Source organism: Neoarius graeffei, chromosome 4 (genome assembly GCF_027579695.1).
Source record: "Neoarius graeffei isolate fNeoGra1 chromosome 4, fNeoGra1.pri, whole genome shotgun sequence".
Classification (NCBI taxonomy): domain Eukaryota; kingdom Metazoa; phylum Chordata; class Actinopteri; order Siluriformes; family Ariidae; genus Neoarius; species Neoarius graeffei.
Genome location: NC_083572.1, coordinates 91,134,127 through 91,278,305, shown reverse-complemented (window position 1 = coordinate 91,278,305; position 144,179 = coordinate 91,134,127). Strand labels below are relative to the sequence as shown.

Here is a 144,179-nt window from a genome sequence, read left to right as displayed (position 1 = left end):
GCTGCTGGTGTATAAATCTCTAAATGGTACAGGGCCCAATTACCTCTCTGATATGCTGCAGCGGCCTAACCCAATCAGATCTACCAGATCGCAACAGAAAAATTTACTATTAAAACCAGTTGTTAAAACAAAGTGTGGTGAAGCAGCTTTTAGCTACTATGCAGTACATCTATGGAACCAACTGCCAGAGGACATTAAAAATGCTCCTGCTGTTGGCAGCTTCAAATCTAGGTTAAAGACCAAGCTGTTTTCAGATGCTTTCTGTTAAATAATTAATATTTTTACATTTTTTATAATCTTTACTTTCTCTGCATGTTTTAAATTTACTTTAATTTTATTCTATTTTATTCCGCTGGTTTCTTTTTCTTTTTCTCCTTTTTTCTTTTTGGCGTTTTATTATTTTATTTCTACTATTGTTTAATTCTTATTATATTTCTTTTAATTCTTTTAATTAATTGTTTTAGATTAAAAATAAAATTATTTTAGGTAATTTTATTTCTCTATTGTTTACTGTTTTTGTTTTTGCTTCTGTAAAGCACATTGAACTGCCATTGTGTATGAAATGTGCTATATAAATAAACTTGCCTTGCCTTGTCTTACTACAGTTGTGGAATAGGGCTATTTACTGTGTTTTTATTATTTACTATTGACTGATCTCAAACACATTAAGAAGGCAAGAAATTACACTAATTAAAGCGTCATCAGGGTAAATGGTGGCTACTTTAAAGAATCTAAAATGTGAAAGATATTTTGTTGTTTTTTTTTACACTTTTTGTTTCCACATAATTCCATATACGTTCCAGATGTTATTTCATAGTTCTGATGTCTTCAGTTTTGTTCTACAATGTAGAAAATAGTCAAAATACAGAAAAACCTATGAATGAGTAGGTGTGTTCAAACTTATTAATTTATTTAATCATTCATTCATGTGTTGTGTGTCCCAGGGAATTATTACTACATGACCAACTGGGGAGACGTTGAAAATCGGACAGCAGTTCTCACCATAAATAATGTGATGCCAAGCAATGCAGGGATATACAGTGCAAGCTACGTAGGAGACAGCCCCATCTATGGAGCCTGGATGCATCTAATTGTTCGCGGTATTGTAGTCATATCTCAGTATTTGGTATTCAAGCCTAAAACTTTTAATTAATCCTTTACAATTGGTATATTTATTATTTCTTACCTAATTTTCTCATTTTTGTTTATCTAGATTGTCCAAAGGACAAATGGGGTGCATTCTGTGACAAGGAATGCCCTGAGTGTCTTAATGGTGGTGTATGTCATGACAAAGATGGAGACTGCGTTTGTCCTCCAGGCTTCATGGGGACACGCTGTGAGACAGGTATTGTGGTACTAGAGATGCAGAAATCAGCTCATTGGCTCAGGTTATAAGTCGATGATCAGTTATTTACTCTAGAGCTATTCAGCTAATTAACTGGGAAGACCACCTTTGACAAGTTTGACGTTCAGTATTCAAGTTCAAGTTCAAGAATGTTCAAGTTCAAGTGTATTAAATGCATTTTGTGTTGATGTGGCTTGTAGCATGTCGAGAGGGTATGTTTGGACGAAACTGCCAGGAATCCTGTAAGGCAGAAAATGGATGTCAGGGTCAGACCTTCTGCCTTGTTGAACCTTATGGCTGTTCCTGTGCAAGTGGCTGGCATGGACATCACTGCAACAAACGTAGGTTTGATGGGTTAATACATTAACAATCACCACTGGTGGAATTTTAGCAGTAGTCGCTCAGTGGGTGAGGTTCTGGGCTTGATGGAAATCGTGAGAATTCAAATCCCAGGACTACCAGAAAGCAACTGTTAGGCTTAGTCATGGCTGTTAATGAGGTGTCATACAATGGGTGACTCTGAGGTCAAAGACCAGCTCCTTTCCAAAGTTGGGATAATAAAAAAACAATTTCTCTACTGGGAAATTAAAAACAATACCAATAAAGATGAAGATGATAAATATTATGTTCAGGATATGGCTGAAATAAGATCTCTAGTAAGAAATAAGATGTATGTTGTTGTTGTCGTCCAGACATGAAGTGTTGTTGTGGACAAAGTACCCAACTTCATTACTTAAGTCAAAGTACAGATACCACTGGATAAATGTTCCTCCAATAGAAGTGAAAGTTGTACAGTCACATTTTTACTTAAGTTAAAATACTGAAGTACTTGCTATTAAAACTACTTAAGTATTAAAAGTACATTTTCTATCAACGCATCGTTGTATTATTGCCACAACGCTTATAATACCTAATGCCTCTGAAGCAACCGACTGGATTTACTGACTACCTCGTAGGATCTGTCAAATAAACACCTTTAAACACAGATAAACACAGATATCTACATTCTGTTTATTTGGCAAGATTATGCTAAAACATATTTCTGAAAGGACTTCAGATAAGTTAACGTTATTCATGTTAGCGTAACTCCGTTTTTACATGCTAACTAACAGTGACCAAGTTAACTATTAACATTAGCCGTGGACAAGGCGATGGCAACTTGGCGGGCAAATCCATAGAAAGTCATTTGACTAACCAGACTGTATAGCTATTGCAACATTATCACTAGCTCTAAAAGCACAGACAACTTCATTTCAAGCTTTCTCTTGGAATAAAACGTTTACATACCTCAATATGCTTCCGCAGGTTGGACGGCAAGTTTTTGTAGGCTGTGATGTGGTTTGTTTTAGGCAAACAAAGCAAACATTTAAAACAAAATGAATCTTTAATCCTTTCAGAAAACTGAAACATGGGTTCTAGGTATGGCCATGAGTGCGTTCATTCCCCAGAAAAACCACCTCCTTCCATTCTGCCATCAACTGGTCGTGTTCCATAATGCTGTTGAGAAATAATTGAACTTGATTTTATCCATTCTATGGATGTGACGTGACCCTAGTGATTACTGATCGGCTGTGTCAGTGTCATCTGCGAAAAAACCATCACATTTTAGAAAAGAAAAGAAAAAAACATCCACTTTCAAAGCTGCTTCATAGTAACGAGTAACGAGGACCTTGATAGAAATGTAGTGAAGTGAAAAGTACAATATTTGTCTTTCAAATGTATTGAAGTTAAAGTCATAAGTTTCCAACAAAAACAATACTCAAGTAAAGTACAGATACTCAAAAAGTGTATTTAAGCAGTCAAGTCAAGTTTGTTTGTATAGCGCTTTTAACAATAGACATTGTCCCAAAGCAGCTTTACAGAATCTGAATGACCCAAGACATGAGCCAATTTTATCCCTAATCTATCCCCAATGAGCAAGCCCATGGCGACGGTGGCAAGGAAAAACTCCCCAGACGACATGAGGAAGAAACCTCGAGAGGAACCGGACTCAAAAGGGAACCCATCCTCACCTGGACAACAACAGACAACATGACTATAACATTAACAGTTTTAACATGAAGTCAGTTTCGTTGATGTTATAACTCTTCATTCGTGGAAACTTGACTGCAAAACTGTTCATGACAACTGCAGTCCTAAAGTTAGCAGGTCAGCTGTAGTCCTCAGCCATAAAAGCATTACTGTAAGTGTCCAGAGCGTCTTCCAAGTGTGACTTCCAACTGTCTATATGAGGCCATCCTCTACAGGAGCGATGTGATGAGACTCCAACCAGACATAGGGCATCAGGATGGATCAGGCAGGTCCGAGGAGCAGAAGAGGTCAGCACCTCGATCGCAGGATTGACATGTAACTCAGAGGGACAGGTTTTTTTTGTTTTGTTTTGTTTTTTTTGGGGGGGGAGAAAACACAGGCTGTTCAGTACAGTACTCAAGGAAATGTACTTTGTTACTGTCCACCTCTGGTTGTTGTTGTTGTTATTTCAGGAATCTCCCAAGAAAAACTCTATAACTCTATAGCTTGACTGACAAGCTTACACTTTGAGATAGTGACTGGTCTGGAAAGCTCTAGAAGAGTAGTAGTGCAGTAAGCAAAAACATTAGTAACAGTTGCATAGTAACACAGTATCACTGGTACAACTTTGTCCTGTGGAATAAAAAGTTAATGTCAGATAAGAAGTTGTAGACATAAAACTTCATGAACAGTATGTTGACATCAATAGATGGTGAATGGTTCTTGCTCATCTTGATCTTGTTCTTTAGCTTGTCCTGAGGGAATGTATGGAGCTGACTGCCGTCTGAGCTGCAACTGTAAAAACAAGGGCAAATGTAGTCGCTTCAGTGGCTGCCAGTGTCCTACTGGTTGGAGAGGACAACACTGTGAGAAGCTAGGTTAGCCTTCACTGTGTTTTCATCTTATTGACCTGCATCTGTACAATTGAATTTATTCTTTCTTAATGAAATAATTTACTTGTTTTGATATATTCCCTCAGATCATGCTCCACAAATTCTCGATATGGCTAGGAATCTGGAGTGGAACCTGAACTCCAGCCCAAAAATCTTATGCTCTGCTACAGGCAATCCTCTTCCCAGCCACACCAGCTTCGAGCTACGCAAGCTGGACAGCACAGTTCTTAAGGTTTAAAACATGTTACCCTGATCGTAATGTTGGCTTGTGGCAAAGCATCATTCCTGCTGTACTATTAATCATGAGATATATTATGTAACTTGAGTTAGCCATCGGGGACGGCATGGTGGTGTAGTGGTTAGCGCTGTCGCCTCACAGCAAGAAGGTCCTGGGTTCGAGCCCCGGGGCCGGTGAGGGCCTTTCTGTGTGGAGTTTGCATGTTCTCCCCGTGTCCGCGTGGGTTTCCTCCGGGTGCTCCGGTTTCCCCCACAGTCCAAAGACATGCAGGTTAGGTTAACTGGTGACTCTAAATTGACCGTGAGTGTGAATGGTTGTCTGTGTCTATGTGTCAGCCCTGTGATGACCTGGTGACTTGTCCAGGGTGTACCCCGCCTTTCGCCCGTAGTCACCTGGGATAGGCTCCAGCTTGCCTGCGACCCTGTAGAAGGATAAAGCAGCTAGAGATAATGAGATGAGATGAGATTTAGCCATCTCATTTAGGAAGATATGAGTATTCTATTCTACAGCTTGTATACTATGTAAAATATTTACTGAAGCAGAATCCAAAACTCTCTTTTTTGATTCAACAGGCCTCCCAAACCACGATGGACTCAAATAAGAGCACAGCTCATTTCGAGATTCCACACTTGACTCCTGAGCATGGAGGGCTCTGGGAATGTCGAGTTTCAACAAAGGGTGGACAGGACTTCTGTAAGTTCAACCTGACTGTTAAAGGTGAGCTGTATTTAATAAAGGTTCTGGTTATCAAACAAATCACGTCCTTGGTTCTGCAGAGTGAAGAACCATGTTAAAGACAGACTGCCTTTCAGATTTTTCAGGTTTAGGTCATAAAAAGAATTTTCCCTGACACCCAATTATTTTCTTTCGTGGACCGAAAGCTACTGAATTCAAATCACAGACTTCCAATTTTATTATTATTATTATTATTAGGGTCATGTGGCCCTAAATTCTCCACTATTTTTCCTGCTTCACCATGACCCAATTCAAGATACTACATTATGCATCACGTGGTGGGCTTTCCCCATTCACACAAGGCATTATGGAATACAAATTTGAAACAGGAGAGAAAAATGGAGGACGCGAATGAAATGTGAAATACCGACTACAGCAATGGAACGTGAGAAGAAAACGTTATGTTGCGAAGGAAACGCAGGACTAAACTAATAAATATCGGCGATCAGCGAGCACCTCGGTGTGATCAGCTGTTCATTTAGCGACAGAATGATGGAACTGTCAGTGCACGGTCAAGGTAAACCTGTAGATGGCAGTAATGCAACACTGGATGCCAGCTGCTGTAAAACCCAAAAGAAGAAGAAAAAGAAGGTAAACCTGTGCATTCGCACACAGACTTCTTCTGTCTGCCTGACTGTGCGAAGCAAGCGATTTCATGCACATTATTTGCTCGGGAATTTCAAATTAAATAACTTCCCAGCCACAGAATGGCCTGGGTTTTTTGGGGGTTTTTTTTTTTTGAGATGTTACAGAAATAAACATAAATCACAATGACCAAATTTCAAAGGGAACTAAATTTCACCTTTTTTTTAAATCGAAAGGCCGTCTAACTTTAAGATGTCGGACATCAGAGTTTTGAGACTCCTCATCGCAATATTGTAAATGACTGTGATTTATATTTACAGCTCAACAAGATTTACACTTGAACGTGATTTCAGATGAACATTATAAAAAGTGAGAAGCATTTTAGAAAGTAGATTTTTATTACTACATCTTTCCAAACACAAATAGAACTTTATTATTATTATTCTCTAAACTGTTTCTCTAATACTGTTTGTTTGGGTTTATATTTTAAGATTCTGTCTGTCTATTTAACAGTTATTCCACGAAATCGAGTCGTACATGAGCTGATAACCGACAAGGCACGTAGCACCGAGTTGGCTATAAGCTATGTATGATGTATGATGAGATTGAGTAGAATAACTGTTTTATTCTAGCCACATTCACTGGATTTTGAGAAACAGAGCATTTTTATTTTTTGCAAATTCGATAAATAAAAAAATTGTACAAAACATCCAACAAAATCATTTCCGTGTAGAATGTAAACAAACTGGCAAAATAACACTAGCAGTTTGTGAAAAATGCTATCATAATAATTCTTGAAAAATAAAAAAAAGACATGTTCTTCCCAAGAAATACTTTCATTCTATATTTTGTTGCTTTTTTTTGGTATTTTTTGGGGTTTTGTTTTCAAGTAGAGTTTTTATTTTGTTCTCGGTTGATTCAGCAACACACTCCGCCATTTTCTTCTTCTTCTTGAGGGTTTTTTGGTTAAAGGTGCATTACTGCCACCGACTGGGCTGGAGTGTGGAACAGGAGATGGGGGGGGGGGGGGGGGGGGTTTGAACTATATTCTTTTAGCTATTTCTGTTTCTTTTAAATACTTGATAACAAAGTGATATAGCTGACTTGATGTGCTCCGCCATTTTGTTTTTCTCTACTCACAGTATATGAGCTGATATCCTAGTAGTAGAGTAACCAATCAGAGCGCGTGATTGCTCATATCCAGTGAATGTGGGTAGAATAATTCTTATTAAGCAGTCTCTCAATCTTAATAATAAATGATATAAACACAGAGAGAAAGCAAAATTAGCTGTGATCTCTGGGTGGGAGGAATGGCATACTCTCCCCCCCCCCCCCCCCCCCCCCCATTGAAGTTTCTATGGTTAATTCACTTTTGAACAAAATGTCATATAAAATTTTATAATACAGAGATTGCTGACCAATTGAATGACTCCTATTTTCATAAATCTTTCACAAGAACCCCCCTATCCTACCACTCCTCCAAAACTGATTGAGAAGAGCAGCAAACAACTAGTTGTAAAGCCTGTGGAGCGCTACAGAGGTGATGGCCCCATTTTGTCCATAAAGATGCTTTATAAGCCTGTGGAATCAGGACACCCTTGGTCTTCCATTATAGGTGGGAAATGGTCATTTTATTACTCAATTTTATAGAAATTAATCAGTGACTCTGCATACTAAAAGATACTAAAAATCTTTTCTTGTTTTGTTTTGTTTTTTTATTTTCAGTGTATGGCAATGAGCCTATTACACTAATGAACTTGAAGCCCATGACCAGATATCAGGTTCGGGTGCAGCTTACACGGCCAGGAGATGGAGGAGAGGGGCCTTTGGGTCCAGAGGCTATCATGGAGACTGATTGTCTAGGTGAGTTCATTATGACACCATGACAAAGACATGTGGAAGTAAGGAAAGATGAGCTGAGAAGGGTATACAGAAAAGTCTCAGAATAATAACGCAATATATGAATAGACAGTTCCCTTACTTCTATTGGTGCTCCGCTAGTTTCTGAAAAGGCACAACAATAAATGTTATTCCGGTAATTGTGGCTAACAGGAACCAGGGTTTGAAGTCAAGCTCTTGGCTTTTTGTGTCTGAATCCGAAGTACGTATCCTTATTAGTCTTTGCACACCAAGAACGAAATTCAGTATGATGAAAAAAAAATTATTTTGATCCATCTTGTTTGTTGCAAAATTTGACCAATCAAATGAGGGTTCCATTGGGTTTCATTTATATAACATAGTGGTGTAGAGGTTAGCACTGTCACCCCACAGCAAGAAGGTTCTGGGTTCGAGCCCAGTGGCCAACAGGGGCCTTTCTGTGTGGAGTTTGCATGTTCTCCCCGTATCTGCATGGGTTTCCTCCAGGTGCTCCAGTTTGCCCCACAGTCCAAAGACACGCAGTTAAGTTAATATGGGGCGGCCTTGAGGTGCCCTTGAGCAAGGCACCTAACCCCCAGCTGCTCCCTGGGCGCTGTAGCCACTTGTGTGTGCATGTGTGTGTTCACTGCTTCAGATGGGTTAAATGCAGAGGTTTTAATTTCACCGTGTGCTTAAGTCTGTGCTTGAGTATATATGTGGCAAATAAAGGCTTCTTGGCATAATAGAATAACAAGCAGAAGAAAGACAGCAACACTGGTGTCACTCACGCCCAGGAGTTTCACCCGTGAACACACCACCATGAACAATGCTTTCTTTCTTATTGCCCCAAAATCCGTCCCTCAGCTTCAGCTCTTAAATGAGATTATGAAACTCTCCCTGTTGTTGTCTCAATTCCAAAAGCATGTGTACCCAAAGCTTTCTTTCTTGAGAGCATGTCTATAATTATTATGTCTTCATCATTAATAGACAACTCTATCATTCACTCAGGACACTGCTGAGAGTCGCAGCTTGAAACCAGCATGAAACCAGCATGAAATATAACACAGCATATAAAAAATTAATATCAGACTCAGTGTGCATAGAGAAAATTTCACACACAATTTTTTCGTGTTTTTGCATCACAGTTTCATGCATAAATGCCTTTTAGTCTAGGACCTGGATTAGACATGTATGCACATAATTTAGGAGAGGATAACTCAACTGTTATAGGCTAATTTGACCCTAAGGAATAACATGGAATGTGTGCCAAAATTGCTATCCGGGGCAAACAGCCTGAAAATTACCAATCCAAGATGGCCGCTGGTATTACAGTATTATTATTATTATTATTATTATTATTATTATTATTATTATTATTATTATTATTATTATTGTGTTACTCTTCGTAAACAGTAATAATGTGATGTTAAAAGTTGTATTGTTGGCTGTTAAACATTTAGGCTCTCAAGATATTGCTGCCTACTAAAGTAATAAGTTTTGTTTTGTATTTTTCACTTTAATTTAACATTCCACTGATCATAATAGTATGATTAAAAATACAATTTCTTTATATTAATCAAATGCTTGCTTTCTTATACTCTCCTAAATTATGTGCAGAGATCTCCCAATTACATGATTTCATGGTTGAGGTAGGGTTATTCTGTTTTTCTCATGTTTTCTGTGAAGCTGTAATTTTGGCCAATTTTTGGTGTTTTTTTCCTTGCCCTTGACCATAGCTTGTTCCCTTTTCGTTCAATCATGAAAATGATGCCACTAATGGATTCCGCATACCCAAAAACCCATAAAATGAGTTATTGCACATACTTCTGTAGTGAGTAGTTCAAAAATTGACATTTTCAATATAGTTACCCATGGTGATGTAGTGGTTAGCACTGTTGCCTCACAGCAAAAAGGTCCTGGGTTCGAGCCCAGCGGCTGACGAGGGCCTTTCTGTGTGGAGTTTGCATGTTCTCCCTGTGTCTGCGTGGGTTTCCTCCGGGTGCTCCAGTTTCCCCCACAGTCCAAAGACGTGCAGGTTAGGCTAATTGGTGGCTCTGAATTGACCATAGGTGTGAATGTGAGTGGGAATGGTTGTTTGTCTCTATGTGTCAGCCCTGAGATGACCTGCCAACTTGTCCAGGGTGTACCCTGCCTCTCACCCATAGTCAGCTGGGATAGGCTCCAGCTTGCCTGCGACCCTGTACAGGGTAAGCAGCTACAGATAATGGATGGCTGGATGGCTGGATGGATGGAATATGGCTACCAGCTGCCATCTTGGATTGGTAATTTTTGGCCTGTTCACCCCGGATAGCGATTTTGGCACACATCCCAAGTTGTTCCTTGGGTTCAAATTAGCCTATAACAGTTGAGTCATCCTCTCCTAAATTATGTGCATACATATCTAACCCAGGTCCTCTACTATTTAGTCTCTGTGGATTTTGAATGGGATCCAAAGTCTAGGCTGTTCTAGACAGGTTCTGACTGTGTATTCTGTGTCATTAGAGGCCACAACCAGGCTTGAGATTGATTTCAGCTCTCAGGAGTGGTGTCAAATGTCAAGTGCTCCAACTGAGGCCAGTGACTTTTTAACACAGCTCTAACAGATCAAACAATTAGAAGCTGATCAGCTGTGGTAGCCTTAGGCCTGCCTCAGAGCACAGATCCCATGTGCCTCAACAGCCAGCATAAAGCAACTCTTTCTCGTAACTAAGTGGAACTCAAAAATAATGGATAGTGATAGATGTTCTCTAATGGGTTAGATGTTTCATACAATGATTGTACTAACAAGAATATGGGTTATTTCAAGGAGTACAGTAGTGTTACTAAGAATTGTTTAGTATTGTATGCAAGCATCTTCTCTGTGATCCAGCATCTGTCCTTGAATGCAAAATAGGGGAGCATATAGGATGTTTTTATTTTGCAGTCCACAAAAAGGTAGAAAGTCTGCCCTATTCTCATGGAATATTCAAATTATGAGCCATGTTGACATGCTAGCCTAATTTTCACTCTTTCTGTCACCCACTCAAGGTCCCTCTTCCCCAAGGAATGTACAGGCTAACCCCTTGTCCATCAGCACAGTTCAAGTTCACTGGGAGCCCCCTGAGGATCACAGTGGATGCATTGTGAAATACGTCATTGAATACCAGCCAGTGGGCCAGGACAGCCTACACCCATGGGTGGATACTGATGATGGGAACAAGACCACCAAGGATGTGACAGCACTAAACGGCAGCACCTTATACCAGTTTCGTGTCCGGGCTTTCTCAAAGGTGCCCGGAAAGTGGAGCAATTTTGTGCAAGCCAGAACCCAAGAAGATGGTATGATATTATTGTGTACTTTTGTCGAATATGTAGAATAACTCATGCATTCAATATATTAGGAAGAGCATATGTTATACTGTGATTATTTTTTTTTAGCACAGAATATTGTCACTGCATTATGTTCAAAATTTAATGTTCAATGATAATGTGTCCATCAGACACCTCGACCTTCATTCCAACTCAGGAGGTTGTAAGGCCTAAGAAGGAGGAGCATCAGCTGCTCTGGGCTGTAATTGGCTCAGTGGCCATCACCTGTGTCACCATCCTGCTCGCATTACTGGTCCTCTTCTACATACGAAAATCCATTGTCAAACGCAGACGCACGTTCACCTACCAGTCCGGATCTGTGAGTATACATATTTCTTTAAACTAACTTCAGATCAACCTTTAGACATTTTAGCAGTTTTTCTATACATTCCATCAGATTTGTCTCTATTTTGAATTTAGAACAGTTTCTCTAATAATATTTCTCAACCCTATTACACTCCAACCCTTACCCAAACACACTTAAACATGCAAAGGGAGAAGAGACCATCCTGCAGTTCAACTCGGGGACTCTCACACTGACCCGGAGACCGAAACCCACCCCAGAACCCCTAACCTACCCTATTCTGGAATGGGAGGACATCAAGTTTGAGGATGTCATTGGTGAAGGGAATTTTGGGCAAGTCATTAAAGCCATGATCAAAAAGGATGGAACCAAAATTAGCGCTGCGATCAAAATGCTTAAAGGTGAGGCTCACATTTCAAACTACCATGCACAGCAAAATACAGTACATGATAAACACATAATAGCAGCACTGTTCTCAGATGCCTGTTTTTTAATGATGTGTTTGTTTGTGCAGAGTTTGCCTCGGAAAATGATCACCGGGATTTTGCTGGGGAACTGGAGGTGCTGTGCAAGCTGGGCCAGCATCCAAATATTATTAACCTTCTAGGAGCTTGTGAAAACAAAGGTGAGTGTGCCACCTATTGGTCATGAAGCCTGCTCATATCCTGTATACTAAACAGCAACTGGAGAGCTAGTTAACCTGGAGAATTCAGGCTAAATTAATGGCAGCACTTTTAAAAGCAAAGATAGTTTAATTTATGTATAATTTATAATAATGACAATTTATGTATGCTCACTTTAAGTCTCACAATGGCAGGCCTATGTGAAACATGAAGTTCTTTTTGTTGACTTGACAAGAACAGTAACATTTTGCATTTGATTAAACTGCAAATTTTAACAGAAAACCAGTGCAAGGCTGATAAAATAGCCAAATATGGTCAAATATGATCAATTTTCTTAGTTTTAGTCAGAACTCATAATGCTGAATTTTGTACAAGTTTACTCAATACAAGGAGCAATAACGTAATAAGGCCACAAAAAGGTAATAAGGTAATAAGGATAACTAGTAATAAGGTAACTATATATAGTACCCTCAAAAAATAATCCTTTGGACTAACCTTTTTCTTCAGTCAGTTCCATGTTAATGACTTGAGTAACAAATATGCGGTTGCATTAAATAACCACAACTACACTGGCTCAAGTCAAATCAGCAAAAGTTAACCAAGTGACTAGTAAAACCATTTGTTGGGTTACTTTTCAGCAAAGAGCTTACAGTGTCTTGCAAAAGTATTTATCCCCCTTGGTATTTGTCCTGTTTTGTTGCATTACAAGCTGGAATTAAAATGGATTTTTAGGGGTTTAGCACCATTTGATTTACACAACATGCCTACGATTTAAAGGTGCAAAGTGTTTTTTTTTTTTTTTATTGTGACACAAACAATAATTAAGATGAAAAAAAAACCAGAAATCTGGAGTATGCATGGGTATTCATCCACTTTTGTACGAAACCCTTAAACAAGAGCTGGTCCAACCAATTCACTTCATAAGTCACATAATTAGTTGATTAAGATCCACCTGTGTGCAGTCAAAGTGTCACATGATGTCTGTATAAATCAACCTGTTCTGGAAGGACCCTGACTCTGCAACACTACGAAGCAAACAACATGAAAACCAAGGGGCACTCCAAACAGGTCAGAGACAAAGCTGTGAAGAAGTATAGATCAGGGTTGGGTGATAAAAAATATCCCAAACTTTCAAAATCCCACAGAGCACCATTAAATCCATTATAGCAAAATGGAAAGAACATGGCAACGCGACAAACCTAACAAAAGAAGGCCATCCACCAAAACTCAAAGTATCTTTCTATAGGACCACTTTAAGCCGTACACTCCACAGAGTGGGGCTTTATGGAAGAGTGGCCAGAAAAAGCCATTGCTGAAGGGAAAAAAAAAATAAGAAAACACATTTGGAGTTTGCCCAACAGCATGTGGCAGAGCCCCAAACACATGGAAGTCTCTGGTCAGATGAGACTAAAATTAAAAGTATTGGCCATCATGGGAAATACCATATGTGGCACAAACCCAACACCCTGAGAACACCATTCCTACAGTGAAGCATGGTGGTGGCAGCATCATGCTGTGGGGATATTTTTCATTGGCAGGGACAGGAAAGCTGGTCAGGACTGAAGGAAAGATGGATGGCACTAAATACAGGGCAATTCTGGAGGAAAACTTGTTTGAATCAGCCAGAGGTTTGAGACTGGGACGAAGGTTTACGTTCCAGTAGGACAATGACCCTAAACATACTGCTAAAGCTACACTGTTGTGGTTTAAAGGGAAATGTCTTGGAATGGCCTAATCAAAGTCTAGACCTCAATCCAACTGAGAATCTGTGACATAACTTGAAGATTGCTGTACACCAACACAACCCATCTAACTTGAAGGAGCTGGAGCAGTTTTGCCTTGAGGAATGGGCAAAAATCCCAGTGGCTAGATGTGCTACAGCTGCAACAGACTTGCAGCTGTAATTGCAGCAAAAGGTGGCTCTACAAAGTATTGACTTGGGGGGGATACCTATGTGCACGCCATATTTCTGTTTTTTCATCTTAATTATTGTTTGTGTCACAATAAAACAACAACTTATACCTTTAAAGTGGATTGCATGTTGTGTAAATCAAATGGTCCTAACCTCCCAAAAATCCATTTTAATTCCAGCTTGTAATTTGACAAAACAGGACAAATACCAAAGGGGGTGAATACTTTTGCAAGACACTGTATGTACCCAGTTATACTGGTTATTCCAATAGTTTGTTCGTCAGGACCTGGGTCTTTTTTGACAGCTTCACTGAATCAAGCTCCATTAGGAGCTTTTGAATAACTTCCAGTGTATACTTAAGTCCATCTGAGTATGCCAGGTTTAAAGCATAGACGAGTCCTAGCATCAGAGCACAAGCATTGGCAACATTTCTCAAGTTCTGAAGCACTGCCCGGCTCTCAACACCACCACCTACAACTTCATAGCGCACTCAAAAAAATAAAACATTAGATTTACTTAACCGAGTTATGGCAACCGGTCCCACGAAACTGTGTTAATTTAGATGTATTGAATACAGTTATGTTTTGAATAACTCAACATAACTGTATTCAATACATCTAAATTAACACAGTTTCGTGGGACTGGTTGCCATAAGTCGGTTAAGTAAATCCAATGTTTTTTTTTTTTAATGTGGTCCAAGGGATTTGTCCCTTCTTGTTTGATCACACAGATTCCAAGGAAGGTTTCACCCATGAATCTCTGATTTTCAATGTTATTGACATCTTAAAAGGAGAAATTCAGATAGCATTAAATGATTTTAATTGAACAAGCACCATACCAGTTGTGTCTGCATAATCTGAAAGAAAAAACACCTACTTCATTTCGAATAAATATAGCATTTCCTGTGTTGAATTAACAGTGTACTAACTTACTGAGTCCTCTTTCACAAGGGTTGTACATTCTTCACTGAGGTTAACAGCTAAGGCTTTCAGAATGCATTCACACTTTATTTCTGTGGTTCCATTCTGCACAACATAGGGAAGGTATGTTAAATATGTCTCAGTTTTATTTAATACATACATTGATATTTGATCATTAAAACACACACCTGTTCTATAACCAACATGATGCTAGAGATTGTTTGTGCTGCTGTGCCCCCTTTCATTTTGAAAACTTAGCAGCTAGATGGAGTAGTGATCAAGCTGATACATAAACTTTGAAATCAAAAGCCAGTTGGTCATCCTGGTGAATTCAGCATTCACCTAGAACACATTTACAAAGTTCATATAAAGTTACCTATAGAGATCTTGCAGTCACGTGACCGGAAAGTACACAACCGCCATCTTGTCGGTCAAAAACACCGCTGAATACTGCTGCACTCGTGTACAGAATGGATCAATTTCAACCGACGGACTACACGGCTCATTTTTCTAATGAACAGATAACTAGATATATGTCTAAAATAAACGATCTACAGATTAGTGACCCTTATGGCTTACCGGAGTTTTCACGACCGGATTTTGAACTGTCAGCGGAATACCCGGACGTGTATAATTACCTCATTAACTTTCCCTCGCTGTTCAGTGGTGAAGCACTGCGTGCTTATAAATCTCTGGACAGTTATCTTTACAGAAATTCAGGATTTGTCAGCGACTCAGATGTGGCATCTTGTAAACAAGAATCCTCATTGGATGGGTAAGTCACTTAAGTATTGAGTATAGCACTGACCAGCCGATTATAGAATAGAATAAGGTAATTCCAAATCGTCCGTGTTGTTTACATGGATCTGGCGTTGGAGAGGTAGAGGCTTAGCAGTGGAGATTTGAGTGGCTGTTTTCTGAGCTTAGTCAACAGGCCAGCTCTGCAGCCTCACTTTTGCTTCCACTCCCGGCACCGCCTCCTTCGCTTTGCTTCCGATAACAATCCACGGAGACCCCGCTGGTCTCGCTATCTCGTCCGGAATGTTTTTTTTTTTTTCTCGTCAGGAATGTTGTGCATGCGATGGAAATCGCTACAAACCATCATTTTCTGCTGGAAAACAATGTCCAGTAAGTCCATACGGTTGTAGTGGATATTGAAGTCCGGTACAGACGAACAACACGCAAAAATACACACAAAAAACATAAAAAACGTGCACAGGTAGGGAGAGCTTGTAGCCGCAGCCGTTGTAGTAGAATTGTATATAGTAGGTTTTTCCAGAAGAAAAGGTAGAAGTAAAAGCAGAAGTAGACCCAGAAGTAGAAGTAGAAGGCGGAATATGGCGTTTGACCGACAAGATGGCGTCTGTCACAATCTGGATCGGCTGTGACGTCACATGCAAGTGCTCCATACACTGCCCATAACACAACACTGTGTAATTTAATGCAATTTAACTCAATTCAAGGAATTGTAATTCTGTCGATTTGGGAAGATGTTTTTGGTTGTTGAATGAAGTCTGAAAGCCAAAAATAAAAGGAGGAGAGGGTCAGGAGTGATTTGTGACAGAAGGTTGCCAGCAAAAGTGAAAGGGAAAGTGTATAAGACAGTAGTAAGAGCAGCAATTTTATATGGTTTGAAGACAGTGGCACTGAACTGGAGATAACAGAGTTGACAATGCTGAGATTAGGAGTGACAAAGTTGGACAGGATTAGAAACAAGAATATTAGAGGGACAAGACATGTAGGACAGCTTGGAGACAAAGTGAGAGAGGTGAGATTGAGATGGTTTGGACACGTACAGAGGAGAAATCCAGGGTATATTGGGAAAAGAATGCTGGAGATGGGGTTGCCAGGTAGAAGGACAAGAGGAAGAACAAACAGGACAACGTAGTATACGCAATTCAGTGCAGTGAGGAAAGCACTGACCTGTACATTAAGGAAACGAAACAACTGCTTCACAAGCACATGGCTCAACACAGGAGAGCGAGTTCCTCAGGCCAGGACTCTACAATCTATCTTCATCTCAATAACAAAGGACAATTGTTTCAGGACTGCAATGTACACATTCTAGCCAGAGAAGACCAGTAGTTTGAAAGAGGAGTAAAAGAAGTCATCTTCGTCAACCTGAAACGACCATCACTGAACAGGTCTGAGACACCACTTATCAGCCACCTACAATGCAGTCCTTGGCTCACTTCCCAGAAAACTGAATACACATCCACACCAAAACTCAGTTGACTTCAATGACTCACATGATGGCAGAGAGAGCCAACAACCCACAGATCACCCTAATGACTCTCTAGGCTGTTAACACCATTCACACCCAGCCCCAGGTGACCTACACCTACAGGATGACTCAACGACCCAAGTGACTTCAACGACTCTCCGTAGAGTTGCTTTTGATCCACCAGAGGATAATTACCTGGAGCTCCCCACTAGTCAGACAGAACTGAAGAAGCCTTTTGGATGAGAGGTGAAATGTCTTCAAGGATTTCAAGCAAGTCCAGTTGCCTTTTTTTTAGCACCTACAGTTTACTATGACCTGGATGACTGAGAACCTACGCAGACAGAGGAAGACCAGAGATGAGATTTATGGATGTGGTGAAGGAGGACATGAGGACAGTTGGTGCTACAGAAAAAGATACAGACAACAGGAAGAAGAAGAAGAAGTAGAAGAAGAAGAAGAAGAATTAAGTCTGAGAGCAATCAAGATCACCACAATAACATACCTCCAATGGTGGCTTCTGCCATAATGACCATGGTCTAACCTGTAATATCTGAGCAGGAAGGATCGTGAAGGTACTGATGTGTGGCGGTCTTTGCAAACCCACACTGAAGCTCTAAAAGAAGAAAATGTTTTGTAATACATAGAGGAAAAATAACCTGGGAAATTAAAATTAATTTAAAATGCACCAATGTATGTATGAATATAAATTTCCATACAAGTACAGCCACTGCTACTACAAAAAGATGTCAATACTAACAAATTAGTGTTTACCTGAAACTGTTATTAAATGTTAAATTATAATCTGCCGAAACCCCTGATAGAAAACAATGGTTTCATTCATTTTCAGCAAAATAACATTTTCACTGCTGCCATGTTTTCACTAACACAACAAACACATGTTGCTTCTGCATACAGGAAACATTTAATGTGAATTTCTTTTTTTTTAATGCAGTAATTAACCATGGTTTTAATGTCAATTAAAATTTGATACAGTAAAACTGTCAGGGATTTTATGGTGAAACTGGTAACAGTTTTATTTCAAGGCACATACTTGTTGCAAGCAAAAAACAGTGTTTATTAAGGTCAAACAAAATCCAAAAATCAAACTAGTCAAGTCAAGTTTATTTGTATTGCACTTTTAACAACAGACGTTGTCACAAAGCAGCTTTACAGAAAATTAAAAACTTTAAACATGAGCTAATTTTATCCCTAATTTATCCCGGATGAGTAAGCCTATGGCAACAGTGGCAAGGAAAAATTCCCTCAGACGACATGAGGAAGAAACCTCGAGAGGAACCAGAATCCAAAGGGAACCCATCCTCATTTGACTGTTAACAGACAGCGTGATTATAAATAACTCACTTCTATAACTGTGTCCTATTGAGGTATTTCACCTGACGTCACAGGGTCACGTGACGCCCCGGTGTCCACCATTTTGGACGGCAAGCTAGCTAATGTCAACAACAGTAGCTAGTATGTTACTGTAGCAATATTTATGTTCAGTCATTTGGATGACTGTTAAAACCTTTCAGTCTCAAGTTTTTCCTTTACTGGATTTACTAGTTTACTGAGCTAGCGCACGATGGCTCCCGGCTCGGCCGGCGAGCGCGCGATGGCTCCCGGCTCGGCCGGCGAGCGCGCGATGGCTCCCGGCTCGGCCGGCGAGCGCGCGATGGCTCCCGGCTCGGCCGGCGAGCGCGCGATGGCTCCCGGCTCGGCCGGCGAGCGCGCGATGGCTCCCGGCTCGGCCGGCGAGCGCGCGATGGCTCCCGGCTCGGCCGGAGAGCGTGCGATGGCTCCCGGCTTGGCCGAGCGCGCTAGCTCAGTAAACTAGTAAATCCAGTAAAGGAAAAACTTGAGACTGAAAGGTTTTAACAGTCATCCAAATGACTGAACGTAAATATTGCTACAGTAACATACCAGCTACGATGTTGTTGACATTAGCTAGTGCTAACAGCTAGTTGCTAATACACTGCTACAACTACACCAACCCTAATAATACAGTTCTTAGTCATTGCCTGGTAACAGCAAATTTATAACGGGCCATGTCTCAACAGACTAAGAAGTTATTTCAATGACATTTAATAACATTTTGTTTATCCTGAGGACCGAAAGTAAATGAAAATGTGAACAAACCTTAGCTGTAATCAGATGGCGACCACCGGCTCCAGGGACGACCCACTGATGTAGGCATGTTACCCAGCCTGACACAAAATATTTGTAGGCATCCAAACTCGTATACGCTTTCAGATCAATACCTGTGTATGGCGATGGGTTTTTGACGACATAGGTATACAGATCATGTGGGCCGAAGTCAGGTAAAGACGAGGGCTTTGTGTACTTCCGTACGTCAGTGAGCAATCCTGATGGAAGCAGGTAAACGTCGTTCTCTAAGCCTGCTAACCTCAATTTTTGCAAATACCTCTCCCTCTGCTCGCCCTGTAAATGCCCTACGTCGCTGGAAAGTGAAGGTGTTTTCTGCATCTCGCTCCTTTTTCTTTATGTTTTTCGTTTGTCGCCTTCCTCGCATTCAAACTGATTCGAGCCGTGCCGTCCAAAATGGCAGCGTCACATGACTTGGTCACGTGAGTGAAATACCTCAATATAGTCACAAAGTACAACTGTGTAACCAGGAAAATCATTATAGTTTTAGCATGAAGTCTATTTTGTTGAAGTTATAAACTATTCATTGATGGAGACTTGAGTGCAAAACAGTTCAGGACAACTGCAGTCCTAAAGTGATCATGGCAATTGTAGTCCGAAGCCATCATAGCAAAACTGTAAGTGTCCAGAGCCATCATCCAAGCAGAAACTCCTTTATACTAACAGATAATATCCATACAAGACATGTTCGAGTTTTCACTTGTTCATATTTGGACCTGTATACTGTGTACAGATTTTATTTTAAAAGAAAAACAGTGTCACTGGGCGCTGATATCTTACTGTCTCCGAGGTACAAATATTGCACTCTGAGTACAAATCATGATGTCACCTACACACTACATGACTTAACGAAGCTAGAGGACCTTCTGGATACATCACTTCGAAATTGTTGTAAACAACCCTGAAGATGACCAAGTATCAAGTGTACGGATGTAAAAATAAGCCCCATCACTGATCATTTTATGTGACATGCTTTTGTTTGTTTTTATTCACTGAGAAAAGCGATCTTTTCAGACGGCAAAAATTGTGTTGCTATGGCAACGGGATTGCTGACTAGTATCTGTCAGTACTGCGTATGCATTATCTAGCTGAGTAAGACTTGAACTTTATAAAAATGAAATCTGTTGATTCGTGTATTTTGTTGCCAGTAAAAATCACACGGTTACAGAACATTTCTGATTAGATTTAATTTAATTATAAGACTTTAATTATAAGTCTTTATTTGTCACATATACATTACAGCATAGTGAAGGTCTTTGTATTTAACCCACCTGAAGCAGTGAAAACGCATGCACACACACACAGAAAGACAGAGAGAGAGAGAGAGAGAGAGAGAGAGAGAGAGAGAGAGAGCAGTAGCACCTGGTGATTTTTTTTTTTTTTACAATTAGTAGCCTTTATTTGAGGGCTCTGTGTAATGAAGATAAATGGCATTCTAGGGTGCCTTTAACATCACAACCAGATATCTGATTTCAGTACAAAAGTCTTCACTCTCAATGTTTCTGAAAACAAGAACCCCATTTTCAATAACCAAATGCTGTTTGTATTCAGGTCCATTAAAAATTCGAATGTACCTATTGCCCTTATAGAGCTTCTTTGAAGATTCTACAGTGGTGCTTGAAAGTTTGTGAACCCTTTAGAATTTTATATTTCTGCATAAATATGACCTAAAACATCATCAGATTTTCACACAAGTCCTAAAAGTAGATAAAGAGAACCCAGTTAAACAAATGAGACAAAAAAATTACACTTGGTCATTTATTTATTGAGGAAAATGATTCAATATTACATATCTGTGAGTGGCAAAAGTATGTGAACCTCTAGGATTAGCAGTTAATTTGAAGGTGAAATTAGAGTCAGGTGTTTCAATCAATGGGATGACAATCAGGTGTGAGTGGGCACCCTGTTTTATTTAAAGAACAGGGATCTATCAAAGTCTGATCTTCACAACACATGTTTGTGGAAGTGTATCATGGCATGAACAAAGGAGATTTCTGAGGACCTTAGAAAAAGCATTGTTGATGCTCATCAGGCTGGAAAAGGTTACAAAACCATCTCTAAAGAGTTTGGACTCCAGCAATCCACAGTCAGACAGACTGTGTACAAATGGAGGAAATTCAAGACCATTGTTACCCTCCCCAGGAGTGGTCGACCAACAAAAATCACTCCAAGAGCAAGGCGTGTAATAGTCGGCGAGGTCACAAAGGACTCCAGGGTAACTTCTAAGCAACTGAAGGCCTCTCTCACATCGGCTAATGTTAATGTTCATGAGTCCACCATCAGGAGAACACTGAACAACAATGGTGTGCATGGCAGGTTTGCAAGGAGAAAGCCACTGCTCTCCAAAAAGAACATTGCTGCTCGTCTGCAGTTTGCTAAAGATCACGTGGACAAACCAGAGGCTATTGGAAAAATGTTTTGTGGACGGATGAGACCAAAATAGAATTTTTTGGTTTAAATGAGAAGCATTATGTTTGGAGAAAGGCAAACACTGCATTCCAGCATAAGAACCTTGTCCCATCTGTGAAACATGGTGGTGGTAGTATCATGGTTTGGGCCTGTTTTGCTGCATCTGGGCCAGGACGGCTTGCCATCATTGATGGAACAATGAATTCTGAATTATACCAGCGAATTCTAAAGGAAAATGTCAGGACATCTGTCCATGAACTGAATCTCAAGAGAAGGTGGGTCATGCAGCAAGACAATGACCCTAAGCACACAAGTCGTTCTACCAAAGAATGGTTAAAGAAGAATAAAGTTAATATTTTGGAATGGCCAAGTCAAAGTCCTGAACTTAATCCAATCGAAATGTTGTGGAAGGACCTGAAGCGAGCAGTTCATGTGAGGAAACCCACCAACATCCCAGAGTTGAAGCTGTTCTGTATGGAGGAATGGGCTAAAATTCCTCCAAGCCGGTGTGCAGGACTGATCAACAGTTACCGGAAACGTTTAGTTGCAGTTATTGCTGCACAAGGGGGTCACACCAGATACTGAAAACAAAGGTTCACAGACTTTTGCCACTCACCGTTATGTAATATTGGATCATTTTCCTCAATAAATAAATGACCAAGTATAATATTTTTGTCTCATTTGTTTAACTGGGTTCTCTTTATCTATTTTTAGGACTTGTGTGAAAATCTGATGATGTTTTAGGCCATATTTATGCAGAAATATAGAACATTTTAAAGGGTTCACAAACTTTCAAGCACCACTGTAGTCAATATGAGTTGCCTGCCAGTGTTTGTTAAGTGTGGTGGTCTGTGTTTATTTTTATTTTTCCTCCACTGTCATCCGTATGCTCTTTCTGTCAATGATATGTTTTTTCTGTAAAATTATCATAAAAACCATAATCACAAAAAAAAAATCAGACTGTACATGTGGACATGGCCTTAAACACTACTGCATTAAGACACTACTTCACTCTAGTAGGCAGCCATTTTATACACTGGCCACCAGTGTCACTTTATAAAGAAAGAAATAACTGTCAGCAGTTCAATATATCAATTCAAAGGTCCAAGAATGAGGGTAATTAATGTGATGGGGTGAAAATCTGTATGTTGCATGCCATGTTCCACTGACTTTACTGCAACGCATGCCTAGATGAGTTTCAAAATTACTTAATTCCTCTCATAAATGTTATCCAACATTTACATTAATTACTTTAAAGCATGAAATGTACTTGCAAGATATGGAATGAACACTGAAACATATCACTTCCCAGAAAGTCAAAGGATGTCAGCAGTTGCTTTACTCACAATATACTTTGCCAAAGTTCAAGTAAATGTACAGCTGACTGTCAGCTTGCAACAGAAATTAAAATGTGTTCACGCATGTGCAGGACGCAAAATAAAAAATGCCCCATTTGAACTGCACAGCAACATCTTACAATAATGTAAATTACTGCTGTTGATGTAGCATGAAGCTTTCTTGAGTCAAATACAACCTAAGTGTCTTACATATTTTTAAAAAACAAGAATGTATCGGTTTGCTTGAACTTAATCTGCCTTTTTAAAAAAATTAATTTATTATACGGACATGGGTGTTTTACTGGGAAATATGCCACTTATACTTTTCATATGACTACGTCTGGGACAGTGAGTAACATATTTTTCAATATCCTCACTCATGAGGAAATTGATGAATGGTTGATAAATTTGGGCACTTTTTGTTTGCAAATGTGTCTATATAATAAAAAGAAAATCACACATTGGCTTGAAGATATGAAGTTTATCTTCTCGTGTTGAAAAACTTGTATTTTTCATATGAACTTCATCACAGACCTGAGTGCTATATTTAACAGTTATTCCACGAAATCGAGTCGTACATGAGCTGATAGCCGACGAGGCGCATAGAGGTGAGTTGGCTATCAGCCATGTACGACGAGATTGAGTGGAATAACTGTTTTATTCTATCCACATTCATTGGATTTTGAGAAACAGAGCATTTTTATTTTTATTTTTTGCAAATTCGATAAATAAAAACTTCATACAAAATGTCCGACAAAATCATTTCCGCTTAAAATGTAAACATACCGATGAAATGACGGTAGCAATTTGTGAAAAATGTGATAATAATAATAGTAATTCTTGAAAAATTAAAAAAAGATACATTCTTCCCATCCAATACTTTCATTCCATATTTTGTTGCTTTTTTTGTATTTTTGGGGGTTTTGTTTTCGAGGAGAGTTTTTATTTCACCATTTTATTCCGCCATTTTGTTTTTCTCTACTCATGGTATATGAGCTGATATCCTAGTAGTAGAGTAGCCAATCAGCGCATGCGATTGCTCATATCCAGTAAATGTGGATAGAATGATTCTTGATATTTCACTCTCAGTGTTTTCTTGCTGACAAAATGTTGTCAAAATGGCAAACCGGTTCAGAATTAAAATTATTTTGATTAACTTGCATGTTTTTTGTTGTTGTTGTTGTTGTTTTTGTGGGTATGTCCATATAATATAAAGAACATTATATTTTGGCATGTAATATCTTCTATATATGGTGGTGACCAATAAAAGTGGTCTCTTAATTGTTTCCATAGCTGCATACTATATTACACACAGATATAGTATATTGTTAATCCTTAATTGTTAATTCAATCAGGTTTTGTATTTTTTACAGTCCTTTTTCTTACTTATAAATAATATTTTTAGAAATAACTATAGAAAGGAAATGTTTTCTCAGATATTTTTTTTCCTGTGGTTTTTCACCATAAGAAGCGTTTAGCCTTTTTCCCCAAAAAAATTGTATGAAAGATTACAGTAAATCAGCTAGCTAGATGTTGAGTGAATTTCAGCATAGAAATCGATTCATATTAATATTAATGGACAATTTTGCCTTTTACAGACGTCATTTTTTTTGAATGACAGAAGAATATGATCTAATTTACCTCACTGATTGTAAAAAAAAAAACAATAATAAAAAACAAGCAAGTAGCTTTTCACTTCAAAATTTGTGCATTTTAACCCTTTTTTAACTCATGTTACTTTTTCTTGTTTTTATTTGTCACTCTTGATCTGCAGGTTACCTGTACATCGCTATTGAGTATGCTCCCTATGGAAATCTCCTGGACTTTCTGAGGAAGAGCCGTGTTCTGGAGACAGATCCAGCTTTTGCTAAAGAACATGGCACTGCCTCCACGCTCACTTCACAGCAGCTCCTGCAGTTTGCCGCAGATGTGGCAACAGGCATGCATTACCTTAGTGACAAACAGGTAAGCAGATATACACATACTACTGAAAATGTACATTTTGAATTTCAATCTTAGCAATTAACACTTGTGCAGTACTCTTTTACATAGTCGGAATGTTCTGTAGCACTGACGCCGCACTTTTTCTAATCTATCATGATCTCATAATAGCATCCTGTAAACGCTGTCAAATAATACAGTATTGCCATCAATCAGTAAATGTATTTATTATGTGCTGCCAGTTTATTCACAGAGATCTGGCAGCCAGAAATGTCCTGGTTGGAGAAAATCTGGTGGCAAAAATAGCTGATTTTGGACTCTCACGTGGAGAGGAAGTGTATGTCAAGAAGACCATGGTGAGTAAAGTATTGTGAATTGTACAAATCAATAAGAAATGCTGAAAGGTGAGAATATGAGAGATGGAATCCTCTGTCAACAGACTAAAATATGAAAACAGGATCACTACAAAGTATATGCTGTGAATACCAGTTGTGCATGCAAATCACACTTGAAATGGTGTTAACAGAACTTGTCAGATGTGCCAAAAGCTACAGTTTAGTTGTAGCATTTATAGATTTTCGACTGCTTGCTACAGCAGGACAGGAGACACCTGCAGACATGTCTTTACTGCTTTTTTAACAAAAGTATGCAGTCAGACCAAAAACAAATAAAATTTGATAATGAGAGGAAAAAAGTAATTCAGTGAAGGGGAAATGACAGGAGGTGTGAAAAAATACCATTCTGGAAGTGGTTAGGATCATTTTCTGGTGAATTTATCTAGGTGAGTTTTCACCTGTATATTTGCAAACGTGGGTGGCACGGTGGTATAGTGGTTAGCACTGTCGCCTCACAGCAAGAAGGTCCGGGTTCGAGCCCCGGGGCCGGCGAGGGCCTTTCTGTGCGGAGTTTGCATGTTCTCCCCATGTCCGCGTGGGTTTCCTCCGGGTGCTCCGGTTTCCCCCACAGTCCAAAGACATGCAGGTTAGGTTAACTGGTGACTCTAAATTGACCGTAGGTGTGAATGTGAGTGTGAATGGTTGTCTGTGTCTATGTGTCAGCCCTGTGATGACCTAGCGACTTGTCCAGGGTGTACCCCGCCTTTCGCCCGTAGTCAGCTGGGATAGGCTCCAGCTTGCCTGCGACCCTGTAGAGCAGGATAAAGCGGCTAGAGATAATGAGAGATGAGATGAGATTTGCAAACGTTGGACTTATGAGCCAATAGAAAGCAAGAAATCAAGATTGTGGTCACTTTGGAATGTGGAATATCGTGGTTACACAACTAGACATTTTGACCGGGAAGTCATGACTTAAGGTAGACTGCCTTTCAGATTGTTCAAGTGTAGGTCATAAAAAGAATTTTCCCTGACACCCAATGATCCTAACGCATAACTATGTAATCACTTGTTTACCGCAATGCATTATGGGCGATACCCAGGGTCAGCTCCACCGTATTGTTTACTTTCGCCTTTGTTAAACACTGCATTTTTCTGTCTAACCGGTTTGAACCATGTCTAAAGTGAATTGCTGTGTACCTTACTGTGTCTCCACAACAAAGAGAACACCTAATTTGAGATTTTATCAGCTGCCAGTCGAGAAGAAGAGAAGAAAGAAATGGATAAGTTTAATCCGCAACAAAAACCTTCAAACTGAATCGAAATGGACAAGTGTTTGTCCATTTCTCTGGTGGGAAAAAGACGTATTAAACTGTGACCTAGCAATATTTCCATGGTCTGCGGAATGGCCTTTGGTTATAGATGATTATATATAGAGAGGAGGACAGGATAGTTCCATGTTAAATACAGGAAGAGATAAAATGCACCTGTTACAAAATTATCATAAACATGTCTGTTCTTCTGTCTGCATCTTTATTTTAAGATGTGTGACAAGCAACTGGAAGAAAACAGCTTTTTTTTTGGTTAACACCATTTTTCTTTATGTCTGGTGTGAAATCTACTAATAATAAACAGCTTCTTTTTTTTTTTTTTTACTGACCAAAGTCAAGACAAGTCAAGTCCATTTTATTTGTATAACGCTTTTAAAAATAGATGTTGTCGCAAAGCAACTTGACAGAAAAGAATATATACATTTTAAATATATGAATTTATCCCTAAAGGAGAGATCCAGGGTATATTGGGGAAAGGATGCTGGAGATGGAGTTGCCAGGTAGAAGGAAAAAAGGAAAACTAAAGATGAGGTTTATGGATGTGATGAAGGAGAACATGAGGACAGTTGGTGTGACAGAAGAAGATGCGGCGGACAGGAGGAGATGGAGGGGAAACATCTGTTGTGGTGACCCCTAACGGGAACAGCCGAAAGAAGAAGAAGAAGAAGAAGAGCAAGCCTGAGGTGACATGGCAAGAAAAAACTCCCTGAGATGACATAAGGAAGAAAACCTGAGAGGAACCAGACTCAAAAGGGAATCCATCCTCATTTGGGTGATAACAGATAGCATGATTATAACTAACTAACTAACTAACTAACTAACTAACTAACTAACTAACTAACTAACTAACTAAGTGTGCCATATATGGTCATTACATTTAGCAGATGCTCTTATCTTATCCACAGCAATGTACAACATACCCAGAGCAGCCTGGGGAGCAGTTGAGGGTTAGGTGCCTTGCTCAAGGGCACTTCAGCCATTCCGGCTAGTCCAGGGAATCAACCCAGCAACCTTTTTGTCCCAAAGCTACTTCTCTAACCATTAAAGGAAGACTAAATTTAGTTCTTTCTGAAACTTGGTCATAAAGATGTATGTTTATTTCTCTAATATCTCACAAAATATCAGGCCATTCTGTGACTGGGAACATACAGTATCTAATTTGAGGGGACTCCATAGCAAATAATGTGCGTGAGATCACCTGGTTCATGCAGTCAAGCAAATGAAGGAAGTGCTTGTGCAGATGTGTAAGTTTACGTTTGATCATCTCACCATCTCCGCTGACCACCGATATTTATTATTTTGGTCCTGCGTTTCCTTTCCTTCACAACATAGCGTCTTTTCTTCTCGCTTTCTGTTACTGTCGTCAGTCTTCCATATTTCATTCGCACACTCATGTCCTCCATTTTTCTCTCCTGTTTCAAATTTGTATCCCACAATGCCTTGCATTAACGGGAAAAGCCCACCACATGATGAATGATGTAGGATCATATCCAGCAATTCACTTTAGACATGGTTAAAACCGGTTAGACAGAACAATGAAGCTCGGCACCAAATATCAAGCAGTTGTGGTTTGTAGTTGTTGAGAAAAGTGTTACGGAAATTTTGTAAATCCACGCTATATGTTTCGTAAATACATTGAGTTGGTAAACAGGAAGTTGATGTGGGACAGAACTGAAAATGGTATACACAGTATAAAACCCCAAGCTGAAGCTCGGTACCAAATATCAAGCAGATTTGTAGTTGCTGAGAAAAGTGTTATGAAAATCTTGTAAATCCATTCTATATGTTTCGTAAATACATTCAGTTGGTAAACAGGAAGTCAATGTGGGACAGACCTGCAAACAGTATACATGGTATGGAGCACTTGCATGTGACGTCACAGCCGATCCAGATTGTGACAGACGCCATCTTGTCGGTCAAACGCCATATTCCGCCTTCTACTTCTACTTCTGGTTCTACTTCTACCTTTTCTTCTGGAAAACCCTACTATATACAGTTCTACTACAACGGCTGCGGCTACAAGCTCTCCCTACCTGTGCACATTTTTATGTTTTTTGTGTGTATTTTTGCGCGTTGTTCGTCTGTACCGGACTTCAATATCCACTACAACCGTATGGACTTACTGGACATTGGTTTCCAGCAGAAAATGACGGTTTGTAGCGATTTCCATCGCATGCACAACATTCCGGACGAGAAAAAAAAAAAAACATTCCGGACGAGATAGCGAGACCAGCAGGGTCTCCGTGGATTGTTATTGGAAGCAAAGCTAAGGAGGCGGCGCCAGGAGCGGAAGCAAAAGCGAGGCTGCAGGCAGAGCTGGCCTGTTGACTAAGCTCAGAAAACAGCCACTCAAATCTCCACTGCCAAGCCTCTACCTCTCCAACGCCAGGTAAACAAGACGGACGATTTGGAATTACAGCTGGAATTGCCTTATTCTGTTCTATAATCGGCTGGTCAGTGCTATACTCAATACTTAAGTGACTTACCCATCCAGTGAGGATCATTTTCTTGTTTACAAGATGCCACATCTGAGTCGCTGATAAATCCTGAATTTCTGTAAAGATAACTGTCCAGAGATTTATAAGCACGCAGTGCTTCACCACTGAACAGCAAGGGAAAGTTGATGAGGTAATTATACACATCCGGGTATTCCACCTCTGGCAGTTCCATATCCACTGACATGGTCGTGAAAACTCCGTCTGGTAAGCCATAAGGGTCACAAATCTGTAGATTGTTTATTTTAGACCAGGGCTTTGAACCGGAATTTTTTTCCTATTGGTTCGTTCCGAACAGAAACGGAATTTTAACGTTTCCGGTTTTGGGTTCCACCATTAAATAGACGTTCCCGAACCGGTTAGAACAAAAAAAATTCATTCCTGGAACGGTTAATTACGTTCCCTGTCAGCTGTTTAACAAATGGCTATAAAATTATGTCTCTGTCTCATCCAGCTTAAGCCAAATGTAGGCTAATTCTATTACAACCTTCATTAAATAAGACAAGAAATAATTCAAAACAATTATTATTTCAAATGTTGGCGATTTGGATTCTCAGTATGTCTTCCCATCTACACAAACAGAAAAAGTGCCAAAAATGAAAGATAATTCGTTTAGTGTGTTACCAAAGGCTAGTCAGGCCCTATAGAGGGCTACCGCATGACGTCACCGCGCCGCGAGATTTTGTTAGGCGCCATATTGGAAGACCAAGTACACATCTATGCAAGTACATACATACATAAAACAAACTACACCTGAAATGTAGCCAGGGCCGGTTCTGCCCTAATCCGGACCCAGGTGCAACATAGCGCAACCCAAAAAAAAAAAAAAAACTAGTCTAAATCAGGACAACCATCACATAACTATAACTATAAACATTTTATATCAACTATTTTAACTAAATGGGCTATAATAAATAAGCCTGCAGGCAGCCACGGCGGGCTGCCTCAGAAAAGTAACCATTCAATGACGCAACTGAAAGCCTGCAGCCACGGCGGGCTGCCTTAAAAAGTAACCATTTGTCCTACCTTAAAACTCGTTTTGCATTTTCTGCCTCCTTTTCTGTATTTTCGACCCTCCGTTCATTTTCTTTCCTTTTCTGAAAACCCGATTTGTGTCCAGACATTTTGTTCTGCTACCAACGAACTAACTCGTCAGGTCTCGTCTCTCGAGCCCGCGATGATTCCCGTGGGAAGGGCAACAACTGATACATTTTTACAAACAGCCAATAGGGAGGTTGCAACGTTCAGGCTCTTCTTTGCTCACAGACACTCAGTAATGCACTTACTGAGTAATGCACTTGCTCACTGATTATCACATGGAGACGTGATAGCAGTCCACCTTCCCGCTCTCTCCATTCAGTCAGCGAACGTCACACAGGAAGTGAACCCCAGCGGGTCATAGAAACTTGCGCAGGAGAAGAATGACTTTTTTTATTTGTAGGCTACGGAAACTTTGAGGAACGAAATAAAAACCGGTATTAACCGGTTACCATTATTTTTAATAAGCGTTTCTGTTCCGGAACATAAAAAAATAATAAAGTTTCTGGTTTCGTTTCTGTTCCATGTGAAATAGAAAAAGTTCCCGGTTTTCGTTTTCGTTCCTTGAACCGGTTCAAAGCCCTGTTTTAGACATATATCTAGTTATCTGTTCATTAGAAAAATGAGCCATGTAGTCCGTCGGTTGAAATTGATCCATTCTGTACACGAGTGCAGCAGTATTCAGCTGTGCTGTTGACCGACAAGATGGCGGCTGTGTACTTTCCGGTCACGTGACTGCAAGATCTCACCAAGTGGCTATTATTTGTGGTTGCTGAGAAAAAGGGTGTTTCAGACGTACGGAGATACGGAAATACGGACAGATGGACGGACAGAGATTAAAAAAAACAGTATATCCCCCCCCCCCTTTGGAGCGGGGGTATAATGAGAAAATCATAGCTGGCAGAAAGAGAGAGAGAGAGTGTATTTGAACACAAAAATATATACATTTTACACATATGAATTTATCCCTAAAGGAGAGATCCAGGGTATATTGGGGAAAGGATGCTGGAGATGGAGTTGCCAGGAAAACTAAAGATGAGGTTTATGGATGTGATGGAGGACATGAGGACAGTTGGTGTGACAGAAGAAGATGCAGAGGACAGGAGGAGATGGAGGGGCAACATCTGTTGTGGTGACCCCTAACGGGAACAGCCGAAAGAAGAAGAAGAAGAAGAAGAAGAAGAAGAAGAGCAAGCCTGAGGTGACATGGCAAGAAAAAACTCCCTGAGATGACATAAGGAAGAAAACCTGAGAGGAACCAGACTCAAAAGGGAATCCATCCTCATTTGGGTGATAACAGATAGCATGATTATAACTAACTAACTAACCCTAGGCTGACACTTGCACGACTTTTGGCCACGATTTTGTCGTGGCAAGTCGTGCCATTTTGGGGCACGAACTGGGAGGCTCCCGCACTGTTCACAACTAGTTCACGCATCGTTCATGAATGCGTGCCCGTCCACATTCACGAACTGGCACGACGAGTTCACGCATAGTTTGCGCATAGTTTACGCACTTCCCGCATTGGCACGACAAGTTTGCGCAATTCGGACGGTGTCGTGCCGACTTGGGCACGCCTGTGTCATGCACAACCTCATCCTCATCAGATACCTACACGCAATTTCAGAAGTGGACCGCGAAGATCCGGACACACATGATCTGATCCCTGGTGGATGGAGGACTGACCGACACCTGCAGGGGCTGCTGCCTCTAACCGGCCATCATACCCAGAAGGATGCAAAGGATCAGCGAGACTACCTGTCACATTACTACATGTCCCCTGCTGGTGCTGTCCCTTGGCAAGAAAGAATGGTAGTAGCTTCATGAGCTGCATCCACAGTTGTTCCATTTTTGAAATAAAAGAAATGAAACTCCCCCCCAAAAAAAAAAGTCATGAAGGAATAGAAAATAAAAGACATTAAAGAAAAAAGCAAGAAAAAAAATTGCGAATGGCGAGAAGTGTCCGGGAAGCCCTATATATACCCCGCACCGACGCGAGCGCCACTGTCGCGCAGTAGTCGTGAACTGCTCGTGCCATGCGCAAACTGTTCGTGAAGTGCGTAAACTAGTCGTGAACTGCTTGTGCCATCAATGCGTGACCGTGTCAGTGGGAAGGCACGGCCACGCTGCGACGCGCACCAATTCGTGAACATGTCGTGAACTACTCGTGAACTCGACGTGAGCTGTTCGTGAACTATTCGTGGCAGTTCGTGACAGTTGTGGCATGGCGCGCACTTCCACGCACTGGCACGCATCCTCCCGCATCGTCCCGACGAGTTCACGACGAGATCACGAACAGTTTGCGCATAGTTCACGACCCGGTCGCGAAATTTTGTCGTGACCAAAATTTTGAACATTTCAAAATTCTCGTCCCAACATGGCACACAGTCACCACGGGTTTAAGCACACTTCACGCCAGTTTACGACTAGTTTGCGCACTGGCACGACTCGAGTTGTGCCAATGCGTGCCACGGAATCGTGCAAGTGTCAGCCTAGCCTAACTAACTAACTAACTAACTAACTAAGTAAGTGTGCCATATATGGTCATTACATTTAGCAGATGTTCTTATCTTATCCACAGCAATGTACAACATACCCAGAGCAGCCTGGGGAGCAGTTGGGGGTTAGGTGCCTTGCTAAAAATTTAATACGGTTACATCACATCACACACACATCACATTATCTCTAGCCACTTTATCCTTCTACAGGGTCGCAGGCAAGCTGGAGCCTATCCCAGCTGACTACGGGCGAAAGGCGGGGTACACCCTGGACAAGTCGCCAGGTCATCACAGGGCTGACACATACACACAGACAACCATTCACACTCACACCTACGGTCAATTTAGAGTCACCAGTTAACCTAACCTGCATGTCTTTGGACTGTGGGGGAAACCGGAGCACCCGGAGGAAACCCACGCGGACACGGGGAGAACATGCAAACTCCGCACAGAAAGGCCCTCGCCGGCCCCGGGGCTCGAACCCAGGACCTTCTTGCTGTGAGGCGACAGCGCTAACCACTACACCACCGTGCCGCCCTTAATACGGTTAATACTGTTTTTTATCTCTGTCCGTCCATCCGTCCATATTTCCGTATCTCCATCCGTCCGAAACACCCTTTTTCTCAGCAACCACAAATCATAGCCATTTGGTACTTGGTACCAAACTTCAGCTTGGGGTTCTATACCGTGGAAACCGTTTTCAGGTCTGTCCCACATCAACTTCCTGTTTACCGACTGAATGTATTTACGAAATATATAGCATGGATTTACAAAATTTTCATCACACTTTTCTCAGCAACTACAAATCTGCTTGATATTTGGTACCGAGCTTCAGTTTGGGGTTCTATACCGTGTATACCATTTTCACTTCCTGTTTACCAACTGAATGTATTTACGAAACATAGCGTGGATTTACAAAATTTCTGTAAAACTTTTCTCAACAACTACAAACCACAACTGCTTGATATTTGGTGCCGAGTTTCAGCCTGGGGTTCTATACCATGTATACCATTTTCAGGTCTGTCACACATTGAGTTCCTGTTTACCGACTGAATGTATTTACAAAACATATAAGGTGGATTCTGATGCTATTTCAAGAAGCAAAATGCGATTTCAAAATGACAGTTTATGAGGATGCTATTTGCAATCCCTGGGGAGAGACACTGGTCTTTACTTACTTGTTTCAGGGTTAATTATTTGTTGAAGTCAACATTCATAATAAGTGTTCTACAGTATTCCTTCAATTGCTTGCATTCTGATATAAACGAGATTGAGGGGATATGTCCAGTAAGTGAGCAGTAGCTCAAAGTTGATCTTGTTTGCAATGTTTGCATATCCAGCATGTTAACATGATCATAAATCATCAATGCCTACATGCACTAGATTTATATGTTAGCTCTGTATATTATATAAAATAAAACACAGTTGAAAGGCAGGAAAAAAACATCACCGTTTCTCCTGATTAACCTTTAATCTTGCAAATTGAAACTTCATGGACAGCATAAAACATCAAATGTTTGCATCACACATTAGGTTTTGAGTAATTTCAAATTTCAAATGGCACACTGAGCTAAACATATTGAAAATTATTAGTCGTCTTCTTCTTCTTTCGGCTGCCCCCGTTAGGAGTCGCCACACCAGATCATTATCATCTGCATATTTGATTTGGCACAGGTTTTTACACCGGATGCCCTTCCTGATGCAACCCTCCCCAATCCATCAAGGCTTAGGACCAGCACTAAGTATGCGCTGGCTTGTGCAACCCCAGTGTCGGGGTATTATGGAAAATTATTAGAGTACTAATCACAAATCAACTCATCTTCCCTCAGGGGAGACTTCCTGTACGATGGATGGCTATTGAATCCCTCAATTACAGTGTGTACACCACAAAGAGTGACGTGTAAGTATCTTTTACAAATGTGCATGCCTATAACAGTTTACCCTGCGTTACACTTTCTAGTACTTAAAAGTAGTTAAAATTAAAATACCTTTTCCTTGAGAGTGTTTGGGGCTTCTTTGTTCTTTTTTTTTTGGTTAAGCCCATAAAAAGAACGTACTGAAAATACAATTTCAAGGAATACTATACTATATGATATTATTATCCATTTGGTCTAGCTGTTTTCTCACTTTTTATTTTGAGCATACTGTTGAGAACACTGTATCAGTTAGTACAGAGAGCAGTGTGTCACGTCATGGTGTAGTTTCAGTGCAAAACAACAAATCATTCTGCGATCATCCTGTCTGTGTCCCTTTGCCATTGGTCACTGGGCAACTGATAAATATGAAGGGAGGAACTGATAACAAGGCAGGAAACTCCAATGCAGCTAGTGCTCCTAGGCCACAACGACTGTGTTAAAACCCTATTTTTAACCTCTGAGGAACTTGCTGTACTGACAAGATGCAAAACAAAGAAAGTACAGTTTTTTACACTTGATGCGTTATTTAATGATTGTTAAAAAAAATTAAAAAGGCATTTGCAGGACACATGCACAGCTGCCATCAGAAATAACCTTCAAACTCGGGGGTATTTAAATCAAATTTATGAAAGTCCAGTTTTAAAATTCCTTCCTTTGCAAAGATCCAAATAAGTGACAATATGACAGAATGGTGGCAATAGTTACCTTTAAATTCTTAACCATTAGTAATTAGTGTATGGCTATAAATAAGATGATTTGAAGTGATTTGTTTTATTTTGTTTTGTTGTGGAGCTTCACGTTGCTGCTTTTGTCTAGAACAGATGAGTCACGTGTTTTAATTTTTATGAAGGAAGAGTAAACACATATTCCTCTATCCGTTCTCATTTCAACAATGACCTTTTTAAAAGCCATGCTATCAGTTCACTAATCAGTCCAGAAAGATACATTTTAAGTGAAAAAAATATGAAAGTCTGTGAAATTTATTCTCAGTGAGCTGCATTTAGCGAAATAATTTACATAAATTATTGCATTGGATAAACTGCAACAGATAATCAGAGGTAGGTTTCCTGATAAAGTTGCACTTCAGGGCTAAAGAGCGAGTTTAAAGATGCTCTTAAGCAACGAACGTTGTGTCTGTGCGTGGTTTTCCTATACTCATTTGTAAGAAGGACTCTTAAGAGCAACTTTGCTAAGAGTGTCTTTGCAATGCACATCCTTGATATAGACATTAGTAGTTGCTAAATCCAGTCAATGAGGTCACATGGCATTTATTTTTAACCAAAAACCAATGAAATATAAAGTGTTAAAATATGTTGATATATTGTATTGTCTATAAGCTCATCCAATTTGCACTACTGTTTATAATTGCACTAGCCATACCCACAGACTTTTATCTGTAGGTCCCTATGTCACTTTATTGGTCTGATGTCAATATCAGGGACTTTATATTAATAATCTTTATGATTAGTGCGTATTAGTCCTATATTTTATGCTTAGTGTTTATTTAATGTTTAATGTTTACTGCTGCATCATGGGTTTGAAAGTAATGCAATTTCAATCTTCTGTATGTCCTGTACATATTGCAGTATTGACAATAAAGTAGACTTTGACTTTAAGCATTACATATATAATGTGGGAATTAATAATTGAAACTATTTTACATTTTTGGACAAAAACATTTTTTTATTCCAAGAGCATTTTTAATTAAATGAACAAGCATTCACACAAAAGAATGAGTAAATGATAAGCTAAATAATTAAGAATTAAGTAAATGTTTTCCCCCTGCCTGCTCATTGGAGATATATATATATATATATATATATATATATATATATATATATATATATATATATATATAAAACAAAACACATGCATAATGTTAGAGGTGCAGAAATGTGTCTCATTTATGACACTAAATGAGAGAGCCTAATGAAGTTAAATTTAATTAAAATGTGGCGATATTAATGTGACATTACAATGTCCATGCGTAATTCTATACCATATTGAAATATCTTCAGAATGTTTTGCATATATTTATTTAATAATTAACTCAGTGTACTTGCAATGTACAAGAAAATTAATTAAACACTGGCAGCAGATTAAACACCAGTTTCTGCCTGTTGATTGTGAGAGTCCCTCAGAGGTGCATGCGCATTCTGTGTATTCAGCTGTGTGGAGACGCTTTTGTTGTGAAAGAGTGATCCAGCTCTATCATAAGTTAAGAGCGAACTAAAGTACTACTTTGGCTATGATGTTGTTTGGGAAAACCATGTTAGCTTAACGATGGATCTTAAGACAGAGTTAAAGATGCTCTTAGCCTTAAGAGGCTTTTGGGAAACCCACCCTTGCTCCAGAAGCTGAGCAGAACTACAGCCATTTTACTTCATACATTTATCAGTACAGTATATGTTACAATATTTTTTTCAAGTGCTGAGTTTGGTCTGCTGAAATACACATACACATCAGCTAAATGTACTAGATAATTTCATTCTTTTTTTCACAAGGCATAACAAACACTTGATTGTAATATCCTAGTCTATGTACATAGGATGATGCAGAAGACGATGTGTTAGTGTTTAAAATGTCTTGTAATTAAAGATAAAGGAGAACGATGCTTTATAATCTCTTAAGTAATGTCTAAGTAATTAAAATTCTCAGGTGTATACCTGAAAGACATGCACCGTGTTGATTTTGATCCTGTCTCTCTCATGCACTTTCTCTGTTCAGCTGGTCGTTTGGGGTGCTCCTGTGGGAGATTGTAAGTTTAGGTAAGTTTGTATAATCACAATAGCTTCTTTACAAAGTTCAATTATGCAACCAACACAAAACTATCTGTAGACTCCAGCAGCAAAATCAAACACAGTTTAACAGGCAGAACCACACTTCATTTTCATGATTTGCAAGAAATATACAGAATTATTCTCCCACCGGGGGGCGGCACGGTGGTGTAGTGGTTAGCGCTGTCGCCTCACAGCAAGAAGGTCCGGGTCCGAGCCCCGTGGCCGGCGAGGGCCTTTCTGTGTGGAGTTTGCATGTTCTCCCCGTGTCCGCGTGGGTTTCCTCCGGGTGCTCCGGTTTCCCCCACAGTCCAAAGACATGCAGGTTAGGTTAACTGGTGACTCTAAATTGACCATAGGTGTGAATGTGAGTGTGAATGGTTGTCTGTGTCTATGTGTCAGCCCTGTGATGACCTGGCGACTTGTCCAGGGTGTACCCCGCCTTTCGCCCGTAGTCAGCTGGGATAGGCTCCAGCTTGCCTGCGACCCTGTAGAACAGGATAAAGCGGCTAGAGATAATGAGATGAGATGAGATTCTCCCACCGGACTAGCCCCCCACTGTAACCCTAGCTATGTACTAGGCGAGAGGCCAAGGGGTACGGAAATGGAGATCAACGCTGCCCTATGCGCCACATGGCGTGGGAAGGGACTTTGACTTGACTTGAAACCAACTAATGAAGTGTTAGTGCTGGATAAATAGATGGCCATTTTGTTCTGCTACGTTAAGCAATTATAAGCAAATCAGAATACTGTAGGTGCAAATATTATTTTTGTGTATAGGTAGATGTAGGAATGTTTAAATATTGTTATAAATTTCTAAAAAAAAATGGGTTTACACTTGTTTAAGGGACAAAAGATAGCTGTATGAATTACTAAACATAATAGGGACAACAATACATCATGCATAGAGTCTAAAGTCCTTCCCGCACCACATGGCGGCGCCGATCTCCATTTTTGTAGCCCTTGGCCTCTCGCCTATTACATAGCTAAGGTTAAAGTGGGGGGCTAGTCCTCTGGTAACCACGAGAGTTTGACTCCCCACTCACATCTGTATTGCGGCGTGCCTTGCCAGATAGCAGTAGGTACCATTTTTATGATGGTCTTTGGTATGACCCAACTGCAAGTAGAACTCGCAATCTCCCGATCGAGAGGCGGACACGTTAACCACTAGGCCAACTCGCAGTAATGCACAGAGGACAATACTAATACAGGATTATGTAAATAACATGAAATATAAATAGCATACCGTGTCAAGCCTTGAAAGCAATACTAACTTTGTGAAAGCAAAAGTAATTATTTCAAACGATAAAATGGAAAACAAAGCACAGAATTGTCTGATGTAATGTCTGCATCAGTAATGTACAACAGACTGATTTTTTTTTTTTGCATTATGCATTTAAAAGGGTTTTATTACAACCCTCAACACATGCACCTGATTCCTCATGAACCAAATCAGATGTTAAAGTTAGTAAATCATGAAAAACTAGATAGTGTAAGGAACTGTTAATAACTGTTGATTATTTTCCAATAACAGCATATCTTGTTGTTTTATTCCCCGTCTACCACAACAACTTCCCAAGAAATTATTATTTCCTAAAGAATGACACAGTACATTTTATCAATTTATAGTTACATTTAAGATAAGTCTTTATTGTCATTGTCACTTTTTCAAAGGTACAATGAAATTGAAGGTGCTGTTGACTCATGAGTTATAGAAAAAAAAACAAAGTATAAAAATAAATAGTGAAGTATACAGAATTGCGCTGGTAAAATAGCATAAACAGAATGTAAACAGAATTGTATTGTATTGGTTCTATATGTACACAGATTGCACTGATAAAAAAAGTATAAACAGAATATAAACAGAATTTTATTGGTTCTATATGTACACAGATTGCACTGATAACAAAAATAAATACATTAATTTATATATGGGCGGCACGGTGGTGTAGTGGTTAGCACTGTCGCCTCACAGCAAGAAGGTCCGGGTTCGAGCCCCGTGGCCGGCGAGGGCCTTTCTGTGTGGAGTTTGCATGTTCTCCCCGTGTCCGCGTGGGTTTCCTCCGGGTGCTCCGGTTTCCCCCACAGTCCAAAGACATGCAGGTTAGGTTAACTGGTGACTCTAAATTGACCGTAGGTGTGAATGTGAGTGTGAATGGTTGTCTGTGTCTATGTGTCAGCCCTGTGATGACCTGGCGACTTGTCCAGGGTGTACCCCGCCTTTCGCCCGTAGTCAGCTGGGATAGGCTCCAGCTTGCCTGCGACCCTGTAGAACAGGATAAAGCGGCTAGAGATAATGAGATGAGATGAGATATATATATTTTTTTCTTATCTTATATATATTTGCACAAATTGCACATTGGGGATAGGGCCAAGAATAGTTCTATTGCACATTTGAGTTTAAAGCCATGATTGCTTTGGGTATTGCACATTTGAGTTTAAAGCCATGATTGCTTTGGGAAACTTTTTTACTTTATATTGCTTTTTAACTTGCAATATAACAGTGATCTTTCCCTCACCTTTTTCTATTGTGATTTCTCTTGAAGTGAATAAGACAAAAAAAAAACCAGCTTTTTATATTTGTGAGAAATCAGAAAGTATAAATTCCTCAGTCCTTATCAGAAACCTTAAAGTTGTCCTCATCGTTATTTCTGACTGTTACAAAGCGCTGACACTTTAGATGCCTTCCAAAAATGCTTAATAAACATTTCGCCATATCAGCAACTACACATTTTTAAAAAATCTATCGATATAGATTGTCCAGCATGTAAACCGCTCTATTTTTGTTACAATAGGAATGATAACATATTAGAATGAGTGCAGTAATATAAACTTGTGATTTGTCTTGACTACCGTGAGAGCTGCTGTTATAGAAAATTTATCAATACCTTCTGACCAATCAGAATTCAATATTCAACAATGCTTTGGTATAGGTTAAAATAACTGGTTCATGTTAGAGCACTCTGATATTTGGGCCATAGGTTTGGTTGGCATACATGATTATATTTAAAACCTGAACAATGTACTGAACTGTTTTCCAACAGGAGGAACTCCTTACTGTGGGATGACCTGTGCTGAGCTCTATGAGAAGCTTCCTCAGGGATACAGGATGGAGAAGCCCAGAAACTGTGATGATGAAGTGTAAGGATTAAGCTGTTCTTGTGTTCTTCGTTCTTACACAAAGAATGGCGTTATAGGTCGAGGTTTTTTTGTTGTTGTTGTTGTTTTGTTTTTGTAGTACCATCCATTAGTACCATCACAACCAGTTATACGAAACAACCAGTTATTCCTTGCTGTAAAAAGATGTGACTTTTTTTTCAGGTATGAGTTGATGAGACAGTGTTGGAGGGACAGACCTTATGAAAGGCCACCATTTTCTCAGATATCTGTTCAGCTGAACAGGATGCAGGAAGCAAGGAAGGTAAGAACCAGTAATGTAGCTCTCAGTGTTGGGGAAGCTACTTTGCAATTGTACTGTAACTCGTCAAACTACAAGCTACTCATGATTTAAAATACCTAAGCTATAGCCACACTACCTATTTGATAAAGTAGCTTGCTATACTGATGCTACTTTACCAAACTGAGAATAATTTAGCAGGTACTTTACTGGAGGAAATGTTTAAGGATAAGCCACAACATAGATGTTGCTTTTCTGTTCGTAAATGATGCTTAGTAAGAAGCGCTTAAAATTACTAAACAATGAAACAAAAATCAGTTTCAAAAAAGCAACAGATATTGAGAAGACTCACGAAACTACTCTTGGTTCAGTTTGTTTCTCACAAACTATTGAGCAAGATAATTCATTTTAAAAGACATACAATGTCATGCCAAAGTATTAATCCCCACTGGTGTTTGTCCTGTTTTGTCACATTACAAGCTGGAATTAAAATGGATTTTTGGGGGGTTAGCACCATTTGATTTACACAACATGCCTACCACTTTAAAGGTGTTTTTTTATTTGTGACACAAACAATAATTAAGATGAAAAAACAGAAATCGTCTGCATAAGTATTCACCCCCCAAAGTCAATACTTTGTAGAGCCATCTTTTGCTGTATTTACAGCTGCAAGTCTTTTGGGGTATGTTTCTATTAGCTTAGCACATCTAGTCACTGGGATGTTTGCCCATTCCTCAAAGCAAAACTGCTCCAACTCCTTCAAGTTAGATGGGTTGCGTTGGTGTACAGCAATCTTCAAGTTATGCCACAGATTCTCAATTGGATTGAGGTCTGGGCTTTGATTAGGCCATTCCAAAATATTTAATTTTCCTTTTGAGCCATTCCAGTGTTGCTTTAGCAGTATGTTTAGGGTCATTGTCCTACTGGAACGTGAACCTTCATCCCAGTCTCAAACCTCTGGCCGACTCAAACAGGTTTTCCTCCAGAATTGCCCTGTATTTAGTGCCATCCATCTTTCCTTCAGTCCTGACCAGCTTTCCTGTCCCTGCAGATGAAAAACATCCCCACAGCATGATGCTACCACCACCATGCTTCACTGTAGAAATGGTGTTCTCAGGGTGATGAAGTGTTGGGTTTGCGCCACACATGGCATTTCCCATGATGGCCAAAAAGTTCAAGTTTAGTCTCATCTGACCAGAGAATCTTCTTCCATGTGTTTGAGGAGTCAGCCACATGCTGTTGGGCAAACTCCAAATGTGTTTTCTTATTTTTTTTTCTTTAAACAATGGCTTTTTTATGGCCACTCTTCCATAACGCCCCACTCTGTGGAGGATATGGATTAAAGTGATCCTACAAACACTAAGGGGGATGAATACTTTTGCAAGACACTGAATTAAACAGATGCATTTTGGCATTTGTGGTAACAATAATAAGCTTGTCATCATTGCTTGTTATTTTAAACTGGCTGATGCTAGCTACTAGGTTAAGACATACCTGAGTTCAGCCGTCATGCTCCATCGAGACAGTTAGTTATTTTGAAAAATCATTGCTTTATCACATTAATGTAACAGAAAATTCTTAACACATAATGCTATCACACGTGATCGTGCTCTCAGCGTAACCAGTTAGGTCAAACAAAAGCAAATGCTTTGCAATGTGAATTTGAACCTCTCACTCTCGTACATATCAATAAATATGGCCATGGATTTTCAATTGTCTTGTTTTTATTAGTGGAAGATTCCATTGTCTTTAGTTCAAGTAGTGCCATTTAACTCTCTTTCCATCTGTTCATCACCCAACTCCTCGATGTGTTTCATACAGGCCTACGTAAACATGGCTCTGTTTGAGAACTTTACCTACGCTGGAATAGATGCCACTGCTGAAGAGGCCTGACTACTCGCCCCCCCAGATTCCAGCAGGTTCCACAGTCCGAGGGAGGCTCAGCACAGCGGGGCGATACGTTACTGCCAACCCCCTGTTGTTCGATTCCATCGCTCAAAGAAGAGACACTCGTCCGGGACCATGGGCTGTAGAGGAAAGACTGTGAAAGGACACTTGTAGGGTCCCTACTCCCTTCTGTTAAACTGTGGATGATCTCAGATTATTGTGATACACTGGCCAGCTTGATGATATATCAGTGTTCAAAAAAGGGCATATAAAAGAGATCACATTTGTGCTGTACCTGAACCTGCTGGGATCTGTGGGGATTTTGACAACTCTGTGAATATATTGTTCTCTATTATGAGTTGCCTTCTAACATTGTTGCAATGGAAAAACATATCAATGCAGTTCATATAGATGGACACCGTTCTATGTAGCACTTAATATAATGGCAGAAAACCAAGTGTACCATAGTCATTTCAAGCACTACATCCATACTGTATATTTGACCTTGGCTGATCTTGTATGCTTGTAAAGACAGTGTTCATAAGGCTACACGAACCTTAGAAGCTCTTCCTGATAGCTCATAAACTACCTACAAACTAACTAAAGGCTTATTCTGAAAAGTGTCAAAAACACCTGAGTTAACTTACAGATTTAAATGACATAAGACTTAATCTTATAACACGTTTCAGGCTGGATTACTTTAAAGCATCTTCACAACTGTAACTGCATCTCTATAAACTTCTGGTATGTCCAAGTCACCTAATGGTCCTGATGTGACATGACAAACATCAAAATCAAACTTGTTAATTTCGGATCAGAGAAATAATACATAACTCTGAGGTGACAGAAAAGGTAGTATTAGTATTGTCAGTGTTAAAACTGTCACTACATAGCAGTGCTATACAGCCAGTGTTCACAGCAATGTTATTTCCAGCACCTTTAAAAGTTATTGATTTTTTCCAATTTAACAGTCGCTTGGCAGGCTATGTCTCTCAGTGTCAACAGAAGCTGTGCTATTGTGCCAGTTTTCAGTTTAGGCAGATTTTATGACCGCGTCTTCTGCTGTAATAAGCCTTTATAAATGTTTAAGTTGATTAGAAGAGCTAATGTAGGTGTAAACACCTTATCAAATACCTTTTCTATTCATTTATTAACAGTGACGCCAGTTACATAAATTTGTGTATCTGTCTGCATATATTACATGTACAGTGTAAAAAAAAAACCCTGGAACTGCCATGAATTTCATTAAATTTTATAAATAAAGCATTTATACAGAAATGACTTGTTACACAAATACATTGTCTGATAATCTGAATGATTTAGTTACAGCAAGGAACAAAGACCATATTTTCTTCCCCATACAGCCCACCCGCGCCTCTCTCTCTCTCTCTCTCTGTCAGTAGAGGTATTGAGGTTGGGCCCCTTGCCTTCTGCAGCTCAGTGATCTGTCAGATGGTTTCCTCTGTAAGCAAGCCACAGGCACTGGACTTGTCATGCTGAGGACACTCGGTTTCCCTCCCACTAACACACACTTTCTTGCAAACTCTTGCTTACACATACACATTTTTATATGCATACATTAGAGTTGTCAACAAGTTATCCTTCTGCAAACAGTTCATTCAGCTTATGTCTTTTTTTAATCATTGCTATTCTAGTTTAAGAGATTTTTGCTGATTGACGTGCAAGTTTAAGAGGTGCTTGAATAACTATAGTTGTCAAGCCACATGATAATAGTTTGATACTGTATTTCCGTGCTTTTTCTAAAGTATGGCCAGTTGAGGTGTAACACACTGCCACAATCTGTTTCTGCATCTATTTAGCGCTCCAAATATTCACAATATTCACATCTGTATCTGAACTGGGATAAACTGGAAAACAGTGGAAAGACCCAGTTTGCAATTTTTATTTAAAAAAAAAAATGTAGTGCATCACTTAAAAGTATCTGCATTTGTGTCTATGTATTTAGAAATAACACATTACCTGCTCAGTCTGAATAATATATTTGCATTTAGTTACATTCGTAAAGTCCATCATGTTGTGGCGTTTGTGTAACTTTAGCATGATAAATGTACATTCACTGGCCACTTTATTAGGAACACCCATCCACCTGCTGTTTTCTGCAGTTCTCTAATCAGCCGGTCCCTTGACAGCAGCACGATGCATCAAATCATGCAGATACTACAAATCAAGAGCTTCAGTTAATGTTCACTTCTTCAAACATCAGAATGAGAAAAAGTGTGATCTCAAAGTGTGACTTTCTTTCACTGTGGCATGGGTGTTGGTTTGGGCCAGACAGACTGGTTTGACTATTTCAGAAACTGCTGATCTTCTGGGGTTTTCACACACAACAGTCTCTAGAGTTTACACAGACAGAATGGTGCAAAAAATAAATAAATAAATAAATAAATAAATAAAACATCGAGTCAGTGACAGTTCTGTAGGTGGGAGCGCCTTGTTGATAAGAGAGGTCAGAGGAAAATGGCCAGATTGGTTCGAGCTGCCAGGAAGGATATAGTAACTCATAGCAACTCTTTACAACCGTGGTGAGCAGAAAAGCATCTCAGCATGCAACAGCAGAAGAGCACATTGGGTTCCACTCCTGCAGCCAAGAACAGGAATCTTAGAATCAAGAACAAGTTCCTGTTAAAGTGGCCGAAGAGTGTATACTCTATACAAGGAAAAGTTTGTCAGAACTTTGAATATTCTGTACCATGATATTATTACCCAGTATTTGTATTTTGTACTGTCTTCCTACATCATGTATTCATATACAGTGGATATACAATGTCTACATTTAACCCCTGTTAAACTTGTAGATTTTTGTGATATAAAAACAATAAACTAAGCTAAATCATATCAGATCATTTTCCACCTTTAATGTGATATAGCAACCAACATAATTCAAATGAAATAGAAATATTTTTTCTTTTCTTTTTTTTATAAAAAGCTTGCAATATCTGGTTTCATTAGTGTGCACAAGCCTTAACTAATACTTAGTCAAAGCACCTTAGTGGAGCACAGCTTGCTTGTAATTGCAGAAGTGCTCCAGATCTATCAAATTGTGAGGGGATCTCCTGTGCACAGCCCTCATTAAGTTACTCCACAGGCTTTTTGGTAGGATTTTGATCTGAGCTCTGAGTGGGTCATTCAAAAACATTCATCTTCTTATTCTTAAGCAATTGCTTTGACATGGATTTGTGCTTTGAATAGTTTACATGCTGAAAAGGGAAATTCTTCTGTATCTTCAGGTGTCTAACAGAGGACTGCAGGGATTGGTGGGGGGTTTTTTTTTGGGGGGGGGGTTGCCAAAATTTGGTATTTGGAGCTATCTGTGGATGGTGAGTGTGATTTTACCATATTATAAACATTAAGATATATATCAAAGAAACCAACATTTTGGACACAAAATATACCAAATATTTTGGGTGGGGTGGTGTAGTGGTTAGCACTGTCGCCTCACAGCAAGAAGGTCCGGGTTCAAGCCCCTTGGCCGGCGAGGGCCTTTCTGTGCGGAGTTTGCATGTTCTCCCTGTGTCCGCATGGGTTTCCTCCGGGTGCTCCGGTTTCCCCCACAGTCCAAAGACATGCAGGTTAGGTTAACTGGTGACTCTAAATTGACCGTAGGTGTGAATGTGAGTGTGAATGGTTGTCTGTGTCTATGTGTCAGCCCTGTGATGACCTGGCGACTTGTCCAGGGTGTACCCCGCCTTTCGCCCGTAGTCAGCTGGGATAGGCTCCAGCTTGCCTGTGACCCTGTAGAACAGGATAAAGCAGCTAGAGAATGAGATGAGATTTTGGGTGGGTTTTTTTTCTCTCTCTGCTAATGGAAATAGTTCCTATCAGCTGGTTAGCTTACTTGCTGCTTGTTGGGCCCACATTGATTTGTACATTAAAGGCGCACCCAGTGAAACCGGCTTCCCTCCTCCCCTTTCCTCTTCATCTGACATGCTTTCATAGTTTAAGTCAAAGTTATATTAATGGAAAATGCATCGTTTGGTATATCCACTGATGACGTCGCAAACTCTACTGTCGTAACAGTTTTAATGTTATGAGATATCAGCAATCCTGGAACACTGCTCATCCACGCTCATCATGCTCATCAGATCAATGGAAAATGCAAATTAAAAAGAAAGCAGTGATTTCTAAATTTACTTTGACTTGCATTTCATTGCAGACAGTATGAACCCAAGATATTTCTTGGCTTGTCTGGTCAACTTCAATTCATTTGATAATACACATCCGTTCCTGTGTTTCAGGCCTGCAACATATTCTAAAAATAGTTGGGACTGGGGCATTTGAGGACTAGTAATGAGGTAAAACAATTGTAATCATGATTTGGTACAAAATCAGTATCCAGGAAAGGTGTAGTCTTCAACGAGGAAAGATGGGCTGAGGATCTCCAGTTTGTCAACAAATGCATGAGAAAATTATTGAAATGTTTAAAATCAATGTTCCTCAAAGAAAGGTAGGAAGGGATTTAGATATTTTACCCTCTACAATGCATAATATCATTAAATGATTCAAGGAATCTGCAGGAAGTTTAGTGAGTAAAGGGCAAGGGCACAAGCCTAATCTGAACACCTGTGATCTCCGATCCCTCAGACGGCACTGCATCAAGAACCGTCATTCATTTATAGCTGATATAACCACATGGGCTCGGGATTACTTTGGCAAACCCTTGTCAAGCACTACAATACGGAGCTACATCTACACTGTAAAAAATAATTTGTTGTGTTAACTTAAAAAAAGTGATTAACCTGGTTGCCTTAAAATTTCAAGTTTGTTGAAACTCATATAGTAAGTTAGCAAAAATGCAACTTGATTGCCTCATTATGCTAACTTACTATATGAGTTTTAATGAACTCAAAATTTTAAGGCAACCAGGTTAATCACTTTTTTTAAGTTAACACAACAAATTATTTTTTACAGTGTACAAATGCCAGTTAAAACTTTACTGTGCAAAAAGGAAGCCTTATGTTAACTGTGTCCAGAAGTGGCATTGACTTCTCTGGGCTCGGAGGCATCTGGGATGGACCATCACACAGTGGAAACATGTATTATGGTCAGACAAATCACTATTCCAGGTCTTTTTTGTAAGAAATGGATGCTGTGTGCTCCAAACCAAAGACAAAAAGGACCATCCAGACTGTTACCAGCAAAAGTCCAAAAGCCAGGGTCTGTCATGGTATGGGGATGTGTCAGTGCCCTTGCCAAAGGTAACTTACACTTCTGTGATGGAGCATTAAAGGAACAGTCCACCGTACTTCCATAATGAAATATGCTCTTATCTGAATTGAAACGAGCTGCTCCGTACCTCTCCGAGCTTTGCGCGACCTCCCAGTCAGTCAGACGCAGTCAGACGCGCTGTCACTCCTGTTAGCAATGTAGCTAGGCTCAGTATGGCCAATGGTATTTTTTGGGGCTGTAGTTAGATGCGACCAAACTCTTCCGCGTTTTTCCTGTTTACATAGGTTTATATGACCAGTGATATGAAACAAGTTCAGTTACACAAATTGAAACGTAGCGATTTTCTATGCTATGGAAAGTCCGCACTATAATGACAGGCCTACTAACACCTTCTGCGCGCTTCGGCAGCGCATTGATACGGAGCTCAGATATCAATGCGCTGTCGAAGCGCGCAGAAGGTGTTAGTACGCCTGTCATTATAGTGCGGACTTTCCATAGCATAGAAAATCGCTACGTTTCAGTTTGTGTAACTGAACTTGTTTCATAACACTGGTCATATAAACCTATGTAAACAGGAAAAACGTGGAAGAGTTTGGTCGCATCTAACTACAGCCCCAAAAAATACCATTGGCCATACTGAGCCTAGCTACATTGCTAACAGGAGTGACAGCGCGTCTGACTGCGTCTGACTGACTGGGAGGTCGCGCAAAGCTCGGAGAGGTACGGAGCAGCTCGTCTCAATTCAGATAAGAGCATCTTTCATTATGGAAGTACGGTGGACTGTTCCTTTAATGCAGAAAGTACACTGCAATTTTGGAGTAACATATGCTGCCTTCTAGACGACATCTTCTCCAGGGAGATTTCAACAAGACAATACAAAACCACATTCTGCACACATTACAAAGGCATGGCTGTGGGAGAAGAGGGTGCCTGTCCCCTCTGTCCCCAATAGAGAATGTGTGGTGAATTTTGAAATGAAAAATAACAACCCCATACTCTTGCACACCTTAAGACCTGTTTGCAGGAAGAATGGGACAAAATAACACCTGAAACATTTAATCACTTGGTGTCTTCAGTCCCTAAACATCTTTTAAGTGTTGTGAGAAAGAATGGCAACATTACAAAGCGCTAAATGCTTTACCGTCATAACTTTTTTAAAATATGTTTCAAGGATCAAAATTGAAATAAATGTTTCTTTTGAAAAAAAAAACACACAATAAAATTCACAAGGTAACGCATCAAATAATAATAATGTGCTGTTGTATTGTTTTGAGTGCAGTGCAGGTCAAAGATTATTTACAAATCATTGTTTTCAGTTTTAATTTCGATTTCAACATACCATCCCAACTTTTTCTGATTTGGGGTTGTAAAAGGGTGTGCATCCAGGTTATTGTGGGGTGGTTTTTTTTCTTTCTTTCCTAAAATGTTTTTACAGTGTATTTGTTTTAACTTTAACTTTTGTTGGTTGCGATATCACATTACAGGTGTGTTGACATTTTATATGCACTGTATTCAGATATGCTCAATTTTATGCTTTTAGAATATGAATACTTTTAAAAGTGAGTTACTAGAAGTAAAGCTAGACACCCTGACATATTTTCCGACCAAACCTATAAAATTCAGATACAACAGAAGAGAAGCAACACTGCAAAATGACAGTTAAACAACCAATCAGTTTTCATACGGGCGGCACGGTGGTGTAGTGGTTAGCGCTGTCGCCTCACAGCAAGAAGGTCCGGGTTCGAGCCCCGTGGCCGACGAGGGCCTTTCTGTGTGGAGTTTGCATGTTCTCCCCGTATTTGTGTGGGTTTCCTCCGGGTGCTCCGGTTTCCCCCACAGTCCAAAGACATGCAGGTTAGGTTAACTGGTGACTCTAAATTGACCGTAGGTGTGAATGTGAGTGTGAATGGTTGTCTGTGTCTATGTGTCGGCCCTGTGATGACCTGGCGACTTGTCCAGGGTGTACCCTGCCTTTCGCCCGTAGTCAGCTGGGATAGGCTCCAGCTTGCCTGCGACCCTGTAGAAGGATAAAGCGGCTAGAGATAATGAGATGAGATCAGTTTTCATACTGCATGTAAATATTTGTTAGGATGTTGTAACTACTGGTCTGTGAATGTGCATAAATGTGTGTGTGTGTGTGTGTGTGAGAAGAGTATTTGTGTGGCTTCCTACTGTGCCAGGGCCCAACACATTAGAGCCGCCCACCATGTTCAAGTTCTACCCAACACCCAACACAAATTCACTCCTTTACTTATTCTGCACAAATGCACACATGTGCCAAGACAATTAACTCTCACTGATCTGAATAGTCATGGTACCATATAAAAGAGTATCGGCACAAACAATGGATCTACGGATCACCAGGTCAATATTGTTCTTTTGTCTGACTGTGCAGGTGAATTGCGACCCTCGTCTGTCAAAACAAGGTAGGGGGGAAAAAACAGTGCTTTTTTTCTTGTTGCAATCATTTAACACAGGAAGTGTTGGCATACTTTAATAAATTGTTCCTGTGTTAACGGTCTAAAGGTACTATCAAATTACAGATTTAAAATGTTCCAACTGTCAAGGTAGACTTGTGCACTAAAACAAGTTGATATGTTTTATCCATCTGCAGCATTATTTTCTCCGGACGTATATTATAGATGTGATTTTCTTTTCATCCATTTTGATGATGTAATGATGAATACTGATAACGGAAACTTGTTTTGCAGATATCCTACAACATGAAATATAGTTATAAAGTTTAAGAAAGTATTGTATGTTATTCAATCATTAATTTAAAAAAATTACTGACAAATTGTTGTGGTATAATCGGAATAGATAGATAGATACTTTAGGATGTGTTGTTATATGAAAATAATCTTCAGGATGCTAACAGCACACCCTGTTCTGCTTTGTTCCTTACGTACACCACAGTATTTATCATGTTTCTGTTTTTCAGATCTGGTGCTGCTGGCTGCTGAGCCATACCCAGCGTGCTTCACAAGACAGTTTTCAGATTTCACTTGCTTCTGGGAGGCACCTGTGGGAAAATCCTATGACTTCCTTTATAAAATAGAAGATGGGTGAGTGCTACATGCAATGAAACTAGTTATCAATTAAAAAAAAACATAATAAAGCATAATAAAGAACATCTGCAGGGATAAAAAAAATAGCATTTTTTATAAAATTCAACTTAGGAAAGGCTGTTCATTAGCTTATTAGTTAAAACTTAAAAATATATCGTAGGACAAGAGGTACTCCAAGACCAGCACTGGGAACCTTTGCCTTCATTAATTATTGTGGTTAATCTCCAAAATTCATAAGTGAGGCTGCAGTGTGGGTGATACGCATTTACACCCAGAGACCTGAGCTCTTTTGACTATCAACATTTAATCACAGATGAGATAAACATCAAAGATGCTTTGCTACAAGCCTGAAGCTACTAGAATGATGGTGCTGGAGAATAACAGGAAACTCCCTATGTTAGTACTCCTGAGTAAGAGGATGGTCTGTGCTTCCACAACGTTGAGAACCCTTCTGCATCATCAGCAAGTATCTCAGGTTCACTAGCGTTTCGCCCCTTAACCTGTACGCTTCGCCTGAGTGGGGCAGCAAAGGGTGATTAGCCTTCACCTGCAGAAGGGTTCCAACTGTGGGCTCTCTTTAACCACAGCCATCTTGAACTGGTCTCAGCTGCCAGGCCTATTTCCCTGATGGCTTTCTTCAAGTGCCTCGGCTCCAGGCAGAGCCTTTGCAAGAAGTAGCGCACCGATGTTGCTGGGAAACCTCGACAGCCTACTTTGATGGGAAAAGTGTTTGCATGCCATCCTTTGATAACAGCCTCGTCAGTCAAATCCTGGTATTTTGCTTTTTTCTGTTGGTGTGAGATGGCTAGCCTGTCTTCCCAAGGTACCGTAAGTTCAGCTTGTATGATGGTCTTGGTGCTTCTGGATATCAGTACCATGTCGGGATGGAGTGAGGTCACTGCTACCTCTTGTGGAAAAATAAGTTTCCTTCTCAAGTCCACTTGCAACTCCCAGTCGGCCGCATACTGTAAAATGGAAGGTGAGTTCATGGCTATCATCTTTGCCCTGGGAGCCTGGTCACCTTGAAGGTGAAAATTGGTGACTACAGGAGGAGGTGCCTGGTTCTTGTTGGCTCTAACTTTCTGGAACTCCACCCATTTGGCGATTCCTGTTAGTATCTTGTCGTGTCTCCACCTGTATCGTCTCTCTCCCAGTGCTTTTGGACATCCTGTCAAGATATGATTCAGTGTGCACAGTGCTGCGCCACTGCGCAATTTAATTTATACTTATGCATTTGTATTTATTTAACTTCAGATTTTTAATTATTTGTATTGTTATGTTGTTTAGAATTCTGATATTTATGGGAAATAATAATAATAATTAATTACTTAATTAATTAATTTCCAATAAACACAAACTATAGATATTTAACAGCTATTCCACAAAATTGAGCCATACATGACCTGATAGCCAACGAGTAGCGTAGCGCTAAATCGGCTATAAGCCATGTACAATGAGATTGAATGGAATAACTGTTTTATTCTATCCACATTCACTGGATTTTGAGAAACAAAGCATTTGTATTTTTATTTTTTGTAAATTCGATAAATAAAAACTTTATACAAAACATCTGACAAAATCATTTCCGCTTAGAATGTAAACAAACCGACGAAATGACAGGAGCAATTTGTGAAAAATGCTATAATAATAATAATAATAATAATAATAATAATAATAATAATAATTCTTGACAAATAAAAAAAGATACATTCTTACCATCAAATACTTTTCCTCCACATTTTGTTGCTTTTTTTTTGTATTTTTGGGGGGTTTGTTTTCGAGTTGAGTTTTTATTTTGTCCTCAGTTGGTTCAGCAACACGCTCCGCCATGTTGTTTTTCTTCTTCTTTTGGGTTTTTTGGTGGTTGGCAAACCAACTTAAAGGTGCATTACCGCCACCAAATGGGCTGGAGTGTGGAACAGGAGATTGGGGGGGGGGGGGGGGGGGGGGGGGGGTATATTCTTTTAGCTATTTTTGTTTCTTTTAAATACTTCATAACAAAGCCGCCATTTTTGTCTTTCTATACTCATGGTATATGAGCTGATATCCTAGTAGTAGAATAGCCAATCAGCGCGTGCGATTGCTTATATCCAGTGAATTCAGATAGAATAAATAGTTTCATATAGTTTGTGTGTGTGGCCTTATGAGTAATTGTTATTCAGTGGCAGTGCGGAGAGCAGATGTAATACAAATCAGCAAGAGACTGCGGAAGGAAAAATCCTCCATGTCTGCTTCTTCCCACCTGATGATGTCTTCCTGTTCGTCCCCACACACATCAGAGTTGTGGATAAAGGCACCAACACAACTGTCTACAACCGCAGCCTTGATATAGAAGACAACCGTAAGAATAATGTGCACATTAAGCTGCGTTAGCATCTGTTAATGAGTAATTAATGAGCATTTCTTCTCTCCAGGCCTGTCTGATCCTCCATCAAATGTGTCTCTTCACCCTACTGGAAAGGTAGGGCAAATTCTTGTGAAGTGGTCAGCACAAAAAGAATTGGAAAATCATGTGCAGTATGAGCTACGTTACAGCTCTAAGGCATTACAGGATACAGTTAAACTGGTGAGTTGCAAACAGATTCATATTCATAAATAAACTTCTTCGATAAAAAATGTTTTGTAGTGCATATTATTATTATTATTATTATTATTATTATTATTATTTTGTAGGAGAAAGGATCCAGATGTGAGTATACATTGATCTCCCTGGTCCCAGGACAGCTGTGCACAGTGCAAATCAGGGTTAAGGGCAGTTTTACTGATACTGGAGGCCACTGGAGTGACTGGTCACTTCCAGTTACAATCATGGTGCCTCAGATGGCAGGTGAGAGAGCTCAATGACAAAAATACATTGCAAGATTCACAACTATTCTGTAGATTTCTCACAGACACTCTTTACCTTTTTTTTTTTTTTTTCAAAAAACACAAAAGTGTGACAGGTTTTCCCTGACCAAGAGAGCAAAATTGGCCATACTCTCAGGGAGGGAGGGGGGCATACTCTTTCTCCACTACCAATCATAGCCACACAAGCCAATCATGGGCGTCTGTGAGTACATGCATTCAGAAAGGGATGGATAGCACTTTCCTCCAAGTGTGTTACGCTTCCTTACATGCTGATGTTACATGAGCAGCAGTTTGAAAAGTTTCTGTTTTCTTCACGTACCTTGGAAGAGCCTTTCCTGGTTGGTAGCTGCTGTGTGATGGGGACAGCTGCCTGATGGGTGGAAACTGGCCACAACTATATTCGGGAGATTGATTGATTGATTGATTGATTGATTGATTGATTATTTATTTATTTATTTATTTATTTATTTATTTGGGGGGGGTGAATAAATCTGATAAACTGTCACAAACATGACAATGATTCAGCTAAACTCCCCTTGTGTTTGTTGTAGCTGACATTGAATTAAAGTGCCACACTTCTGATCTGCACCAAGTTCAGTGTCAGTGGAACGAGGAGCGATATGGTGATGTGAACCTACATTACCGACAAACTGACAGGTAACACTATGCCTTTTCAATCTCTGGAGTTTACACTGTAGTCTCCGCTATTCATAATAAAAGAAATCTCTGTTATTATTGTTGTTTTTTCAGAAATATTTGGGGGAACTGGAAGACCTGTGACAAGAGTAATGCCTTTGCAAATCAGTGTGTTCTCTATGGGGAGGAACACACTAAGTTTCAGGTTTATCTCACGGCCACATCTGGGCTCTTTAACCGAACATTTTACATGGATGTGTTCAGGATGAACAACAGCAGTAAGCTATTTTTCACACACTATAACTTTCATGGGGTGGTGTAGTGGTTAGCACTGTTGCCTCACAGCAAGAAGGTTCTGGGTTTGAGCCCAGCAGTCAACGGGGGCCTTTCTGCCACTGCAAAAAATGGCCTTTCAAAAATAAGAAATAAAAGATTAAAACAAAGCATATTTGCTTGAATCAGGTGAAAAAAATCTGCCAGTGGAACTAGTCAGATTTGACTTGGTAAGATTTCTTAAAGTAAGATGAAAAATCTAACCTGTTTTTAGATGAAATAATTCCAAAATAAGATTGGGGAACTTATTATGCGAGATCTAATTAACTCAAAATAATCAAAATAGTTCTTATAACAAGATCGTACTTCTTACATTTAGCCATTCAAGTCATTTTTATTTATTTCATTTTAAGGGTATTTCACTTAAATTCATGACAAAGTCTTAGCAGTAAAAACTGAATTTAAGATAAATATACTAATATTAGGATTGTTAAATTCTACAACTAAGCATTGCTAGCTTAAAAGATTCTCCTTTTGTGACCTCATCTCATCTCATTATCTCTAGCCGCTTTATCCTGTTGTACAGGGTCGCAGGCAAGCTGGAGCCTATCCCAGCTGACTACAGGCAAAAGGCGGGGTACACCCTGGACAAGTCGCCAGGTCATCACAGGGCTGACACATAGACACAGACAACCATTCACACTCACATTCACACCTACGGTCAATTTAGAGTCACCAGTTAACCTAACCTGCATGTCTTTGGACTGTGGGGGAAACCGGAGCACCCGGAGGAAACCCACGCAGACACTGGGAGAACATGCAAACTCCACACAGAAAGGCCCTCGCTGGCCACGGGGCTCGAACCCGGACCTTCTTGCTGTGAGGCGACAGTGCTAACCGCTACACTACCGTTCCGCCCCTTTTGTGACCTGTAATTAGTAAAATACTCTAGATATGAGACCAGAGACTATCTTGAATCAAGTTGACGACACGTGTAGCATTGCAACAAGTTTTTTTTTTCCCATTTCAACATTCAAACATTAAAACATCTCTTAAGATTCCACTTCCCCAGGACCTCAGGCACCAAAAAAAAAAAAAAGTCTACGCATTTTGACTTATAGTGCTTACACAATGCCAAAGCAACAGTGCAGTGTACGAGGGGTTTACAAGATCAGGCACACAAAAAAAGTCTACGCATTTTGACTTACAGTGCTTACACAACGCCAAAGCAACAGTGCATTTTGGGGGCACTGACTATTCATGTGTACAAGGGGTTTACAAGGTCAGGCACCAAAAAAAAAACGTCTACGCATTTTGACTTATAGTGCTTACACAATGCCAAAGCAACAGTGCATTTTGGGGGCAAGATTCAAAGATTTCAGTAAAGTTCATTTATTCCCAAAACAAGCATAGGGGAGAGTGGGGTAAGATGAGCCACTTTTTACATTTTTCATCATAACTACATGTTAAAGCCATTTTTGCTTCCAGTCTACACACCATACCAAATTTCAAAGTGTACTGTTACTATCTGAGCAAAACATAATTGATAAGCTCTTATGGTTAGAGTGATATTACCTCTTGAAAAAAAAATGTCAAGTGGCTCAACTTACCCCATGCACGGGGTAAGATGAGCCACTGTGTGGGGTAAATTGAGCCAACACAAAACATGTTAGGTTAACAAAGTAAACAACTTTTATTATTAGAAATGCAATCAGTGAATCAAGTCAAGTCAATCAAGTGGGGGATAGGGCCGTTGCATAGAGAAGGGGAGATGAAGAGAGAGGTGATAGAACGAGATGGGATAGGGAGGGATAGATAGATGGATAGAGAGAGAGATATGCGTAGATAGATAGAAAGAGGGATGGTTAGAGAGGGAATGAGAGATATACTATATTATAGAAATTATTAAAACAGTAGAACAGTGCCAAAAGAATCTTATTTCTTTCAGTAGGTTAAAACATTGCTAAAACATGCAGCAATCATTCCATCAATCATTCAATCATTTCATCATTATTCAATGTTCCAAGCGTTCAAATGGCAAGGGAACACCATTTGCCTCTCCCTCCGTGCTGTCCCCTCAACAGTAAAGGGGCGGGGCAATTTTTTCACAATATCCTGTCTTGACAGGACAGCCTCATCTTTCTCTTTGAAGACAAAGGTTGGCTTTCTTGCAGAGCCATGGCATGACCGGCTTCTTTTGAGAAATCTTGCCTCTATTTCGAAGACATCCAATTTGATTATCTGGCCAATGAAGAAATGCACTTTCTTCTTCCCCGTGTATTTTGCCACAACATAATCCCCCACATCTAACAACTGGTCTTCCTCATCTGATGTCATATATATATATATATATATATATATATATATATATATATATATATATATATATATATATGTTGTTGTCATATATGACCAGTAAATGTGAAAACTTAAGTGTCATCCATATTGGGTAAGCTCAGCCACCAATGGGGTAAGTTGAGCCAGTGGCTCAACTTGCCCCACATCTAATGGCTCATCTTACCCCATGGCCACCATTTTGTAGAAAAATGCTAATAAAGGGGATTAGGCTAATCAAAATTATTTTTATTAGCATTCATATCATAGCTTAGAAAGCCACTAACTTAACCCTAATGTGTCTAAATATTATTCTACTTTTGTCTTCTCTAAATCATCTTCACTGTGGACAAACATGGAATTGACTTAGAAAGCACAAAAACACATTTTTATAAATATGTCCCTCACCTAGTTTGACATGTGGTGCTCCTCTCCACAAGTGTAAGTAAATGGTCCCGGCCCCCTTTGAATGTGGTCACATGGTCACATTTGTTTACTGTTTCTTAGAAACAGGGGGTGGCTCATCTTACCCCCTGGCTCATCTTACCCCGCTCTCCCCTACTTTGTTTTGTTTTTTTCTTGAAACAAGATGAACCGCATTTGACAAATGTCCAAAATGTACTTACTTGTTTTTTAAAAAAACTTGTTTTATTTTCAAAGGTGCTCCAAATAAGACTTTTTCAAGACATTTTGTCTATACAAGATTTTCAAGATGGACTGTCTAAAAACTAGCCTTTCTAGCTAAATGAGGTTTTGCTTGTTGGGCAATTATGTCTTATAATAAAGGTGGCTAGATGTTTTGACTTGAAAATAGACAAATAAACTTCCTAAGATTTAATTTTTTGCAGTGTGTGGTTTGCATGTTCTCCCCGTGTCTGCGTGGGTTCCTCCAAGTGTTCCAGTTTCTCCCACAGTCCAAAGACATGCAGGTTAGGCTAATTGGTGGCTCTAAATTGTCCGTAGGTGTGAAAAGTTGAGAGGAGAAAACCTCTATAATAATCCAGTAGAAGGCAACAGGAAACCACTACTGAAATGTTCTCTGGAGACTTTGATGGCTGAAGCCGGCAGAGCAGCCACGTCACTGTAGTGATATGCCAAAATGGATGGATGGATGGATGGATAACTTTCATAATATGCACATTTGTGGTTCAAAGGACAGTCCTACTACAGAATATTAATCCAATTCTAACAGTTGTTATTTATTAAAGAATGGCACGTCATACTTTTTTCAGTTTATAGTTATGTTTAATGTTGCGGAACATCCGCAAAACAATATCATTCCTGTTATCATTTACATTATACACTCTCCGAAAATAAAGTAAATTACTGTACCTTTAGGGGTATAATGGTTTGTCACTGGTGCAGTACCCTCTAAGGTACTTATGTATACCCTTTATATACTGATTGGGTACATGTATGTACCTTTTTAGCCCTAAAAAGGTACACATATGGCCCTTTTCCACTACCCTTTTTCAGCTCGCTTCAGCTCACTTCAGCCCGACACGGCTCGCATTTCGACTACCTCAGAGCAGCACGACTCAGCTCGCTTCAGCCCTGCTTAGCCCCTAAAACTTGCACCGTTTTGGAGTGGGGCTGAAGCGAGCCAAAGCGAGCCGAGTGAGGCTGGGGGCGTGAGCAGACACTCCCCTGTGCACTGATTGGTGAGGAGGAGTGTCCTCACATGCCCACACACGCCCCGCGAGCGCGCTGGGATCTGTAAACACCGCAAACCCGGAAGGAGAAGAATTACGAATTACGAGAATTTCTGAAGCCTTATGCGCCTCGCCTCATCTATACGCTCTTGCCAGTATCTGTCCGCGTTGTCGGTGACAACAAGCCACAGCACCAAGACCAGCAACACTAACGACTCCATGTCCTCCATGTTTATTGTTTACTATCCGGGTCGTGAGACTACCACTTAAAAGCTCACTGATGTCACTGTTTGCGCTGCTTAACGACATCACCTGACGTCCACCCACTTTCGCTAACGCCACCCAATGTGTCCACCCACTTCCAGCCAGCACGGTTCAGCGCGGTTGTAGTCGAAATGCAACTCCAACAGCCCCGCTCAGCCCGACTCAGCATAGCACGGCTCAGCCCGACTCAGCCGCGTTTGTAGTGGAAAAGCGGCATTAGTTACCTTGAGGTCCAATAATGAGCCCTATGGGGGTCCATTAGTGTAGATTCTACCTTGGGGGACAGAAATGGACTCCTACTGTACCCTTATTTCTAACAGTATAGCTTCTAAAAACAGTTGTTCCCTCAGCAGCCTTCCTAAGCAGCTATGCTAAATCCCTATGCTGTTAACAAAAATGGACATCATCTTTTAGTAAAGCTGTGTATAAATGTTTGCATAAGCCTTCATACTAGCATACATACAGTATGTTAATGAATGCAGAGATACAAAATGACTCTCAGAAGTGAAACTTATTTTGACTCACCCCTATTGCCAACAAAATGTATTTTATCTAACAGCATAACAATTGCCAAAATCTGGAGATATCTGTACTCTGATGATGGTGGACACCAAGCATATCACACAAAGAAACCACTTTTTTTATTCATAGCAAAGTGTCTTTGCAACCGTTGGCCAGAATGCAACGTTGGAAAAGTGGGAAGGCATGTGCTTGTCATAGCCTGATGATAGCAAACTAGGGAATATACAACACATTGTTGCTTGAGACATACCAGATCAGTCGCTTAATGGTCACTTAGTGCTGGCCAGGGTTGGGAGGGTTACTTTAAAAATCTCTTCTGATACATTTACTAATTACCTGTTAGAAACCGTCATCAGTAACCTAATCCAAGTATCACAATACACATTAAAGTAACGTAACTTGATTACTTTCTGTTATTGTTGGATTAAATTAGATGGAGGGTCCTTGGATGATAACAGCATTTTCACAGCTGGAAGGCATAATTGTGATGTTGTTCCCCTTTTCCTCTTTAAAGACAATAATGATGAAATTTCCACCCACTGAAAGCTAAAGATAATGGATTGGCAACTGTAAGATTAGCTGTGGTTTCACTTCCAGACCAGAGTGGTGTTGTGAGACTTGTGAAGTGTTTTAATGTGTGCAAATGTGCATGATAGTATATCGTTCTTTATTTTTAAATTGTGATGGAGTCTCATGTCGAAAGGCGATGCATGAGTATCCCCACGTTTGATTTAGCGGTGAGTTCATCCGTGGCTTTACAGCTCAATCTTTGAGCTGCAGACTCTGCCGCAATTACCACACATACAGATTGTGTCAATTGTGACAGGCAGCACCTTCCTCCTCGCTCTGTTCTCACTTATGTTCATGGTCCTATCTATCTCAAAGAGAGAAACCCCTTCACGGCACAATGTTTTCATGGTACATTGCATTACATTTAGCAGACGCTCTTATCAGTGGCGGCTGGTAGTCCTTCAAACAGGGGAGGCTGGTCGGTTACAATATTTCCAGATTTTAAAAGAAAAAAGAAAAAACACATCAATTTTGCCCATACTCTTGCCTCTGATCTGGCTGATTGTTGGCAGGGTCACAAACTGTGAAATAACAGGTTCTTTTGGCCCATTAGCCTACTGTCCAATATACATGATGGTGGTGTTGGGGGGGTATATTTTAACATTTTATAGTTTAAAATTGTGGCATGTTGTTTAAAAATTGATCATTATTGAAAGCAGCTCTTTGTCAGGAACCTCAGCAGTAACAGCAGAGTGTTCTGGAATAGGCACAAGCACTGACCTTGGGGAGCCAAACATAGAGCTGGGTGCCACACATTTCATTCAATGACACTTTCCCTATATTTTACTTATTTTGACTGAGAAATGTTTTATTGACAATTTTGATAACCCTTCACTTTTAATCCAGGTCTGTAGTGTGAAATGTTCTCGGCTGTGTTTTTGTTTAAAAATGTTTTCCAAATTGTAGCTGTGTTTAATTCATATCCAGAAAAATATATATTCCAATATAATATAGTCAGCATAAACATTTTAAATAGATTCTATATTTTTGGTCCATCCATGACATATTACTAAAGTAGCCTATTTACTGTTGTTGATGTGGGTCACTTGCTGTTAGCCAATTCACTTTCTCGTTCCAGGAGAGCTGAAAGGAATGAGTATTATTCCCTACCTTTTTCACCAAGTCAATTTGAGGCGTTGGTCTACCCTGCTCTTTAATTTTAATTTTTTCCTCGAAAGGAAGACTGGCAAATGGCTTCGCTAAAATTAAATCAGCAATGCTTGGCATCCGTGCGCAGCTTTCTTGCTAGCTGACTAGCCCCCTCAAGTTCAAGTTCAGTCACTCAAATAAACGAAATTTCTGGAACTAAGATAGCAAATTTGACAACACTATATTTACACTTTATTTACAATGAAAATATATACAAACTAAAAAAGCTGGTAGAAACCGTATGTAATGAATGAAATCGAAATGTAAGCTGATCTCTTACAATACACCACACCACTTGCGAATCCGCATGGGACTGAACTGAAATTCACCGCTGCCTGTCTATATTTGAAACGAGCTGTCAATCAAAGAAAATATCCTGCCACTTTCACCAATCACCAGTCTCCTCGCGGAAACTGCCATGTCCCGCCCACTGTGAGGCTGGGAGTCTGGTGGGCGGGCGTTTTCGCAGTATTTGTCCAATAATCGTCTTGCATTTTGAGATTGAAAAGCGCAGAGCTCCCAAATGCCATTGAAGTCCACTGAGGCTGGGAGTCCATGGGACTCCGTGGGGCGGGCGTTTTCGCAGTATTTGTCCAATAATCGTCTTGCATTTTGAGATTGAAAAGCGCATAGCTCCCAAATGCCATTGAAGTCCACTGAGGCTGGGCTGCATCACGCTGTCACGAGGGGGAAAAATGGGGAAAGTTATAACGGAATGATTTTGCACTGTAGTTGGGTTGAGCACATATATTTCTGTGATTCTGGATCTGAAATAGCAATGTTATAAGGTCGGCTATAACATAAGCCTAGCGCAATTCATCCTACACGATGTTCGTCATTTTTAGAGGAGGCTGAGCCTCCCTCGTTGTCTTAGAGCAATCGCCCGTGGCTCTTATCCAGAGCAACATACAACCTACCCAGAGCAGCCTGGGGATCAGTTGGGGGTTAGGTGTCTTGCTCAAGGGTACTTCAGCCTTTCCTACTGGTCCAGGGAATTAAACCAGCAACCTTTTGGCTGCAAAGCTGCTTCTCTAACCATTAGGCCATGGCTTCCCCCTGTTCTGCCATTGCACACATTCTTGAACACTTGCCTCCCAGGTATTTAGGGGGATTCCACATGCTTTCAGGTGTTATTTGAGTGTATTCTTGTACCTCAGCCATGCTCAATCCAGCTGACCTCTTGCCACTCCTTAGTTGACCATAAAACACCACCTTGGATATCCTCAAATCTTCCATTCTGACGTGCCCTGCCCAGCGTATCTGTGCTTTGATGACCTGACTCTCCACACTGGGAACACCGCACTGTTCCAGGAATTCAACATTTGATACCTTGCCTTGCCACTTGATGCTGCAGATGGATCTCAGGCAATACTGCTGGAATTGCTCTAACAGTTTAATGTGATAACTGGAAGCTGTCCACATCTCACAGGAGCGTATTCACACCGTGTTCATCCCATAACACTAGAAGTCCCAGACAGGGGCCATTTGGCCTTTTTACCTAGAAAACCCACAAGAGGGCCAATTGGCCCCAAGTCCTCCCTGTAGACATTCATTTTGTTATGGAAATGTGGCTGTTAGTTACCTTACAGCTTAGAAATGAAATCTTACAATGCCTGTTGAATGTTGAATCTCTGCATCTTCGTTCCTTGGAGAGGAGCTTCTTTCACCACAAAATTCTTGAGGGAACTGAAGCGATAGTCCATGTGCACTGAGGTATTTATCCATCAAACAATTGTCTGGTTGCAGTCACATGAGTCGTTATGGTCACATGGGACATTCACATGTTCACATTTTAGAATAGAATGTGTTTTTATTCCTCATTCTCACATTCACACAGAAGTAGCCAACATGACTTCACCACTGAAGTGTGAAGTGTGTGAAATGTGACCTCCTCACCCCACAAACTGCCACTAACAGCCTCATTACCATAACAAAATGAGTGATTAGTGTATTGGGGAAAAGCGGTCGGGCCAAATGGCCCCTATGTGGGTCTTCTAGGTAGACAGAAAAATGACGAAGACTACAAAGGCTAAGGTAAGCATGGGCATGCGCACACGGACTTCCTCTGTCTGCTTGGCTGCGCAAAGCAAGCAATTTCATGCACATTATTTGCTCGGGAATCTCCTCAAATTAAATAATTTCCCAGCCACAGAATGGCTTGTTTTTTTTTTTTTAATATTACAGAAATAAACAGATATCACAATGAGCAAATTTCACCGATTTTATGAAATTGAAAGGCCGTCTACTTTTAATCTGAAATTACAGGATTCTCATGCATACCAATTATCCTACAAAATATTTACAAAGAAATCTGTTTCGTATCCAGATTGATAAATGAGGCTCAATATCACCCCTTACTTAAAGCATATTCCTCTCTACCTGATCAGAATCCTGTATTCAACAGTGTTGTGGTTTAAACACAGTTAAACCGCTGTTCTCAAAAGCAAATGTTTTATTATGTATTTAGAAATGTTGTATTTATTGTAAGATCCTTACTTCATACCAAGTCTTTTTTTTTTCCATGATTAGTCAAAACAGAGCCTCCAGGAGGGCTGAAGGAGGAGCTCATTGGAGAACAGCTTTGTCTGAGCTGGATCTGTCCTCTTCCACAAATATGTGAACATTTAATATATCAGGTTCGCTACCAGCTCCAAGGAGAGAGCAAGTGGAAGGTAAGGAACAAGCACAAGCAGACAGACAAGCAATAAAACTATCGAATCAAGTATAACTAAACAAGAAAGGAATATGATTAGATAGAAGAAACTTTCATCTCATAGACTAACTCCTTTTTTACTGTGTCAGTTTTTTACAGTGGAAAATCCGGGTACTAGCACCTGTCTGGATGTGCAAGCAAGCTGCCAGTACACCATCCAAGTAAAAACTATCCCCGATGGATTTTTCTACAGCGGACAGTGGAGTGCTTGGTCTGAACTTCTCACAAAACAACGGTCTTTAAATGCAGGTACTCAAGCTTACTTTCATAATCATAATCCAAGAAACACAAGACTTAACGAGATGTTTACTCGTATTTTTATCCTGATACAGGGTTGCTGTTTATTGCATGTGTGCCTTTTGGCTTGCTCATCATTTCTGTTGTATTGTTCATCTCCTTATCCAGATATGTTAGGTCAGTTTAAACAACAAACATATGGATCAACACTATACAAAATTCTAAAGAGGCAAGCATGTATTTAGTATGTTATGTTGACAATCTTTGTTCTTTAGTAAGCTCAAGCAGATTCTATGGCCACCAGTCCCAAACCTGAACGACGTGCTGGAAAATTTCCTGAAAGATATCGATGGACAACACTGGGTAAATTATATCTTGGCATACTAATAATACAATTTGACAAATGAACTGAATTAGTTAGTTTAGCTGGCATTTTAGAATTTAGTTAAGAAAGCATCGTCCATTTGCATGTGTTCGAAAGGTTTTCATAAGCAAATAGGTAAAATTACATTTTCTAAAAAAAAAAATTTTTTTTTTAAATATATATTATTAAAGTGAATTTAATGCCCCTAAACCACACTTTTTTTCCCTTGTACAAAGCAACAATCATTATGTTGATTGACCATGTGTTTTCGAACCATAGCTGATCCAAAAGGCCATAAATTAATGGAAAATCAATAAGATCAGCCAATTTTCACGGAATCTGCGGAGACTGAACCGGCAGATCCCAAAGGGGTGCGTGACATCACACGTGTAACAAAGATCCAGGTATCAATTTAGTTCCCGTGCGCAGCAGTGGTTAGACCAGTCTTGATATGGAATCACGTTTTGGAGAGAATTCTGATAGTGACTGGGATTCTTATATGTTGGATGAAGGGGCAGATGATTCTCAAGGATATTCCGAAGTAAACGGTTATCTTTTTGAGCCCCCAAGACGAGAAACTGCCAGTTCACTCGGTTCACGACAGTCCCACTCACCGCCGATAGCGCACCACCAGCCAGAGAGAATTGGAAACACAGATTGATTTGAGGATTTTTATTCTAAGCTGGCCACTGCAAAATATAGGGAAAATATGTACCTCAATAAATGCAGAAATATAATCTTTAAAACACAGTGTAATGACTGAAAGAAAATATGAAGGTGATAAGAGAATCAACAAACTGTCCAAATGTCAGATCAAATGTCATTTATTAAATAAATGTGTTTCTTTTTGCTCCAATAATTCTCATGTGGTCGTTCTGGTGGTGAACACTTGATGAATCAGATTTATTATTGGTATGCAACACGAAATCTGCCCGCTTCGTTTGTACAAACCTCACCCACTGTCACTTTAGATTAGCTGCCTTTTTCCAGGATCCAGACGGCACGATTTATCAATAGTTTTGTGCTCGATAACAAAATAAATAATTAATATTCCCCCCCCCCCCACACACTTTATTAATTCATTTCGGTGGTTACTAATGATATTCATTTTAAAGCATTACATGCACTTTAACCCACAGCTAATAAGTGCACATAACATTGCCAAATAACCGCTCTATTCACGACTTATATGCACTATTAGTTGTTATAAATATCTATGGTACTGGTGTTACTAATTCCATATTTATTTTCTATTTACTAGAAATAATACTGTGCTAACATTCTAGGAGCCCAACATCATCAAACAGTGTGATGATGACATCCCTGCTTCTGTGGTGGAGATCATGTCAGAAAAGGAGACTCAAGTCATGACGAAACCTTCCTGGACATCTAACTGCCCATATTTCTCCCAATATGAATTGGCTGTGGATAGGAATGAGGAGCAGGTCCTGGAGATGAGCAGAGATTATGTGATCTTAAAGTACAGCCCTGCCCAAGACACCTCATGCCTGACTAGGAACGATTACGTGTATGGACCTAATGCCTCATCAGATCAGCCTGAGAAAACAGTCTGCAGTTATTCTCCTCTCTGTTCGGACACTTTTTCAGCCTCTACCACCAGCATCCTCAACCACTCCTATTTGCAGGCTGATGTTGGGAGCCTCCAAACCAAAACTGGTCTTTATACCAACCTGGAAAACGTAGCAACAGAGAAGAAAGAGTGAAAAGGAAGGGGCAAATTCATCTTCCAGCAGGCAAAGTGCAGTAAAAGCAGGGCAAAAACTACTGGGGTTTAACCCACATGCAATAGGTAAACCCGGTCAGGTTTGAAAGCATTAAAGTAAGATGGAAAGAGGGGTTAAAACTCATGAGCATCTCTGAGAGGAGTGTAAATATGCATTGTTGCTTCCTATCTGAAGACTAGGAATTGTACAGCATGGAAAATCTTCAAGGACATCATTCTCAACATGCAAACCATGCTAATGGAGGGCACCTCTGCCACAGTGATTCAACAAAACCAAATGAACGAAACTTCAACATTACCCAACAGTTGTTGTACTTTCTGATATGGACAATAATAGTTGCTTCACTCTCATAACTTTGCTATTTTATAAGCCAGGCAAAAAGCTCAAACTCATTCCATCATATTCTGAGGCCCATAGACTTGGATGGATTTGTTAAAAAACAACCCAGTACCTTGATGCATAAGAAGTTCAAACTTGCCATTTTTACTGACTCAACAAATATTGGAAAACGAAAGATCTCATCTTTGAGGCAAATGTTTAAACGTTTATTGCATTTTTCATAGTGGTACATGTTTATTCGGGGAGAAATGGAGTTCATAATGTGTGTTGCAAACTATTACATTTACTCAGTGCGCAGTCACTAAAATGAGCTTCAAATACATGTTATAAAATCGCATTTTTATATTAAAATACACTATAGCAAAACAACTTGCAGATGTATGTATATTTCACTATCTTGTACGTTATTTTAAATTGGATTAATAGCCAATTTTCTTAATTGATTTTCAATTTTTTTTTTTTTTTAAAAACATACACACACACCCTAAAAAAACTAAGAAACCTTTATTCGTCACATGCACACTGAAATTCATCCCCTGCATTTAACCCATCTGAAGCAGTGAACACACACACACACACACACACACTCGGAGGAGTGGGCAGCCACACCAGAGCACCCGGGGAGCAGTCAGGGGTTCGGTACCTTGCTCAAGGGCACTTCAGCCCAAGGCGGCCCCATATCAACCTAACTGCATGTCTTTGGATTGTGGGGGAAACCAGAGCACCCGGAGGAAACCCACGCAGACACGGGGAAAGCATGCAAACTCCACACAGAAAGACCCTCGCCAGCCGCTGGGTTCAAACCCGGAACCTTCTTGCTGTGAGGCAACCGTGCTAACCACTACACCACTGTGCCACCAACATTCTAGATAACCTACAACTTATTGTACTTGATTTTTTCCCCCCTTTTTTTTTGGGGGGGGGGGGGGGGGGGGGAGATGACTAACCATCAAATACTGTTGTTATACCTTTTTTGGAGGATATGTGCAAAACTGATGTCCTTTTAAAAAAAATAAATAAATAAACAAACCCATTTTGATCACTCCAGCATTAACAATATTGCATTTTTGCTGTACAAATCCGACTAAAAATTGTGCCACACAAAGCAACAGTAAATGACTTGAAACCATAGTGATACGAATAACTCCTATCCAGTAACGAGTGTTTTTCATGACAGTTGTTTTTTGGATGCGGTTATTTACTCAAGCTTCAGTTTGACCACTTCATGAACAGAATGTCAGAGTAGTTTTAGCTTCTTACCAAAGTTGCCCACAAGCTAAAAAACAGTACACTTGGGTAATCTCATTGCTGTAGTAACAGTTAAGTAGAATTATTTAAATAAATAAATCCCACACACCTCATTGACTTTCGATAGCTTTATTTAGGCGTTCAAGAATATTAAAACTAAATCCATAAAGATAAAATTATTTGGCACATGAAAGCACTACACAAACTCAAAACACACACACACACACACACACACACACCTTACTGGATGATAAAGCGAACACAGAATGGGAGGAGGCTTGTTTTCCAGTGTTAAAAACAACATTTCTTCACTTCTAAATCAGTCCATTTTGTGCTCAACATCAATAAACTACCTAACTGAGAAGCCCAAGTTGATGTAAAAATACTGTTATTTTATATACAAAGCATTAAGTGCCACTTAAATCAGCCGGTCTGATTCTTCTATTCAGGCAGTACCAGTTGGTCCAGTGATTTATATCCAACCAAATATCTCCTTGGTATATTAAATTTCAGCTTTCCTCAGGTTTTAAGGTAAAGCCTCGGAGTTAGTTAGTTAGTTCATATCACACATGCACACTGAGTATCACTCAGTCTGCCTTTAGGGCATACAGCACATCATCCTGGCTGAGATTGAGGCGAACACGGAGGAGAAGATCCAGACGGCTGGGCTCGAGCAGAAGTAGGCGACAAGCTCCTAACCTCTGACACACAGCCAGGCTTTCGGACACGCTCACCGGCTGCAGCCCTTCGACCCGACACAGGGCCTGGTGCTGCACGAACACCTGAAATATAGAAACAGAAACCGTCCTTATTTAGTGCCAACTGTATATTCACAGGTCAACCACATGGTTAGAGCAGGGTGTGAGAAAGCTGTGAGGGAAAGAAAAAAAAAAAAAAAAAAAAGTTATTCAAAACATGACCCATTTCCCTCAAAATAAAGGACATCACAGTGGATTCTAGGAACAGGTTGGTTAGAAAGTTGATTAAATAGAACAGCTCTAATGGTAATAGGACAGATGCTCCACATAAATGGCCTTTAAAATAATAATAAATAAAAAATAAAAATCCAAAATCAACTTCACACTACCCGGTCATGTTTTATTCCTTACTTAACACATTAATAAAGATGGAGAATACAATACATCACACACATAGTTGGTTTTGTATTAATTGTTTGACTCCCCCCTCGGAATTCTTGCGAGCATTTAAAATACATCTAATCCCATACTTTGGCTCCATTTTCTCGACAGGGAGATTTTTTTTTTTCCAAAATATACTCCATTAATTTTCACCAAGACGACTGTTATAATGACCGCTGCATGTGGTCAGATTAATTTCCCACAAATCTGGCGAATATGTCTAATTTTATCGAAATGAATGGTAAATTAATCTAATAAAAACATCCAACACTTTTTTCTTTTTTTTTTAAATGATCTGTTTATGATTAAAGCACCTGTAATGTGTTTCTAAAACATTACCTTCAGTGAAATTTAACCGAGCACACACTGAAATCGTTTTGAGTTTGGTCTCTATCATTTATGTCGGCTTATGTGGGACACTGGAGGTCAAAAAAACTAAACTAAAAATGACGGTGCTGGGGGAGGAAACCCTCTGATGCTCTGAGACTGTCGAGTTACAAACTTCTGGGGGGGCCCATTTTTTATATATATATATATATATATATATATATATATATATATATATATATATAGCCGCTTTATCCTTCTACAGGGTCGCAGGCAAGCTGGAGCCTATCCCAGCTGACTACGGGCGAAAGGCGGGGTACACCCTGGACAAGTCGCCTGGTCATCACAGGGCTAACACAGACACCCATTCACACTCACACCTACGGTCAATTTAGAGTCACCAGTTAACCTAACCTGCATGTCTTTGGACTGTGGGGGAAACCGGAGCACCCGGAGGAAACCCACACGGACACGGGGAGAACATGCAAATTCCACACAGAAAGGCCCTCGCCGGCCCCGGGGCTCGAACCCAGGACCTTCTTGCTGTGAGGCGACAGCGCTAACCACTACACCACCATGCCGCCCATATTTTTATATAAATAAATAAATAAAAAAAATAAGTCACAAATTTGGAGGGGGAGAAGAGATTTCACATTTATGAGAATTAAAACTCTGAAAAATAATGTGTTTCACTTTTTTGTGAAGGAACCACACAACTTCAGTTTGCATGGATGGATTAACGCAAGACACCACAGACACCACGGCTGAGCCGAGAATTAGAGGAAATGCAGTCTTTCCTCCTCAACTGCACAATATAAAAGAATAAATGGACCAAGAATTTTTAAATTCCATTTCTCAGAATGCACTGCAGCCAGGAAGTTTGAGATTGTTGTGCCTCTTGGATGTAACGAGACATGAATGTCGAAACTGCACAGCTTTGTTTATCTGCACATATAAAGCGGCTAGAGATAATGAGAGACACACACACACGCAGAGGTTCGGGCACCCCTGGTTAAAATTGCTGTTACTGTAAACAGTTAAGCAAGTTGAAGATGAAATGATCTCCAAAAGGCATAAAGTTAAAGATGACTCATTCCCTTTATATTTTAAGCAAAAAATATTTTTATTTGCATATTTTACATTTTCAAAATGACCAAAAAGGAAAAGGGCCCAAAGAGGAAAAAAAAAAAAAAATCGTTTGGGCACCCTGCATGGTTAGTACCTCGTAACACCCCCTTTGGCAAGTATCACAGCTTGTAAACACTGTAGCCAGCTAATAATCTTTCAGTTCTTACCTGGGGGATTTTCACACATTTGTCTTGCAAAAGGCTTCCAGTTCTACAAGTTTCTTGGGCTGTCTTGCATGCACTGCTCTTTTGAGATCTATCCACAGATTTTCAATGATGTTTAGGTCAGGGGACTGTGAGGGCCAGGGCAAAACCTTCAGCTTGTGCCTCTTGAGGTATTACATTGTAGATTTTGAGGTGTGTTTTGGTTCATCGTCTTATTGTAGGACCCGTCCTCTTTTTAACTTCAACTTTTTTACAGATGGGTGATGTTTGCTTCCAGAGTGTGCTGGTATTTATTCGAATCCATGCTTCCCTCGACCAATGAAATGTGCCCTGTGCCACTGGCTGCAACACAACGCCAAAGCATGATCGATCCACACCCATGCTTCAGAGTTGGAGAGGTGTTCTTTTTCTGGAATTTGGCACCCTTTTTTCTCCAAACATACCTTTGCACACTGTGGCCAAAAAGTTCTATTTTGATTTCATCAGTCCACAGGACTTGTTTCCAAAATGCATCAGGCTTATTTAGATGTTCATTTGCAAACTTCAGACGCTGAATTTTGCGGCTTGGACGCAGGAACGGTTTTCTTCTGATGACTCTCCCATGAAGGTCATATTTGTTCAGGTGTCGCTGCATAGTAGAACAGTGCACCACCACTCCAGGGTCTGCTAAATCTTTCTGAAGGTCTTTTGCAGTCAAACAGGTTTTTTTTTTTGCCTTTCTAGCAATCCAACGAGCAGTTCTTTCAGAAAGTTTTCTTCATCTTCCAGACCTCACCTTGATCTCCACTGTTTCTGTTAACTGCCATTTCTTAACATTACGATCTGAGGAAACAGCTACCTGAAAAACACTTTGCTACGTTCTTGTAGCCTTCTCCTGTTTTGTGAGCATCAATTATTTTATTATTCAGAATGCGAGGGAGTTGCTTAGAGGAGCCCATGGCTGTTGATTTTAGGGACAAGTTTGAGGAGTCAGAGAATTTATACAGCTTTGAAATCTGCATCATCTGACCTTTCCTAACGAAGAATTTGAACAAGCCACAGCTCAATAAGCTAATTAAGGTCTGGAACCTTGGTAAAAGTTACCTGAGAACTCAAATGTATCGGGGTGCCCAAACTTTCACATGCTGTTCCTTTTCTTTTTTCACTCTCCAATTGTACAAAAAAAAAAAAAAAACCCAAATCTTGCAGAAAATGCTGAAATGTGTCATCTTTACCTTTATGCCTTTTGGTGATCAGTTCATCTGATGCTCATTTAACTATTCGCAGTAACAGACATTTTCAGTAAGGGTGCCCAAACTTTTGCATGCATGCATCCAATTATTGTGCAAGAACAGTTTATTTTCAGTTCACCATTACTTTGAGTGCATGGATTCTTCTCATCTCCCCAAATCTGGAACTTTGAAACAGTAGAGCCAAGAATTATAGGCAACACAGTCTTTGTCCATTTTGCTGTGGTTCCTGGACAGCGATACAAAAAACAAACAAAACCCCCCACCCCACCCCACCCACTATTTGATTCGCCTCCTTCATATACAGTGGATATTAAAAAAAAAAAAAAAAAAAAAAAAAGTGTATACACCCTGTTAAAATGATAGTTTTTTTCTGATGTTAAAAAATGAGACCACGATAAATAATTTCAACACTTTTCCCGCCTTTAAATGCAACCTATAACCTGTATAATTCAATTGAAAAAAAAACCCACATACAGCTGGTTGCATAAGTGTGCACACCCTTAAACTAATACTTTGTTAAAAGCACCTTTTGATTTAATTACAGCATTCAGTCTTGTTGGGTTCACACCTGCCATCAATTAAAATGACTCTGATTAACCCCAAATAAAAGTTCAGACATTTACTCCGTTGCATCCTCCAGCGAAAGCCAAGGTTCACAGAGAGCTTACAAAGCATCAAAGGGATCTCATTATTGAAAGGTATCAGTCAGGAGAAGGGTACAAACATTTCCACGGCATTAGATATACCATGGAGCACAGCGAAGACAGTCATCAAGAAGGAGAAAATATGGGACAGCTGTGACATTACCGAGAACTGCACGTCCCTCCAAAATTGATGAAAAGACAAGACGAAAACTGGACAGGGAGGCTGTCAAGAGGCCTACAGTAAAGGCCTCTGCATGCTCGTGCGACAAGACTTTCGCAGATAGCTTTTCGCAGACAGTTGTAATTTATTGTTGAGCAGGGATAATAGGCGTGCGCGATGTTATTCACTGGCACAACGCAAGGGGGCGCGAAGTCGCTAGGAGTAGTTGGTGGGTGTGGTTAGTGGAGTGTTTATCCTCCGGTTACTTATAATGACTAGAACTTTTTTTTTATGATGACTAGAACTGGAGTCGTATAGATGTACGTACTTCCTCAATCAACCGCTCTTCGTGCTGCTCCATCTTCACTCGTGTTTTTAAAAACGCCGGTCGTGAAAACAAAACAAACCGGGAAAGTAGGGAAGCGGAAGTGCGTGTACAGCGGACCAATCAGAGCCCTCTGGTCTGCGGCGCTGTCTGCGAGGCTTCTGCGGTGGTCACAATTTTTGGGAGGTGCGCGCAGAGCGTCTGCGAAGGTGGGAGGGCTACGCAGACACTGTCTGCGACGCTATCTGCGAGGACTGGGTTGCCAGCATAAATTGGCCTTAACACTGAAGGAGCTGCAGGGATTTCTGGCAAGTACTGGTTGTGTACATGTGACAATCTCCCGTGTTCTCCATATGTCTGGACAATGAGGTAGGGTCAAAGAAAAACATCCAGACCCGGCTAAATTTTGCAAAAATAAAACACCATCAACTCTCCCAAAAGCATGTGGGAAAATGTGTTATGGTCTGATGAAACCAAGGTTGAACTTTTTGGCCACAATTCCAAAAGGCACAAAAACACTGCGCATCACCAAAAGAATGCCATACCCACGGTGAAGCATGGTGGTGGCAGCATCGTGTTACGGGGTCGTTTTTCTTCAGCTGGAACAGGGGCTTTAGTCAAGGTGGAGGGAATTATGAACAGTTCTAAATACCAGTCAATTTTGGCCCAAAACCTTCAGGTGTCTGCTAGAAAGCTGAAGATGAATTTCATCTTTCAGCATGACAATGACCCCCCCCCCAAAAAAAAAATTTTTGAAACGGCCCAGCCAGAGCCCAGACCGAAATCCAGTTGAAAATCTGTGGGGTGACCTGAAGAGGGCTGTGCACAAGAGATGCCCTCGCAATCTGACAGATTTGGAGCGCTTTTGCAAGGAAGAGTGGGCAAATATTGCCAAGTCGAGATGCGGCAGGCTTATAGACGCCGACCCAAAAAGACCGAATGCTGTAATTAAATCAAAAGGTGCTTCAACAAAGTTTTAGTTTAAGGGTGTGCACACTTATGCAACCAACTTATTGCATCTCCCCCCCAACAGATTTGTTTTTCAATTGAATTGTACAGGTTATACGTCACATTAAAGGTGGAAAAAGTCCTGAAATTATTTATCAGTCTTTTTTTTTAATCATTTTAACAGGGTGTGTACACTTTCTATCCACTGTATTTGTAACTTCCCCCCTCATAAGTTTGTGGCTTTTTTTTCTTGCAAATGTACGACTTTTTAATCTCCGAGAACATCCAAGTTTTTTTCCTCAATTTATGACTAATCTCAAATTCTGAGCTTTTTCTGACCTACAATGTCCTCACCCCGCTCTCAATCAATAGACAACGCAAAGATGTTTTGAAAGAATGATAAATGCACAGGCGAATATGATGTTTATAACCTTACAGCCACACAACCAGACTCTACCTGCTGAAAAGTGGCCTCTTCAAGACCCAGCCTGCGAAACTCTGCGATCACAGCCCTCAAGAAGAGCTGCTCTTTCAGAGAGGCACATCTGAAAAAGATAGGAACAAGATTAATCATCAGGAGCACGACTGCATGATATAAATACAACCATGATGGGGGGGGAAACACACTTAAATCAGAACTACTTGGTCAAATGAGGAACAAAATCCTCCATCGATTTAAAATATACTACATCAAGAATGATAACCCTTTTGCATTGCGAAGAAACTTGCACATGAGCTTCTTGGGCACCATTTAGGTCACAATTAAACCTAGTGAGATTTAAAAAGATATAAACAAAAATACAGATAACTAAAATAACAAAAAAATGGGCCAACTTAAACCAAAGCCTATTTCAATAAACAAAACACACAGCCAGGAACTGCACGTTCCCCCCGTCCCCCAACACACCTGATAGCTGTGATGTAGGACGAAGAGAACATTTCGTCCAAGGCTTCCATCACATGACTCATTCCAACCAATCCAATGGCACCCTTCCGACCGGAGTGCTCGCAGATCTCAGTGGCACGCCTGCAGATATCGAGACAGCGTCGCGCATCGCCTGACAGAGCCGCAACCTGGCAATCACAATCAGAGACGCAATCAGACAATCAGGGAAGAGGACATTTCAGAGCAGTTTTGATGGGGAGTACCTGAGGACATTTATTCAGCACGGTCTTCCTGCAACATTACATCTACTGCAGAATCCTACCCCGAGGTGAAAATGTGAATTTGACTGCATTTAATCTAAACCTTAAAGAAACCTTTAATTTAGTAGTGGATTTAAGTTACCTTTAAGAACAACCCTTAAATTTAGTTGAAAATTTCAGTACCTTTACTGCACTTTTTAAATTTCATAAAATACACTTGTATCTTTAAGCCCCTTTATTGGTATTCTTAAAAAGTAGTGGTGACCAAGTACATTCAAACGTTAAATTTAGTAACTTTGACATCTCGAAAGCTCTTTTTAATAGCATTTTGCATTTCATGTACTTGTACAGGAAAAAAGATTAAAAGTAACATTTCAGTTCCAGTTAAACGGGTCTGACTCCGCTAGAACCGGTTTACAGCAGGCTCCTGTTCTGCAGCACACAAGACAAATCTCATCACAATACACTCAAGACAAAAATCACACTGACGATACAAATAAAACAATTAAGGACGTCAACAAAAATAAAAACGATACAAGACCGCTACATACATAGACATTGAAAGGGGGAGAGAACTGAAGCAAAATTTAAAAAATAAATAAATAAAAACCCCAACCAGTAGAGGCGTGATGATTAATCGATCCCTGATCTATCGATCCATTTCAATCTGTGATTCAAACATCAATTACAATTTAATGAATCACAATTCACCAACAATACCCAATTTCACCCTGATAACCCTTGCTGCATAACATTGACTTAATTTTGATATTAAAAATTCAATTCAGCATCCGGAGCTGGACGTGGGTGCAGCCATGTGTGTGGTTACTATAGCAATCTCTCAAGATCGTGCGTTGCTTTGTGAACAACATGGCAGACAACTCAGAATTCCTGAAGCCGCCGGCTTTTAAAAGCCCAGTTTGGCGGCATGTACTCTCTGGACAATTAATGTTGTGTCTCAAGAGGTGTTATTCACTTTAACACAAGTGAGTGTATTTTTGTGTTTTAGAAGATCGAGACAAAAAAAAAAAAAAACCTGTCATGACGTTTTCATTACTTTTTTTTTCTTGGAGTGTTTTGCAGTTTGAAAATTAAAATGTGTCAAAAATAACTGAACTGTGATGCATCCATAGTTCCATTCAAAGCCAATGGAGTGACTGGAGTCTGAATAAAGACTCCAAAGGCAAAACTAATTAATTGTTTTTTATTGCTCTCCATTTCTAGGCTGACAGTTAACAGAATACTGACAACGATTTGCATCAGTTATAAAATAAAGGACAAAAAAAAAAAAAAATCCTGATTCAAATCAAATCAGAAGGTCAAAATCGTGATTCGAATCAAATTGCGAAAACTGAATCATCACACCTCTGACCAGTATGAGAACAGATCAATGACTGCAGGTGTAACTGTCAGAGTTTGTATGCTTTTTTAAAATGTGTGATGGATGGTAATGTTCAAACGTGATACATGACCTCATTACAGATTTTGGTGCCGGTATGAAAACACGATCTCTGACCATAGGTATTTTTATAAGCAGGTACTGAAAGAAGAGCGTGCGTTACTGATTGAGTTGTGTGTTGGAAGAAAAGCAATAAGTGTTGGTGAGGGACCGTTGGTTTGAATCTGAAAATAACATGTAATAGCATGACCGTTTATGGAGTTCTGAAAAGTCATGGCACTTGAATGTGCAAGTGCAGTGCAGTGACGAGTCCAACTAGGAAGTTTACGGTGGATCTCGTACACTATTGTATAGTCTTGCTATTGGTTCAATAATTTCCTTTGTGGTAAGAGACCAAACTGGAAGACAGTAAGCTATTGAAAGAATAATCGCACATAGGCAAGTTTCAGAAACTGAGTGACAAATCTGGTCTGATCTTGATCTTTGTTAGCTTGTCAATGTGCTCTTGATAAATGAGAGGTGAATCAAGGAACACCGAGGGTATTTATAGGTTTTTGTGGTGGCAAGAGTTTTTTTTTTTTAAAGAACAATATCTTTAAGCTTTTAATTCATCTAGTGTACATGCTGTTTTATTGGGCATTATATAAGGTCTTGAGGGGCTTCATGTTATACATCAAATCCATTAAGGACCAGTGGGGCTACTGATATTCACTCCAACATTATAGACAATTGTAGCCCAAGATCAAGTGATTAAACAATCAGCTTGAAGATTTTCTTTTCAACTAGAGCGGTGGCTACAATTATCAACGCCTTTTCAGATTTACCAATAAAAAACTAATTTTACAAAAAGGTGAGTTTCAGTTACAACAGTTATTATTGGTTAATCAACCAACCACAAGACACCCCCCACCCCCTTTGAGCTTGTCATCTGATGACAGCTCGTTACCGGAGATGGAATTCTTTTTTCAGCAATTTGAGGAAAACCCAGACGTCATCTCAGGTAAGCATGGTGGAAAGATCACGGACATGTTTTTACAAAATCAAATTCACCAATATTTCCATGATATCCTTGTCGAACCCTACTTTGTTTCTTACCCTCATCTGACAGTCGCCATTTTGTATCTAAACGCGCGTTTGAGAAGTCACATGAGGTGTCGATAGTGATTATTATCAAAACCCTGTGGAATTAAGTGACATTTACAACTGTTATGGATCGATCTTTGTGTAACCTTGAAGTAGATGAAGTACTTTTTTATATTAAAAAAAAAAAAAAAAAAAAAAAAAAAAAAAGCGCTGTGATTTACTTTATTTTTTTTCTGATTTATAACAGAATGGAATGTTGAGTATTTGGAATCCTATTGCAATAAATAGAATTAGACCAGAATCAAATTCCTAGCATATTTATTTAAAAAAAAAAAAAATCCATGCCTGAAATATTCAGATTTTTCTACTCCATTCAGAATTTTGCAGTTTGTTGTAAATATCTACCACATATTACAATAATCAGTAGACATTTTATGTTGTTTTTAGATGTAAATTTAAAATCTCAATTAAAAAAAAGAAATAAAAAAAAAATTATATATATATATATATATATATATATATATATATATATATATCACCCCACCCCAACCTTTGACCTGGATTTCATGCAGTTACAATGTCAATTGCCTGTTGATACTTATTGGTAAACTACAAAACTAGAAATTAATATAAGCAACACGGGCGGCACGGTGGTGTAGTGGTTAGCACTGTCGCCTCACAGCAAGAAGGTTCCGGGTTCGAACCTCACGGCCGACAGGGGCCTTTCTGTGTGGAGTTTGCATGTTCTCCCCGTGTCCGCGTGGGTTTCCTCCGGGTGCTCCGGTTTCCCCCACAGTTTAAAGACATGCAGATTCGGTACAATGGGGCCACTGTAATTGGCGCAAGCTGTTGTGGGTTCCCATGCCATGATGTATGTACATACATATATAGATCTTCCTATGGCAAAAGCTAAATAAATTTAAATAAAAAAACTAAATAAATTGAATAATTAACAAAATGTGATCTACGAAAATACTTCGAAAGTGGGTAGAAAGTGGAACAAAGATTTTCTGACGCAGGTTAAACATTATCAGTTCATTTGTTTACAAACATTAGAATTACTTCATTTACGTCAGCACCAACATCGATATATTTATATAAAATATATTTTGTACTAAATATAAAAAGTCTAAGTAAAACAATTTTTAAATGAAAACTGTTTTAACTTAACCACATCCTGATTTATTTTTAAAAAATAATAACCTGAATGTCGATAATTGTGGAACGGTGTCACTTCATCGATACGCTAAGTAATTGCGAATCAACTCATTTTTTTCCAGTGGAAGCTTGAGTAAATTATTCATGCACAATTTAAGTATTGAAAGTCTTTTTTACTTTTGCAATGGCCAAAGTAAGGTGTCGATAACTGTCGCTGCCACTAATTTATTTTTGATGAGCATGTTTACCCAAAACATCACGTCTTTCAAAATAATTGTTACCATTGCAGGTTTTTGCTTCCGTGTTCGACCTCAATAGTGGTCTTTTTCTGTCCATCAAATTTGTACATGGAATTTTGGGAAAGGCAATACAAATTTCAACTTCACTACCTTTCTGGAGACTAGCTGAAGAGCATCTTCCTCGAAAGCTTTTACTCTGTTCAGTCGGGATGTGATAATTTGCTGCAGCTGCTTAAAAGTGTACGGCTGGAAGGACATGCGCGTCAGTCCCTGCAAAGCCAAAAAACACACACAGACTGGTCATGTTTCTTCAACATATTTTACAAATAATAATTCCATGTCACAACTCATAAGTCACATTGGAGTTATTGTAAAATTGTGTCGATGGGAATCTTACCAGGCGACTGGCCACACGGTTGATCATGATCCTCTCAGGAAGGTCCATAGTGTTGGCAATAGTCAGGACCACCAGGCGTGCATGCAGTCTTGTTGGCCAGTCAAATAAATTATACATGACGTTCTGCTTCCTGGTCCATAAAAGGTCCAGCTGGAAAAAATGTCAATAACTTTAATAAGTACCCATTATCAAGATTGTGTGTCTACACTACAATAGTGCTTGAAAGTTTGTGAACCCTTTAGAATTTTCTATATTTCTGCATAAATATGACCTAAAACATCTGATTTTCACACAAGTCCTAAAAGCAGATAATGAGAAAAACGATCCAATATTACATTTCGGGGAGTGGCAAAAGTATGTGAACCTCTAGGATTAGTAGTTCATTTGAAGGTAAAAGGAGTCAGGTGTTTTCAATCAATGGGATGACAATCAGGTGTGAGTAGGCACCTGGTTTTACTTAAAGAACAGGGATCAAAGTCTGATCTTCACAACACGTTTGTGAAAGTGTATCATGGCACGTACAAAGATTTCTGAGGACCTCAGAAAAAGCATGGTTGATGCTCACCAGGCTGGAAAAGGTTACAAAACCATCTCTAAAGAGTTTGGACTCCACCAATCCACAGTCAGACAGACGGTGTACAAATGGAGGAAATTCAAGACCATAGTTACCCTCCCCAGGAGTGGTCGACCAACAAAGATCACTCCAAGAGCAAGGCGTGTAATAGTCAGCAAGGTCACAAAGGACCCCAGGGAAACTTCTAAGCAACTGAAGGCCTCCCTCACATTGGCTAATGTTAATGTTCATGAGTCCACCATCAGGAGAACACTGAACAACAATGGTGTGCATGGCAGGGTTGCAAGGAGAAAGCCACTGCTCTCCAAAAAGAACATTGCTGCTTGTTTGCAGTTTGCTAGAGATCACATGGACAAGCCAGAAGGCTATTGGAAAAATGTTCTGTGGACCGATGAGACCAAAATAGAACTTTTTGGTTTAAATGAGAAGCATTAAGTTTGGAGAAAGGAAAACACTGCATTCCAGCATAAGAACCTTATCCCATCTGTGAAACACGGTGGTGGTGGTATCATGGTTTGAGCCTGTTTTGCTGCATCTGGGCCAGGACGGCTTGCCATCATTGATGGAACAATGAATTCTGAATTATACCAGCGAATTCTAAAGGAAAATGTCAGGCTATCTGTCCATGAACTGAATCTCAAGAGAAGGTGGGTCATGCAGCAAGACAACGACCCTAAGCACACAAGTCGTTCTACCAAAGAATGGTTAAAGAAGAATAAAGTTAATGTTTTGGAATGGCCAAGTCAAAGTCCTGACCTTAATCCAATTGAAATGTTGTGGAAGGACCTGAAGCGAGCAGTTCATGTGAGGAAACCCACCAACATCCCAGAGTTGAAGCTGTTGTGTACAGAGGAATGGGCTAAAATTCCTCCAAGCCGGTGTGCAGGACTGATCAACAGTTACCAGAAACATTTAGCTGCAGTTATTGCCGCACGGGGGGGGGGGGGGTCACACCAGATACTGAAAGCAAAAGGTTCACATACTTTTGCCACTCACATGTAATATTGGATCATTTTTCCTCATTTGTTTAACTGGGTTCTCTTTTATCTACTTTTAGGATGTGTGAAAATCTGATGTTTTAGGTCCTATTTATGCAGAAATATAGAAAATTCTAAAGGGTTCACAAACTTTCAAGCACCACTGTATATATAGTGCATATTTATCCGTTTAAAAACTTTCAGTACTTTTGCCAAAAGTGTGTCATGTATGCATTTAATCAAAGACTGGATGGCAGGAAATTTCTTACAGTTAAAGGAACAGTCCACCGTACTTCCATAATGAAATATGCTCTTATCTGAATTGAGACGAGCTGCTCCGTACCTCTCCGAGCTTTGCGCAACCTCCCAGTCAGTCAGACGCAGTCAGACGCGCTGTCACTCCTGTTAGCAATGTAGCTAGGCTCAGTATGGCCAATGGTATTTTTTGGGGCTATTTTTTGGGGTATTTTTTGGGGCAGGAAAAACGCTCTTCCGCGTTTTTCCTGTTTACATAGGTTTATACGACCAGTGATATGAAACAAGTTCAGTTACACAAATTGAAACGTGGCGATTTTCTATGCTATGGAAAGTCCGCACTATAATGACAGGCGTACTAACACCTTCTGCGCGCTTCGGCAGCGCATTGATATGGAGCTCAGATATCAATGCACTGCCGAAGCGTGCAGAAGGTGTTAGTACGCCTGTCATTATAGTGCGGACTTTCCATAGCATAGAAAATCGCCACGTTTCAATTTGTGTAACTGAACTTGTTTCATATCACTGGTCATATAAACCTATGTAAACAGGAAAAACGCAGAAGAGTTTGGTCACATCTAACTACAGCCCCAAAAAATACCATTGGCCATACTGAGCCTAGCTACATTGCTAACAGGAGTGACAGCGCGTCTGACTGACTGGGAGGTTGCGCAAAGCTCGGAGAGGTACGGAGCAGCTCGTCTCAATTCAGATAAGAGCATATTTCATTATGGAAGTACGGTGGACTGTTCCTTTAAATACAGACAAGACAGAGGTCTTAATTATTGCTCCAATATTGCACATATGATCAAACAATACATTGTGCCCTTCTCACCTGCTGTCCACTCGAGCCTGAGGAACTTTTTTTTGGGGGGTGTTGGGGGGGGGGGGGGGGGGGGAGAGACATCTGATATAACGGTCATTTGACTCTCGTCAAACAGCTGGCTAAAGGTTTGCAGTCTCTGTGGACCATTTTAAAAGGTAGCTGAAGATTCATTTGTTCAAACAAGCATTTGGGTAAATGCCTGGGTAATCTCTCTTCAGTCCTTATGCACATTCTTTTTGTGTACCATGTATCTTATACCCTGTCCACACTAGGGATTTTGTACCGATACGAAACTACTTTCGTACCGCAACACCTGTCCACACTAGCAACTATACCGGTACTGTAGCGGTATAACTGTATCGGTACGAAACCCACAAATGTATGGGTTTCGTACCGGTACAGTATCGGTACTGTAGCGCTTCGCTGTAGTGTGGACAGATGAAGCGGCTCTGTATCGATACAAATATAATGCGCAAAGTCACACACCTCAATCGATGTCTTCACTGAATAAATAGTGAAGAACGGAGATTCGTTTGTTTCTTTCTCAACTGCCTCGCGCGTTTTATACGATTCGACTGAATAAATGACCACCAGAAATACAGACTGTACACTGACAACAAAAAGCACACACACGTTGTTTCATCCGTACGGAAGCCGAGAGAGGCCCTTCATATAATCCTTTTTTTTTTTTAATTCACCTTGTTATCCCGAGATAACGACATTAATTAATTCAGCATCTCGAGAAAACACAACTAATTCGAGATCACAAAACCATTATTCCGTGATCTCGAGAAAAAATTATTTCATGATCGAGTAAACAGCTGAGAAATGGTTCATTCAGGTGCACCAAGAGACTTGTGATATGCTGACTTTGGGGCTATTTCTCATTCTGTATAGACGCAACTTTGGTCATTAGAATGTCTGGAATAATCGATCACCTAATAAGGCAATATTTTGATCAGGGGTTGACACGGAAAGATTGCATTAAGTCTTTTAATAAGGGATAATTTCAAAATTAGTCCGCGGCACCTCCGCAGAAGACTGGCCCGGCTTCGTCTCTACCGACGGAGATAGTGATCCAGCTGAGATCATGAAATAATTGCTTTGTTTTCTCGAGATCATGGAATAATTGTTTTGTTTTCTCGAGATCTCGAAATAACGGATGCCATATATTCTCGGAAGGAAGTTACTCGGTAACCACGGAAACATTTCGAGCACGTGCATTTCAACTACCGTGAAAGAAAACCACAAACATTTCTCGCTAGAGTGGACAGATGCACTAAACTGTACCGGTATACTTTGTATCGATACAGTTATACCACTTTCGTACCGGTACAAGTGTGAACACAGCATTACTGCGTTCTTTTACATCCATGTGTTATCTGTATTTTTTCCTGCCCTTGTAAAGCACTTTGTGACTCTTGTCTCTGAAAAGCGCTATATAAATTTTACCTTCGGACTTTATTTTGTGAGGTCATAAAATGGACTATAATATGCAAATTAGCTGATTTTTTGTAGTGCAGCGTGCGCTGTACCCAAGTGTCTTGTTGACCAAAACAAAATACAATTCCTATTTTTCGTTTTGTTGTATTAGTTTAAAAATCATACAAGTTCATAGGGACTAGATTTTTTTTTTGTTAATGAGGATGAGGTGTAGAAATGCATTTAGGCCATTTTCAATACTTTCTTGAGCTCACGCTTAGCCATTTTAGCAATGTTGAGCCTTTATGTTCTGACATGTATAGTGATAATTCAACAAAGCAAATCTGTATTATGCTGCATTTAAATTCAGACCAATCCTCTAATTACTAGAAGAAAACATTTTATACACCATCATAATTCATAGGGACTTATTCATATTCTTAAAACCTAAACAAAAAAAAAAAAAAATTTAAAAAAATAAATAAACCCCACCACACAACCCCATCCTACACATGCTTTAACAGTTCTGGGACCTCACCTCGTCCACCAACAGAACTGTAGTCTCTTTGTTTGGTGCTGGTGTACTGAAGCGTTTCTCCAGCAGGGCAGCAGCGTGATCCGCCGTCGCTTTCTGTTCCGTCAGTTTCTATAATACACCACACCAATAAATAAATAACCAGAAGCACAGCAAAGTCTCGCCTGCGCAGACGCAAGCAAACAATTTCACACTGAATTAAGACAAAAGATCCAAATTCACATTAAAAAAAAAAAAATGTCTCTTTAGGGTGGATGTTAAAATGTGGTCTTCATTACATACAGTTCATTACTTTTGGAGATATTTGAAAAATTGTCAGATTTTTCATCTCATCATCTCTAGCCGCTTTATCCTGTTCTACAGGGTCGCAGGCAAACTGGAGCCTATCCCAGCTGACTACGGGCGAAAGGCGGGGTACACCCTGGACAAGTCGCCAGGTCATCACAGGGCTGACACAGACACAGACAACCATTCACATTCACACCTATGGTCAATTTAGAGTCACCAGTTAACCTAACCTGCATGTCTTTGGACTGTGGGGGAAACCGGAGCACCTGGAGGAAACCCATGCAGACACTGGGAGAACATGCAAACTCCACACAGAAAGGCCCTCGCCAGCCACGGGGCTCGAACCCGGACCTTCTTGCTGTGAGGCGACAGCGCTAACCACTACACCACCGTGCCGCCCAGATTTTTCATCATGGGTCAAAATTAAAAAAAAAAAAAAAAAACAGGGGGAGAAGCCTTCCTCATGGCAAATATGCATACGCAGTATGGGCACAGGATCACCTTTACTTTTGGAGACATTTGAAAATGTTGACGTTTTTACAGACAGATGGCCATCTGGAAAAGCGACTGCTATGTCTCGCAAAACTGCTACGCAGGCGAGACAAAAATCAGAATGGGGGGGGGGGGGGGGAATAATGGAGGAAATATATGCACAAGACAAACCTGCAGAATCTGGACATACGCCTGGTGTGGGTCGGTCATCTTCATGCCGTTGATCTCTACGAAGTGGAACGGTGGGATCTCCTCCTGTTCTGCCGCCTGCTGCAGAGACCTCATCACCTCGTGCACCGTGGCAGTCTTTCCTGTACCAGGAACGCCTGAGATATACATACACCTGTCGAACATCAAAGCACATGGCACACAATTAAAAACATCCCTTTTTTTTTTTCCTTTAACAAATGAGCAGGTGGGAGTTTGGAAATGTGCACTACACAGCTGGACACACCCTCCAGTGCCATCCATGATCTTGCTCTCCACAAAGTTGTAGATATCCTGGAACTCCTGCTCTCGACATGGCAAAGACTCGGGGACTGAAGATACATGCAACCTGTTCGGGAAAGAAAACGTCCATAATTCTGGAGCCAGTTTCAAAAAGTTATCGTGTAAAATATTTTGAGTTCTTCGAGTGATCTACACGTCTCTGTATCTGCTCGTCATGAACCTGACCAGAATGCAATCAGACTGGACTGAAACAGGAATGATGTGGAACAGCTTAAAGACTATTAGCATAGGAAATGGAGATTATTTCAATTTCATTTGCACACCGAGGTTAGAGGGGTCAGACAGCTAGCCAGATCAGAAACATGGAAAAAGGTATTAGACTAATATCTTTGTCATGTGCACGTACAAATCATACAATCAAAATCAATAAAATAAAATCACGGAGAACATGGAGCGAGCACTAAATAACTGGTTTGATAAACCCTGCTTTGTAAAATGAAAAGTCGAAAGAAAGTCTTAGGACGCTGCCTTACCTTGCCCTTGCTTCCTCCAATACATTCCCAGGCCTCCTGGCTGGCAGACTTCTGCTAGGAATGCTGGGCGTGGCATGTCGTGGCGTAGAAGAAGCAGACTACATCCATGTGGGAGGAGACAGATGCAATTTTGTGTATAGTGATTTTAACAATGGACATAGTCACAAAGCAGCTACATACATGCATGCATACCTGCATAAAATAAATAAATAAATAAATAAATAAATAAAAACCACAACCCTGGATGTGAATTTTAAGTCAATAAATGTATCCCTAGTGAGCAAGCCAGAGGTGAGGGTGACGAAGAAAAACCTCCAGAGATGAAATGAACAAACAGACTCAAAAAAGAAACCATCTTCATATGAGTAACACTGGATAACGAGATTATAAATACTTCCCTTCTAACACTGTGCTCAATTTAAAACATAACTAATTAGACATGTACGCTGATTGCTGGGGGGGGGGGGGGACCCACAAGGGTTGAGCAGATAAAGTTTACATCCTTCATAACCAGAGATGCCAACACTGACAAACGAAAGAAAGAATAGCATCTCCAAACAAATTGAGGCTTCCTATAAGGCCGGGGGTCTGAAACCAAATTTCAGGAAAGCTCAGAGATGCGATCGAGGCCATTTTGAGCTACTTTTTGAGGAAAATAAATGTAGGGTATAACCGCAAGTTGGCCTAGTGGTTAGCATGTCCGCCTCTCGATCGGGAGATCGCGAGTTCTACTCATGGTCGGGTCATACCAAAGACCATCATTTATTAAAAAGAACCTACTGCCGTCTGGCAAGGCACACTGCAATACAGATGCAAGTGGAGAGTCAAACTCTTGCGGTTACCAGAGGACTAGCCCCCCACTGTAACCCTAGCTATGTAATAGGCGAGAGGCCGAGGGCTACGGAGATCGGTGCTGCCCTATGGGCCACATGGCATGGGAAGGACTTTGATCTTTTGAAATGCAGGGTTTACTGTACAGTATAAGCAATTACCCAAAACACTCTGGGGGAAAAAAAAGTTTGGCTAACTAATGCCTCGGTCACAACCGGCCGTACGTGCTCCTACAGCTGGTCCACGTGCAAAGAAACGCACGGAGGGCGCGCGTGTGACGTGCTGATTTTCGAGCCGTAGACTGGCTGCAGAGGTTCTTTGTCATGTCAAACAAACTCTACGGGCGCTTACGTTTTTTTCAGGTTGGAAGACAAACTTACGGCCTCGTGTGTCTTCCGTACGGCCGACGTGCGTCTTTCGTATGATTTGCTGGTGTCAGGTTTGGGCAAAATGTCAATTTTTTTCGTACGTCGCACTTGCGGACACCGCATGTGTGTCGTGCGCACCACATACGTAATTAGTGCGGCCAACGCACGTTCAGATATTTCGTACGTCAAACATGCGTGTCAAGTAAGTCGGCCGTGCATTGGCCGTACGGCGAGAGGGCGTCAATCGTACAAAAACTCAGGTATATAAAGCTGCAGGGGTGCCTACGGCCATTTGTACACGTAGGCTTTGATTGAGAGAAAACCCAATTTCATTTCATCGCTTCAATTCAATATGCCGAAGGCAAAAGGGAAGAGGAGGAGAGAGAGACGGCGGCGGAGAGGGAGGAGAGAGAGAGAGAGAGAGAGAGAGAGAGAGAGAGAGAGAGAGAGGACAAGGAGCAGTGAGGAGGAGGATGAAGACCATGACAGTGGCCAGCAGGCCAGGAGTTTGAGACGAAGTCTTTGCAGAGGGATTGCCATTTTCACAGTGAGAAACCAAAGTATGCCGAAATATATATACCCCTCTCCAAGCGCCGCAGTGCAACAAACGAATGCCGTTGGTACGCACAACGTACAGATCGTGCGCAGTTCTTGCAACCTTCATACGAAGCCTGCATGGAACGCACCGTCAGTACGATTAGTGCACGTTTGAAGGTGCGTTGGCTGTACAAATGAAGCGACAGCCGTACATCCGAGCAGCCTCAGATTTCGTGCGTGGTACGCACGTTCGACTTCCAGGTTGTACGTTGGGTGCGCGGTGATCTTACTCCTTCATGGTCACCACAACTACGTTCTCCACGAACAAAAAAAAAAAAAAGGCAGCGATTTGGGAAACGCCAAAAATCGCACGGCCAAAAAATCATACGTCCGGTTGTGACCGAGGCTTAAAGAGGATGTTCAGATAATGGAGCTTGTACTGTCACACAGTGTTTCAGTAGCTTCATCATGATCAACAAAAGCCAGAATAAAAGACAAGATTTATGTCTAGCCCTGTGTCCGAAATCATTCCCTACATAGTGGACTAAAAAGCGAGATCGCTATTTTGTAGTGCTGTTAATGTATAGTGAGAATTATGACACCCTATATAGTGAACCAAGTATCCCACAATGCATCGTGAAAAGTCATGGTGTACAACCGATGGTCACTAACCAAGCAATACATCCCATCATGGTTGCACTGGGGGGGGGGGGGGGGGGGGGGGGGGGGGGATTAAAAGTGTGTTGGGGTGAATGGACAGAGGAAGAAACACATTAAACAGACATTCAAAGTACAATTAAAAATAGTAAGAGAATAGAAACAAAAAAAGCTAAAATAAGACAAAATACAAGTTACAGTGCAAAGTGAGGAATTAATCAAAAGCCTCAAATTTGATTTAATAAAAGGCAGCAGCGAAGAAGAAAATATTCAGCCTTGATTTAAAACAACTGGAAGATGTAGGAGACAAAAGTATTTATTAATGTAGGAAATACGCTCCGTATAATATGTATTTATCACAAAAATACATGCATGTATCCCACCAGCCAACTGATCTGGTACATTTTAATTGCGCGATAGTAGGGCTGTGCGATATGGGGAAAAAAAATGAATATCCCAATACATTTTCTCCATTTCACGATATACATCTCGATATATTTAAATCTCCTCTAAAGGACCCCATGAAATCTAACTTTTACTCTTTTCACTACAATCCCTGCAGATTAAATAACATTCTTGGTTAACTTTACAGGTGGTTTTCAACAACACATTTTAAATTGTCATGTTCGTGATTACAATTGAATTGAAATAAGACTATTTTTATTCAACAAAGATGTGGCACAAACTGCAAAAACAAATCTTGAAAATTGCAACAAAGGGGCAACACAACAGACCCCTTCGCAGTAAACGTCATTCATACGTAAGCGGAAATTGCGCGCGCAGCCTGGACCCAAAAAAGACTCAGAAATGCCTAGTTGTTGTGTTGTCGGGGGTTTTTTTCCAAAAAAAAAAAAAAAAAAAAAAAACTGCCGACATCTATGACTACAGCCCATCAAACATGTAGACTGGGATGAAAGCACCATCAAAAATGCGTGGGTTTGCAGCGCCCACTTCATCACAGGCAAGATCAGGCTATTTATTAAATCTTTCTTTTTTATTCTTTCTAGTCTTCGTTTATTGATGTAGCAAAATACTTTGGTAACGTTTGTCTGATTAGCTGGGTCATAGTTACACAATGTAATGAATATTGTTAGCATGTTAACTTAGCTTTGCATGCAATTTTGTTTGTAGGAGAGGTCTCGCTTGACTCAAGCAGTCCAGATTTTGTGCCATCATTGTGTATGCAGAAAATCACAATTTTAAAGCAAGGATGGAAAGGAAGCTTATAGTTAGTTTTTTTTTTTTATTAGGTAAAGGAGTAGATCTGGAGGGTCCTCAGGCGTAGTGTTTTAGTAAACTGGGATGAACGGATGCTGTCGTCTCCCCGCTCTCACTCAGGTTTGTAGACGGTGTAGTGGCTGCTGCTTTGTGTCCCAGGGCTCCGTCATGTCTAGGTTACCTCCTGGCTCTCCCGTTTTAGTTATGCAGTCATCAGTTTTGCCAGAGTCCCTGCTTGCACTCTGTGCAAAATGTATACTATTCTTACTCTTTAGGGGACACTGGGCATACCTAACAACCTGCATGTTCTCTCTCAGAGTTACATGTCGTTCCTGGGACACCAGCAAGATGCTGACCTCTGCGGCTCCTCGGACCTGCCTGATCCATCCTGATGCCCTACGTCTGAATGGATTCTCATGAGATCGCTCCTGTAGAGGACTGTCCATATGGACAGTCGAAAGTTGCACTTGGAAGATGCTTTGGACACTTACAGTAATACATTTATGCCCAAGGACTACAGTCAACTTGCTATCTTGAGGACTGCAGTCGTCATGAACAGCTTTGCAATCCAGTTTCCATCAATGAACCGTTTATAACTTCAACAAAATAGACTTCATGTTAAAACTAACGAATTTCCTGGTTTCACAGTTCTACTTAGTGACCATATAGGACACTGTTATAGAAGAGAGTTATTTATAAAAATCACGCAATCTGTTATCACCCAAATGAGGATGGGTTCCCATTTGAGTCTGGTTCCTCTCGAGGTTTCTTCCTCGTGTTGTCTGAGGGAGTTTTTCCCTTGCTTGATCACCTGGGATAAAATTAGCTCATGTTTAATTTTCTGTAAAGCTGCTTTGCGACAATATCCGTTGTTAAAAGTGCTATACAAATAAGCTTGACTTGATACGACTACATCTGTTGCCTGGGACATAAAACAAAACAAAGAGGATGAAAAGATTTTAAAAAATTGAGGTTTTTCACCCACGTGACCAAGTCATGCGATGCATCGTTAGGCTGCCATTTTGGACGTCACGGCTCGAATCAGTTTGAATGCAAGGAAGGCGACAAACGAAAAACATAAAAGAAAAAGGAGCGAGATGCAGAAAACACCTTCACTATCCAGCGACGTAGGGCATTTACAGGGCGAGCAGAGGGAGAGGGATTTGCAAAAATTGAGGTTAGCAGGCTTAGAGAACGACGTTTACCTGCTTCCACCAAGATTGTTCACTGACGTACAGAAGTACACGAAGCCCTCGTCTTTACCTGACTTCGGCCCACATGATCTGTATACCTATGTCGTTAAAAACCCATCGCCATACACAGGTATTGATCTGAAAGCGTATAAAAGAGTTTGGATACCTACAAATATTTTGTCTCAGGCTGGGTAACATGCCTACATCAGCGGGTCGTCCCTGGAGCCGGTGGTCGCCATCTTATTACAGCTAAGGTTTGTTCACATTTTCATTTACTTTCGGTCCTCAGGATAAACAAAATGTTATTAAATGTCATTGAAATAACTTCTTAGTCTGTTGAGACATGGCCCGTTATAAATTTGCTGTTACCAGGCAATGACCAAGAACTGTATTATTAGGGTCGGTGTCTGTGTTGTAGCAGTGTACTAGCAGCTAGCTGTTAGCACTAGCTAATGTCAACAACATAGTTGCTACAGTAACATACTAGCTATGTTTACGTTCAGTCATTTGGATGACTGTTAAAACCTTTCAGTCTCAAGTTTTTCCTTTACTATATTTACTAGTATATTGTAATTATGATCCGGCAGCTATTTACACCGGATCCAGTGTAAATAGCTGCCGGAGCGCGCTCCGGCTTGCTCCCCCTCAAATTAAGCAGCGCGCTCCGGCTTGCTCCCGGAGCACTCCGGGAGCAAGCCGGAGCACGCTGCTTAATTTGAGGGGGAGCAAGCCGGAGCGCGCTCTGGAACCTCGGCCGGAGCACTCCGGGAGCAAGCCGGAGCGCGCTGCTTAATTTGAGGGGGAGCAAGCCGGAGCGCGCTCTGGAACCTCGGCCGGAGCACTCCGGGAGCAAGCCGGAGCGCGCTGCTTAATTTGAGGGGGAGCAAGCCGGAGCGCGCTCCGGCAGCTATTAACACTGGATCCGGTGTAAATAGCTGCCGGATCATAATTACAGTAAACTAGTAAATCCAGTAAAGGAAAAACTTGAGACTGAAAGGTTTTAACAGTCATCCAAATGACTGAACGTAAACATTGCTACAGTAACATACTAGCTACTATGTTGTTGACATTAGCTAGCTTGACCTTCAAAATGGCGGACACCGGGGCGTCACGTGACCCTGTGACGTCAGGTGAAATACCTCAATAAATAAATAAATAAATAAATATTGAAAGACTTGAGAAAAAGCTTTTATTGTACAATGATCAAATTTCAGTCATGTAGCTGATGAGGGTTCGACTGATGGCGGACGCTGTGGAATCAAACACGCTAAAGGTTTTATTGCCACAAGTTACATTTTGAGTTTCATTTATAAACCTCCTGTGCATCAACACCAACTTTGTTCCTAAACACTACAGTGTGCACAAAGTCTCAATTTCCCCTCCCAATTAAACAAAAAGTTGAGGGGAAAAACTTTGCGATTTATTTTTTGGATTACTTAATCCGATTATCATCGCATTAAGACTCCGAGCTAATGACCGAGAAGACTGAAGATTTGCACTGGGCCACTGAACCGAGACTTTAAACCCGAAAATATATGAATTAAATCCTCTCTAATCTGCAAATCAGCAAAATGAATTAACATTCAGTGAATACGAATCATTTCATCACTCTGGTGCATTTCACTGCTTTGTGTTGCTGTACCTTCTTGTTTGGAGTTTTACAAGGGGTTCTTGCAGAAGCGCGGGTCATTTCACTCGACGGCGTACTCAGACCTGCCGAGCGCCTACTCCTCTTCACCACAAGCTCGTCTTCACTGTCCGTTTTCGTCTCCTTGTCGTTTTCCTCGTCGCTGCTGCTCTCCAGGTCAATCTTAGAGGGCACGAAGCAGCCATCGTCATCAGCGTCTTCACCATCAGACTGAAGGTCATCACAGCTCGTCAACATGCCCCTGCAACACAAGTCAATACGATCAGATAACCATTAGATAAATAAGAGAGAAGATCGCACAATAGTCCTGCCCAAGGACTCACAGCTGCTTCCGAATGCGAGAGGACACAAGCTGGGCGGATTTCCTCTTGAAGCGTGGAGTGACCGTAGTTCGCGAAGGCGAGTCTTCATGGTCTTCTTCAGCCCTGAGAGCAGAAAGATCACAAATACAATCAGCGTTTACACAGACTTTCTTCAGTGAATACGGACACGATCATGGCAACATCTTTATTACAGTACATACGCTACCGTTCAAAAGTTTGGGGTCACCCAGACAATTTTGTGTTTTCCATGAAAAGTCACACTCTTATTTACCACCATAAGTTGTAAAATGAATAGAAAATATAGTCGAGACATTTTTCTGGCCATTTTGAGCATTTAATCGACCCCACAAATGTGATGCTCCAGAAACTCAATCTGCTCAAAGGAAGGTCAGTTTTATAGCTTCTCTAAAGAGCTAAACTGTTTTCAGCTGTGCTAACATGATTGTACAAGGGTTTTCTAATCATCCATTAGCCTTCTGAGGCAATGAGCAAACACATTGTACCATTAGAACACTGGAGTGAGAGTTGCTGGAAATGGGCCTCTATACACCTATGGAGATATTGCACCAAAAACCAGACATTTGCAGCTAGAATAGTCATTTACCACATTAGCAATGTATAGAGTGGATTTCTGATTAGTTTAAAGTGATCTTCATTGAAAAGAACAGTGCTTTTCTTTCAAAAATAAGGAAATTTCAGAGTGACCCCAAACTTTTGAACGGTAGTGTACACTTTACATTTAATCCCAGGAGCGTCATTTAGTGTCCGTGTTAGCAAAGTTTATTCGATGTAACCAAAAACTGGTTATTTCGTTGTGAACGTTTACTCTGACAGACATAAATATATAAAATTTATAGCTGTGCGTGTGCTAGATTTCAGAAATTTGAATTCAGTGTCTCAAATAAAACAAACTGGCAATAGGAAAAAAAATTTTGTATTAAAAAAAAAAATTAAAAGAGGGTGTCTAACTTCAAGAGTTCACCTCTTTTCTTAATGTGACAAAGGCTAAAAGGTTGATGGCAAAATTCAAACTACATTTAACATCACATACACTGATTTGGGATTCCCCCCCCCTTAATACCATGTCAGCACCTAAGGTTATTTCATGGCAAGAGCATTTCTAAAAAGGCATTATAAACATTTTAATAAATAAGTAATTAAAACCAATAGAGTTACATCAATAAACATAACTAAATGAGGGCCCGTTTACACGAGGACGCTGTCGGGTAAAAACGACTAAATATTTTATCGGAAGTGCCTTTCGTCTACACGGGGACGGCGTTTCCGAGGCTGAAAAACGGAAAAAATTGAAAACGCCTTCCAGAGTGGATAAGTTAAAAACAGCCCCCGCTGCATATCCGTCTAAACTACCCAATACGCGAAACCCTGCTCGGATCTGCTCACGTCGGGTACGCGTTTACGTCATACATGTCATATACTGTACATGCCAGCCCGGGAAGTAAGAAAGTAAGTAAAAAAGTAAGAGCATGTCTGATTACATCGATCCAACGGACCTTCAAGCTGCTCTGGCAGCTTTAATAAACGTCCAGGAGTCCTTCGAACATCTATACCGAATCTGCACATATACCGTTAATGAACAGAGGCGGGTATAGTATGCTCTTACTTTTTTACTTACTTTCTTACTTACCATAGCCAGAGTAGTCAAAGTTTTCGCGGCGCAGATGTGCAGATCAGACAAGACGGAAGACGTTGCGCATGCGTGCAGACATAGCGGAGGTCTTTCACAGCACCACCTAGCCGCCTGGCATGCACATCCAATTGAATTCCACACATTTATGCGTCACCGTATAGACGCAGATTTCCTCCTTGAAAACGGTCGTGTAGACGCGGAAAAAAGTGAGAACGAAAACGGACTTTTGCGTTTTTGTTTCAGACCGTCCCCGTGTAAAGTGGGCCTGAGACGCTTCAGAGACACACGTGATAATTCTAAAACTTTGTTGCCAGTAATGAAGTACATTTACTTGAGTACTGTACTTAAGTACACCAAGTATCTGTACTTTACTTGTTCATTTGTTTTGGAAACTTATGACTTTCACTCCACTACATTTCTATCGAGCTCCTAGTTACTATGAAGCAGCTTTGAAAGTGGATTTTTCTTCTTTTCTAAAATGCGATGTTTTTTTCGTAGGTGACACTGATACAGCCCATCAGTAATCACTAGGGTCACGTCACGTCCATAAACTGTATAAAATAAAGTTCAGTGATTTCTCAACAGCATTATTTAACGTGAGCAGTTGATGGCAGAATAGAAGGAGGCAGTTCTTCTGGGGAATGCACGCACCCATGGCCATACCTAAAACCCATATTTCAGTTTTCTGAAAGGAATAAAGATGCGTTTCGTTTTAAATGTTGGCTTTGTTTGGTGAAAAGAAACCATATCACAGCCTACAAAATCTTGCCATCCAACCCATGGAAGCATATTGAGGGATGTGAATGTTTTATTCCCAAGAGAAAGCTTGCAGTGAAGTTGTCTGTGCTTTTAGAGCTAGCGATAACATTGCAAACCTAGGTAAGCAGGTTTTTTTTTTAAAGTTTCTCTTTTTTACCTATATTTTATATTTCATGTTTAATACTGTTTGCACCGCGGATAATAAGGAAACGCAATTTCAATTCTCTGTATGTCCTGCACATATGGCATTATTGATAATAAAGTTGACTTGAACTTGGTTAGTCAAATGACTTTCTATGGATTTGCCCACCAAGTTGCCGTAGCCTTGTCCACGGCTAACGAGAACACATAAGTTAACTTGGACATTGTTAGTTGGCATGTAAAAAGGGAGTTACGCCAACATTAATAACATTAACTTATCTGAAGTCCTTTCAGAAACATGTTCAGCATAATCTTGCCAAAATGTAGAAATCTCTTTTCTAGTAAAGTTAGCTACCCAATATGATTTCGAGTTTGAAAAGAGCTTGCTAGCATGTCAGGTGGAGCTTCACTGACTAGCTAGCTTAACCTTAAACCACCATGATGCACAGCATGCATTCATTTTGTGAATTCACAAAATAATCCAGTAGGTTGCTTCAGAGGCATTGGGTTTTGGAAGCGTTGTGGCAATAATACAAACAATGCATTGACAAAGTGTACTTTTAATACTTAAGTATTTTTAAAAGCAAGTATTTCAGTACTAAGTAAAAAAAACTGACTGGACAACTTGCACTTGTATCGGAGTAACATTTGACCAGTGGGATCTGTACTTTGACTTAAGTAATGAAGTTGGGTACTTTGTCCACCTCTGGTGGTGGCACCTTGTTAAACATTGTCTCAGGTCCTTTGAGGATAAAACTGTTCCCTTGTAGCATTGACCATGACAAAGTGAAATATGCCCAATTGTCAGAGGTATCCTAAAGAAACGGCATAATGATGGTTCTTCACCCGTTAATTTAAAAAAAAAAAAAAAAAAAAAAATCACCATGGGCAAGCCTTGAATGACCAATAGGACACCTGGTATTGGTGACACCTGGTATACACCACTTGATCATGTCTAGTTTGAAGTGAGGATAAGTGTCTGATGGCAGGGTTGATTTCATACAATTTTTCAAGATGTTCATCCCATTTGGTCTTCCCCTTCCTTGAAATTTAGAAACGATGGACGATACGATGCATTACATTACATGCCATTTAGCAGACGCTCTTATCCAGAGCGACGTACAAGTGCAAAAGTCAGGTACACGAAGTGCTGAACTTTTAGACAAGAAAGTTCTCATGCCAACAATACCTAGTGTAATATTCTGTTGAAGTATAAATGCTCAAACAGCCAAGGAAACAAACCAACTATACAAAGTACAATTAAATGGAGAACTCGTATGGCTAACCCCAGGCTAGATAGAACACAGCCTGGGTTGGTCGAGATCGAAATGCAGTTACACAGTGGGCAGGGAGGAAGAGGACAGGTGCAGCCTGAAGAGGGGAGTTTCAAGTCTGTGCTTGAAGGTGGTCAGCAGTTCTGACCTCAATGGGAAGGTCATTCCACCAACAGGGAACCAGGACAGACAGCAGTCCTGAGCGGGCTGGGCAGGAGTGGAGAGGAGAGGCCAGGCAACCAGTAGTAGTAGTAGTGGAGTGTAGGGATCTGGCTGGCACATAGGGGCAGATCAGACTCTGGAGGTACGCTGGCCCTAACTCCTTGAGAGCCTGGTAAGCTAGCACCACAGGGGTGACGCAAACATTTGTACTGATGTACATGTATGCAAAAATGTACGAGAACGCACATATTTTTGCCCAACAGAAAACATTAGTTGGTACAATGTTGCCCCTTTTTTATTTTGCTATAACCATATATACTTACGGGCGGCACGGTGGTGTAGTAGTTAGCGCTGTCGCCTCACAGCAAGAAGGCCCGGGTTCGAGCCCCGTGGCCGGCGAGGGCCTTTCTGTGCGGAGTTTGCATGTTCTCCCCGTGGGTTTCCTCCGGGTGCTCCGGTTTCCCCCACAGTCCAAAGACATGCAGGTTAGGTTAACTGGTGACTCTAAATTGACCGTAGGTGTGAATGTGAATGGTTGAATGTGTCTATGTGTCAGCCCTGTGATGATCTGGCGACTTGTCCAGGGTGTACCCCGCCTTTCGCCCGTAGTCAGCTGGGATAGACTCCAGCTTGCCTGCGACCCTGTAGAACAGGATAAAGCGGCTAGAGATAATGAGATGAGATGAGATATATACTTACAGCACAGTAAGAGCATGATCTCGGACTGTAGCTGACTCTTTCCTCCTGGATGGAGTTCTTGAGCTGCCAACGGACAAAAACACACAAGGGTTACTGAAGTCATCACTGTAGACATGTTCAGGGAAACAGATTTCCCTGAACAGGAGAAGACATGGCACTCTAGCTAGGTGTGTCCTCCATGTGCTGCAAAATGATTATGTCCACAGACAACCAAATTGTACTCCAAAAAAAAAAACACACAAACCACACCCCAGATTCTGAGATATGGTGCGTTTTCCTGCATCCAAAATCAAACTTTTTGAACCTTCACCAATATCAGTAGTTAGGTACTTGGAGAAAGAACCACAGTCCAAATGCACTGCTAGTGCACATCATCAGAAATGTGATCAGTGGGAACAAAGCAGTTAGAAGAAAGAAAAACAAAGCAACTCAAAGATATCAAAATTAGGTTTTGTGACTTAGCAAAACATCCCCTGAACTCCACCCCAACAGTGTAACCCAAAGTTCAGGGTTATATAAAGAGGGGGAGTTTAGCTTACTTGTTCCCCCTGAGACCAGCTCTCCTGGGAGTGGCCTCTCTCCTACGAGGAGTCCTACCTTTACCTGCGAGCGTCTCGGATTCAAACACTTCGTCTTCTATAGGCTCGACCCCGACCAAGTCCCTGGGAGAACATTAGCAAGCTTTGTAGAAGGATGCTCTTTATATTAATCATTAATTAGACCACATAACCCAACATCCCTGAATTAAACATATTTGGTATATCCTGCACAACGCAGCAGCGTACTAGGATGCATTATACCACAGCATGGTTCGATTTTCAAATCCAATCCATCAGAAAGTACGGATTAATCTTCTACAACAGCAGCTCTGGCCATAGAGCTACAAAGTTTATTATCGCATGATCATGGGACACAAGGTTTAGCTCCACTTTAATGGATTAAAAAAAAAAAATTGCAATTATTGAGGACATTTTTCTGAGGAGACATTTGTAAAGAATTTTGGAAGGAGTCTCTAGCGGTAGTCAGTTACTTGGTAACGGTCAGGGGTCAAGCTGTACGCAAGTTTTCTGCCACAGGAAAGACTTCAGGATGCCTCTGGAACGTGACACGCTGCATTTTTTAAATGTCAAGAGACAGAAAAGAGAAGAATGACCAAGAGAATGAGTGGTCGAGAAGAGCTGCTGTAAGGGTAGTATCTCACTGGGCTGTGACAGCCCGTGACTAATTGGAGAGACAACAATTGCGATAAAATACGCAAATTAGCAACAATTTTCACTTGAAATCACACTGAATTGATATTCGCATGTTTTACCACAATTGTGTCTCCAACTAGTCACAGGCTGTCACAGCCTGGCTTTCCCTCTGCAGGCAAGGAAGTAGAGGAAGCCTCACAAAAACTGACTTGAGAAGGATTCGCGACAGCTTTGCGACACCAGGGACGCATTTGCGGCTATTTTGAAAGAAATTGTCGCACGAATTTTTTGAACCAGTTCAAAATTTCAGCGACGAAGGAGCGACACTTTGCGACTCATGCGAGGAAATTGAGAAGCCCCGCCAATGTTTCAAGACACTTTTGAAACTCTCTCGCGAATGACGTTCATAATTTGTCACAAGCTGTCACAGCCCAGTGAGATACTGGGTTAACATAAGTGATATCAGGAAGCAACTTGCTTCACAAGAGAGCCACAACTTTAAACATAACTATAAATAAATATGCATAATCAGACGCTCGCTGGCCGTGCTGTGAAAATTGTGCATGCAGACGCTCATCCAAGTTTCCAAATCTGTCGCTGCTTACCTCTTGAATATTTTCTATTGTGAATATCATTAAAAAGCTTACAGTTCGTTGGAAAGCAGAAATTATATCTTGTTACGATCTGTTCAGTACTTTAGGAGTAACAGCAGGTTGAAGTTGGGGCAGAGTAAAAACCCTGCTCACGGGACATCGGGAAACTGCCGGTGCTTTTTGAGTCACGGGAAAGCAGTCAGGCTCTCCCTCGCTCTCTTCTGATCAGTTTCTGACTGGATTACTCGTGAATATCGATCAGATAACTTTATAGTGGTGATGTTCTCTCGCTCTCACTGTTTCTGATGAAGTATTCAGCAAAATTTTCCGTCACCTAGTTTTGATGTTATGCTTCTCAGGAGACTTTGAAGTGAGTTCATAGCTTTACCTACTTATTTTTTCAAATCATAACTGATTCATGTAAATAAATAACCATTTTAGAATATAACTCTGGTTGTTTTGATGAAAAATATTGAGATCTTAGTGGTCGGAATAAGATTTTAAAAAACCAGAAGTCAGAAACATGAGTGTCAATTTCAGTTCATTAATTGGAAGTGTTTATTGGATGTGGCACTCAGTTTTTTCGAGGTTCACCTTGAAAGCTGCGAATATTAATCGGAATAAAAAATCATTTTTATTTTTTTCGCAGTCCAAATCCTACGCTCCAATTGGCTGGTGAGCAGGTCCGTATCCTACGGTACGGACCCCAGTTATGGACCTCTGGCGATTCGCTCATTCACAACAACAAACATGGTAGAATTTGTCAACATTTATAAGATTTATTTATAAGACTACCAAAAATCTTAAATTTTTGCCAGCATTTCTCAGGAGAATAGCATTAATTTTACAGCATGGATAGCGATAACGACAGTGTTCACAGCGAAAGTGAGTTTTACTAGCCTGAGGAAGAAGAAATAAAATAAAACATTTCAGGAGAAAGCTAAAAACCTGTGATTTCCCAACACCAAGCAAAAACATGGCTGAATCCTGAATGATTCAATTTTGTATAAAATAGGACACTACATAGACGGCAAAACGTAGTTCTTTTTTCCCCCTGCCATGGAAGTGCACTTGTCTCCTGAGGAGGAAGCCATTTGTATTATAGCCATGAATGAGGATTCAAAATGGCGGCTTGCCTCGGCTTGGTTTTCCCTTTCGGGCACTCTCATTTTCTGTTAGAATTTGGTAAAGAAAAAAATAAATATATTATTTACCAGCTTAAGGTCGGTCCGTATGGTGAAATACCGTGACCTCGGCCTTGAATACTGACCTCGGCCCAGAGGGCCTCGATCAGTACTTTCAAGACCTTGGTCACGGTATTTCACGATATGGACCTCCCAGCTGGTAAATAACATACATACACATTATTTCACATAAATACTAGTAGGCCCTACTTAGAAACACAAAGTCCAACAGAGCACAAACACGGTATTAGAAATAGTCTTTTATTACATGGATTAAAGCAAAAAAAAAAAATTATTTGACTGAAAATTTACGGGGGGGGGGGGGGGGGGTTATGGGTGGATTTCGATGAAATTCTGAGAATGGTTAACTTAGAACTTTATTATTATCAATTAATTAATGGATTAATATATTCAATTTATTGCACTTTCTTTCCATTGCTTCCGTATATTATTTTTTGTGGCAAACCACACAAATGCAAGCGCCTGGAATGTTTAGTTTTTTGCACCATGAACTAAATGGCTTTCCGTTTTCACCTATTTCGTACAGCCAAGCCCACCTCCACTTGTTTTTTTTATACCTTTATCGATGGCAGACACATCAGTGCCTTCTTTCATGTAAAGCGCATCCATGCTGCCGAAACCGAAAGCAGAATGATATGCTCCTCTATGCTCGACGTCAATATAGAAAAAAGTTTGAATCTTCGCTTAAATTAAAATTATAATTTGACCTTACTTTGTGTTGAATACAACTTCAAAAACAATTCAAGATTTTATTAAGAGAAATATTGTGGCCAACACGAGTGTTAAGTTACCTAAAAGATCGCGTGAAGTTGGCTGCTATCTACTTTGCGTTCGTTCTCATTTTCCTCCATCATTTCATAGGCCAGAAACAGATGTTTTGACGTAATTTAACTTAGTAGGCTATGATTATTATTTAACCGTAGTCTTCTAGACATTTTGACTGTTTGGGGCATTGAACGCTGGTGTATGATTTTCAGGGAATAAAGTTTAGCGCATGTCGGAACATCATTGCGCTCGCAGCCTCCCACTCCTCAAACGTCCTTTAAATTGTGATATAACGTAGGCTATAAGGCACGGTTCTAACATACCTTACACATTGGCCTAACAAAGAAAATAATTGTTGGGGCGTCTGCTGATTTGTTAGCTATAAATTTAGGTCTAATTACTTCTGACAGTCTGCAAGCATTGCACCGTCGGGTCTTCAAGTCTGGCTGAAGCAGAGGAGCGGGCTTTCCGGGCTTTATTTTTTCGTTTTTTTTTTTTTTTTTAAACATGCTCCATTTCTATACGTCCAAGTTTGAACTGAGTCATTTTGGCAAGATTTAATTTAATACAAAACAGAAATGGTCAGACACAAGCACGCCAAGCACATGGGAATGTATTTTGCCAATTTTGACAGCGCATGTTTTTTTAATGCCACACCGTAGACAGCGAACGTTTAAACATGATCAAACATAGGAAATGAACGACACAAAGCATGGCTCAAAAACAAAAAAGTTAAATAAACCCTGCTGATAGTTGATGGTGTTGCAACACATCAGTGTTATAACCCAATCTCTACCCAACCACCCGGCATTTTAATTCTCCTCGGATCAGCACCGACCTCACATTTGGCCTTGGGAGAGTTCAGTTGACGGAAATCCGTCACACGACGGAAAACTTTAATCCATGTTATTACTTTGGAGTGTTACAATTTAACATTTTTACCCAATTAGCATAATTAATACTAACACCAGTTTGCATAACTGGTTTTTACTAGTTTTTCAAACTTTGTATTCAGTATGCCATCATCTATGTGCCTGCCAATTTCCATGTAAATATCTTGAAAAATAGAAAACATTTGATTTCATTGGTAAATGAGGCCCATTTTGGACCATGTGATCCGAATACATATGGCAGTTTTCTAAAAATGAAGCCTTTTTTTTCCAATCTTTGATCTGTAATATTTCAAGAATGGATAAACATTTTAATTCTGTAAGAAATATGCTGTTCTGAATTCAATGGGAGCCATTCGGATTGACTTCTCACCTGATATGCCTACTATAAATGAATAAAAAGTACGTGACACTTTAAAAATTAAATAGGAATTGTAATATTTAACGAGCTGCTGTGGTATCAGAGGAATAAACATTAAGCAGGAAGAGCATCTTTGCTTTCTGTCGTACCACATCACACCACCCAGTCATCGATTCTGTTCCTGTAACAGCACGTTCCCTAAAAGTTTCTTTTATGTAAAAAATAAAACCGAAAACTTGTGTCCACCCACATCACATCTCTAAACTGACCTGGTGGAGGTGTTATCACAAGCAGAGTGACTGGGTTTATTGGGGCTTTGGAGAGGCTGGATGGACAGATTCTCCTCCTCAGTGGGAGATTTGTTCAAGACTACGTTTTGGAGTGGGGTCAGACGGGTGGAGAAGCGACAAGGTGGAGAAGCACCTAGCTTGCTTGCCAGCACTTCCTCCTTTTCCTGGTCATCATCCAGTATCTCCCCAAGAACATCGTCTCTGGTCAGTTTCTTCGTTGGACCTACAGACAGACAAAAAGACACACAGACCGAGAGAGAGAGAGAGAGAGAGAGAAATTAACTCTGAAATCACCATCATTTATTTTGCTGTACAGAGATGTTGAATTTGCCAGATGAGCACAATCTGAATTTATAATAGTCGTGTTTGAAAAGACTGATGACCCCAATAGAGTCAAGCCTGGCTTTTGAATTAAATAAAAATCAGCATAATGTAATAATTTCTCCAAAAATATTGGCACTGTGCTAAAACGTGACGCCTGTACACATGCATTTTTACATCTAGATCAACTGCACCTGAAATTTACACCATCAGCAATAAAGCAAATTTTGTGAAAATCGAATCAATATAAAGTGAATTATAATCGGCTGCGTGGGAGCGGATCAGTATGCCTCCGGGGACTTCCACTAGCTCAAGCCAAAACAAACACCGAGCTAACTCAGGCTACGGCCACACTACAGTTTGTGATGCTTTGAGAGGAGTTACTGATGAAAATGAAGCGTTTAGGTGGCGATGCATGATGAACTACAAGTTGTGGTCACAGCAGGCGAATGCTTGGCTCTTTTCTTTTGAAGAGACCTGCCATTTCTCCAAGGACACATGCTTGAGGGTTTTGTACACATCAGTGTCTGGCAGGAGAATGATCGCAGCCACGTTGCTAAATAGATTTCAACAATGCAGGACATCAGCGCCAACCAATCATCAAACCATCGCCAAACATTTGCTGAATACTCATGAGCCCTTCACTCAACCAGTTACAAACCTAGCTGAAGGATCCCTGAATGTAAATGCACTTTAGGTTAGGCTTCACCTTGCCGCTGTGTCACCGAGGCTCCTGCAAGCCTCAAGGATATAAATTTGAGGCAAATATACTTCAAGAGGCTCAGCAAAGGTTCCCAGAGGTTTGGTAGGCATTCCCAAACCCATCTGTGAGTACTCACTGCTTAGTTTGCCAACGAAAACAGCACCACCAAATTTCAATGCATACACTGAAATTTTTCATGTTTTTGGCTACTCATGAGGCAGAAACACAAAAAACAACTTGTGAAGCTCAGAGAACATTTGCTGTGCATCAAATGATTGGTAGCGATGCTGCCAATTTTCATCGCCAAGTATTCAAACCCATCACGAGCTGTAATGTGATCGTAGCCCAAGCTAACTAACATGATGGTCAATAAGTACAGAACATGTTAACCAAAAAACAGCAAATTCAGAAAAATATAGGAGAATATATAGCATGAACTCAAAGTGAAAAGACTCTTACTGAACGTCACATGCTCGCTGCTGATTGGCTACAGCGCCCGTCAGTCTGAGACGGAATGTAGAAAACAGAGGAAATACGAGCCTGAATAATCCTATTGTTGCTAATTTGGCTCTCAACCATTCATATTGTGTTACTTCAGCTCCATGGTTCACTTTAGGCTGCTTTAATAAGAATGCAAGAATGCTGAAAAGCTGCCAAAAGGAAACTTTTTACTCGGCTAACAAACAACAGACTGAAAGTGCAATAATTCTTCGCTGTAATAATCATAAGCTGTAGCCAATCAGCAACAAGCATGTGATGTTTAGCATACGGATTTGTTCTTCGAATGCTGAAGCAGAATAAAATGTGAACGCAGATTAAATAATCCACACAGACTAGGAAACTCCGCCAGCACTCACTGCACAGGACGAGCTTCTTGCGGATGTTTGGGTTGGACGAAACTCTGCTTCTCCTCTTCACGTTCAGTAGCTTGGCAGCGGACAGTTTGGAGGCGGAGTGAGCTGACTCGGCCTCGGTGGAGCCCAGCTTACCGGCGCTCATGCTGCCGTGGGTGACGATGCCGGACAAGGCCCGCTTCATCACGCTCGGGTCCGGGGTGGGGAGAGCACGGGGTCGGAGTGCACGCAGGGCCGGAGAAGGAGACCTGGGCTTTTGAAGGGGCAACTCAGGATCCAGAGTCCGAAATTTCTTCATGTCCCACATAAGTTTAACAAACAGAATGTCTTTGCCCTTAACATCTGGGAACGGCGCCTCAGCAGGGATGTGTTTAATCTACAGGCAAAAGAAAAACAGACCTGTACGATCAAACAAAATAAGGATCACTCATCACCATTTACAACCATTTCCATCCTTTCAGTACCTCGAAAAAAAAAAAAAAAAAAAAAAAAAAAAACCTATTCCAGTTATGAGCTAAAAACCTTCTGTGTCACAGATCTTCATCTCCTGTCTGGGTTAATTCATTTTTAAACAAACGTTGCCAGGCAAAACAAACCTCGCCCGGCAGCACTTATTTTATACCCATTATGTTGATAATGGTAATATTTCTTAATCATCAGCTGTCAAGTTATAGTCCTATGAAAACCCATGACCTTGAGTTTGACCTTTCAAGGTCACAGTTCATGGTGCCAAATGAAAGCCCATATTAGCCTGCCAAGCCAGACTAAATGTGAATATTTAGTCTGGCCTCGCTCGTAGACATTTCCGAAGGGTGTGGGAGGAACAACCCACTGTCTTTCAAACTGTCTCTGTGCGTATGGAGCACTTGCATGTGACGTCACAGCCGATCCAGATTGTGACAGACGCCATCTTGTCGGTCAAACGCCATATTTCCGCCTTCTACTTCTATCTTTTCTTCTGGAAAAACCTACTATATACAATTCTACTACAACGGCTGCGGCTACAAGCTCTCCCTACCTGTGCACGTTTATGTTTTTTGTGTGTATTTTTGCGTGTTGTTCGTCTGTACCGGACTTCAATATCCACTACAACCGTATGGACTTACTGGACATTGTTTTCCAGCAGAAAATGATGGTTTGTAGCGATTTCCATCAGATGCACAACATTCCGGACGAGATAGCGAGACCAGCGGGGTCTCCATGGATTGTTATTGGAAGCAAAGCTAAGGAGGTGGCGCCGGGAGAGGAAGCAAAAGTGAGGCTGCAGAGCCGGCCTGTTGACTAAGCTCAGAAAACAGCCACTCAAATCTCCACTGCTAAGCCTCTACCTCTCCAACGCCAGATCCATGGTAAACAAGATGGACGATTTGGAATTACAGCTGGAATTACCTTATTCTATTCTATAATCGGCTGGTCAGTGCTATACTCAATACTTAAGTGACTTACCCATCCAGTGAGGATCATTTTCTTGTTTACAAGATGCCACATCTGAGTCGCTGACAAATCCTGAATTTCTGTAAAGGTAACTGTCCAGAGATTTATAAGCACGCAGTGCTTCACCACTGAACAGCGAGGGAAAGTTGATGAGGTAATTATACACGTCCGGGTATTCCACCTCTGGCAGTTCCATATCCACTGACACGGTCGTGAAAACTCCGTCCGGTAAGCCATAAGGGTCACTAATCTGTAGATCATTTATTTTAGACATATATCTAGTTATCTGTTCATTAGAAAAATGAGCCGTGTAGTCCGTCGGTTGAAATTGATCCATTCTGTACACGAGTGCAGCAATATTCAGCTGTGCTGTTGACCGACAAGATGGCGGCTGTTAACTTTCCGGTCACGTGACTGCAAGATCTCTATAGGCCAACGCTCTGACCAATCAGCGCAACAGTGACTGTGACGTAGTCAGAGCGACAGAAAGCAGTGGGGGAGGCCTTGAAATAAATTTTTCAAAATGCGTATTAATTAATAAACAGGTTCTACATATTAAGAAGTTTGGAGATAATGACCACAAGTTTGGAGTCTGTACCACATACTTAACATACACATTTTTTTCCAAGTGTTTTTCAAGGGTTTGCTTAAACTGTTTTTGAGAGTTTTTATTTAGTGGTGTTTGGTGAAATAATCTCCCTTAAATTTAAAATAACGGGAAAATAAGAAACAATCAAAAAGTAATGTTTCAAAGCTGTTTATTAATTCTTCGTACTGCACAAACTAGCCCCATCCTTTTGGCTACGAGCGGAGCCAGCTGGTAGATCAGACTTTTGCCATAGCCGGTCGGCAAAACAGCGAAAACGTCCTTCTTGAAAAGGAATGAGCGGAGAGCCTCTTCCTGCTCATGTTTCAACGAAAACTCCAAGTCTAATTCTTCTAAAACTGATTCCAAAGCGGAGTTAAACGCGCGCTATTCACTAGCCGTAGCCATCTTTCCTGTTGTGCTTTCTCCAGCGTCGCGCAGCTTTGTCGTCACTCCTGCAAAAGCCCGCCCAAAGAATCCAAACAAAAACCTTGCGTTGTGATTGGCGGGCACGATTTGATGCCCGGGGTGTTTTGTTGATATGGTGCGAGGCTAGACCCACTCGCAGGCAAAAAATATTTTTGGCCGCTAGGCGGGTGGGTCTAGTTTACTAGGCTAAGCCCATATGGCACTTCCTACAAGTTGATAATGGTAAATATCTGTCCACCATCAACTGACTGAGTGACAGCCCTCTGAAAATCTGTGACCTTGAGTTTGACCTTTCAAGGTCACAGCTCATGGTGCCAAATGAAAGCCCATATGGCACTTCTGGAAGTTGATAATGGTAAATATCTGGCGACCATCAACCGTTTTCAGGTTACAGCCCTCTGAAAATCCATAGCCTTGAGTTTGACCTTTCAAGTTCAAAGATCATGGTGCCAAATGAAAGGCCATATAGGAACTCCCATATGCTCATAATAGTAAACATCTGTCTATCGGCAACCGTTTGAGTTATAATGAAAAAATGTTATTTTGACCGAAAGGTTGACCTTTCCAGTGACCTTGACCAGATTACCCCCAAAATTTAAATCCGGTAATCTACAGACCATTGCCCATCTACCCTGAAAATTTGAAGTTAATCGGTGCAACCATCCAGATGCTAAATTGTTGACAGACAGACACACAAACCGCACTGATTACAGTACCTTACCCCGCTTACTCCGTCATGGGTGAGGTAAACAACACACACGCACCTACCTGAACTGTTCGGAGGATGGTCGTAGCATCCACCTCGTTACCACAGGAGTCATCCTGGTAGTAAAAGATCTCTTGTGGATGAGGGTCTCGGCCCAGGAGCTTCCTTTTGTGCTGAGGTATTTCACACAGCCGCACAAACCACTGCACCGTCGCCCGCTTCTCCTGATTGGCATCTATGGACATACAGACGTTATTAAATCCATGCACGAGCATGGAACTGTTCAACAAGGGCTACATTCAGATTACCGGACCAGGGGAAAAAAAAATAAATAAAAAGACAAAATCAGATCCCCCCCCAGGACACAATAATCCAATCTTATCAAATCAGACCAAATCATGACTTGGCACAATTCCCTTTTCTTCGGATCAGATGGAACCTGTCCATTTTGAGGATTAACTATTTATACAACATACACTCCAATCATATTCATATTTAATGAAAATGCACTCCTCAAAAACACCCAGTTTAATTTCTTGAGCAATTATTTCACACGTTTATTCCTTTCTGTAGGTTCCTTACACTTCTGCTTGAATCCATTCCCCAAATATGAAGAAACCAAAAATCACTGATTTTCTCATCTTCCTACTGAAGAGTCATGGAGACATGGCCGTGATGTACAAATTAAAAATCAGGAACAAGGAAAAAGAATTCCACACAAGAGCGCCGCATGGAAACTTTTCAGATATGGATCATTCTCATCTCATCTCATTATCTCTAGCCGCTTTATCCTGTTCTACAGGGTCGCAGGCAAGCTGGAGCCTATCCCAGCTGACTACGGGCGAAAGGCGGGGTACACCCTGGACAAGTCGCCAGGTCATCACAGGGCTGACACAGACACAGACAACCATTCACACTCACATTCACACCTACGCTCAATTTAGAGTCACCAGTTAACCTAACCTGCATGTCTTTGGACTGTGGGGGAAACCGGAGCACCCGGAGGAAACCCACGCGGACACGGGGAGAACATGCAAACTCCGCACAGAAAGGCCCTCGCCGGCCACGGGGCTCGAACCCGGACCTTCTTGCTGTGAGGCGACAGCGCTAACCACTACACCACCGTGCCGCCCAGATATGGATCAGATTTAAAAAAAAAAAAAAAAGTGGCTATTTGAAGAGATTTTTTTTCCTTTCTTGTCCATACGATCCTGAAGAAATAAGATTAAGGCTGTAGTCAAGACCATAAATCACCAAGTCCAAGACGAGGACTCGCCGAGATGGAGTCGAAAATCAAGAATCAAAGAACAAGTCAAAATCGAGTTGAAATGAAAGAGACGGAATCAAGATTGAGACCAAAAACCATCAAATCCTTTTCAAGGCCAAGTCTTTACTTCATCTACAGCAGGGGTTCGCAACCTTTTCTTACTTTAAGGCCCACCTATTCATACTTGTAACAAGTCGGGGCCCATTAAAAAAAGATCTCCAATTATTTTGGCTCATCTATTCTATTAGAATCTAGTAATCTATTGTAAAAAAGTGTACTAAGGGGACACGACATCACTCCCTGCTACAGATGGGAGCCCAGGAATTAAATAAATGTAATAAAAACAAACTGGTTTTAATTGTAGGTATTGTACTTAAAACTGTATGGATGTGCCAGAAGCCAGTATACAACCATACATGTGGGTTATTCTCAGTCAAAAGGGATTAATGATCCAAAAGTGGAGTATGGTCCATTAAAGGACATGGGACATGAAACAAATGCACACTATATCAGTTTCTTTCCATTAAAAATATGAAATAATTGCATCAACAAATACAAAATTATCTATTAAATTCAGCAAAATCGTTATATTCGTGATGATTATATGGCATTTCTGCTCGAGCTCCGATATGCATATTTTACAACCGGAAAAGCCGCTGTCATGTAATCATACGTCACAAAAACTTTCAGGCACAGCACAAGCGGGTAGATGAATATGGAGAAGTGTGAATCGTGATGATGACGAATGCGACAAAATGGTTTTTGTGTCTTGGATGACAAGAAAATTGTTTCGTTTTTAGAGTGTTTAACGTACATTGAACATCATGGTGTATTGCGACCTCCCAGTCAGTCAGACACGCGGTCACTCCTGTTAGCAATGTAGCTAGGCTCAGTATGGCCAATGGTATTTTTTGGGGCTGTAGTTAGATGCGACCAAACTCTTCCATGTTTTTCCTGTTTACATAGGTTTATATGACCAGTGACATGAAACAAAGTTCAGTTACACAAATTGAAACGTGGCGATTTTCTATGCTATGGAAAGTCCGCACTATAATGACAGGCGTACTAACACCTTCTGCGCGCTTCGACAGCGCATTGATACCTTCACTCGGAGCTGTACCATTATTTTTTAGACAGGGCGGATGGACCAGGGCATTCGCCCGCCTGGCCGTGCCCGACGAGGAGCGCTCTCGGCCGGCTTGGGAGGCAGACGGCAGCCCCTCCTGGAAGTGTGGTTTTACCATGGGCCTCATGCGGTAAGGATTAGTATTATAATTTTGGGTGTATCAATTATTGATTATCATAATTCTGACTCGTTTCGCCATTTTGAATGTTTTCATCTCGGACTCTGGAAGCATTGTATCTCAATCAATCTCGAAAAATATCAGAAAAAAAAAAAAACTAGCTTGCAACGGACTTTAGCTAGATCTATGATGAACTTTCGATGTATGATACAAAAATAATACTTCTTTCAACAGATCATTAGCCTTTGAGCAGAATTGTTTTTAACTTACCTGGAAGTGTTATCGAGCCGACCGCTTTCAGTTTCATGGGGATTGAATGAACTCTCACTCTCAGAATCATCTGACCCGTCAGAGTAAAGACAAGATCCATGTTCATGTGAATTTCCAGCTATCGGTTCGAATTGATAGGGTCTAACTTCACATCTCTGTGAAACATCGGGAATGTCACTGTCGATGGTGTCCATTTCAGTAACCTGTTTACATTAGATTCCCAAGCGCTGGCTCCTTGGAAAGTTTTTGTGACGTCACGGGTCACGTGACCGCTTAGCTAATTAACGAATCATTGTTTTACGCTGATGTATAAAAAAAAAAAGTTGAATGTGATGATTTTCACATTTTTGACGCCCTGCAGTGATTTAGATGGCATTTCTTATGTCCTTTATACATAATTATACCCAGAAATCCATGTCCCATGTCCTTTAACACAAGAACTTATTGCCATGTTGGTGTTCAGCAAAGAAGCAAGTTATTAAAACCAAGAAGTACACTCAAAAGAAGTGGAGATAGAAGCCGCTCAATGGGATTAGATCCTTACACGCTAACAAAGAAGGATTTTTCCTACAAGTTGGAAAATTATCCATCCGTTGAGTTCCCCGACATCTAAACTACCTGGTGCTGCAGACATCGTTCTACACGGACAAACAGATGAAAACCTGGGAGAGCATGGAGGACAACTTTATACGTACGTAGCTGGGTTAAAGATCTGGAGATCAGGACAGTACAAGATAAATCCTGTATCGTTTTTGTCTGGGTAAGCAGGACTTTCTGTTCGCATCTTTGCTAAGACGCTACAAGTTTTAATATTGGGTGAAATCAAAAACAAACCACAGCCGCTTGAGTCTCTATCCTCCCTGCTCTTCTCTTCCGGCTAAATCAGTCACAAAGATCCACAGAAACCCCTTTAAAGACCTGGGTATTAGGTGTATTACCATATGTATATGTGTTAGTTTATAATATGGCAACCACGATCAAACAGTAAACAAAAACACATCTGAGGATTGAAGCATCTCCTGAACTTCAAAACATCACAAAATATCAGAACACAGTGAGAAAAGTGATTTGCGAATCCAGACGAAATAAATCCGACGACTGTACAAACCTTTCACAAAGCGATCACTGTAAATTCAAGTGTTCTTCGACTCAGCTCCATTCCATCACTGTGAAAGGATCAAGAGCCACCTTTCTCATCATCTTTTGGTAAAATCCTTTGCTCTTTCAACCCTTTTTTTTTTTTATGACTCGACAGAAAACCCAGAACAAACTTCAGTTTCATGGTTTGTTTGATTCGAGCAGCCCAAAACAATGCAAGCGTCAGGCATTTTAACAACTAGGAAGGCGCCCCAGCAATAGTAACGCTTTGAAAACAGAGCTCAGCTGACCACCACTTCATGTCTTGCGTATCTAATAAGGCAGATGTGATGTCTGATGCAACCCAGCAATCTGCAGCCCAGTGGTTGAAAAACACTGGTTTAGTTGGCTTCAGAAATAGTAATACCTTCTTGTCAAACTTTGTGAATATGGCAAGAAACACCACAAGCATTGCTTTAATAAACACTCAGTCAAAACCCAAGACCATGTTGCCCAAGTCTGTTTTATGTTGTGATTTTTGTACATGTTGTATTTTAATGAGTTTGTACAGCTGCTCTCTTGGCCAGGTCTCACCAGTAAGAGAGGGTTTTTTTTAAATCTCAATATGACTTCCTGGTAAAATAAATTAAAATGTCAATACAGGACAAAGTCTCAAGACCAGACTTGAGTCCTAAATCAGATTTGGGTCACAATAAGGCAGAAAATTATCTTTGCATGCCCTGGACGTTAATGTTAGTGTGACTTACAAGATGTGAAGAACATTAACGAGACAGTGTGGAAAGGAGACGAGCGATTCTTACCATCACTGAAAAGCTCAAGTAGCCGTGCAACATACGGGCTGTCATCATCATCTCCCTCAATCAGGATGCACTGACCTACAGACACCACATGGTCTGGTCTTCCTTCAACAGATATCACCAAAGACCTGGGGAGCATTTTGGACATTTTAAAAACTGCCATGAACTAAACTGAATAAATTTCATACCAAGAGCTGTAGTTTATTCCCAGGTAGGAGAAATAGGAATGATGATAATGATGATAGTCTGAATCCCAAGCTCATTCTGTGATCCAGCTCTACACTTACTCGTGGTGGAGTCTCTTCAGTTTTCGGTCTATACTGATCGGATTTCCATGCCATGTGTATGTTCTTTGCACACGCAGTCTTGTGAAGTAGTGACTCATTTTCCTGAAGTGATACAGAACAGGCACTAAAGTTACAGGTACAGATATACAGTGGTGCTTGAAAGTTCGTGAACCCTTTAGAATTTCCTCCATTTCTGCATAAATATGACCTAAAACATCATCGGATTTCCACACAACTCCTAAAAGTAGATAAAGAGAACCCAGTTAAACAAATGAGAAAAATATTACACTTGGTAATTTATTTAAGGAAAATGATCCAATATTACATATCTGTGAGTGGCAAAAGTATGTGAACCTCTAGGATTAGCAGTTAATTTGAGGGTGAAATTAGAGTCAGGTGTTTTCAATCAATGGGATGACAATCAGGTGTGAGTGGGCACCCTGTTTTATTTAAAGAACAGGGATCTCTCAAAGTCTGATCTTCACAACACATGTTTGTGGAAGTGTATCATGGCACGAACAAAGGAGATTTATGAGGACCTCAGAAAAAGCGTTGTTGATGCTCATCAGGCAGGACAAGTTTACAAAACCATCTCTCAAGAGTTTGGACTCCACCAATCCACAGTCAGACAGATTGTGTACAAATGGAGGAAATTCAAGACCATTGTTACCCTCCCCAGGAGTGGTCCACCAACAAAGATCACTCCAAGAGCAAGGCGTGTAATAGTCGGCAAGATCACAAAGTACCCCAGGGTAACTTTAAGCAACTGAAGGCCTCTCTCACATTGGCTAAAGTTAATGTTCATGAGTCCACCATCAGGAAAACACTGAACAACAATGGTGTGCATGGCAGGGCTGCAAGGAGAAAGCCACTGTTCTCCAAAAAGAATACTGCTGCTTGTCTGCAGTTTGCTAAAGATCACATGGACAAACCAGAAGGCTATTGGAAAAATGTTTTGTGAACAGATGAAGCCAAAATGGAACCTTTTGGTTTAAATGAGAAGCGTTATGTTTGGAGAAAGGAAAACACTGCATTCCAGCATAAGAACCTTATCCCATCTGTGAAACATGGTGGTGGTAGTGTCATGGTTTGGGCCTGTTTTGCTGCATCTGGGCCAGGACGGCTTGCCATCATTGATGGAACAATGAATTGTGAATTACACCAGCTTATTCTAAATGAAAATGTCAGGCTATCTGTCCATGAACTGAATCTCAAGAGAAGGTGGGTCATGCAGCAAGACAACGACCCTAAGCACACAAGTCGTTCTACCAAAGGATGGTTAAAGAAGAATAAAGTTCATGTTTTGGAATGGCCAAGTCAAAGTCCTGACCTTAATCCAATCGAAATGTTATGGAAGGACCTGAAGCGAGCAGTTCATGTGAGGAAACCCACCAACATCCCAGAGCTGAAGCTGTTCTGTATGGAGGAATGGGCTAAAATTCCTCCAAGCCGGTGTGCAGGACTGATCAATAGTTACCGCAAACGTTTAGTTGCAGTTATTGCTGCACAAGGGGGTCACACCAGATACTGAAAGCAAAGGTTCACATACTTTTGCCACTCTCAGATATGCAATATTGGATCATTTTCCTTAATAAATAAATGACCAAGTATAATATTTTGTCTCATTTGTTTAACTGGGTTCTCTTTATCTACTTTTAGGACTTGTGTGAAAATCTGATGATGTTTTAGGTCATATTTATGCAGAAATAGAGAAAACTCTAAAGGGTTCACAAACTTTCAAGCACCACTGTAATACACACATTATCTATTGATCAAAGTACTGAACATTTGAAGCTGAAACTCAAATAACTCATTCTGAATTTAATTTAAAAAAAAACAACCACAACACACCATAAAAAAAAAAATAATACACAAGCCATTATATTCATCCAGATCTGATGAAGTGCACTCAGGGAGCCATTTAGGACTCAACTCCACAGTGATCTTACCTTTAAAGACTCCTTTAAAGTCGATTAATGTGTGTTTATCCGAGTGCTCACGTCCACATTGACCATAAATGAATAACAGAACTCACTTAAATCTCAATATAAAAGTTTTAAAACCCAAATCCACAACTGACACAACTATAACCTGCACAAAACCTCCACTATTTAAAACCACGACAACTTTTTCGCGCGTAAATGACGTTTGGCTGCTGTCTCCGCCTACTTGACCAGCGGAAGTGGTTAGTATCAGATCAGGAAGTTATTAAAAATTGGCGGAAACTTAAAAAAAAAACCGTTGGGTGTTTTTATTGAACAAATTCTTTAAAATAAACATGTATTTTAATATATTTACATAAGACCGATAGGTTTATTATAAACAAATAAATATATCGATAGATATGGCTTTTTACGTCATTATACATCTTCACGCGCTCGACTTCACACCCGGAAGCATTTGCTCAATGGCGGAATCTCAAACAAAACTCTTGATATTAGTGCACTACTTAGGGAATGTCTGCTCCAGCCTTAGTGCCGTATGGTTTCAGTCACTAGCTCTTTTCAACGCAATTATAAACACCCGGAAGCGTTTAATTATTAGCTGGATTGCAAAAAAAAAAAAGCTATTTTTCTTATATAAGTGCACCACGTAGGGTGGAAAGTAATGGATTACTTTCCTGCCTTAAGTAGTGCTCTACATAGGCAAAATGGAGTTATTTGCAACACAGCCATTCACACCCGGAAGCATTAATTCGTTGGCGTAATCTCAAATAACTATAGATAAGTGTGCTATGTAGTGTGTAACGAAATGGCTTTGGAGTCCTTTGTGCACTATATGTTGAATAATGATATCTTGAACTACTACGTTTCCTACATGATTTATTTTCGATTTTGTGTTATAAGTTGTTTATACTAGATTTTTATAAGATTGTTCCCTTTGATCATTTCTCTGTTCTTCTCTAAATTTCTTCTTCTTTTGGCTGGTCACCACAGCAGATCTTTCGTCTCCATTGCTCCTTGTCTTCTGCATCCTTCTCTGCCACTTTCATGTCCTCTCTCACTACATCCATGTATCTCTTCTTTGGCCTTCCTCGTTTTCATGTGCCTGGCAGCTCCATCCTCAACATTCTCCTTCCAACATGCTCTGCATCTCTTCTCAGGATGTGCCCGTACCATCTCAGTCTCATCTCTCTTAGCTTCATTCCCAAGCTCTCCACATGTGCTGTCCCTCTGATGTGCTCGTTCCTTATCCTGTCCAACCTCCCATCGCAAACCTTAACATCCTCAACTCCGCCACCTCCAACTTTACCTCCTGTCTCTTCGTTAAGGGTACGGTCTCCAATCCGTACATCACAGCTGGTCTCACTACTGTCTTATACATCTTACCTTTCACTTTTGCTGGGACTTTCCTATCACAAATGACTTCCGAAATCCTTCTCCAACTGCTCCACCCTGCCTGCAATCTCTTTCTCACCTCACTATCGCAGCCCCCATTTTCCTGCACAGTTGACTCCAGGTACTTGAATTCACCAACTTTCTTTACGTCTGCTCCATGCATCTTCACTACACTCTCATCCCCATTCTCATTGATGCACATGTATTCTGTTTTGCTACTGCTCACCTTCATTCCTCTTCATTCCAATGCATACCTCCATCTCTCCAAACCCAGATCAACCTCCTTTCTACTTTCACCACATATCACAATATCATCCGCAAATATCATGCTCCATGGTGACTCTTGCCTCACTTCGTCTGTCAAGCTATCCATCACTATGGCAAACAAGAAAGGACTCAAAGCAGATCCTTGATGAAGTCCCACCTTCACCTTGAACCATTCAGTTGTTCCAACTGCACACCTCACTGCTGTTTCATTGTTCTCATACATGTCTTGCACCACTCTGATATACTTCTCATTCACTCCACTCTTTCTCATACAATACCATAACTCATCTCTCGGCAGTCTATCGTATGCCTTCTTCAGGTCTACAAACACACAATGTAGCTTTCTCTGGCCTTCCCTGTACTTCTCCATTAACATTCTTAAAGCAAAAATTGCATCCGACGTGCTCTTCCCTAAATTTAATAGGATGATAACATGATTTTCATTCAAGTTGCTGCATAGATTTTACCCCACAAAAGTGTTTTTACATCGTTTTAAGTGTGACATCGACGTGAATTGTTCTTTTTGTGAACTGCACCCTGAAACTGTCTCTCGTTTATTTTGGTCTTGTGAATTTACACATAAACTTTGGAAAGACATTAACTCCTTTATTGTAAATGTTGATTGATTGATTGATTTGATTTTGGATTGATGGACAATAAAATCCAAAGGATAACATGTTAAAGTGAAAACACTTATTTCCAACATAGTCCTTGATGTTAAGACATAAAACATAAAAACAGTAAAACACAAAACTTAGCACAGACAAGTCCAAGAACATTACAAAAACAAAATGGGACAAATCATATAAAATAATAAATAACACTACTCTATAAAGAAACAAATCTCACCAAATTCATTATGAATCTGTTTATGTTTATGTATTATGTTTTCTCTGACTTTATTCTTTACTTTCGAAATGTTATTTTTGGTTGTTATGATCAGAGTAATAAGGACAATAATGCATTTTTCCTCATCAATCTGATCTTACTTCTTGCCAAATTTTACATTCATAAATGCAAATTCTCAAACAAGAAACAACCATTTTGACAAGCTCCATAAACTGTATTTGTCATTATATGTAGGTTGTTTAGACATTTTGTATATCTCATTATTTAGTTCGACACCCAAATTAAGATTGACTTTTTCAGCCGAAATGAACTCCTTTTAAAGTACAAATTTTTTATTCCTTTAAATTAGTGTATATATACATTTTTTCTTTTGTGGAAAGGGTTGTCAATTGGGACGAGAGTCCTGTTTCCTTTTCCAGTCACAAAAATTTATTTTGTTTCATAGTATTTTTTTCTGTTTGATTTTTGTTTGTGTATATAGATAATCTTTTTGGTCTGTAACATTTTGCAATTGTGACAACTAAACTAAACAAGAAGCCTTTTTCTTGGTACTCAATACAGAAATGGAGCAGTACATTGCAACAATTTCCCTGTACAAAACAAAAAAGCAGCTGAAACAATTAATATATGCACTATGTTTAATGTCTTTACTTGATTTTTTTAATTCATTAATCTTGCGTTTACTGTTTTACTTTTTGTATTATTAGCATACGTGTTTTATTATTATTATTATTATTATTATCATCATCATCATCATCTGTTTATTTTATTTTTTTCTTCTTTTTCTTTATTTCATTTAAGTTGTCCCTTTTGTCTCTCTTGAGATAGTGGTTGGGCGGCACGGTGGTGTAGTGGTTAGCGCTGTCGCCTCACAGCAAGAAGGTCCTGGGTTCGAGCCCCGGGGCCGGCGAGGGCCTTTCTGTGCGGAGTTTGCATGTTCTCCCCGTGTCCGCGTGGGTTTCCTCCGGGTGCTCCGGTTTCCCCCACAGTCCAAAGACATGCAGGTTAGGTTAACTGGTGACTCTAAATTGACCGTAGGTGTGAATGTGAGTGTGAATGGTTGTCTGTGTCTATGTGTCAGCCCTGTGATGACCTGGCGACTTGTCCAGGGTGTACCCCGCCTTTCGCCCGTAGTCAGCTGGGATAGGCTCCAGCTTGCCTGCGACCCTGTAGAAGGATAAAGCGGCTAGAGATGAGAGACGAGAGATAGTGGTTCGCACTGTCGCCTCACAGCAAGAAGGTTCTGGGTTCGAACCCAGCGGCCGGCGAGGGCCTTTCTGTGTGGAGTTTGCATGTTCTCCCCGTGTCTGCGTGGGTTTCCTCCAGGTGCTCCGGTTTCCCCCACAGTCCAACGACATGCAGGTTAGGTTAATATGGGACGGCCTTGGGCTGAGGTGCCCGTGAGCGAGACACCTAACTTCCAACTGCTCCCCGGGCGCTGTTAGCATGGCTGCCCACTGCTCTGGGTATGTGTGTGTGCTCATTGCTTCAGATGGGTTAAATGCAGAGAGGAAATTTCACAAGTGTGTGATAAATAAAGTTGTGCTTTCTTTCCTTCTTGTTCATGATTTTCAATCCTTGCCTCTGAATAGAAGCGATTTCATGTTTACCTTTGTCAATGTTCACTGTTTGAAATAAAGTTGTCAAAAAAAACATCATGATGTTGCCATGTTGGTTTTGTACATTTGTACTTTTTCAATAGTGTTATTTAAAGAAATAAAGCTTTATTTTCAACCTCTCTCCACTCCAAGTTAACGAGCTTCCCTGGTGTGTAACGCAATAGACACCCATTGAAAAGCCGGATTTTCTCCGATTGAGACAGCAGCCCCCCCGTCACTCACTGCTCCCAGTCGGCATGGCGACGGGCCTGAGAAAGCACAGAGTGACACATAATCTTGTCAATTTTTGGCTGATTTTTGCTCAGGATCAGGCCTCGAACAATGACAAATAACTCGACACCAAAAGCAGCTATTCACAAAATTCTTTCACAGTGAGCGCTAGAAGGGTCTCCTGAATAAACTGATGTAATTTTTTGTCTGTAGTCTTAAAAATGAGGACAGTAGACCGACTTAAAAATGACTGACTTTTCTGTCACGTTTATCATGGGTGTCAATGAGCTAAGACACACAAGGTCTTGCATTTTGTGCTGTGTTTTACGAAGGACCAGGCCTCGAACAATGACAAATAACTCGACAACGGAAGCAGCTATTCACAAAATTCTTTCACAGTGAGCGCTAGAAGGGTCTCCTGAATAAAATGATGTATTTTTTTGTTTGTACTCTTAAAAATAACGACACTAGAGCGATTTAAAAACGAGTGACTTTTCTCTCACGTTTATAATGGGTGTCAATGAGGCCTGTCAGCTGCCCTGTCCTCAGTTTGACGCTTGTCATTCAAAAACTGTAAATCCTATCGTTTAGGTAGACACACTGTGTGAATCAGGACAAGTTTTACTACTACTTTTGAGAAAATCATGTCTATAGAGTGAAATTTGTGGCTGAAAACACAGTTTAAGCGAGAAAGTTTGAGCTTTATTTTCAACCTCTCTCCACTCCAAGTTAACGAGGTCCACTGGCGTGTAACGCAATAGACACCCATTCAAAAGCCGGATTTTCTCCCAGAACCCACATGGCCTTTGAGCCGGGACTGATCCGAAAGTGTAGAACCTAGCAGAAAAGTTGAATGCCAGATCCACAGAGAAGTTTTCCTACGTTTTAGAGTTTGAATCACGTCTCTAGGTTAAAGCATGCCAGAGCAGCGGACGTTTGAAAAAGGTTGAAAAAGTGCTTTTTTTTCAATTAATTCCATAGAAATGAATGGGGGGGTTTTTCGACTATGTCGCGAAAAAATCATATTCTGTAGAGAAAAGTAATAGCATAGCGAGTCCGATCGAGCCGTACGTTTTGATATATTGTCGGTGTGCGACGTATGGTTATTGAGTTATTCGAAATCAAAATTTGCGTAGGAGGAAGAAGAATACGGAAGAAGAAGAAATACGTAGAAGAACAATAGTTGCAGTGCTTTGCACTGCAACCTATGGGCTCCCCTAGGGGAGCCCATAGGTTGCTGTGCAGCAGCACTGCATCCTAACTAGACCGGACAATTCCCCAGGGGAAATTGTGAGAGGATGCAGTGCGCGAAGCAATTCGGTCACGCATGTTTGCTGGCCGTGAATGTGTGACCTGCAATGATGTTTCAATGCAATGATTAGGTGTGTGCTTGAGACAGCAGCCCCCCCCCGTCACTCACTGCTCCCAGTCGGCATGGCGACGGGCCTGAGAAAGCACAGAGTGACACATAACCTGGTCAATTTTTGGCTGATTTTTGCTCAGGATCAGGCCTCGAACAATGACAAATAACTCGACAACGGAAGCAGCTATTCACAAAATTCTTTCACAGTGAGCGCTAGAAGGGTCTCCTGAATAAACTGATGTAATTTGTCTGTAGTGTTAAAAATGACGACAGTAGACAGAGTTAAAGATGAGTGACTTTTCTGTCACGTGTATAATGGGTTTCAATGAGGCCTCTCGGCTGCCCTCTTCTCAGTTTGAGGCTTCTCATTCAAAAACTGTAAATCCTGTCGTTTAGGTAGACACATTGTGTGAATCAGGACAAGTTTTACTACTACTATTGAGAAAATCATGTCTATAGAGTGAAATTTGTGGCTGAAAACACAGTTTAAGTGAGAAAGTTTGACTTTTTTTTTCAACCTCTCTCCACTCTGACTTAACGAGGTCCACTGGTGTGTAACGCAATAGACACCCATTCAAAAGCCGGATTTTCTCCCGGAACCCACATGGCGTTTGAGCCGGGACTGATCCGAAAGTGTAGAACCTAGCAGAAAAGTTGAATGCCAGATCCACAGAGGAGAAGTTTTCCTACGTTTTAGAGTTTGAATCACGTCTCTAGGTGAAAGCATGCCAGAGCAGCAGACGTTTGAAAAACGTTGAAGTGCTTTTTTTTCAATTAATTCCATAGAAATGAATGGGGTTTTTTTTCGATGATTTTTTCGCGACTACGTCGCGAAAAAATCTTATTCTGTAGAGAAAAGTAATAGCATAGCGAGTCCGATTGAGCCGCACGTTTTGATATATTGTCTGTGTGCGACGTACGGTTAGAGTTATTCGAAATCAAAATTTGCGTAGGAATAATAATAATAAGAAGAAGAAGAAGAAGAAGAAGAAGAAATGCATAGAAGAATAGTTGCAGTGCTTTGCACTGCAACCTGTGGGCTCCCCTAGGGGAGCCCATAGGTTGCTGTGCTGCAGCACTGCATCCTAACTATAAATAAATATGCATAATCAGACGCTCGCTGGCCGTGCTGTGAAAATTGTGCATGCAGACGCTCATCCAAGTTTCCAAATCTGTCACTCCTTACCTCTTGAATATTTTCTATTGTGAATATCATTAAAAAGCTTCCAGTTCGTTGGAAAGCAGAAATTATATCTTGTTACGATCTGTTCAGTACTTTGGGAGTAACAGCAGGTTGAAGTTGGGACAGAGTAAAAACCCTGCTCACGGGACATCGGGAAACTGCCGGTGCTTTTTGAGTCACGGGAAAGCAGTCAGGCTCTCCCTCGCTCTCTTCTGATCAGTTTCTGACTGGATTATTCGTGAATATCGATCAGATAACTTTATAGTGGTGATGTTCTCTCGCTCTCACTGTTTCTGATGAAGTATTCAGCAAAATTTTCCGTCACCTAGTTTTGACGTTATGCTTCTCAGGAGACTTTGAAGTGAGTTCATAGCTTTACCTACTTTTTTTTTCAAATCAAACCTGATTCATGTAAATAAATAACCATTTTAGAATATAACTGGTTGTTTTGATGAAAAATATTGAGATCTTGGTGGTCGGAATAAGATTTAAAAAAACCAGAAGTCAGAAACGTGTCAATTTCAGGTCATTAATTGGAAGTGTTTATTAGATGTGGCGCTCACAGTTTTTTCGAGGTTCACCTTGAAAGCTGCGAATATTAATCGAAATCATTTTTTTTTTTCGCGGTCCAAATCCTACGCTCTGATTGGCTGGTGAGCAGGTCCGTATCCTACGGTACGGACCCCAGTTATGGACCTCTGGCGATTCGCTCATTCATGACAACAAACATGGTGGAATTTGTCAACATTTATAAGATTTATTTATAAGAGTACCAAAAATCTTACATTTTTGCCAGCATTTCTCAGGAGAATAGCATTAATTTTACAGCATGGATAGCGATAACGACAGTGTTCACAGCAAAAGTGAGTTTTACTACCCTGAGGAAGAAGAAATAAAATAAAACATTTCAGGAGAAAGCTAAAAACCTGTAATTTCCCAACACCAAGCAAAAACATGGCTGAATCCTGAATGACTCAATTTTGTATAAAATAGGACACTACATAGACGGCAAAACGTAGTTCTTTTTTCCCCCCTGCCATGGAAGTGCACTTGTATACCAAGGAGGAAGCCATTTGTATTACAGCCATGAATGAGGATTCAAAATGGCGGCTTGCCTCGGCTTGGTTTTCCCTTTCGGGCACTCTCATTTTCTGTTAGAATTTGGTAAAGAAAAAAATAAAATATATTATTTACCAGCTTAAGGTCGGTCCGTATGGTGAAATACCGTGACCTCGGCCTTGAATACTGACCTCGGCCCAGAGGGCCTCGCTCAGTACTTTCAAGACCTTGGTCACAGTATTTCACGATATGGACCTCCCAGCTGGTAAATAACATACATACACACATTATTTCACATAAATACTAGTAGGCCCTACTTAGAAACACAAAGTCCAACAGAGCACAAACACGGTATTAGAAATAGTCTTTTATTACATGGATTAAAGCAAAAAAATTTATTTGACTGAAAATTTATGGGAGGGGTTATGGGTGGATTTCGATGAAATTCTGAGAATGGTTAACTTAGAACTTTATTATTATCAATTAGTTAATGGATTAATATATTCAATTTATTGCACTTTCTTTCCATTGCTTCCGTATATTATTTTTTGTGGCAAACCACACAAATGCAAGCGCCTGGAATGTTTCGTTTTTTGCACCATGAACTAAATGGCTTTCCGTTTTCACCTATTTCGTACAGCCAAGCCCACCTCCACTTGTTTTTTTTTATACCTTTATCGATGGCAGACACATCAGTGCCTTCTTTCATGTAAAGCGCATCCATGCTGCCGAAACCGAAAGCAGAATGACATGCTCCTCTATGCTCGACGTCAATATAGAAAAAAGTTTGAATCTTTGCTTAAATTAAAATTATAATTTGACCTTACTTTGTGTTGAATACAACTTCAAAAACAATTCAAGATTTTATTAAGAGAAATATTGTGGCCAACACGAGTGTTAAGTTACCTAAAAGATCGCGTGAAGTTGGCTGCTATCTACTTTGCGTTCATTCTCATTTTCCTCCATTTCATAGGCCAGAAACAGATGTTTTGACGTAATTTAACTTAGTAGGCTATGATTATTATTTAACCGTAGTCTTCTAGACATTTTGACTGTTTGGGGCATTGAACGCTGGTGTATTATTTTCAGGGAATAAAGTTTAGCGCATGTCGGAACATCATTGCGCTCGCAGCCTCCCACTCCTCAAACGTCCTTTAAATTGTGATATAACATAGGCTATAAGGCACGGTTCTAACATACCTTACACATTGGCCTAACGAAAATAATTGTTGGGGCGTCTGCTGATTTGTTAGCTATAAATTTAGGTCTAATTACTTCTGACAGTCTGCAAGCATTGCACCGTCGGGTCTTCAAGTCTGGCTGAAGCAGAGGAGCGGGCTTACCGGGGTTTATTTTTTCGTTTTTTTTTTTTTTTTAACATGCTCCATTTCTATACGTCCAAGTTTGAACTGAGTCATTTTGGCAAGATTTAATTTAATACAAAACAGAAATGGTCAGACACAAGCACGCCAAGCACATGCACTGTAAAATATAATAAGTTGACTTTACTTAAAAAAAATATGCAAAGTCGTTGCCTCAAAAAAAGTCATTTATGTTGATTTAGATAAATTAGATTGGGTTAACTTATTTTTTGTGAGTTTGCAGTACTCAAATTAACTTAGATTAGTTTGATTACATTAACTTATTTATTTTGAGTTTGCAGTACTCACATAAACTTATATTAATTTGATTACATTAACTTATTTATTGTGAGTTTGCAGTACTAATCTTATATAATTTTGATTACATTAACTTGTACTGTAAACTTAAAATAAATAAGTTAATGTAATCAAAATTATATAAGATGAGTACTGCAAACTCACAATAAATAAGTTAATGTAATCAAATTAATATAAGTTTATGTGAGTACTGCAAACTCAAAATAAATAAGTTAATGTAATCAAACTAATCTAAGTTAATTTGAGTACTGCAAACTCACAAAAAATAAGTTAACCCAATCTAATTTATCTAAATAAACATAAATGACTTTTTTTGAGGCAACGACTTTGCATATTTTTTTTAAGTAAAGTCAACTTATTATATTTTACAGTGTGGGAATGTATTTTGCCAATTTTGACAGCGCATGTTTTTTTTTAATGCCGCACCGTTGACAGCGAACATTTAAACATGATCAAACATAGGAAATGAACGACACAAAGCATGGCTCAAAAACAAAAAAGTTAAATAAACCCTGCTGATAGTTGGTGTTGCAACACAGTGTTATAACCCAATCTCTACCCAACCACCCGGCATTTTAATTCTCCTCGGATCAGCACCGACCTCACATTTGGCCTTGGGAGAGTTCAGTTGACGGAAATCCGTCACACGACGGAAAACTTTAATCCATGTTATTACTTTGGAGTGTTACAATTTAACATTTTTACCCAATTAGCATAATTAATACTAACACCAGTTTGCATAACTGGTTTTTACTAGTTTTTCAAACTTAGTATTCAGTATGCCATCATCTATGTGCCTGCCAATTTCCATGTAAATACCTTGAAAAACAGAAAACATTTGATTTCATTGGTAAATGAGGCCCATTTTGGACCATGTGATCCGAATACATATGGCAGTTTTCTAAAAAATTAAGCCTTTTTTTTCCAATCTTTGATTTGTAATATTTCAAGAATGGATAAACATTTTAATTCTGTAAGAAATATGCTGTTCTGAATTCAATGAGAGCCATTTGGATTGACTTCTCACCTGATATGCCTACTATAAATGAATAAAAAGTACGTGACACTTTAAAAATTAAATAGGCATTGTAATATTTAACGAGCTGCTGTGGTATCAGAGGAATAAACATTAAGCAGGAAGAGCATCTTTGCTTTCTGTCGTACCACATCACACCACCCAGTCATCGATTCTGTTCCTATAACAGCACGTTCCCGAAAAGTTTCTTTTATGTAAAAAATAAAACCGAAAACTTGTGTCCACCCACATCACATCTCTAAACTGACCTGGTGGAGGTGTTATCACAAGCAGAGTGACTGGGTTTATTGGGGCTTTGGAGAGGCTGGATGGACAGATTCTCCTCCTCAGTGGGAGATTTGTTCAAGACTACGTTTTGGAGTGGGGTCAGACGGGTGGAGAAGCGACAAGGTGGAGAAGCACCTAGCTTGCTCGCCAGCACTTCCTCCTTTTCCTGGTCATCATCCAGTATCTCCCCAAGAACATCGTCTCTGGTCAGTTTCTTCGTTGGACCTACAGACCGAGAGAGAGAGAGAGAAGGACAGAGAGAGAGAGAGAGAGAGAGAGAGAGAGAGAGAGAGAGAGAAGGACAGAGAGAGAGAGAGAGAGAGAGAGAGAGAGAGACACACACACGCAGAGAGACAAAAAGACACACAGACAGACAGACCGAGAGAGCGACAAAAAGACACACAGACCAAGAGAGAGAGAGAGATACACAGACAGACCGAGAGAGAGAGAAATTAACTCTGAAATCACCATCATTTATTTTGCTGTACAGAGATGTTGAATTAGCCAGATGAGCACAATCTGAATTTATAATAGTCGTGTTTGAAAAGACTGATGACCCCAATAGAGTCAAGCCTGGCTTTTGAATTAAATAAAATCAGCATAATGTAATAATTTCTCCAAAAATATTGGCACTGTGCTAAAACGTGACGCCTGTACACATGCATTTTTACATCTAGATCAACTACACCTGAAATTTACACCATCAGCAATAAAGCAAATTTTGTGAAAATCGAATCAATATAAAGTGAATTATAATTGGCTGCGTGGGAGCGGATCAGTATGCCTCCGGGGACTTCCACTAGCTCAAGCCAAAACAAACACCGAGCTAACTCAGGCTACGGCCACACTACAGTTTGTGATGCTTTGAGAGGAGTTACTGATGAAAATGAAGCGTTTAGGTGGTGATGCATGATGAACTACAAGTTGTGGTCACAGCAGGCGAATGCTTGGCTCTTTTCTTTTGAAGAGACCTGCCATTTCTCCAAGGACACACGCTTGAGGGTTTTGTACACATCAGTGTCTGGCAGGAGAATGATCGCAGACACGTTGCTAAATAGATTTCAACAATGCAGGACATCAGCGCCAACCAATCATCAAACCATCGCCAAACATTTGCTGAATACTCATGAGCCCTTCACTCAACCAGTTACAAACCTAGCTGAAGGATCCCTGAATGTAAATGCACTTTAGGTTAGGCTTCACCTTGCCGCTGTGTCACCGAGGCTCCTGCAAGCCTCAAGGATATAAATTTGAGGCAAATACACTTCAAGAGGCTCAGCAAAGGTTCCCAGAGGTTTGGTAGGCATTCCCAAACCCATCTGTGAGTACTCACTGCTTAGTTTGCCAATGAAAACAGCACCACCAAACAGGGTATTAGGCAGAAAAAGAAAATTACCAGTCAAAAATAATATTTTATATAATCCTGATGAGTGCCGCAGGCGCGAAGTCCCTCTAGGGGGGTCTAGGGGCATGCCCCCCCAGAAATTTTTTTTAAATTTAGACTTCATTTCCTGCATTCTAGGACATTTTCAGGGTGAAATGGCATGTAATTTTTGATCAGAAATATTGCATATTTTACTTTTTTTTTTTTTTCAGTTTCACTCCTGAATGTATCAGATGTATGTATGGTGTTTGATTTGGTAACAAAAGTGAAAAGAAAATAAACAATGAATTGTATATAATCTTTTGATCTAGTTACAGTATTGAATAAAAAAACAAAACCAAACAAAAACAAAACACAGTATTCTATTTTACGTGGCACAAATTAAATCGCAGAATGTCTGTCACTGACTGTCATCCATAATATTTTGACCAAACTACTCAAATTAAAATTAACTTTGAAAGAACGAGAACTGAGTTTCTTTGGTTTACACAAAGATTACAGACATCTAGGGGCCTGCAAGAATCGGTCTGCTGCTGCATCAAAGTCAAATTCCTGACGATCTAACTTTTTGTAGCTTTGTCTGATAAGCTGCTCCAGCCTAACTATACTTAATTTTGTTCTCAACTTGGTTTTGATCCTGTTCTGAACAGAAAAGACTCGCTCAGCCTCTGCATTGCCAACAAGCACACACACATTGCCATTGACATGAGGTGAAACATGCTTGGATAGAGCCGCTGATTTGGCATGTTTGGACCTCCAAATATCTTCATCATGAGCTGAGTTGGTCTTGCAAAATGACCCTCTTCCTGCCATTCATCAGCACCATCTGTTGAGAACCTGTTTTGGTATACTAGTCGTTAGAAGACAAAAAAATTTTCCTCTTGCCTGGTCAGCATCAACAAGAGCAGCAAACCTTTCCCCCTCTCTGTTGTCATGATGTGCACCATAATGGGCCAGGAGGGTTTCAAGATGGTTAATGCCCCATAGAGGAAGGCCTACTTCGATGGGATTGGCACTGGGGTCAAAGATTTGCATGACATCCAGCAGATCCACACGAGGAAACCTTTGCCTGATGTTTGCAAGGAGGTTTTCAAGTATCTGAGTCCTTGCTGCTATGAAAGTTTCCCTCTGGCCTTGCCTCTCGCCTCTTCCTGGTGCTTCTGACGGTACCTGACCCTTGTACGAGCCGTGTTCATGAAGCATGTCTTCCATCTGATGCATATAAACACCATCATTGGCCTGATAGTCCTCTAATATTGTGAGGCAGTTTTGGCGATTTGTCCTGATGGACCCAAATGACACATCTCGGTATTGGAATAGTTTACTGAGGTGATTTGTGGCAGCCAAAATGTCTGCCAGTAAATTTAACATTGCAACAAATTTGTACTGAAACATGTGGTTTTCAATACTGGCTGCTGTCAGATCACCTTCAGCAGCATGTTGGCCAACCATGATCATTAGGGGCTCATAGTTGCGGATCAGTGCAACAACTGCCTCACCAAGACATAACCACCTTCTCAAAGAGACGCCGAAATTTCACTGTGTCACTCTCAAGTATTGCTGCAACATCCTTAAATCTTTCTAGACGATTAGGGGAAAGTTGGATATACGTATAAACTGTGGATATCATAGTGGTAACAGCCTGTGCCAGCTGAATATCCTTACATGCCTGACTCACTGACAATGCCAATCTATGGCAGACACAGTGCACATGTACTGTGAAGGGGTTGAGGTTTTTCATAAGCCCATTGAGACCATTCTGAGAACTAGCCATGGAGCTTGCTCCATCCGTACCCAGGCCAACAACTTTCCTAAATGGCACTCCAAAGTGGTTTAGGCTGGTTCTAATTGCTTCCAGTACAGTGGCAGCTGTTCCATCACGTACAGAAACGCAAGATAAAAATGTGGTCTTTGGTGTAGCTGACTGCTTTTGAATATACCGAACAACAATCACCACATGCTTTTCTTGTGCTCGATCAGTGCTCTCAACTCCAATGCCCACAAATGGTGATTTTCTGAGATCGGTCTTGAGATTTCTTTCTAGGACAAAGTTGAGGCATTCAAGAAGCTGGTTAAATATATCTGGGCTATCATGGGTAGCATTCGCACCTTTCTGAAGATGAACTGCATCTTTCACATCAATGTCACGAAGGAAGTGGAGAAGACTACTATTTCTTATTAGCTATTTCTTCAACCGACAACCAGTGCACTGTTTTTAGAGCTAATATGACTGCAGCTTTCCTGGTCTGTGCGGCTTTACTGAATCCCACCAACACTTGGCCTTGTTTAGGATCTGCAGCTGCCACTGCAGCCAAATGACCTTTACTCTTGGCATGGTCCTCAAGGGTCTTGATCCTATAATTTTGTGTTCCAGAGCTAAGAACTGTATCATTCTTGCACTGTCGACAAATTGTACAGAACATGACATCAGATGACATATGTTTCACCCATGGAAATGTTGTGCACCAAGAATCCTGAAACTTTTTAGCATAAACTTTGGCTGTCTTGGGTTTTGTAGTTTTAACAGGAGCAGTGTGTATTTCAGTTTCAATTCCAGATGAAGACACACAGGTGATAGCAGGATCTACCTGCTGTTCCTCAAGCACAGCTTCCATACATGTAGCTGATGACTGATTAGCTGCGGACTTATGAGCTATTGGTATATCTGGTAGTATGTCTGTTTCAATTGGTGTTGAGTCTTTAGAATGGCATGCCTGTACTTCTCCACCACCTCCATCAGTATCCAAGGCCAAATGTGCTGTAACGCCTGCATTACTATTTGGGACTGATGGTTCTGCAGTTTTCTGAAATATCAAATGTTGTACTGTTAGGGCCTACAGATATTTGAAAACTGCACCTCATTTTCCAGGTGAATACTTTGAGTCCTATGTTATTGTATTCTCAGGAATACAGCCACATACCCCCATGAAACCCCCTTGTTAATCAATGTATCACACATACCTTTTCTGTCTTTTTGTGGAAAAACGAATCAATTTTTGTAACATTCAATTTGGGGCGTTTGTTGGGATTCATCTTGATCCAGAAGAGTGAGTCAGCAAAAAAAAAAAATGCGGTTCTCCCGCCAAGAAAGAGGAAACTACAACGCAGGGTGTTTGGCAATTTTCGACCAATCAGAATTCGCGATTATTTCAGTCCGCACGTGACAAGATTCAGTGCGGGCCAAAATGGCGGAAGCGATGAAATATTCTGATTTTTCATTTCAAGTTTTCAGTATTTTTCGTATTAAACTGTTTCTTACGATTTGTAAATGATGGCGGAACATAACTGGATTTATCGGATGACGTGGGAGTATTCATGTGCGAAAATTGTCGGCATTATCGTCTGTTTCAGTATCCGTCTGTGTGTATACTTGCCCGTTGAAATCGGCAATCGCCCGTCAAATTTACGGGTGGACGGGTCTCTGCCTAATACCTTACCACCAAATTTCAATGCATACACTCAAATTTTTCATGTTGTTTTTGGCTACTCATGAGGCAGAAACACAATAAAAAACAACTTGTGAAGCTCAGAGAACATTTGCTGTGCATCAAACGATTGGTAGCGATGCTGCCAATTTTCATCGCCAAGTATTCAAACCCATCACGAGCTGTAATGTGATCGTAGCCCAAGCTAACTAACATGATGGCCAATAAGTACAGAACATTTTAACCAAAAAACAGCAAATTCAGAAAAATATAAGAGAATATATAGCATGAACTCAAAGTGAAGAGACTCTTACTGAACGTCACATGCTCGCTGCTGATTGGCTACAGCGCCCGTCAGTCTGAGATGGAATGTAGAAAACAGAGGAAATACAAGCCTGAATAATCCTATTGTTGCCAATTTGGCTCTCAACCATTCATATTGTGTTACTTCAGCTCCATGGTTCACTTTAGGCTGCTTTAATAAGAATGCAAGAATGCTGAAAAGCTGCCAAAAGGAAACTTTTTACTCGGCTAACAAACAACAGACTGAAAGTGCAATAATTCTTCGCTGTAATAATCATAAACTGTAGCCAATCAGCAACAAGCATGTGATGTTTAGCATACGGATTTGTTCTTCGAATGCTGAAGCAGAATAAAATGTGAACGCAGATTAAATAATCCACACAGACTAGGAAACTCCGCCAGCACTCACTGCACAGGACGAGCTTCTTGCGGATGTTTGGGTTGGACGAAACTCTGCTTCTCCTCTTCACGTTCAGTAGCTTGGCAGCGGACAGTTTGGAGGCGGAGTGAGCTGACTCGGCCTCGGTGGAGCCCAGCTTACCGGCGCTCATGCTGCCGTGGGTGACGATGCCGGACAAGGCCCGCTTCATCACGCTCGGGTCCGGGGTGGGGAGAGCACGGGGTCGGAGTGCACGCAGGGCCGGAGAAGGAGACCTGGGCTTTTGAAGGGGCAACTCAGGATCCAGAGTCTGAAATTTCTTCATGTCCCACATAAGTTTAACAAACAGAATGTCTTTGCCCTTAACATCTGGGAACGGCGCCTCAGCAGGGATGTGTTTAATCTACAGGCAAAAGAAAAACAGACCTGTATGATCAAACAAAATAAGGATCACTCATCACTATTTACAACCATTTCCATCCTTTCAGTACCTCGGAAAAAAAAAAAAAAAACCCTATTCCAGTTATGAGCTAAAAACCTTCTGTGTCACAGATCTTCATCTCCTGTCTGGGTTAATTCATTTTTAAACAAACGTTGCCAGGCAAAACAAACCTCGCCCAGCAGCACTTATTTTATACCCATTATGTTGATAATGGTACTATTTCTTAATCATCAGCTGTCAGGTTATAGTCCTATGAAAACCCATGACCTTGAGTTTGACCTTTCAAGGTCAAAGTTCATGGTGCCAAATGAAAGCCCATATTAGCCTGGCAAGCCAGACTAAATGTGAATATTTAGTCTGGCCTCGCTCGTAGACATTTCCGAAGGGTGTGGGAGGAACAACCCGCTGTCTTTCAAACTGTCTCTGTGCGTACGGAGTACTTGCATGTGACGTCACAGCCGATCCAGATTGTGACAGACGCCATCTTGTCGGTCAAACGCCATATTTCCGCCTTCTACTTCTACCTTTTTTTCTGGAAAAACCTACTACATACAATTCTACTACAACGGCTGCGGCTACAAGCTCTCCCTACCTGTGCACGTTTATGTTTTTTGTGTGTATTTTTGCGTGTTGTTCGTCTGTACCGGACTTCAATATCCACTACAACCGTATGGACTTACTGGACATTGTTTTCCAGCAGAAAATGATGGTTTGTAGCGATTTCCATCGCATGCACAACATTCCGGACGAGATAGCGAGACCAGCGGGGTCTCCGTGGATTGTTATCGGAAGCAAAGCTAAGGAGGCGGCGCCGGGAGAGGAAGCAAAAGCGAGGCTGCAGAGCCGGCCTGTTGACTAAGCTCAGAAAACAGCCACTCAAATCTCCACTGCTAAGCCTCTACCTCTCCAACGCCAGGTAAACAAGATGGACAATTTGGAATTACAGCTGGAATTACCTTATTCTATTATCGGCTGGTCAGTGCTATACTCAATACTTAAGTGACTTACCCATCCAGTGAGGATCATTTTCTTGTTTACAAGATGCCACATCTGAGTCGCTGACAAATCCTGAATTTCTGTAAAGATAACTGTCCAGCGATTTATAAGCACACAGTGCTTCACCACTGAACAGCAAGGGAAAGTTGATGAGGTAATTATACACGTCCGGGTATTCCACCTCTGGCAGTTCCATATCCACTGACACGGTCGTGAAAACTCTGTCCGGTAAGCCATAAGGGTCACTAATCTGTAGATCGTTTATTTTAGACATATATCTAGTTATCTGTTCGTTAGAAAATTGAGCCGTGTAGTCCGTCGGTTGAAATTGATCCATTCTGTACACGAGTGCAGCAATATTCAGCTGTGCTGTTGACCGACAAGATGGCGGCTGTGTACTTTCCGGTCACGTGACTGCAAGATCTCTATAGGCCAACGCTCTGACCAATCAGCACAACAGTGACTGTGACGTAGTCAGAGCGACAGAAAGCAGTGGGGGAGACCTTGAAATAAATTTTTCAAAATGCGTATTAATTAATAAACAGGTTCTAGATATTAAGAAGTTTGGAGATAATGACCATAAGTTTGGAGTCTGTACCACATACTTAACATACACATTTTTTTCCAAGTGTTTTTCAAGGGTTTGCTTAAACTGTTTTTGAGAGTTTTTATTTAGTGGTGTTTGGTGAAATAATTTCCCTTAAATTTAAAATAACGGGAAAATAAGAAACAATCAAAAAGTAATGTTTCAAAGCTGTTTACTAATTTTTCGTACTGCACAAACTAGCCCCATCCTTTTGGCTACGAGCGGAGCCAGCTGGTAGATCAGACTTTTGCCATAGCCAGTTGGCAAAACAGCGAAAACATGCTTCTTGAAAAGGAATGAGCGGAGAGCCTCTTCCTGCTCATGTTTCAACGAAAACTCCAAGTCTAATTCTTCTAAAACTGATTCCAAAGCGGAGTCAAACGCGCGCTGTTCACTAGCCGTAACCATCTTTCCTGTTGTGCTTTCTCCAGCGTCGCGCAGCTTTGTCGTCACTCCTGCAAAAGCCCACCCAAAGAATCCAAACAAAAACCTTGCGTTGTGATTGGCGGGCACGATTTGATGCCCGGGGTGTTTTGTTGATATGGTGCGAGGCTAGACCCACTCGCAGGCAAAAAATATTTTTGGCCGCTAGGCGGGTGGGTCTAGTTTACTAGGCTAAGCCCATATGGCACTTCCTACAAGTTGATAATGGTAAATATCTGTCCACCATCAACTGACTGACAGCCCTCTGAAAATCTGTGACCTTGAGTTTGACCTTTCAAGGTCACAGCTCATGGTGCCAAATGAAAGCCCATATGGCACTTCTGGAAGTTGATAATGGTAAATATCTGGCGACCATCAACCGTTTTCAAGTTACAGCCCTCTGAAAATCCATAGCCTTGAGTTTGACCTTTCAAAGTTCAAAGATCATGGTGCCAAATGAAAGGCCATATAGGAACTCCCATATGCTCATAATAGTAAACATCTGTCTATCGGCAACCGTTTGAGTTATAATGAAAAAATGTTATTTTGACCGAAAGGTTGACCTTTCCAGTGACCTTGACCAGATTACCCCCAAAATTTAAATCAGGTAATCTACAGACCATTGCCCATCTACCCTGAAAATTTGAAGTTAATCGGTGCAACCATCCAGATGCTAAATTGTTGACAGACAGACACACACGCAAACCGCACTCATTACAGTACCTCACCCTGCTTACTCCGTCATGGGTGAGGTAAACAACACACACGCACCTACCTGAACTGTTCGGAGGATGGTCGTAGCATCCACCTCATTATCACAGGAGTCATCCTGGTAGTAAAAGATCTCTTGTGGATGAGGGTCTCGGCCCAGGAGCTTCCTTTTGTGCTGAGGTATTTCACACAGCCGCACAAACCACTGCACCGTCGCCCGCTTCTCCTGATTGGCATCTATGGACATACAGACATTATTAAATCCATGCACGAGCATGGAACTGTTCAACAAGGGCTACATTCAGATTACCGGACCAGGGGAAAAAAAAATAAATAAATAAAAAGACAAAATCAGATCCCCCCCCCCCAGGACACAATAATCCAATCTTATCAAATCAGACCAAATCATGACTTGGCACAATTCCCTTTTCTTCGGATCAGATGGAACCTGTCCATTTTGAGGATTAACTATTTATACAACATACACTCCAACCATATTCATATTTAATGAAAATGCACTCATCCTCAAAAACACCCAGTTTAATTTCTTGAGCAATTATTTCACACGTTTATTCCTTTCTGTAGGTTCCTTACACTTTTGCTTGAATCCATTCCCCAAATATGAAGAAACCAAAAATCACTGATTTTCTCATCTTCCTACTGAAGAGTCATGGAGACATGGCCGTGATGTACAAATTAAAAATCAGGAACAAGGAAAAAGAATTCCACACAAGAGCGCCGCATGGAAACTTTTCAGATATGGATCAGATTAAAAAAAAAAAAAAAAAAAGTGGCTATTTGAAGAGATTTTTTTTCCTTTCTTGTCCATACGATCCTGAAGAAATAAGATTAAGGCTGTAGTCAAGACCATAAATCAAGTCCAAGACGAGGACTTGCCGAGATGGAGTCGAAAATCAAGAATCAAAGAACAAGTCAAAATCGAGTTGAAATGAAAGAGACGGAATCAAGATTGAGACCAAAAACCATCAAATCCTTTTCAAGGCCAAGTCTTTACTTCATCTACAGCAGGGGTTCGCAACCTTTTCTTACTTTAAGGCCCACCTATTCATACTTGTAACAAGTCGGGGCCCATTAAAAAAAATCTCCAATTATTTTGGCTCATCTATTCTATTAGAATCTAGTAATCTATTGTAAAAAAGTGTACTAAGGGGACACGACATCACTCGCTGCTACAGATGGGAGCCCAGGAATTAAATAAATGTAATAAAAACAAACTGGTTTTAATTGTAGGTATTGTACTTAAAACTGTATGGATGTGCCAGAAGCCAGTATACAACCATACATGTGGATTAATCTCAGTCAAAAGGGATTAATGATCCAAAAGTGGAGTCTGGTCCATTAAAGGACATGGGACATGAAACAAATGCACGCTATATCAGTTTCTTTCCATTAAAAATATGAAATAATTGCATTAACAAATACAAAATTATCTATTAAATTCAGCAAAATCGTTATATTCGTGATAATTATATGGCATTTCTGCTCGAGCTCCGATATGCATATTTTACAACCGGAAAAGCCGCTGTCACGTGATCATACGTCACAAAAACTTTCAGGCACAGCACAAGCGGGTAGATGAATATGGAGAAGTGTGAATCGTGATGATGACGAATGCGACAAAATGGTTTTTGTGTCTTGGATGACAAGAAAATTGTTTCGTTTTTAAGAGTGTTTAACGTACATTGAACATCATGGTGTATTGCGACCTCCCAATCAGTCAGACGCGCTGTCACTCCTGTTAGCAATGTAGCTAGGCTCAGCATGGCCAATGGTATTTTTTGGGGCTGTAGTTAGATGCGACCAAACTCTTCCACGTTTTTCCTGTTTACATAGGTTTATATGACCAGTGATATGAAACAAGTTCAGTTACACAAATTGAAACGTGGCGATTTTCTATGCTATGGAAAGTCCGCACTATAATGACAGGCGTACTAACACCTTCTGCGCGCTTCGACAGCGCATTGATACCTTCACTCGGAATTGTACCATTATTTTTTAGACAGGGCGGACGGACCAGGGCATTCGCCCGCCTGGCCGTGCCCGACGAGGAGCGCTCTCGGCCGGCTTGGGAGGCAGACGGCAGCCCCTCCTGGAAGTGTGGTTTTACCATGGGCCTCATGCGGTAAGGATTAGTATTATAATTTTGGGTGTATCAATTATTGATCATCATAATTCTGACTCGTTTCGCCATTTTGAATGTTTTCATCTCGGACTCTGGAAGCATTGTATCTCAATCAATCTCAAAAAATATCAGAAAAAAAAAACCTAGCTTGCAACGGACTTTAGCTAGATCTATGATGAACTTTCGATGTATGATACAAAAATAATACTTCTTTCAACAGATCATTAGCCTTTGAGCAGAATTGTTTTTAACTTACCAGGATGCGTTATCGAGCCGACCGCTTTCAGTTTCATGGGGATTGAATGAACTCTCACTCTCAGAATCATCTGACCCGTCAGAGTAAAGACAAGATCCATGTTCATGTGAATTTCCAGCTATCGGTTCGAATTGATAGGGTCTAACTTCACATCTCTGTGAAACATCGGGAATATCACTGCCGATGGTGTCCATTTCAGTAACCTGTTTACATTAGATTCCCAAGCGCTGGCTCCTTGGAAAGTTTTTGTGATGTCACGGGTCACGTGACCGCTTAGCTAATTAGCGAATCATTGTTTTACACTGATGTATAAAAAAAAGTTGAATAATGTGATGATTTTCACATTTTTGACGCCCTGCAGTGATTTAGATGGCATTTCTTATGTCCTTTATACATAATTATACCCAGAAATCCATGTCCCATGTCCTTTAACACAAGAACTTATTGCCATGTTGGTGTTCAGCAAAGAAGCAAGTTATTAAAACCAAGAAGTACACTCAAAAGAAGTGGAGATAGAAGCCGCTCAATGGGATTAGATCCTTACACGCTAACAAAGAAGGATTTTTCCTACAAGTTGGAAAATTATCCATCCGTTGAGTTCCCCGACATCTAAACTACCTGGTGCTGCAGACATCGTTCTACACGGACAAACAGATGAAAACCTGGGAGAGCATGGAGGACAACTTTATACGTACGTAGCTGGGTTAAAGATCTGGAGATCAGGACAGTACAAGATAAATCCTGTATTGTTTTAGTCTGGGTAAGCAGGACTTTCTGTTCGCATCTTTGCTAAGACGCTACAAGTTTTAATATTGGGTGAAATCAAAAACAAACCACAGCCGCTTGAGTCTCTATCCTCCCTGCTCTTCTCTTCCGGCTAAATCAGTCACAAAGATCCACAGAAACCCCTTTAAAGACCTGGGTATTAGGTGTATTACCATATGTATATGTGTTAGTTTACAATATGGCAACCCCGATCAAACAGTAAACAAAAACACATCCGAGGATTGAAGCATCTCCTGAACTTCAAAACATCACAAAATATCAGAACACAGTGAGAAAAGTGATTTGCGAATCCAGACGAAATAAATCCGACGACTGTACAAACCTTTCACAAAGCGTCTCGTCTCGTCTCGTCTTCTTCCGCTTATCCGGGACCGGGTCGCGGAGGCAGCAGTCTAAGCATGGAAGCCCAAACTTCCCTTTCCCCAGACACCTCGGCCAGCTCCTCGGGAAGAACACCGAGGCGTTCCCAGGCCAGCCGAGAGACATAGTCCCTCCAGCGTGTCCTGGGTCTTCCCCGGGGCCTCCTCCCGGGGGGACATGCCTGGAACACCTTCCCAGGGAGGCGTCCAGGAGGCATCCGAAAAAGATGCCCGAGCCACCTCAGCTGGTTCCTCTCGATGTGGAGGAGCAGCGGCTCTACTCCGAGCTCCTCCCGAGTGACTGTGCTTCTCACCCTATCTCTAAGGGAGCGCCCAGCCACCCTGCGAAGGAAACTCATTTCAGCCGCTTGTATCCGCGATCTTGTTCTTTCTGTCATTACCCAAAGCTCATGACCATAGGTGAGAGTCGGAACGTAGATTGACCGGTAAATTGAGAGCTTCGCCTTTTGGCTCAGCTCCTTCTTCACCACGACGGACCGGTAAAGCGACCGCATCACTGCGGAGGCTGCACCGATCCGCCTGTCGATCTCACGCTCCATCCTTCCCTCACTCGTGAACAAGATCCCGAGATATTTAAACTCCTCCACTTGAGGCAGGACTTCTCCACCAACCCGGAGAGGGCAAGCCACCCTTTTCCGGTCGAGAACCATGGCCTCGGACTTGGAGGTGCTGATTCTCATCCCAGCCACTTCACACTCGACTGCAAACCGCCCCAGTGCATGCTGAAGGTCCTGGTTTGAAGAAGCCAACAGGACAACATCATCCGCAAAAAGCAGAGATGAAATCCTGTGGTTCCCAAACAGGATTCCTTCCGGCCCCTGGCTGCGCCTAGAAATTCTGTCCATAAAAATTATGAACAGAACCGGTGACAAAGGGCAGCCCTGCCGGAGTCCAACATGCACTGGGAACAGGTCTGACTTACTGCCGGCAATGCGAACCAGACTCCTGCTCCGTTCGTACAGGGACCGGACAGCCCTTAGCAAAGAGCCCCGAACCCCATACTCCCGAAGCACCCCCCACAGAATACCACGGGGGACACGGTCGAATGCCTTCTCCAGATCCACAAAGCACATGTGGACTGGTTGGGCAAACTCCCATGAACCCTCGAGCACCCTATGAAGGGTATAGAGCTGGTCCAGTGTTCCGCGACCAGGACGAAAACCGCATTGTTCCTCCTGGATCCGAGGTTCGACTATCGGTCGAATTCTCCTCTCCAGTACCCTGGAGTAAACTTTCCCTGGGAGGCTGAGAAGTGTGATTCCCCTATAATTGGAGCACACTCTCCGGTCCCCTTTCTTAAAAAGAGGGACCACCACCCCAGTCTGCCACTCCAGAGGCACTGTCCCCGACCGCCACGCGATGCTGCAGAGGCGTGTCAACCAAGACAGCCCCACAACATCCAGAGACTTGAGATACTCAGGGCGGATCTCATCCACCGAGGAGCTTGCAAACCACCTCAGTGACTTCGGCTTGGGTAATGGACGAGTCCACCTCTGAGTCATCAGCCTCAGTCTCCTCAGTGGAAGACATGACGGTGGGATTGAGGAGATCCTCAAAGTATTCCTTCCACCGCCCGACAATGTCCCCAGTCGAGGTCAACAGCTCCCCACCCGCACTGTAAACAGTGTTGGCAGAGTACTGCTTCCCCCTCCTGAGGCGCCGGACAGTTTGCCAGAATTTCTTCGAGGCCGACTGATAGTCCTTCTCCATGGCCTCCCCGAACTCCTCCCAGTTCCGAGTTTTTGCCTCCGCAACTGCCCGAGCTGCAGCACGCCTGGCCTGCCGATACCCGTCGGCTGCCTCAGGAGTCCTGGAGGTCAACATGGCCCGATAGGACTCCTTCTTCAGCTTGACGGCATCCCTTACTTCCGGTGTCCACCACCGGGTTCGGGGATTGCCGCCACGACAGGCACCGGAGACCTTGCGGCCACAGCTCCGAACAGCTGCATCCACAATGGAGGTAGAGAACATGGTCCACTCAGACTCAATGTCCCCCGTCTCCCTCGGAAGCTGGGAAAAGCTCTCCCGGAGGTGGGAGTTAAAGACCTCCCCTTTCACAAAGCGATCACTGTAAATTCAAGTGTTCTTCGACTCAGCTCCATTCCATCACTGTGAAAGGATCAAGAGCCACCTTTCTCATCATCTTTTGGTAAAATCCTTTGCTCTTTCAACCCTTTTTTTTTATGACTCGACAGAAAACCCAGAACAAACTTCAGTTTCATGGTTTGTTTGATTCGAGCAGCCCAAAACAATGCAAGCGTCAGGCATTTTAACAACTAGGAAGGCGCCCCAGCAATAGTAACGCTTTGTAAACAGAGAGCTCAGCTGACCACCACTTCATGTCTTGCGTATCTAATAAGGCAGATGTGATGTCTGATGCAACCCAGCAATCTGCAGCCCAGTGGTTGAAAAACACTGGTTTAGTTGGCTTCAGAAGTAGTAATACCTTCTTGTCAAACTTTGTGAATATGGCAAGAAACACCACAAGCATTGCTTTAATAAACACTCAATCAAAACCCAAGACCATGTTGCCCAAGTCTGTTTTATGTTGTGATTTTTGTACATGTTGTATTTTAATATGTAATGAGTTTGTACAGCTGCTCTCTTGGCCAGGTCTCACCAGTAAGAGAGGTTTTTTTTTTTAAATCTCAATATGACTTCCTGGTAAAATAAATTAAAATGTCAATACAGGACAAAGTCTCAAGACCAGACTTGAGTCCTAAATCAGATTTGGGTCACAATAAGGCAGAAAATTAGCTTTGTATGCCTTGGACGTTAATGTTAGTGTGACTTACAAGATGTGAAGAACATTAACGAGACAGTGTGGAAAGGAGACGAGCGATTCTTACCATCACTGAAAAGCTCAAGTAGCCGTGCAACATACGGGCTGTCATCATCATCTCCCTCAATTAGGATGCACTGACCTACAGACACCACATGGTCTGGTCTTCCTTCAACAGATATCACCAAAGACCTGGGGAGCATTTTGGACATTTTAAAAACTGCCATGAACTAAACTGAATAAATTTCATACCAAGAGCTGTAGTTTATTCCCAGGTAGGAGAAATAGGAATGATGATAATGATGATAGTCTGAATCCCAAGCTCATTCTGTGATCCAGCTCTACACTTACTCGTGGTGGAGTCTCTTCAGTTTTCGGTCTATACTGATCGGATTTCCATGCCATGTGTATGTTCTTTGCACACGCAGTCTTGTGAAGTAGTGACTCATTTTCCTGAAGTGATACAGAACAGGCACTAAAGTTACAGGTACAGATATACAGTGGTGCTTGAAAGTTCGTGAACCCTTTAGAATTTCCTCCATTTCTGCATAAATATGACCTAAAAAACATCATCAGATTTCCACACAAGTCCTAAAAGTAGATAAAGAGAACCCAGTTAAACAAATGAGAAAAATATTACACTTGGTAATTTATTTAAGGAAAATGATCCAATATTACATATCTGTGAGTGGCAAAAGTATGTGAACCTCTAGGATTAGCAGTTAATTTGAGGGTGAAATTAGAGTCAGGTGTTTTCAATCAGTGGGATGACAATCAGGTGTGAGTGGGCACCGTTTTATTTAAAGAACAGGGATCTATCAAAGTCTGATCTTCACAACACATGTTTGTAGAAGTGTATCATGGCACGAACAAAGGAGATTTCTGAGGACCTCAGAAAAAGCATTGTTGATGCTCATCAGGCTGGAAAAGGTTACAAAACCACCTCTCAAGAGTTTGGACTCCACCAATCCACAGTCATACAGATTGTGTACAAATGGAGGAAATTCAAGACCATTATTACCCTCCCCAGGAGTGGTCGACCAACAAAGATCACTCCAAGAGCAAGGCGTGTAATAGTCGGCAAGATCACAAAGTACCCCAGAGTAACTTTAAGCAACTGAAGGCCTCGCTCACATTGGCTAAAGTTAATGTTCATGAGTCCACCATCAGGAAAACACTGAACAACAATGGTGTGCATGGCAGGGCTGCAAGGAGAAAGCCACTGTTCTCCAAAAATAATACTGCTGCTTGTCTGCAGTTTGCTAAAGATCACATGGACAAACCAGAATGCTATTGGAAAAATGTTTTGTGAACAGATGAAGCCAAAATGGAACCTTTTGGTCTAAATGAAAAGCGTTATGTTTGGAGAAAGGAAAACACTGCATTCCAGCATAAGAACCTTATCCCATCTGTGAAACATGGTGGTGGTAGTATCATGGTTTGGGCCTGTTTTGCTGCATCTGGGCCAGGACGGCTTGCCATCACTGATGGAACAATGAATTGTGAATTACACCAGCGAATTCTAAATGAAAATGTCAGGACATCTGTCCATGAACTGAATCTCAAGAGAAGGTGGGTCATGCAGCAAGACAACGACCCTAAGCACACAAGTCATTCTACCAAAGAATGGTTAAAGAAGAATAAAGTTAATGTTTTGGAATGGCCAAGTCAAAGTCCTGACCTTAATCCAATCTAAATGTTGTGGAAGGACCTTTAGTGAGCAGTTCATGTGAGGAAACCCACCAACATCCCAGAGTTGAAGCTGTTCTGTACGGAGGAATGGGCTAAAATTCCTCCAAGCCGGTGTGCAGGACTGATCAACAGTTACCGGAAACGTTTAGCTGCAGTTATTGCTGCACAAGGGGGTCACACCAGATACTGAAAGCAAAGGTTCACATACTTTTGCCACTCTCAGATATGCAATATTGGATCATTTTCCTTAATAAATAAATGACCAAGTATAATATTTTGTCTCATTTGTTTAACTGGGTTCTCTTTATCTACTTTTAGGACTTGTGTGAAAATCTGATGATGTTTTAGGTCATATTTATGCAGAAATATAGAAAATTCTAAAGGGTTCACAAACTTTCAAGCACCACTGTAATACACACATTATCTACTGATCAAAGTACTGAACATTTGAAGCTGAAACTCAAATAACTCATTCTGAATTTAAGTAAAAAAAAAAAACAACACACCATAAAAAAAAAATAATAATAATACACAAGCCATTATATTCATCCAGATCTGATGAAGTGCACTCAGGGAGCCATTTAGGACTCAACTCCACAGTGATCTTACCTTTAAAGACTCCTTTAAAGTCGATAAATGTGTGTTTATCCGAGTGCTCAAGTCCACATTGACCGTAAATGAATAACAGAACTCACTTAAATCTCAATATAAAAGTTTTAAAACCCAAATCCACAACTGACACAACTATAACCTGCACAAAACCTCCACTATTTAAAACCACGACAACTTTTTCGCGCGTAAATGACGTTTGGCTGCTGTCTCCGCCTACTTGACCAGCGGAAGTGGTTAGTATCAGATCAGGAAGTTATTAAAAATTGGCGGAAACTTAAAAAAAAACCGTTGGGTGTTTTTATTGAACAAATTCTTTAAAATAAACATGTATTTTAATTTATTTACATAAGACCGATAGGTTTATTATAAACAAATAAATATATCGATAGATATGGCTTTTTACGTCATTATACATCTTCACGCGCTCGACTTCACACCCGGAAGCATTTGCTCAATGGCGGAATCTCAAACAAAACTCTTGATATTAGTGCACTACTTAGGGAATGTCTGCTCCAGCCTTAGTGCCGTATGGTTTCAGTCACTAGCTCTTTTCAACGCAATTATAAACACCCGGAAGCGTTTAATTATTGGCTGGCTTGCAAAAAAAAAAAAAAGCTATTTTTCTTATATAAGTGCACCACGTAGGGTGGAAAGTAATGGATTACTTTCCTGCCTTAAGTAGTGCTCTACATAGGCAAAATGGAGTTATTTGCAACACAGCCATTCACACCCGGAAGCATTAATTCGTTGGCGTAATCTCAAATAACTATAGATAAGTGTGCTATGTAGTGTGTAACGAAATGGCTTTGGAGTCCTTTGTGCACTATATGTTGAATAATGATATCTTGAACTACTACGTTTCCTACATGATTTATTTTCGATTTTGTGTTATAAGTTGTTTATACTAGATTTTTATAAGATTGTTCCCTTTGATCATTTCTCTGTTCTTCTCTAAATTTCTTCTTCTTTTGGCTGGTCACCACAGCAGATCTTTCGTCTCCATTGCTCCTTGTCTTCTGCATCCTTCTCTGCCACTTTCATGTCCTCTCTCACTACATCCATGTATCTCTTCTTTGGCCTTCCTCGTTTTCGTGTGCCTGGCAGCTCCATCCTCAACATTCTCCTTCCACCATGCTCTGCATCTCTTCTCAGGATGTGCCCAGACCATCTCAGTCTCATCTCTCTTAGCTTCATTCCCAAGCTCTCCACATGTGCTGTCCCTCTGATGTGCTCGTTCCTTATCCTGTCCAACCTCCCATCGCAAACCTTAACATCCTCAACTCCGCCACCTCCAACTTTACCTCCTGTCTCTTCGTTAACGGTACGGTCTCCAATCCATACATCACAGCTGGTCTCACTACTGTCTTATACATCTTACCTTTCACTTTTGCTGGGACTTTCCTATCACAAATGACTCCCGAAATCCTTCTCCAACTGCTCCACCCTGCCTGCACTCTCTTTCTCACCTCACTATCGCAGCCCCCATTTTCCTACAAAGTTGACTCCAGGTACTTGAATTCACCAACTTTCTTTACGTCTGCTCCTTGCATCTTCACTACACTCTCATCCCCATTCTCATTGATGCACATGTATTCTGTTTTGCTACTGCTCACCTTCATTCCTTTTCGTTCCAATGCATACCTCCATCTCTCCAAACCCAGCTCAACCTCCTTTCTACTTTCACCACATATCACAATATCATCCGCAAATATCATGCTCCATGGTGACTCTTGCCTCACTTCGTCTGTCAA

At 40.8% G+C, this 144,179-nt stretch overlaps 4 protein-coding genes across 4 annotated transcripts in view; 2 read left to right on the top strand and 2 right to left on the bottom strand.

The window, feature by feature from the left end:
• The window catches only part of tie1 (tyrosine kinase with immunoglobulin-like and EGF-like domains 1), a 50,712-nt gene extending 6,903 nt beyond the window's left edge, over positions 1-43,809 (top strand). The window contains exons 4-22 of the mRNA XM_060920006.1: positions 945-1,100; positions 1,214-1,345; positions 1,546-1,686; positions 4,105-4,233; positions 4,335-4,480; positions 5,059-5,203; positions 7,263-7,421; positions 7,532-7,669; positions 10,691-10,981; positions 11,143-11,330; positions 11,506-11,716; positions 11,830-11,940; positions 24,678-24,868; positions 25,087-25,200; positions 34,368-34,438; positions 37,182-37,222; positions 40,276-40,372; positions 40,553-40,652; positions 42,450-43,809. Of these exons, the coding sequence (XP_060775989.1) occupies positions 945-1,100; positions 1,214-1,345; positions 1,546-1,686; positions 4,105-4,233; positions 4,335-4,480; positions 5,059-5,203; positions 7,263-7,421; positions 7,532-7,669; positions 10,691-10,981; positions 11,143-11,330; positions 11,506-11,716; positions 11,830-11,940; positions 24,678-24,868; positions 25,087-25,200; positions 34,368-34,438; positions 37,182-37,222; positions 40,276-40,372; positions 40,553-40,652; positions 42,450-42,521 (2,633 nt within the window). The 3' untranslated portion in view covers positions 42,522-43,809. The remainder of the gene's footprint in view (positions 1-944; positions 1,101-1,213; positions 1,346-1,545; positions 1,687-4,104; positions 4,234-4,334; positions 4,481-5,058; positions 5,204-7,262; positions 7,422-7,531; positions 7,670-10,690; positions 10,982-11,142; positions 11,331-11,505; positions 11,717-11,829; positions 11,941-24,677; positions 24,869-25,086; positions 25,201-34,367; positions 34,439-37,181; positions 37,223-40,275; positions 40,373-40,552; positions 40,653-42,449) is intronic.
• Positions 43,810-49,963: 6,154 nt separating this feature from the next.
• Positions 49,964-66,784, top strand: mpl (MPL proto-oncogene, thrombopoietin receptor). The gene is made up of 12 exons (XM_060920005.1): positions 49,964-50,128; positions 50,644-50,767; positions 52,933-53,111; positions 53,185-53,336; positions 53,444-53,597; positions 54,169-54,274; positions 54,368-54,531; positions 63,547-63,689; positions 63,820-63,979; positions 64,063-64,144; positions 64,243-64,330; positions 65,618-66,784. The coding sequence occupies exons 1-12, from the start codon at positions 50,014-50,016 to the stop codon at positions 66,053-66,055; spliced, it is 1,905 nt and encodes a 634-aa protein (XP_060775988.1). The 5' UTR covers positions 49,964-50,013; the 3' UTR covers positions 66,056-66,784.
• A 992-nt stretch (positions 66,785-67,776) lies between these two features.
• LOC132885368 (origin recognition complex subunit 1-like) lies at positions 67,777-114,411 on the bottom strand. The gene is made up of 18 exons (XM_060920004.1): positions 114,208-114,411; positions 112,259-112,360; positions 111,975-112,099; positions 107,358-107,530; positions 104,144-104,516; positions 102,242-102,485; positions 96,966-97,028; positions 92,280-92,381; positions 91,951-92,197; positions 85,505-85,602; positions 84,976-85,077; positions 84,693-84,864; positions 83,745-83,852; positions 79,153-79,302; positions 78,906-79,025; positions 74,638-74,804; positions 74,188-74,275; positions 67,777-68,445 (listed from the first exon to the last, which is right to left on the bottom strand). The coding sequence occupies exons 2-18, from the start codon at positions 112,354-112,356 to the stop codon at positions 68,251-68,253; spliced, it is 2,625 nt and encodes an 874-aa protein (XP_060775987.1). The 5' UTR covers positions 112,357-112,360; positions 114,208-114,411; the 3' UTR covers positions 67,777-68,250.
• Positions 114,412-124,179: 9,768 nt separating this feature from the next.
• Positions 124,180-142,634, bottom strand: LOC132885367 (origin recognition complex subunit 1-like). The gene is made up of 6 exons (XM_060920003.1): positions 142,426-142,634; positions 140,476-140,577; positions 140,192-140,316; positions 133,842-134,014; positions 130,650-131,022; positions 124,180-125,353 (listed from the first exon to the last, which is right to left on the bottom strand). The coding sequence occupies exons 2-6, from the start codon at positions 140,571-140,573 to the stop codon at positions 125,100-125,102; spliced, it is 1,023 nt and encodes a 340-aa protein (XP_060775986.1). The 5' UTR covers positions 140,574-140,577; positions 142,426-142,634; the 3' UTR covers positions 124,180-125,099.
• Positions 142,635-144,179: the final 1,545 nt, after the last annotated feature.

Bases quoted from the DNA above. Each gene is read 5' to 3' on its own strand.
- LOC132885367 (XM_060920003.1), bottom strand. From the start codon at position 140,573: ATGAGTCACTACTTCACAAGACTGCGTGTGCAAAGAACATACACATGG. The intron at 131,023-133,841 runs GTAGGTGCGTGT...TTTTGCCTGTAG, and splicing joins CCATCCTCCGAACAGTTCAG to ATTAAACACATCCCTGCTGA. The intron at 125,354-130,649 runs GTGAGTGCTGGC...CTCGGTCTGTAG, and splicing joins CAAGAAGCTCGTCCTGTGCA to GTCCAACGAAGAAACTGACC.
- mpl (XM_060920005.1), top strand. From the start codon at position 50,014: ATGGTACCATATAAAAGAGTATCGGCACAAACAATGGATCTACGGATC. The intron at 53,112-53,184 runs GTAAGAATAATG...TCTTCTCTCCAG, and splicing joins CCTTGATATAGAAGACAACC to GCCTGTCTGATCCTCCATCA. The intron at 53,337-53,443 runs GTGAGTTGCAAA...ATTATTTTGTAG, and splicing joins TACAGGATACAGTTAAACTG to GAGAAAGGATCCAGATGTGA.
- LOC132885368 (XM_060920004.1), bottom strand. From the start codon at position 112,356: ATGAGTCACTACTTCACAAGACTGCGTGTGCAAAGAACATACACATGG. The intron at 85,603-91,950 runs GTACAGCAACAC...ACATGGATGTAG, and splicing joins GTAAAACTCCAAACAAGAAG to TCTGCTTCTTCTACGCCACG. The intron at 84,865-84,975 runs GTGTGTCCAGCT...GATGTTCGACAG, and splicing joins ATCATGGATGGCACTGGAGG to GTGTATGTATATCTCAGGCG.